At 40.4% G+C, this 121,896-nt stretch overlaps 1 protein-coding gene across 6 annotated transcripts; it reads left to right on the forward strand.

Moving 5' to 3' along the window:
* Window positions 1-12,046: 12,046 nt before the first annotated feature.
* Window positions 12,047-120,653, forward strand: PIK3CB (phosphatidylinositol-4,5-bisphosphate 3-kinase catalytic subunit beta). 6 transcript variants are annotated; one of them, XM_089509260.1, is made up of 26 exons: window positions 29,210-29,266; window positions 36,903-37,062; window positions 39,834-39,915; window positions 41,101-41,225; window positions 58,315-58,498; window positions 59,413-59,638; window positions 61,864-62,087; window positions 67,427-67,609; window positions 68,647-68,808; window positions 69,759-69,845; window positions 74,494-74,745; window positions 76,259-76,355; window positions 80,224-80,354; window positions 83,720-83,773; window positions 85,878-86,066; window positions 91,938-92,059; window positions 93,460-93,603; window positions 97,209-97,308; window positions 101,504-101,682; window positions 102,803-102,912; window positions 103,245-103,323; window positions 110,332-110,499; window positions 112,953-113,076; window positions 113,670-113,815; window positions 116,562-116,694; window positions 118,755-120,653. In XM_089509260.1, exons 5-26 carry the CDS (start codon window positions 58,343-58,345, stop codon window positions 118,890-118,892), a joined length of 3,204 nt encoding a protein of 1,067 aa, XP_089365386.1. In that variant the 5' UTR covers window positions 29,210-29,266; window positions 36,903-37,062; window positions 39,834-39,915; window positions 41,101-41,225; window positions 58,315-58,342; the 3' UTR covers window positions 118,893-120,653. The 6 variants fall into 6 exon arrangements, with proteins under 6 accessions (XP_089365388.1, XP_089365390.1, XP_089365389.1 ...); XM_089509265.1 differs by lacking the exon at window positions 29,210-29,266 and adding an exon at window positions 36,019-36,177 and having other exon boundaries at window positions 67,445-67,609; XM_089509259.1 differs by lacking the exon at window positions 29,210-29,266 and adding an exon at window positions 36,020-36,177.
* Window positions 120,654-121,896: the final 1,243 nt, after the last annotated feature.

The following is a 121,896-nucleotide window of genomic DNA, read 5'->3' on the forward strand; positions in this document are numbered from 1 at the left end:
CATGACTTCCATGGGGCTGTCTCAACTGGTCTCGGGTCCAACGCATTCTGCGGGTAATATGCTCGATTTGGTTTTTTGTTCGAGCATGGAAAATCCGTGGGCGGAAATAACCAACATCTCCCCCCTGTCATGGACGGATCATTTCCTTGTGGAGGCAGCGATCAAGGCGTCTACCCAGATCCCCCTCGGAGGTGGCGGACCTATTAGAATGGTCCACCCACGAAGGCTGATGGAACCCAAAAGGTTCCAGGAAGCCCTAGAGGGGCTTATGGATGGAAATGACGGCGATTCTGTTGATGTCTTGACCGGTATTTGGGATACCGGTCTCTCCAAGGCTATACACAGTATCGCTCCCAAGCGCCCTCTCAGGCCTGCTTCCAAACGAAAGCCCTGGTATACAGAAGACCTCCGGGCACGGAAGCGGGTTCTGCGACGGCTAGAGCACCGCTGGCGGAAACACCATCGCTTATCCGACCAGACTCTCCTAGACCATCTTTTGAAGGACTATGGAGAGGCGATACGTGCAGCTAAGAATTCGTTCTATGCTGCACGTGTCGCGTCCGCGGAGTCGCGTCCGGCAGAGTTGTTCAGGGTAGTGAGGGAGCTAACTCAGCTCCCTCCTGCCCCGAACCAGATCCTTGAACCTTCTAAGGCCTGCTGTGACCAATTTAACAACTTCTTCGCGGATAAAATCTCTCGGATAAGCGAAGGTCTTGAGGCCAGCCTTAGAGCAGAACCTAGAGTAGAGGTATCCAGGGCTTCCGTGAACTTGGTTAGTCTGGATCAGTTTGAGTCTGTCAGTACCGAGGATGTGGACAAGATCCTTGGAAGTGTTAGGAAGACAACATGCCCTCTCGATCCCTGTCCCTCATGGCTAGCGGCACAGGGGGGCCCAGCTGTAACCTTGTTGTTACAGCGGATTATTAACACCTCACTGAGGGATGGGCAATTTCCAACAAATTTGAAATTGGCCGTAGTTAAACCTCTATTAAAAAAGCCCTCCCTTGACCCCCTGTTGCATAACAATTATCGGCCTATCTCACTATTGCCATTTCTGGGGAAGGTGATCGAGCGGGCGGTTGCAATCCAACTTCAATCGATCTTGGATGAAACGGAATATCTAGACCCATTTCAAACCGGCTTTCGGGCGGGTTACGGGGTTGAGACTGCTATGGTCGCCTTGGTCGATGATCTCCGTCTGGGCATGGACAGGGGAAGCGTGTCCCTGTTAGTGCTCTTGGACATCTCAGCGGCTTTCGATACCATAGACCATGGTATCCTTCTGGGGCGCCTGGCGGAGGTGGGAATCGGGGGCACTGCGCTCCAGTGGTTCCGGTCCTACCTCTCCGGGAGGTCCCAGATGGTGCAGCTGGGAGACGTGCGCTCCGATGAGAGGGCCCTTACATCTGGGGTCCCTCAAGGAGCCATTCTGTCTCCCATGCTTTTTAACATTTACATGAAACCGCTGGGAGAGATCATCCGGAGACATGGGGCGCGGTGTTATCAGTACGCTGATGACACCCAAATAGTCTTCTCTATGTCTCCGACTGATGCAGTGACCGGGATTGGCGTCTCTCCTCTCGTGGCCTGTCTGGAGTCGGTAATGGGCTGGATGAGGGACAACAGACTCAGCCTGAATCCAGAGAAGACGGAAGTACTCGTGATAGGTTCCCCCGGTCCGGGGTTGGCGGTGGTTCCACCAGCCCTGAACGGAATCACGCTTTCCGTGAAGGACTCTGTACGCAGCCTGGGGGTGCTCCTTGACTCGTCGCTTCACCTTACATCTCAGGTGGATGCGACGGTCAGGAGCACCTGTTATCAGCTTCGGCTGATACGCCAGCTGCGTCCCTACCTCGACCGGGGAGACCTTGAAACGGTTGTACACGCCCTGGTAACCTCTCGTTTGGATTTCTGCAACGCGCTCTACATGGGGCAACCCTTGTACCATACCCGGAAGCTGCAACTTGTGCAGAATATGGCAGCCCGTCTGGTTACTGGCACTGCCAGGGCCAGTCATATAACACCAGTCCTTAAAGACTTACATTGGCTGCCTATTCGCTTCCGGGCGCAATACAAGGTGTTGGTTATTACCTATAAAGCCCTAAATGGCTTGGGCCCAGGGTATCTGGAGGACCGCCTCTCTCCGTACAATCCGCCCCGCACACTCAGATCATCAGGGCAGCTATTGTTAACCGTTCCAGAGGCGAAATATAGTTCTACCATCAGGAGGGCTTTCTCCATCTCAGCCCCCAACCTCTGGAACGCGCTGCCCTTCGAGCTCCGCTCAGCCACCTCCCTAGCCCAATTTAGGAAGGGGCTAAAGACCCACTTATTTGAACAAGCTTACCCCTGACCAGTTACTCTCCCCCCCTCCCCTTGTCAGCACTGTCTTGCCGGCATGGACATTTTGTTATTTTTATTAATCTGTTTTTAATGTTTTGTATGACTTGTTGTTATATTGTTCGGAATTGTTGTTCACCGCCCTGGTTTTTAGAAGGGCGGTATACAAATAAAGTTTTTATTATTTTTATTTTATTATTCAGCTCAAAAACATAAGTGTGAATGATCCCTTAGCAAGGTTTCTGGGGGTTGCTATTGCCTTCCTCTGAGACAAGTGATTATGATTATGGTCATCCAGTAGGCTTCCATGGCTGTGTGGGGATGTGAACCCTCGTCTCCCAAGACCTAGTTTAACACTTAGCCTGTTGCACTGAACTGACTCAGTATGCATTTATAAATCTCAATTATCTTTGCTATGTAGCAGCTGCTGAAAGTTTAGTTTTCACTGGACTCACTCAATTCCTGTAAAAACTTAGGTCCCTTGGACATTACAGGATTATAGTACTATGATTCTACTTCAGTTGCCTTAGCTGACTTCTATGAAATCCTAGTGTTTGTAGCTTGGTGAAGAACTAGAGCTCTGTGGCTGAAAATTCTATGTAGCCCTTTTTAAATTGCAGATCTCACAGGTAGGAGCCACAGAAGTTAAAGTGAAATCATAATGCTCTAACTGTGCAGTTTGAAAAGGTCCTACAGGGCCATAAGATATTTTCTGTTAAGTCTGCAATTCCATACGTAATGCTTGTTCCCATATAATTGTTCCTTCAGGTGTTCCCCAAAAGGCTATTGTCTCTTCCTCTCTATTTTCAGGCTGTTACAACAAGGGCCTGGATAAATTTGCAGTATTGTTGTATATTAGCTAGGCTGAATATAACTGTGATATTTATATAAGAAAGAGACAATACATAATATAGGACAATGAATAATACCTTTCCTGAAATGTAGAACTTCCACAGGCATTCTCAGTAAAGTTCCAGTTTCTGGAGTGGTGATACATATTTTTCTCACTTACAATTCCACATGCAATAACATTCAGTCCTTAGGCAGGAATTACTGATTTAAGTATAGTTATTTACTGTCCGAACTATAAAACCCTAGGTTAAATAAAAGATGTCAACTACAAATGATTCTGGTACTAGGTTAGGACAAGGATGCAATTTCTGCCCATCAATAGGTTTTAGCAAGCTGTAAAACAAGTTACACTGAAGTATGAAAGAAAAGCAGAAAATAAATAAATTTTATTCTTGAATTGTGCCAAAGGATAAAATGTTTACTATTTGAATCTTATTGTAACCACGGATAGGTCTAGGGAAGGTCAACTCATAAATACTCCAAGGGTGTATTACAGTATCTTGTTTCTAGTTAACCATATATTCTAAAGGTATTTGTTGGTTCTGGTTTTTTAAAGAGTGGTGCAATGAGATGTTGGTTACCAAGAAGCTGGTGATTGGAAGGTTATTTTGTTGTTAACTGTCATCAAGTCGACTTCAACTTATGGCAACCTTGTGGATGAGAGATCTTCAAGTCACCCTATCACCAACAGCCCTGCTCAGGTCTTGCAGACTCAGAGATTCAACTTCTTTGATTGAGTCTAAACATCTGGAATGTGGTCTTCCTTTTTCCTACTGCCTTCTACCTTACCAACCATTATTGTCTTTTTTAGAGAGTCATGTCTTCTCATGATAGAACCAAAGTATAAAAGTCTCAATTTAATTATTTTGGCTTCTAGGGAGAATTCAGGCTTGATTTGCTCTAGCATTCATTTATTTGTTTTTTAGCATTTGTTTCATATCCATAGAACTCTTCTCCAGCACCACATTTCAAATGAGTTGATTTTCATCTTACCAGTGCTTTTAACTGTTCAGCTTTCACACCCATACATAGAAATGGGAAATACAATGGCATAGACCATCCTAACTTTAATATTCAATGATATATCTTTACACTTCAGGATCTTGACTAGTTCCTGGAGTGAATATGAGTTACTGTTCAGAGGTCTGGGAAGAGTTCAGTAAGAGTATGGCCCAGGTATTAGTTTAAAGAATGCCTCAGGAACACATTAGCTGGGGAGAACAGAAGTAGTCTTGGTGCCACTGAGGAGGCAAACTGAGAGCCTCCAACATTTCACAAAGGACAACAGGGACATGTGTGTCCAAACAATATCAGAATGTGGCCAAGATGGAAAAAGTTATTAATAAGGAAGAACATACTAAGCTAGCCATTTGTTTTTGCCTGAGTTTACTGGCAAGGGCAAGATGAACTTAAGCCTGATAAAGAAATAGTAACAGTTATTGGTTATATTATTACATTTTTTTTATTTTTTATTTTATTTTTTGGCATGAATTTTCAGATTTTGTCCTCCATCTACAGTATACCCAGTTCAGTAGGAATATAGGAATTAATAAAAAAGTACAAATTTTATGGTGGCAATAAACTTGATTGTGGGATTAAATAGTGGAGATAGATCTCTATGTCCTGGTTTCCTATCTTTAAAATCATCCCTTATTTGACTGAAATATGGCTTCTAGTGACTGCTAGATTGCAGTATGTTTAGGATGTTGAAATTATGTTGGTTACTTTTTTTTAACAGAAAAAGATGTCTGTCATTAACAAACATTTCTCCTAAGGTGACCTTTCTGTTTTCAAATTAACTGTTTTGAGACTCTGGAATATCCACCATTCTACAACTAGAAACACTCCCATGGGCACGGAACATTTTCACACCTTGAAATACTATGGGGTCAGAAAAGTACTCCACAAGTCACACTGTGCAAGTGTGTGGATGAAGATCAAAAGCTAACTGCATTTCTTCAGCAGTCTTTGTGGCTCTTCAGTCATGCAGTTGTGATGCTGACAAATTGATCAAGCATGAGAAGAAGCATATCCTTCCTTCATTCTTCAAGCTAAAACAACTGCAGCTTGGAAACCTATCTGATCTTCTAGCCTGCTTAAATTATGGCTTTCCTTCACACATAGTTATTTTTTAGGCAGAGGTAGGTATCATGGATGGAGGAACCAGGATCAACAAAGTTCAAACCAGGCACATCTAAGCCACTGAAAGAGCATATATTTGCAAGCAACAGCAATAACCAAATTTATATTGTGTGGGATTTCTACAATGAAACAGAATTTGAAAGCAAAGATCTGAAGAGGCAAAGTGGGTTGCAAAAGAGTCATCAGCTCTGCATGTGTGTTACACAACAAATAGGAACAGACTGATACTGCTTCTTTTTTTTCTGCGTCCTTATGCCTAACTTCCTACTTCATGTCCGAAGCCTAAGGAGAAACCCAGACCAAAATATATGAATGAGAAGAGGAACATTGTTCTTGTTTACACATCCAGCTTCTCTCAGGCTTTCAGGCTGCAAATATTTAACTATTTTGTCCTTGCATGTTTTGTGAATATTCATGCCAAGGTAAGCTGGCTTAATTTTGTAGGCCTATTTGTTAAGGAACCTATATCTGAGGAACACATACTCCTTAATATCTTGTTTTATGCTCAGAAAACTACATTTCCCTGGGTTCCCTGAGAGGAGGGGCTGATTGTTAAACCCATTTTAACATTACCATTCCATCAGGAGTAAGTTCACTTATAGCCAAATGAGTTTATTTTTATCTGAGTGTACATAAGATTTCATTCTAAGACTGCAAACCTGTGCAAAGTTATGTGCAGGTTAGCATCACACCACAGAAGTCACTTCTGAGGGTGCATCTGTACCGTAGAAATAATGCAGATTGATACCACTTTAAGTGCTGTAGCTTTGTCCTATGGAATCCTGGGATCTGCAATATTACAAGGTCTTTAGCTTTCCCTGCCAAAGCATGCTGGTACCTTACAAAACCATAAACTCCATTGTTTTAGCTTAAAGAATGAAGAAAGGATATATGCAGAATGGAGCCATGACACTTATAGTGGTGTCAAACTGTATTATTTCTACAGTGCAGATGCACCCTAAGTGGGCAAGAAAAGGGTAGCACTATAATTCCGAATTTCCGATACTCCCTCTAAAATCCTGATACATTATAAGCAATCATTTGACTCTGAAATACAAGAATACACTAGGAGCTTATCACTTTATAAACCAGTTCCATACTCCTGGGCTGGAGCCAGGATGCGGGATGGTGGTGGGGATTATCACTCACTAAATCACCACTGAAACACTGGCTGCCATCAGCCTGGGTTCCAGCCGTGTTCTGCCAGCACTTTTTAGAAGCTGGAAGCTTTCTAACTTCTGGTGGAGCATGGCTGGGACCCAGGCTGATTTTGGCTGGCAATTCAGCAGCGTTTTAGTGAGCAATAATCCCCACCTCCATCCCACCTCCTGGCTCTAGCCCAGGAGACTGGAGACAGATTAAAAAGGTGAGCAATAAGCTCCTAAATCAGCAATAAGATCCTAAATCAGGAAGAGCAGAAGATTCAAGCCAAAAGGACATTCAGCTACTGACAAACTCAGAAGTGAAAGGAAAGTCTGAAACTCTCCCCCCCCTCTCTCTCTGTCGACCCTAAGGCAATAACAAAGTTTTCTTGGCAAGATTTGTTCAGAGGAGGTTTGCCATGGCCTTCCCCCGAAGCTGAGAGAATGTGACTGGCCCAAGGTCACACAGGGGGTTTCATAGCCAAGTGGGATTTGAACGCTGGTCTCCATATACAACCTGTTAATCTGGAACATGGAATGTTAGAACCATAAATCAGGGCAAGTGAGCGACTAAAAACATGAGGAATTATGTGCCAAGTGCATGAATGTTAGAGTGAATATGTGGAATGGCATGTAAATTTAATGGCTCTGGTTCATTCCCTTCTTGGTCAGGCTGAGAACCTTTCAGCACCTTCTCATAAGTTCCACATTCTTTCATGTTGTGCTTACAGATTCAATTTTATGTAGTAAAAATAGTAGGTTTATCCTAAAAGACAGTGGCAGAAATAAACACTATATTTAAAATGTTCTGCAACTTTTTAAAAAATTAAAAAAGGTTGTATTAAGAAACTTATAAAACAAAGTAATCATGTGCTTCCACTGACATCAGCAGTTTAAAAAGGAGGTGGAAAATTATGAGGCCCTTTAGATATTAGAACTGCAATCCAATAATATTTGGAGGGCTACACGATTCTCAAACCTGTTTTAAAACAATAACATGTAAAAATTACTTAAGTGGAAGCTGGAAGCTGGCAATCTTCCCTCATTTGGCTGCTGGAGATTTTAATTTTAATTATTATTATTATTATTATTCTTAAAACATTTGCGTGGAAGTTGATAAAGTCTCTCCACAAAGTGGATTTTTAAAAGAACAATTCACCAAAGACTCAAGATTTATTGAAGAACTAATAGACTCTTCTGTGGGGAAGACTTGCCACAATTTCAGCAACAAATGCCTATATAAGCTACTATTTAAGGAGCACTTCCTAGCAATACAACTACATAAGAAGGCTCATTTAATTTGACAAGGTGTCAATATAAAACTTTCATTACAAATAAAGGATCATGAGAAGCAGAAATTGTTTATATTGTACTAGGGAAATGGATATATAGTATAATATATTATATAATATATAAGTATATTATATTTAGGGTTGCAATATCCCACCTGGGGGCGGGACATTCCCGTTTTTCAACTGGGTGGGGTCGTCCCATCCTGGTTTGATAACTGACCAGGTTTTCCCCGGGTCAGTTGCTGCTGTGGGCGGCTATGGCGGCCGCTCCTGAGGCCCTCGCACACGGTCACGCACGTAGGGCCGCCACTGCGGCCACCGCCACCGAGGCAGCCTTTGCTGGCTGCCCGCTGTCACTTCTGCTGCCCTGCGCACGCTTTTGCAGGGCCGCGCGCAGGGCTAATCAGGAGGAGTTCCTCCTCCTGAGGCTGGGGCTGAACAGCCCGTCCCTTCTACAGGCTGGAACCTGTGACTGCTGGCAGGTGGCGGGGCTGTTCCAGCTCCAGTCTGCCCCTATTGGCCAGCCAGCCTCAAGAGGAGGAGCTCCTCCTCTATCGGGTTGTGGGCCGGCCGGAGGGGAAACGTAAGGGCCATTTCCTGGTGCCTTTTTTGGCGCCGAGGAGGAGGAGAAGGAGGAGGAGGAGGAGGGTGGCCATTCCCAATATGTATGTATTTAAAAATACTTTAAAGTGTATTTTTTCCAATATGTATTTTTCCCCTATGCATTTTTAAAGTGTATTTTTTCCGATATGTATTTTTAAAGTGTATTTTTTCCAATATTTATTTTTCTTAAGTGTATTTTTCTTAAGTGTATTTTTTCCAATATGTATTTTTCCCAAGTGTATTTTTTGTGTATTTTTGGTGCTTTTAATGCTAACAAGTCTGCCTTGTTTTGACAATGATGGTGATGACGATGATGGTGATATTGATATCAGTCAGCTTCTGAGGCATGCTCTCACTGTTTCTGAAGGCAAAAGAGTGTGACTTTCCAACGTCTGAAATATGCAAGAGGTCATGTTAAATATAAGCCATGTTAAATGTCCAAATGTGCTGTTATGTGTGTTTTGGAATGGGATGTTTGCACAGAAAGGGAAGTACATTTCTGCCATCTGTCTAGGAATAATGCCAAAATGCCCTCCATTTTGAGCATGCCTAAGAAACATGCATTTATATTAATGCTTTAAAAAAATTTTTTTTAGTTGTTTGCGTGTCCCCCATTTTAAAAATATGTCCTTTATTTGGGGCTAAATTTTGTCCTACATTTGTCCTACATTTTTTACATTTGTCCCGGTTTGGAGCTTGACAGTTATGGCAACCCTAATTATATTGATTAATGTTGATGATAGCACTCACAGTTCTTAAAATTGTTTTCATACGAAGGTCTATGGAAAATTAACATCATAAATTTTTTAATGTGGGGAATCCAAAATTTGCGTATTAGAAATGATGAAAGAGCTCCACTGGCTGCCAATTTGTTTCCAAGCACAATTCAAATTATTGCCTTTTCTGGTGCATCATACCTTCTCATAATGTGGCCAAAGAATGACAGCCTCACTTTGATCATCCTGGCTTCCAGGGAGAGTTCAGGCTTAATCTGTTCTAAGACCCATTTATTTATCTTTTTCACCATCCACAGTATTCTCAGAACTCTTCCCCAGCCTCACATCTAAATTATTTTCTTTTCTTTCAATCTGCTTTCTTCACTCTCCAGCTCTCACTTCTGTTCATGGTGATGTATGTATGTATGTATGTATGTACAGTGGTCCCACCACATTTGCTGGGGGTAGGGGTGAAAGATCCCTGTGAATATGGAAAAACTGCTTCTATTCTTTACCTAAGAGAACTCCTTTCTAGGAACCTCCAGGCCCTCCAGTGCAACTCTATGCTGCACAGATGCCAGAAGTTGATCATAAAATCATGCTACAAATACCTAGAGAAGTGTTTCTCTACGAACTTTTGGGTTCTCTCTAGCACAACTCTATGATCAACTTCCAGAAGAATTGGGCAGGAGGATTTACACATTCCTAGAGAGAACATATTAATAAAAACCACAAATAATCAAATCTGCAAAAGTCAAAGCTGCAAATGTGGAGGGCCAACTGCATTCCCATACAATGGATTGGATTTCTGTGCTCAGTTGTATATCTTTACTTTTTAGGATCTTCCCAGTTCATTCATTCATCGTTGCCTTCCCAATGCCTACCCTAATAGGGATGTGCCCTCAAAGATGGGAATGCAAACAGCAGACATATTCCGTCCAATTAAAAAGATTGTATGTACAGCGCTGTGTTAATTTACAATGCTTTATAAATAAAGGTTAATAATAATAATAATAATAATAATAATAACAACAACATATTCAACAAGGCAAAACCCTGTCCAAAGCAACACTGTATATATTACAGCAATGTGGAATATGAGAAGCATGAATCAGGGAAAGCTAGTGATAGTATAAAAAAGGAAATGGAACAATAGTAATACTGGGGGTGAGTGAGCTCAAATGGCCAGGAATGGGTCACTTTGCTCCAGAACACACTGCAGAAATAACCCAGTTTCAGATGGCTTTCACTGCCCTGGGAACTGGATTTTTGTGAGACATTTAGCCTTCTCTGTCAGAGAGCTCTGGGGCCCAAGTGTGAAGACAACCTAAATTTCCTTGACTTTGAAAATCTATAGGGACTGCATGGCCAAAAAGCGGGAGGTGCCAGCCTGCAGATAGCCCTCCCTGCCATCTGAACTAAGACCAGGAACAGAAAATGCAGAGCAGAGCTCCACTCCACTCCACTCTGGGGCCACAACAAACTACAATTCCCAGAATTCCACAGCAACGAGCCACGCCACTTAAGAGGGATTATTTCTCCAGTCTGGATGCAGCCTCTATGTCCATTTGCAGTTCAAGGAAGACGTTCCCTTGGACTCCAGCATGCCTCCTTCCTTTGGGAAGCCACGACAGGCTCCTATGTAGGGAGAGGACACTGGGTTGTTCAAGAGGTCTCCTGGTCTGGGCCAGCATCAGGAAAAAGCAGTCCTCCTGCTGCTGCTGCTGCTGCTGCTGTCACGCGCTTCCCTGGGATTGGCTGGCGGAAGGGGAGGGCGGGGGGAGGGAAGCGGTTGCCTGGAAACCCCCCTCCCCTTCAGGCAGGGAAACCCCTGGTCCTCAGCTGGCTGGAGCCCCACTGCCAGGACCCAGCCTCCTCCTCCCTCAGTGGCTTGGAGGCCCAGGAGGAGGCTGCGGGGGAAGCTCTCCCTCCCTCCCTCCCTCCCTCCGCTTGCAAGAGGAGAAGAGGAGGGCAGCTGCTGAGGCCGGGAGCCTGGGACCCCCGCCTCCGCCGCCCAGACAGGTGAGTCAGGACCCTGGGCCTCCCTCCCTCCCTCCCTCCCTCCCTCCTCCTTGGGGGCCTCAGGTGTTGGAGGGGGAGCCTCCATCTCCTCTTGAGCCAGCTTCAAAACTGAGTTGAAGAGCATCCTGTGCAGGGAAGCCTCCAGACCTTACAGGTGAGGGCTTTCCAATGGGATTTCACTTTGTTGCCTGCTGGCTTTTAGTCATTTGGGGAGAATGTCCGCCTCACAGGCAGCTTTATTTCATCTATTTCAATGGAGGCTATGTACAGCCCTGTGCCGATTGACAGCGCTTTATCAATACAACTTAACAACAGCAGTAATAATAATTATTAATAATAATCCCTGCTCAGGTGGCCTCTGTGGACAATCCACTCTGAGACCACTTGAACTGCCCTGAAGCCTGGGAGCTGTAGTGTTTGTGAGACAGAGAGTGCTAGGGCCACAACAAACGGCACTTCCCAGGATTCCCTAGCACTGAGCCAGGGCAGTGGAAGCCTTCCCTCCTCCTGTAGGTCGCTAAAAGGAGTCCCCAGCTTGTTTGGGGCAATGGGTTAAAATACCATTCTATCAAATGAGGGCTATTCCGTGCTTGATTGTAGCCCGAATAAACTTAAACATTCTATACATCTCCGAAGCAAAGAGGAGAGGAAAGGACCAGGAAAAGGGGGAAACTGGAGAGGAGGGTGGGAAGAAAGGCGGCTTAAGCTTACACACTGCACCCCGTTTAGCGCCTCCTTCCGCTGCATACACAGGGCAGTTAAAGCGGGGTCAAACCGGATTTATTCCTGCAGTGCGGATGCAAGCTCTCCCCCCCCCCCTCCCTTCTTGGGCTTCTTCTTTTCCTTTTTTGCCTGGCGGCGCCTGCGCAAAGGAGGCGGGTGTTGTTGGAGGTGAAGCCCAGCCTCCCTCCTTTTGGCAGACTTTTCTTTTCCAGTCCCACTTCCAGGGCTTTGCTTTGGCTCCCTCCCTTCTTTCCATCGATCTTGGGAGGCAGCCCAGATATAGATCTGTTTATCTCCGGCGGCTTCTCCTCCCCAGAGACTGAGAGCATTTCCACAGTCGGCTCGGAACATGGCAGTGAGTTCGTGTCTGTCTTTCTTTCTTGCTTGCTTTCTCTTTCTTTCTTTTCCCTTTGATCTCCGCTGATCAAACTTTTCTAGCTCAAGGCTATGGAATTCTGGGAGTTGGAGTTTGTTGTGGGCCCAGAGCGGAGCTCCGCTCTGGGCCCCACAACATACTCCAACTCCCAGAATTCCATAGCCTTGGGCCAGACCACGAGTTAAAGCGGGGCCAAACCGGGTTATTACTCCAGTGTGGATGCAGCCTCTCCTCTTTGGTCAAGATGGACAAGGTCCCCCTCTCTTTCCCTTTCCTTTCTGCATTGCAACACTGGCTTGCTTACTCAACAGGCTCCCGAGGCAGACGTCTGCTGCCTTCCTTTCTTTCGCTGGTCATGTGAAGTTTAGTCACCTCTCGCTGCTCTCTGGGGAGGTGGGACACTGGGCTGGGGAGCCTTGTTGTCCTCGTTTTTGGGTTGCTTTCTTCTTGAATCATAGAGTCGTAGAGTTGGAAGAGACCTCAAGGGCCATCCAGTCCAACCCCATTCTGCCATGCAGGAACTCTCAATCAAATCACCCCCACTGACAGATGGCCATCCAGCCTCTGTTTAAAGACCTCCAAGGAAGGAGACTCGTGTCTTGTGCCTTCAGGTCAGTCGTTTCCGACTTAGGGAGACCCCCAAAGCCAACCTGTCACAGGGTTTTTCTTGGCAATTTTCTTCAGAGGGGTTTTGACACTGGGGGAGTCTCCATCCTTAGAGGTCAGGGATGCTTTGATTGAGAGTTTCTGCATGGCACAGAGTTGGACCGGATGGCCCTGGTGGTCTCTTCCAACTCTATAAATAAAATCATATGATTCTATGAATTTATTTATATCCCACCTCTCTGGATGGATCGAGGCAGCATACAATGTGAATAAGATACATAGTAAAGAGGTTGGACTGGATGGCCCTTGTGGTCTCTTTCAGTTTGATGATTCTATGATTCTATCCTCTGAGGCTGAAAGAGTGTGACTGTCTCCCCCAACGAGTGGTAGGAAAGAATGGCAACGTAAGAGGCATTAGTAACTTCCATCCCTCTCTTTAGGGGTGCAAAAGAAAATAAAGTCTTATTTTTTGGAGTTTGGGGGTTGTGTGGCCATTGTTTATTCCTGACATTTCACCAGCATCTGTGCATCTGTGGCTGGCTCTTCAGGGAATGAAGATGCCAGTCACAGATGCTGGCAAAACGTCAGGAATAAACTCTTGTGGAACATGGCCACATAGCCCCCCAAACCCACAAAAACTATGGAGGTTGGCCATGAAAGCCTTTGACTTCACAAAATGAAGTCTCCTGATGTTCTTTTTTGACTTCACTCTCCCTTGTTTATTATTATTATTATTGAGTTATGCCAACCGTAAGAACGTGTTGTTTATAAGGTGTCATATAAGTTCCATAAAACTGATTAATTAGATGTGCCCATTTTAACAGTTTTGAAATAATTGTTTGGGCCTGAGAAATCTGGGTCACTCTGTGTGTGTTGTGTGCCTTCGTTTCCAACTTATGGTCCCCCTATGATGGGGTTTTCTTGGCAGGATTTGTTCAGAGGAGGTTTGCTGTTGCCTTCACCTGAGGCTGAGAAAGTATGACTTGCTGAGAAAGTATGGTCACCCAGTAGGTTTCCATGGCCAAGTGAAGATTCAACTCTGGTCTCCAGAGTTGGAGTCCAATATTCAAACTCCTTTGCCATAAAACCTTTTGTTTTGCCCTGTATAAAGTTCTAGAATATCCTGAACAGCGCTCTGAAGATGCCAGCCACAGATGCTGGCAAAACATCAGGAAAAAACTCTTCTAGAACCTGGCCACATAGCCTGAAAACCCCACAAAAAACTATGGATGCCGGCCATGAAAGCCTTTAACTCCACAGCCCTGTTGTTGTTGTTGTTGTTGTTGTGTGCCTTCAAGTCATTTCCAGCTTATGGCAACCCTAAGGTGACCCTATCATGGGGCTTTCTTGGAAAGATTTGTTCAGAGGGGTTTTGCCATTGTTAGGGCTGAGAGAGTGTGACTTGTCCAAGGTCACCCAGTGGGTTTCCATGGCTGATCAGGGATTTGAACCCTGGTCTACAGGGTTCTCACTCTATGACTCACCAGAGTCGTAGTCCAATGCTCAAACTGCTCTTTATGTTGTTGTGTACCACATTGAAATTCTTTTTTAGATATTACGTAACAATTGTCAGAAACCAAATTAATTTTGAAAATGGGCAGGTTAACAGTTATAAATTTCCAAATCGTCACCATGCTGAGCACCTGACCTTTTGTTGACTGACACTTAAGAACAGCTTTCATCTTGAAACTATTTCTCAGTAAAGAACTCTTAAATGAGGAATTAGGGGAGATTGCTTGGATCAATTACAGTCTGTGTTTCCATGACCCCCAAGATCTCAGCTTCAAATAAAACAATTCCAATTCTGAAAAGTTCTGTATGGTATCTCTGACTTTGCTGTCTTGCTGGTTTACAGCTCAGTGGTGTCTCAGTAGTGCATCCTCAGGACAGGAAAATATACAGATCATTTTGAGCAGATTGCTTTTGAAATTTTGCCAAGAGCTATAGGTTGGCCATCTCTGGTTTAAGAGAAAGCAAAGTAGTAAACATGGGTAGGCCATAGCACCTGCTTGACACCCAGTAAATAGTATTTTTCAGGGAAATTCTTCAGTATTTTGAATTTGATTGATCACATATTTCTGTTAATGGAGAAGCTATTGCTATAAATTGTTGAGGAGAAAAAGAGTTCTCTCTTCATGTGTAAAAAGGAGCCACACTGGCATAATTCTGCAGGAGGTGTCATCTATAGTGAAAAGCTCTGTCTAGAGACTTGGAAAACGGTGAGAAATTAAAGCCCTGCATGGGCTGGCCCCTCTTTATTTAACTGATCTTCTCTCTCCCTACATTACTACTCGCACTCTCTGCTCTGGTAGCCAAAGTCTCCTCTCTCAACTGAGGATTTTCTCTGCCCCGTCCCAGATCCGTCCCTTCTCTCTTGCTGCCCCTCATTCCTGGAACCTTCTTCCTCTGCATGCACGGCTCATCACTTCCCTAACCAGCTTTAAGGCTGAGCTGAAAACCATTTTGTTTAGGGAAGCATTCTCTGGGAATTTGTGATTGTCATCTGGCTGTCTGATAATGTTTGATGTGATGTGATCTTCTTCTATATTTGATGTTTTTAATTTGTCTTTTCTTTTCTACATGGTAATTTTATCTATTCCTTATTTAACTGTTATTATCTTAGAGTGTACGCCGTGGGCAGGCTTTTATATACTCCTTAATTTTACCGACTTTGTACAGCGCTGTGTATAATTACAGCGCTCTAGAAATAAAGTTTAATAATAATAATAAAACGTGCTAAAGAATAAATGGCAGTTAATTCTTTCTAAATGTGATATCTGCATCCATGCTGTCACTTGGAAATTTGGTTATTACTTATCATATTGGGATGAAGGAGAATGCCAATGAATACCAGTTCTTGTAAGCTACATTTCAATGGAAGGAACTGGCAAAGCTGCCTCTGAGAATTCCTTGTCTAAAAAACTCTTATGAAATTCATGAGGGTGTCATAAGTTCACAGATGATTTGAACACCCCCACACACAAATGGTTAAAAATTAAACACCACAGATGTTTGTGTAAATCCAGAAAACATCACAGTTGAATGTGAAGTTGAAGGCTTTCACGGCCGGAATCCATAGGTTTTTTTTTTTTTGGGGGGGGGGGGTGTCGGACTATATGGCCGTGTTCTGGAACAGTTTATTCCTGATGTTTCGCCAGCATATGTGGTTGGCATCTTCAGATCTTCAGGTCAGGAATAAACTCTTCCAGAACACGGCCATATAGCCTGAAAACCAGTTGAATATTCCAGAAGCCATATTAGTCTGTTGCAACAGAAATAGCAATGAAACTGGTGTATGTCTCCTTTGTTAGTCTTTAAATCTGTTGTGTTTTAAGGTTTTGTGGGGTAGAACCCACTTTGTTAAGATTGGTGGATATGCTTAAAGTTATATCCACACAATTTCAGTGCAACAGAGGGGAAGAAATGGATAAGAGGATGGATATCATGAGGAACAGTGTGTGACTCCCTGGAAATCTGATGAATGCAGAGAAGAGCATGCACACAGGGGGTGAGGCACAGCAATGCAAGAAAGAGGTGTGGCCCATTACTATGCAGAGACAGTTGAAGATGAAATGCATGATAGGAACAGATAAAGGTTAAGAATTACAGCTACATATTAATGTAATCACTATGTCTTGATCATGTTTCTGTGCTGTGGGAGGGCTAGAGGTAATTTAATTTGGGGGCTTTAACTTTAGAGCTGAACTCACTGTGAGGTTTTGACATGTGTGTGTCTGTTTTGACTTGGGAACAAATCAGTTTGAAGTCTGTGCTGGTAATTATTAATAATTTCAAAGGGACTGGGTGAACGGAGCCTCGACAGAAGTAGAGCTGGCTATTCTCAATATTTTGTATGATTTCTATTGGTGAACCTACCAGTAATAGCTTTCCAAAAGCAATAGCTGATCACTCCTGACTAAATGGTAATATTTCATCATGGTTCAGCATAGTTAGTGGATATCCAGTTTATGGGCTCTGATTGTTAAGCAACACATAGCAGTGAACTGTGGGTGAGCACTTCATAAACAAGTGGGGGGGGGGGGGAAGGGTCAAGAAATAATCCAAAATAAACTTTTGTCAGTTGCTAAACAAGCCAGATAAACAATTCTGAATCTGTAGCTGGCTAAATATGAAAGCATGAGTACTGGTTTACACAAGTGGTAAAAATCAGGCAAAGTGGATCCCAGTGTATTCCCTTCTCAGTTGACTGAGAGGACAAGAAGGGAGCATGGGCACTTGAAGCTTCACAAGGGCTCCTTTCTGCCATGCAGAAGCCACTTAGCCATGGTTTAGTGTTGCATGTAAACTTTCCCACAGGGAGTGGCTGAAGCCCAGAGAGAGGTGGAAAACTAGCTGAAGGCTGGTTCTCCACCTCTCCTTGAAGTATAGGTGTTTTTCTAGAATACTGATTTGTGATCATAGGTCTGCTGCCTTTCAGTAAAGTATATACATTGTTTGCATCTACTTTTATATATTTCTAAATAAGTTAAATATTACAAATGTTAGTCTTCAGTGCCCTCCTTGCCAAAAGAAATCAGGGCTGAGTAGTCCTGTCTCTAGAACCCTCAATATGGTCCAAAACACACTGCAGAAATAATCCAGTTTGAGACCACTTTAATTGCCCAGACTGAGTGTTAGGGAATTCTAGGAACTGTAGTTTTGTGAGACATTTAGCCTTCTCTGTCAGAGAGTTCTGGTGTCACAATAAACTACAGTTCTCAGGATCTCCCAGCACTGAGGCAGGGCAGGTAAAGTGATCTCAGATTGGGTTATTTATGCAGTGTGTTTTGGACATATGTTGAGAAATGAGAAGACTGTCAAAGCTTATTAGTAATTTCTTCAGATAGTGGCCTAATAAACAGCTCAGTGGAGAAACTGGAGCGTGTCCAAAGGAGGGTAACTAAAATAGTGAAGGGTCTGGAAACCATGCCCTATGAGGAATGCCTTAAGGAGCTGGGTATGTTTATCCTGGAGAAGAAAAGGTTAAGAGGTGATATGATAGCCCTGTTTAAATATTTGAAGGGATGTCATATTGAAGAGGGAGCAAGCATGTTTTCTGCTGCTTCAGAGACTAGAACGTGGAACAATGGATGCAAACTGCAGAAAAAGAGATTCCACCTCAACATTAGGTGGAACTTCCTGACAGTAAGGGCTGTTCGACAGTGGAACACATTCCCTCAGAGTGTAATGGAGTCTCCTTCCTTAGAGGTCTTCAAACAGAGGCTAGATGGCCATCTGTCAGGGATGCTTTGATTTAGATTTCCTGTATGGCAGGGGGTTGGACTGGATGGCACTTGAGGTCTCTTCCAACTCTATGATTCTATGATTACATGTGGACAGATCAGCAGTAAGTTAGAATATTCTAATGTTGTCTAAATCCAATATAGACTATTGAAATGAGATGGTAAACTCTGAGTCTGTAAGCGCCTGATAAACATGTTGTTCAGTACTGGGGTCACTTTGTAACGGAAATATTTTTGACAGAAACCACTGAAGATCCAGACATCTGTGGCATCAAAACAATCTTAAGAAAAAGGAATTCTGTTGAAACAAATTGGACTGGTTATATTTTCTTTAACATGTGATTGTTCTCCATATTTCAATAATTTGTCTTTCTTTCTTTTTTAATCTTAAAACACCAAACTGACCTGTTATGTGTGTGTTACAATAGAAGGTAAGACTGCTTCTGTATTACAGTGTAGAGATGGGAATCATATGACCCTCCATATGTTGTTTGACAGCAACTAAATCCTTCACCACTGCTTATGCTGGCAAGGGCTGCTGGGAGCTGCAGTCCAACAATGTGGGGAGCCACCCTTGCTATACAGACTGAAATTGTTCAGTTTGCTGTTTGCAGCTTTGAAATACATAATAGTCAAAATTCATGGTATGCTCAGAGTATCCTATTTGCTTCGTAAATTTAACCATCCCTACTTCAGATGCTGTAGGCTTTATTTTAAGGAAAGGTACTGGTAAAAACCACCTCTGAGTATTCCTTGCCCAAGAAAACCATATGAAATTCATGGGGTCATGTAAGGATACAGGTGACTTGAAGACACAGATACAACTGAAGTCTGTAACAAGGGATTGTCAGACAGCATGGACTATGTTGCTTATTATTCAAAGGAATTTTTGAAAGGTCAGGGTTGCCCTCTAGGAAGCAAGAGACTCATTACTCAGTTCTGAATTGTACTGGTACTATATCAACATTTGGTAGTGGTAGTTGGAGATGTAATAAAGTACAGTAGTTAAATGTAACTTTTAAAAAAGAAGATAAAATGGCCAACAGAATATTGCATAGTTTTATTTTGGGGAGTTTTGAGGGGAGTGTCATTTTCCTGCATGAGTGAACTTTTGTTGAAACAGGTGTGCATATAATTGTTGAATGACCTGTACAGAACAATGCAAGTTCGTAGACAGCAGGATGCAATTATAGCAGCTGGCTGGGGAGTTCCTGATGCTATTCTTTTGCATTGTCATAGAACCAAGCCCATTAGAGATGGTAGGAAGAACAAAATGCTAGTTTCCTTTCCTTGGAGACCTATTTCAAAGGAAGTGTGAGAATTGTGGACCCTCCAGATGTGTTTTAGACTGCAGTGGCCAACAGACTTAGTGAACAGAATGAAGAAAGCTGAGAGGTGCAGTTCAGTAATAAATGGAGGGCTGCAAAATCCTGACTCGCATTTTAGAGTTTTGAGTTTGTAGGGCCACTCATAGCATTATCATAGAGTAGAGAAAGGGACAGTCTGGGCCTGAGAAATGTAGATGGTCTAAAGAAAAATGGCCTAAATACCCTGAGGGCACCAGATCTAGTATGATCCTGGAAACTAAGCAGGGTTGGACTAGTTAGAGCTTGTATGAAGGACCACCAAGGAATACCAGGTGTTTCAGGCTGTATTACAGAGGAGGGCAATGGCAAACCACCTCTGATTGCTCCTAAGAAAACCTTATGGAATCCATGGGGGTCATCATATGTTGATGTGCAACTTGAAGGCCTGCACATGCGCACACTGAAGAAAAATCCACAGTCAACATCCAAGTCATTCCTCAGCCCAGTCAAATCATTGTATATAAACTTTTTGAATCCCACTGAAGTTGTTAGTTGCTAGTGCAAGTAAATTTCTGAAGAGACAGCAGGTTTTTTTAATTTGTTTTATTTTCTCTGTAGATCAAGTCTCACGTTGCTATTTAAACTATGGGGAAGGTAAGCATTCATTAATGTGTGTATAATGGACTTGTTAGATTCTAATTATTGGAACTAAATGAAAGTAAACCCAAATAATCCAGTCAAATTTTATTTTGAATTGATCTATAAACTTGGTCTAAATTTTAACTATGCTGAGTTAATTTGGGAGTCCAATAATTTTGACCATTTTTATAGCACATTTTTGTGGCAATGCTCTTTACAACATCCCTAAAATAACACAATAGTATTATTTCCATACTGCAAGAGCAGGACTGAGAAACTACATCTGCATGCATGATAAGCTTGAGTTCCTGAGAATTCTAGCTTGATATGAATGGACTATTTGCTAATGTATGCAGCTTAAATGCTCTCACTTGTCACCTACTGTGAGCAAGAGTGGCTTAAGTAACCAAGAATTAAAAGCTTAACGTTATATCTGAATTGAGGCTCCTGGCTTGTTACCAATACTCTAGTTATAAACCAGAAGAAACCTTGGAAGAAATCAAATGGGAGTGTTTGGGCTGCATATGCAAATACACAATCCATTCCAGTAAACTAGAAGACTGGCTAATTGTAAGTGAACATGGCCAGGTGCTTGGCTAAGGTTCCCTTTAAAACCCTATACATGTTCATTTAAAACATTATCCTACATTTCTGTCTCAAAGAAAGACCTACAGTGTGGGTACAATTAGATGAAAGGGAAATGATAGTGCCAGTTCATTCTGCTTTGGTCAGACCTCATTTGTAGAAATAAAGAAAGAAACCCTGCATGTATACACACTGCATAGTTATAATAGTTTGATACCACTCCAAAACTCCATTCTACAGAATCTTCAGATTTTGTAGTTTGGCAATGCTTAGAATTTTCTAGTCCACATTCCTGAACTACATCATTAGAGCCTGCTGGATAGAAAATTCAAAGTATTTGAAACCACAAATCCCAGGATTGCATGGCAGTTGAAGTTGGATCAAAGTGGTGTGAGCGTGTAGTGTGGATACAACTGCAGTAGAATAGAATTACAGTATTCTATAAAATAAATGAATGTGCTACCTAAACTTAGACAGATAGATGATCTGAGAAGTTTCTTTGAGTAAAGAACTTTACAGTCTGGATTGTTGTTGTTGTTGTTTGCTTTCAAGTCTTTTCTACCTTATGGTATCCTGAAGGGGTTTTCTGGAGCTGAGAGTGTGTGACACACCTGAGGTCTCCCAGCTGGTTTCTATTGCCGAGTGGGGATTCAAACCCTGATCTCAAAGAGTTGTAGTGCTCTACAACTGTGCTGACTTTCACACACTCTGGACAAAGTCTGTGACTGCTCTTTCTCTATCAAGAAAGTGTTTAGGAGCAGAGCCTGTCCTGCTGAGTGAACAATCTGCTGAGGTTCATATGAAAAAGTTGGTCCCTTGGGATTATTAATCCTTAGACTGTTTGCAGCCTTGAAGATTAACAAACAATTCAATGTGCGCCTAGGAATAGCTTGGGGGGCAATGTAATTTATTAATCTAATCTACATTGCCAGGTTATTGTGAGAGAAAAATTGGAGAGAGATGGAGAAGAATCATAATGCTGGCTTGATCTTCTTGGGAACAAAAGCAGGTTATAAATGTGATGAATACAGATAAATTTCACATAAGGGCTCATACTTAAAGTTTAAAGGCAGTCTAATTACCATATATACTTGACTATAAGTTGGTCTCATGTATAAGATGAGGGCAGGTTTTGGGGCTAAAATGAGGGATTTTGATATAGCCTATGGAGAAGTCGAGGGTAAAATTTAAGGGCATGTAACAAAGGATGTAAAGGATGATGCAAAGGAAAACAATGTCAAAGAACATACAAAATTCCAGCAGATATTAACTGTTTGTGCTCATACTAAAGACTGTATGGATGAGATAATGGAGGAGGGTCAGTGCTTCCAGGACAGATTATGTTCTTGCCTTTCACCATGGTATGGTTCCTTTTTAAAGTAACTATGGCGGGTTACAGACCGCCCATTTGGGGCAGGCTGCACCCGCCCCTTTCCCCAGTGTATCGGGGCCTCAGCTGCCAGAACGGCAGCTGCTGAGGCGCCGATCCGCCGCTTTTCAGGCTGCGGGGAAGCGGCAAAAGGCCCCTTCCCCGCAGCCTGAAAAGGGGTGTCCTTGGGGCTTCAAGCCCCAAGGACACCCCGTGGTGGCGGGGAGAAGGAGAAAGGGGCCGCTTGGCCCCTTTCTCCCTTGCTTCACTGGGCGCAGCTGTCTGAAGGCTGCGCCCAGTGATGCAAAGCGGCGCCGCAAACCAGGAAGGAGCTCCGAAACGGAGCTCCTTCCTGGCCCGTGGAAAGGGCGCACTAACCGACCACATCACGTCCGCCCCGTATAGAGGCGGCGCGGTCGTGACGTCGTCATGGCGGCCCTCATGTGGAAGGGGAGCCACTATTTTGTACGGACTCAGTCCGTACTAGGGTTAGGGGGGTGCGGAAGCACCGCACCTTCCTAACCCTAGTATGGACTGACTCCGTACTTTAATGGCGGTGTGTAACCCGCCTATGAAAGTATAGTATTTATATTGACCCATGGATAAGTCAACACAGGTTTAAGGGGTAAATTTTTGACTAAAATTTTTAGACTTATACATGAGTATATACAGAAGACAGTACATTACAGTAGTCCAGTTTGGATATTGCCAAGGTGCATTTGACTGTGGTAAGATTAATTTCTCTAAGAAAAAGTGCAAGTCTTATTCTTTGCAAAAGCACATTGTCCCCAACAGCAACCTAGTTTTCTAGCAGGACTCTTTGCAGAACGACACTGTGTTCCAAGACGAATTAATCTTGTGACACAAGGAGGCGTCACTCCTAGTTGCGTTTGTTGGCATTTAGCAGAATCAGTTTCTTAAGAAATGGCTAAGCTATTTTTTAAAAAAAAGCAGATTCTTTTAATTGTCCATCTATAATTATGCTCAGTGTTTGAGAAGTTACAGTTGCACTTTCAGTCAAGAAACAAATGTTTTGTTATACAAATCAGATACATTGAAACTGATAGTAACAAGGATTGCCAACACCCTATCCATAAATGGCACGAGAGTGCCAAATCAGGACATTGCTACTTTTGTGCCATTCTTTCAAAGCAAATGTTGCTTTTATTTGTGCAGTTGATAAATGTTTGATACACGTTTCTAGAACTGTTCAGCTACTATGCATCCAGTGAGTGTTACTCAAAAGTCCAAAGGCTATTGAGAGTTCCTTACACAGTTAAATTGTTAAGAGTTTCTCACTGACTTTAAAATCCAGAACTCCCCCTCCTCCTTTTTACTTGATCACTTCAGTTATGCAATCCCTTTGCATTCAGAAGACAACCAAATGTGGTTATAACACCACCCACTACTTGCCTACTGCTTTTGTGATGTGCAGATTGGTCATAAATTGCAACACTTATAGGTTGTAGGGCAGCTTAAGACCAGGCAGCTGAGTGCTAAAAGTAAAGTGGAGCAGTCCATTACAGCCTCCCCCCCATTACTAATGAATTGATGTGATTTGGAATGTCACCACCTTGTCATAAATTTCTGGATGCCCCTCACACCTCATAATGAAGAAGATATGCAATAGACAGTTTCCAGACTTGGGTTGTATTTGCTCTTTGTGCATGCATTTGGCAACAGTAACAGTCTGCTGTATATTGTACTTAACACTAGTGTTAATCATCTGGACGAACCCAGCAATTGTGAAGTGCCTCTGTATTAACTGTGTTGGAGCTGATAGTCTCTCAGTTCTGTTTTCTCATCTTCGTCTGATTTCTCAGAAATTAAAATTTTATTTATAAACTGTGTCCGCCTGCATAATTAATAGCCAGCAATATTTTGGATGTTTCTGATGACTTCAGTGTAGTTACACTGGTTGTCCAGGGATACATGATGCCCCTGAAAAAGCAAGCAAAACCAGTCTTTTATTTTAATTGTTATTGCTGCTGATTTACCAGGAGGTCATTTAGGTTCTGATCCTAAAAAGATCCAGATACTGTCATTTGTGGATCTGGCCTAATCTGGTAATCTTGATTCTACCTTTCACTGTTCACCTTTATTGAAATACAGTCGACTTCCCATTTTTGAGGGGGATCAGTTACAGCCCCCACTCTGCCAAAATGGAAACTCACATGTATTCAAGCCCCCTAAGCTTGAATGGGGCGTGCCCCCACAAGCATGTGCAGGGCGCACGTCATGGGGGTGCACCCCATTGGTGTTAATGGAGGTCGCCCCTCCGTGTATAAGCAAGAACACAGACCTCAAGTCCACAAAGAAGTAGGGAAGACTTTACCTCCAACTAACTATCATTTTGCACACCTACACCACTATAATGTGAATTATTAGGAAGCCAAATATGGGAGTCCCACAGCCTGTGGGCTGTATTTGTCCTGATGGTTCTATTCTTCAGAAGAGGAGGCTGCACAGAGCATTCCAGGGAGAGAAAGTGGTGGGGTGTGTGGGAGCGGAAGGGTAGTGTTAGAATCTGAAGAGAAATATCACATGGTCTAAAGAACAGATATCACATGGTCTAAAGAACAGAAGTGGTCCACTGCTGCATTTTTGGCAACTGGATAGATGTGAAATGCCTGGTGAGTCAAGCCTTACTGCATGAGATAACAATAGTACAATTGCCCCTCCCGATTCACAGTCTTCTGTGGACAGCAAGCTGGGAGGGACATAATGGTGCGTGTGCAGTGCCATGCATGGGAGCGTGCCCCCATTGTAATCAAGGAGGCTCCAATATTGGCATTTTTCCTAATTTGCAGGCTGGCCCAGAACAAATCCCCCGTGAATCAGACGGGATGACTGTATTAAAGTTCTACTCAAAGAAACTAAGAGGAAGATCCAGATATTTGCACTGATGAAAGAAGAAGATCTGGATATATTTGGCCTGAAATGGAACTGATCCATTCAAGTGGAAATGTGAGATAACTGATACTGTGGCATTGGATGATGGGGAAATATCCTCTGGAGAGAGATAGCTAAGGGACAGGGGGAAGTCATAAATTCACCCAGGCGAATTCTGCAGATAGTGAATTGAAAGTACCAAGAACTGAGCTGTGTAAATTTCCAAAGGGACTCAATATAGAGGGGAGCAGGCTCAACTAAATTACCCTTTTAACTTGTCACAGTGTTTGCAATTATAGTAGTAGTTATTTTTTAAAAAATTCGTTAACTTAGTGTTACATTGATTTGTAATTATGTCCATATGCAATATTGCTACAGAAGATTATAACATTAGCGTACCACGTATACAAATTAGGGGCCAGAATAGAAGGAATCTAACTATTTCCATCTGTTGTAAAAAGAGACACGGAGAATTCAAAATTTTGCTGTGGAATTTTTTTTAAAAAAACAACATATTTCAGATATCTCCATAAAGGCCAACATAAAAGGGAAGTTTGGAATTACTCATAAAATAACTCTCATATTCAAATTATATGCAGCACAATTATAATAATATTTTGACTGTTTCTTTTCCTATTACACTTATCTAAAATTATCTCCAGCCTTGTTAATATAAAAACTGTTTACTTCCTCTCTGCTTTTGTTTTCCACCAAGGGATCTGTGTGTATTACCTAAGGATGGAGGAAGTTCTGCTGGATTTTACATTTTAAAAATGGGGAATCAATGTTCTATAGTGAGGCCTAGCGGCAGCCTGAAACCATTATAGAAACTAAGGACCCAAATTTAAGTGTCTGCAGTCTCTTTGCATATTCATTTCTAAGATTGACTGCATGCAAATTTCATGGCTTCATTATCAGTTATACACCCCCACACCTTGCTCTTTGCTTTATTCATCATTTGCCTGATGGAGCAGTCTGGTGAATTTAGACCTTGTGATTATTCATTTGGTCTGATAAAGTGTATTGCTCTAATAAGCCAACTGTTGCTCTTTTTAGACCTAAATGAGGAAATAGAATAGCCCCATTTCCCTTTAGCCAAGATGCATTGATGTGTCTTTGAACAGTTATAACATTACTTATAATAGTATCTCAAAATATATTTTTTAAAAAATTCTAAGTACAGGATTTTATTCACCTGCTTCCCTTGTATCAGTAGAAGATTTTGGGAGTAATTTTTAGGAAGTATCTACAAGCTATAAGCAATGTAAAAATAGTAATGATACAGGCTTATGATAAACACACACACACATGCATGTATGTATTTGTTGTCCTTGTTTTGTTTGTTTTTCTTTTCTTTTCTTTCTTTCTTTTTGCATATCCCTGAAGAAGAATTCACAGTATCTATAAGACAAAATTTATTTGGCTATTTAAGCTTTAAAAAAACCCCACTTCTAGCATCCTGAGATACTTCTCCATCTTCTCTTGTGGAATTACTCTGAGACAACAGACCCCAGAATTCCATATGATGATGTCAATAACAGTGGTATAAAGCTACTGTGATTTGGCCCTGTAGACAGGATTGCTAGGAAAGCTATTGTGTACAAGTTCTTTCCTGAAAGTTCTGAGAGATATGTTTAGAATAAGAGATTCAATCTCAGAGTTATATTGTTGTGGTGTGGTGTGCTCTTACCTTAAATGTGTGGAGCATCTAGAGCCTCCACTGACAGTTGCAATCTATTTTTAATTAGTTTTGGGAATGTTTAGCTTGGCTTTGAGGTGAGGTAACACATGCAAAAAGGGTTGTGGGGGAGGCACAGACCCCGATCCTCTGGAGTCCTAATCCCCCTCTTAAATCACTAAACCACAGTAGCTCTATCACAGAATTAGACCAGGAACTTTTTTTAAAATGTAGACTTCAGCAAAAGCTCATACTACCCAAGCATAGCTAAAATAATACAATGGATCCTTGGTATCTAATGGGATTTGGTTCAAGACTCCCCTGTGGATACCAAAATCTGTAGCATAGTAAAATAGTGTCCCTTACATAAGATAGCAAAATCAAGGTTTTGGAATTTACATCTTTTAAAAATATTTTCGAGCAATGAATGGTTGATTCCACAAATAAAGAATCCATGGATATGCAGGGCTGCCTGCATATGTTCTGATTTTACAACCATAAATTTGTCACTTGGGAAAGGAAAATGACAAAAATCCACAAGAAACAGCTTATATGACATCAGTTGTCATAAATTATCTAATATTCCCTTTACCAGTTTCCAAAATGATAGACTGAGTCCCAGTCCTGGGAGAAGAGTGGGATACAAATAAATATAATAGACAGACAGACAGACAGACAGACAGACAGATTGCTAGCAGGCCACTCACAAAGAGGTATACTGCATAGGGATACATTTGGGTGATGTGATTCATCATGAGTCTGATTTCTCTCTCTTGCCTCAAGTGCAATCAAAGTAGACTAGTTTGCAATATACAGTGCTACCTCGGGTTACGAAATTAATTCGTTCCGCGGCGCCGTTCGTAACCCGAAAAGGCTTTCCGTTAGCGCTGGAAAGCCGCTAGCCGCTAGCCGCGCTTTGAATTTCGCGCCGAAACGCGCCGAAATGAATTTCGTAACCCGAAAAATCTTTCGTTACCCGGAACAGTTTTTTCCAATCTAACTTTTTCGTACCCCGGAAATTTCGTAACGCGATCAATTCGTATCCCGGGGTACCACTGTAGTAGGTCAGCCTTAACCAACCTGGTGCTATCCAGATGTTTTGGATTTCAGCTCCTGTCATATTCAGTAGCATGGAATGTTCTTTCTTCAGTGACAGGCATCTTGAACTGACATGTTGATTAAGCTATCAACATGCCACAACCATAAGATCTTTCCTAGTTCAACATTGCCAATTTACTACAAATAGGCCTCAAACCCCACAGTTTTATGCTTTGACTTTGAGACAATAGGAAGACCATTTTTATTATAGCTTTAATAACACATCAACATTACTTTTCTAATCTTTTCAGAATTATTTTCCTAATTTTTATGAGTTCTAACTTGCTTTTAAATTTTGTTTTAAGAAACTGAAGTGTATCTCAGCAGAAACACTCTATTTGGAAATGTGTCAGCTGTTGCCAAGATAGAGGTGTTTTCTGACCTTTCTGCAGTGCTGCAGTGTTGTCTGACAGCTTAATCCCAAATTACTACGGCCTAATGATGCCAGGAAAAAAAGATTCTTTGTATTTGTCATCACCTCTTGAAAATAAAGAATCAACCTCACTGTTTTGCAGTCTTGTGTTAGGGGGTTCCCTTCAATCACCCTTCCTTTCATACTGCTTTTCTTTTTGCTAATGCCATGAAATCACCAACTATGGCTAGTTATATGAAGTGAGTGAAGAATAGCAAAGCAGTGCAGGACTACCTGTAGCTTCCATGTAAGCCCTATGTGTGAGCTGAGCAAGCTGGTACTGACAATCTCTACTAACCATCGAAAATGATAATTGCACTTTCATCTTCTCCTCCCTCTGACTCATGTTTGAGTTACACCATTTCCTGAAACCACAGCATCCACCTCTTTTCAATGTTTGTGATTCCCTTTCTCAGTACAGAGGCTGGAAGATAATAACTATGGAACCATCCAGTGCAGGACGGAAAGCTTACCATAGTACAATTTTCTGTGCCCATGATTCTTCTCTTTGCTTATTTATGGTAGCATGATTTGATCAGTGGCTGATGTTGCACAGAAATCTGTCCCATGCTCACTCCCTTCATTTTAAGCATCATCTGAACATATTTTTCCTCTGTGTTGTCTTTATAGATAATGGGAGAAAAACTGATCAGATCACACTTTTTATACAGTAGTAGTAAAAACTAATCAGAGTTGCAATTCTCTCTTTTGCCTCTGTGTTTCATTTTATCTCATTCCATCTTTTCTACATGCCCTAAAGAATTTCAGTAAACATCATGGCCTCCTCTTTCCATTGGCAGATTTCTTTCTTCTCAAAAACAGTAGTGTTTTCAATGCCATATGTTGTTGCTAGTTGTAAGAAATCTTACTGTGTGCATACAAGCTGTGATCTGGATTTTCTGGAAATAGGAGAAGACTTTATAGTGCTCCCAATCATGTTTTCTGATGTAGCACTTTTGGTTTAAAAGTTATATTCAAACACGTTCAAAACTTTATGTGGGAATTATTTAAATGGAATGTTTGTAATAATGTGGAAGAGAATAGGATTGGCTATCTAACAAAAATGACTGCACCTCCAAGAATACTTATATATATATATATATACCTAAAGAACATGGTTAATGGTACATCTGATATCAACCATTTATCTTTCTTTTTAAAGGTATAATTGCAAGATTGGTTTGTAGCTGAAGGTTACACCATAGTTTCCTGGTTCAAATGCAACTACAGTGAGTAACTATGGCTTAATATTCTGAATTTTTTAACTTTACTATACATACAAAAAGGGATGAGGGAAGAATCAAGTACATTACTCATTCTTGGTCTGCTAAATGTGGTCTCATAAATTCCTTTGTTATGTCTGAACTGGGCCAAAATGGTGTCTGAGGTACTTAAGAACATGTAAAGTTGGGGTCATGGAAATTGTAGAATTTATATTTCTGTTCATGTGTGTTGCCATTGTCTTGGTTTGAAAAAACAATATGATACTATTGCAACAACACAGAAATAAGTCTTGCTACAGTAACAAAATACTTCCAGGATGAACATGCAGTGAATACAGTTAAAACACTGCAGGTTCAATAAGCCTGCCACTGTACTTTGAGAGATGACTGAACTCACTTATTGAAACAGAATTATGCTTCTCTTAAATGTTAGTGACAGTGACAACACCAGCAGTATGTATTTAATTGCAATGACTTGAATGACTCTTTTGTCTCACAAGTCAAGGATTGAATGTCAAAAACTCTTCAAGTGCTTCAGGTTAGTTTCAGGGTGAATTTCATTATTTGTACAATAGCTTCTGTTAAGAATTGCATTTGTGGATAGAGTAATTATCTGTTTAATGTTCACAGATGTCAATTGTTTGTGTACTCTGGGTTCTTAAAATAGCAAAAGTATATTCAAATATGTTTTTAAGGAAAACCATCACTAGCATATGGTGAAACAATTTTTCTTTTCCTCCCCACCCATCCTTTTGAATGTCATAGATTGTTGTGTCCTTACTGTGTGAGTAATGTACGTTGCTACTTGAATTGTTATTGTTAATTGCCAAACGATCTTCAATTTATAGTAATCCTATGAATGAGAGACCTCCAAGTCACCTTGTTGTCTATAGACCTGCTCAGGTTTTGCAAGTTCAGGGCTACGGCTTCCTTAATGGAATCTATTCACCTCTAATACAGTCTTCTTCTTTTCCTACTACTTTTTGCCTTACCAAGCATTATTGTTTTTTCTAGTGAATTATGCCTTCTCATGATATGTCCAAAGCCTGACAGTCTTCATTTTAGTCGTATTGGCTTTTAGGAAGAGTTCCCACTTGATTTGCTCTTTGACCTATGTATTTGTCTTTTTGACAGTCCATGGTATTTGCAGATTGCAAATGAGTTGATGTTCATTCTATCCACTTTTTTCGCTATCCACCTTTCACAACCATACATAGAAAATGGAAATATGATTACATGGATAATCTTGTCTTTGACATTCAATAATATCTTTAATTTGAGAATCTTGTCTAGTTCCTTCATAGCTGCCCTTCCAAGTCCTAGCCTTCTTCTGCTTTCTTGACTGCTTGAACAGAAAAGGACAATACAGTCGTCCCTTCCCTTATGTGGGGGATCTGTTCCAGACCCCCCGCCCTGCGTAAGGGAAAAAAAGCGGATACTCAAGCCCCATTCAAATGAATGGGGTTCGTGCCTGTGGCGGCGCAGCAACAGTGTGCGGGGCGCACACCATGGGAGTGTGCACCATTGTTTTCTTCTGGTGCGTGTCTCCCTTCTTTCTGGTGCGGCTTCCAGCATATGCTGGAAGCTGCATAAAACGCACCTGCGTTTAATGCAGGCACCCTTTACAATACTAAACGTCAATCTACCAGTGTAGATTGCTTGGTTCTTTTAGGGCAAAGCAGGAGTAACTAATGGGGTGGGCAGAGTAGAATGGTGGATGCTTCATCACCTACAAATCCCAGCTCGTTTATACCAGCCAGGATGACTTGCTGGGCTCGTTGCATGTTAGATCTTGGGGACAAAAAAGAGAGTTGAATTTTATGGTTGGCAGCAGAATTTTGAAGAATGACCTATGTTGTCCAAAGGGGCAGGAACTGGGGCCACCTTAAGGACACGAAGAGGCTTTGGATCCAGCAGATCCAAGTCTCCCACTGTCCCCAGAACAACCAGCTTGGAGGGATACTGCCAACAATTGCCATACAACTGGGGAAGGAAGTTCCATCCTCCTTGGCCACCAATGGAGCTGCTCCCTGCTAACAGAGAGGCACTACCTCCTCATCCTTCTCCTTTCAGAAAGAGCGGATGGGAGGTTCGGGTTGATTTCTAGCTGGTCAAAACAAAAGAAGTTTCAAAAATATACCCCAAACTGTGTCCCATTCACAACAAAATTGTGCAGAACTTTGCAGGTGAGGTCTAAAATAGGGTTTTCTTGAAATCAGGTTGGACTTGTTTTTATTGCATAGGCTCAGTCCAAGAAACATTAAGTAAAGGGATCTATCCACTTTGACAAACTCTCCTTTTCATGGCTGAGAATTCATGGCCTTTTTCATTCATTAATTCATTAATTTATTTTTATACCCCAGAGCGGCTTACAAATTGTTAATTACACAGTTCCTTGCCCGCAGGCTTACAATCTAAAAAAAGACATGAAACAAACAGAGAAGGGAATGGCAGTGGGGAAGGGGATAAAGTTCAGTGGCTCTTCTTTCCCTCTGAGGCCAGGGCCATGGCAGATGAAAATGGAGGGCGGGAGTAGGGTTACCATAAGTCAGGACCTCCAAACCAGGACAAATGTAGGACAACATTTTCAAATGTAGAAAACATTTTTTAAAAATGGAGGGCATGCAAAAAAAATTGATGCTTTTTAAAAAATGTTAATATAAATGCATGTTTCTTAGGCATGATCAAAATGGAGGACATTTTGGCATTATTCCTAGACAGATGGCAGAAATGTACTTCCCTTTCTGGCCAACCCCCCCTCCCCCATTCCAAAACACACAACAGCACATTTGGGCATTTGCAAACTGACTCACACAGCTAGGTCTTTGTGTGCTAATAATAATAATATTGATAATCATGGAAGGTCCCTTTGCCAACTGACTCACACTGGGGGAAGCCGAAAATGTTCCCCCCGGCCCAGAGGCCTACCTTTGGTCCTCTCCTCTGCTGCCTCGGTCTGCCGCTGTTGCTGCTTCTGCTGCTGCGGTGGCCGCTGCCCTCCCCTGCCCGCCGCCTCAGTCTCTCGCTGGCCCACGTGGCCGCAGGAAGTAAACAGAGGAGAGCTCCTCCTCTTTAAGCTGGGTGGCCAATGGGGTCAGAGAGCTGGAACAGCCCCGCCCCCTGCCAGCAGTCACAGACTCCTGAAGCAGGGGGCGGGCTGTTCTGCTATTGGCCAGCCTGCCAGCCAATAGGAGGAACTCCAGCCTCCCACAGAGCCCTATGTGCGCCCGCGCAGAACTGTGAGTGTGGGCACATGGAGCACAGGGCCCGGTTTGCGGAGCTGAACCGCAGTGGCGGCTAAGGCCACGTCGGTGCTGGCGGCGGCGGCCAGAGGAGTGGCCACAGCAGGCCACACTGCAACAGCTGCATTGGTGGCGGTGGCAGCAGCAGCCGCAAGAGTGGCCAAAGGCACCACCGCAGCGGCGCACTAACAAAGCCCGGGGGTGGGGGCAAACCCGGGACAAATGCCAAACTGGGGCAGGACCGTGCAGAACTGTCCAAAACCAGGAAATTCCCGCCCCCAGCGGGTTATGGCAACCCTAAGCGGGAGGGCCTTTCTTCTATCTCTGGGCTAAGCCTGCTGAAGCTGTGCCTTTTCTCCCTCAGGCCAGGATGAGGACAATTGAAGTGGAGAGAAGGCCCTTCTTCTGTTTCTGGGCTAGGCATGATGGAGCATTGCCTGCCCATTCTCTCCCTCTGAGGCCAGGACAATGGCAGCTGGAATGAAGGGAGGTTTTATTTTAATTTTTTTCAATGTGTATTTTAAAGTGGCTCTATCTACTGATAATCTAAATGGCAGTTCTTCGTTTTTGAACTTTAAGAAGATTGTTTATGATAATAGCAATAGCAAGTATATTTCTGTACTGCTTATACCTAGCCTAAGGGGCAGGATTTGGGGCCACCTTAAGGACATGAAGGGCTTTGGATCCAGTAGATCCAAGTCTTCCACTTAAGCTCTCCATAAGTGGTTTACAATATGTAAGCTAATTGCCCCCAACAAGCTGGGTACTCATTTTAGCAACCTCGGAAGGATGCAAGCGTGAGTCAAGCCTGAGCCCTTGGCTGGTATTGAACTTACAAACTTGTGGGTTATGAGTGAGTGGCTGCAGTACAGGCATTTCACCACTGTGCCACCAGGGCTCTGAAGACAACTGTATGTTGTCTTTTGTTTTTGATAGAAAGGTGCAGATAAATGGTTGAAATAAATACAGTATATATAGGTCTAAAATATGTTTCTTGCAAAAATGTTGTTTTATCTAGGGCAACCTCAGTTTCCTCAGCAAATCCAAATAATTCATTAGTGTTCACTTCCAACATATCCCTATGGTCAATCCTTAGCATAAAGAGCAAAGAAGAGATAGGAAGGGGTCTAAGTAATGACATCTTGGGAGAGTAGAGAACATAAGGAAAGCCCTTCTACATCATATCAGTGCCCTGAACATACTGCCTCAGGAGCCTAAGATACAGCAAATTTCCCTTTGTAGGTGGTATGTTCTTGTGTGCCTCTTTGTAGCAGTGGTGGAAGGGTCCATCAGTGTTGCTTCTCCTTCTGAGTCATAGTGAAGGAAGCAAACAGTATTGTGGGTGGAATGGAGACTGCTTGGGATCATGTCTGGAGACTGCTTGGGATCATGTCTGGAAATGAAAGAGGGAAATGAAAGAAATAAAAGAGGGAAAATGTCTCCTCTCTCTACACCTACACCTCCTGCCCACCAGTGTAAACTTGTGGGGGTATATATATGATGGCAATTCATCAACATTAGACCCTGCATTCTTTGTGCCCTTTTGATTGTTCTTCCCACCTGAATACAAGATAAAACTATGACTCAGTATGAAAGAATAGATACCAATATGGGAATAATGGCAGCTTGTTCAGTTGTCTAGGATATCACTTCTATTCAGCCCAGAAAAGTGAGTAAAGAAAGTAACTGGTTGTATTTGATGTTTTGTTTGTTGGATTTAAAGTATTGTAAAATTAGTTTATATGTTTGAAGCCTCACCCATATCCCTTAGCACTGAAGCTGTACCTTTCTATTTTGGGTTTTGTGCACAAAGATAGGTTTGAAAAAAATTAATCCCACTGTTTCCAAGAAGGCCAAAATCATGACAGATATTTTATATTTAAAAAAAAACCTCACACAGTATAAATAGCACACATAATAACATTCAGTTCAGCTCACTGTATTTAGTCAAGATCAGAGGTTATCACAAAATGCCACACACAGACTTTTTCCGTTCAGTTGCTTGATTATATTGTACATTTCAGTTGCATTTCACAATAATGTTTCAGCACCAAGTGAAATCGAGTGCATTTCCTTGATATTCCTTATTCAATTTTCTGGTAAGGCACAGTATGTTAATCACTGTTGGTTGCTTTGTGTTCTTGTTACTTTTAAAATTCTCTGGAAAGTTCTCCCTTTCCTTGTACATTTGTGTTCCTTCCAAATAAAAAATATTATATGTAAAACATTCAGTTAAAATGCACTATTTAGACTATGATAATTCAAACTAGTGTGTGCATGTGTGTATATATATATATTGGTGCTGAATGCTCTTGGGGGGGGAGGTAAAAATAAAATGCAGATATCCAATTCAATTGGCTGAGAACATAATTCAAGGTAGGAATAGTTAATGTAAGCCCTCCATTTTAGTTCTCTCACCATAACCCTCCAAATCACCTTGTTCTGCAAACAGGGCAAGATGAGGCCCAGTATGCATACAGTATGCATGTATAGGTATGCAATAAAGGACAATATAAAGGAGTGTTCTGAAGAGAATGAAGGTTTTGTTTTGTTTTCTTTTGGGCTATGTAGACTAATTGTTGCATTCCCACACTAGCACACATACCTCTAATTCAAGGATAGGCCTATATGGCCTTCCAGGCTATTTCTGTAGCCTTCCCCCCAGTCCTTCTAGACTTCCCAGATGACCTTTTTCTGGTGAAAAAAGGATGTACAGTATTTTCCTTCCTAGAATCCTCAAGGTATGGCACTTCACCTTTGAAATAGTCTGACAGGCCCCCTGTATTGTTTAATGTAAAGAAGCACTTTTTAGAACCTAAACCTGGAAGTTTAGCCATTTCTGGGTTTGCTCCAGTCCCTTCCTCTCTCTCTCTCCCCCCTTAAGCAACTTGCAGAGCCCCTAGAGAATCTTGGGGCAGAATACTGATCTTGTGCAGTTGCTCACACCTGCCCTAAGTGAACTCAAGACATCTATATGCTAGGGCCCTTTCACACTGTACAATTATAGCACTATGATTCCACTTTTAATTGCCATGGCTGCCTCCTATGGAAGCCTGCAGTTTGTAGTTTGGCAAGGATGAGAGTTCTCTGGTTGAAAATTCCAAAGACCTCTTCCTAAACTGCAAATCCCAGAATCCCATGGGATGTTATCATGTAAGTTAAAGTGCAGTCACAGCGCTATAGTTGCATAGTGTGAAAGGAATCTGGGGAGGCAAAATAATGAGTTTTATCAGACTAGAAATTTAGAAAAGGAGAGGAATTACAGTTTCTCTAAACCATATATCTTAGGACTCCCATAATATTTATTCAGTCAACATTTTGAGTTATACCTTGGTAAGGGACATTTTAATTTTAGACCATGCTGTGCAATCTCACAGTAGTATGATATGTGTGAATTATGGCCTTCTAAGTCTGTTTCTTATTTAGATGAAACTAAAGTAGTGCAGGAGAAAAATAGGGAACTAGAGAAATTATGTTGCCCACAAATGATTTCAAAACTTTAACAGAAATGTAGCAGCAGGGAGTTATAAGACTGTGTGAAAGATCTTGCAGATAACAGAAAGTTAGATGTTCATTCTGAAAACATTGTTGGAATTAATATATTTGTCAGAACTACAGATGAAGACAGTACATTAACTTCAGCTGTGAGATTGGAGGAGCTTCATATCATTATTGGTTAGCTTATAGTATTACATTGTCTTTTTTATTTGTAGTGACACTTTGTTTTTTTGGTTGAGTATTGCATGTGTTTTGTTCTGTATCTCTATCATCCCTAAACATCATGGTCAGTGCTGTTGGGAACCATGGGAGTTGCAGTCCAAAGCATTTGGAAGTAATCTCCCTTGCCTGTTGGAGTGCAGAGTCCACAAAGGAATATTAAAAACTTGTTAGTGGAGCTATAATGGAGTGAAAGGTGCATCTCTCCATTGGTTAATGTAAATTTTTCTAAAATAGTAAGAATGTATTCTGCTTCTGCACAGAAACCTAGGTATTTCTTCTGTCACTTTTTAAAAATAAAAAATAGAGCATTCTTTAAAACATTCTAAACACACAAGAAATAATTTCTAAATGCTCTCATTTTAACCGTTATGTCATTTCTAGTATTCTTGAAAAACACTTACTGGTACTATTACTTAATAGTATGTAACCTACCCCTTCATATTCTAATGAAGTGAGCTTACTGACTGGTAAGGAAGTACATTTCCTGGAAGATGGTTTTTTAAAAAAAACACTGTTGCAGCTAAATAGCTTCAGACCCTTATCTTCATGAGTCTTTGAGTTCTTATGTTAGCCGCAAGGAAATTGGTGGGGCTTACACTGAGAGTTAGAATTGCAGCTCTTGGTGCTTAGCTCTTTATCCCCTGCTGGCCCTTCTAGATTTATTTTCATTTTAACTTCAGGATGGTTTCATAAGGCAGAAAAGAGACTGCAGTGCTTGCTTCTTTTTGGCAAGGATGCTGACTGGGAATTCATCTGCTCTACTGGATTGCAGCAGAACCTATTTGCAAAAGCTACAGGATGCTAGTCTGAAAGAGGTTTTATGGACTGGTTGCTTCAAAGGTAATACAATACAGAATAATACTGATTTTTGCTAGATATCAGCAATATTTGCTTTTTATCTTGATTGACAAGCAAGAAATTAACTGTAAGAAGTTATGTGTGCACGTGTTGTTCTCTTTTGTGTTTTCTTTATTTTGGAAAATCATCTGTTAAGTAATGATTATACAGTAGATGTGTGTTTACTCCTTCATACTAGGGCAATACTAAGCTTAGTATTATCATGTTTTGAGTGATTTACAGAGATAGAAACATATAAGTGTGAGCAAGCTGTGTGTGTGTGTGTGTGTGTGTGTGTGTATGCATCCACATATGTTAGAGGCAGCGGGGCTGGTATGGTATTCCATACCATTTTTTGTAGTTTGTAATTAATGGTGAACTGGATTGCCTGTTCGCTTGTTTCTGCAGCATAAATCCATGGATTTTCATATTGCATGTGTATAAAAGTGCAGCCAGCATGTGTGATCTGCACAGGGCTGTAGATCAGTGCAAAACTGATCAAGGAAATACATGTTGTAGATGTGCTGGCATTATGCAGATGGGTATGACCACCATACTGCCAGTGTCTGTCTACATTATACAGTCCTCCCTTCCCTTACGCAGGGGATCCGTTCCAGACCCCCCCCCCCCGTAAGGAGAAAATTGCATATGCTCGCACCCCATTGAAAATAATGGGCCGTATGCATGCAGCACCGTGTGATGGGCGCACCATAGGTGCACGCGACATTCATTACATTGAGCCGCGGCTTCAGCGTATGCCGAAAGCCACAGAAGGGAAGCCCATGTATGGCGTGGGCTCACTGTATTAGGAGTGCTTTGATTAATGATGTGTAATCATCAGAGAAGTTATCCTCTGGTTAGATGGGTTATGTAGCTTTCTGCATACAGGTTTGTTTTGTTTTCAAGTAGGTTCCTTTACCACTGTGCAGACAATCAACATCGCATGCAAATGCAGGCTTGGACACTATTATTCAAGGCTTAGTAACAGGAGTCTCAGGAGAAAAAAAAATTAAGGATGCAATCTTATACTGTATTCAGTTCCCTTTCTCCCATGGAGTAAGGTAACATAGGAGCTGCAGTGGCAGCTGGTGACTCCCATGTCAGTGTGTTCGTGAATACCGTGTGGATTTTAAGCCACACTTTACAGGAGTTATCCATAATGCTGAATCTATTTTATGGATAGGGATTACCACCTGGATAGCATGTTTAAAGTTTAGCAAAGCCCTTAATGAATTAACTAAAACACCGCTGGTAATTCTCACTGAACTCATTAAAGGATTGCACTGCAGATTTTATATTTCCTGAGACACTATTTCAAATTTTCATTCAATGCATATTTGACAAAACCTGTTGTCACTGTCAAAACATCCTGGTGGCATCATTGAGTAAGCAGGCCCAGAGTAAATCATCCTGTTGGCATCATTATATAAGCAGGCCCAGAGTAAATAGAATGAAGCAGGACTAGCAGTCAGACAATGGTTCTTGTGAATTTGGTTGCTGATCCCATAATCTTCAGGCTATTCTTTTTGCCATTCTGTGTAAAAATAGTATATAAATGGCTTTCCTTATTACATATCCTGCACAAAAAGATTCCCCGATTTACTAAGCAGCACCATATGCAGTCCACAGCATCAGGTAGAGAGTGGTGTTTTGCAGTGCCTCCAGGTTCTTCCCAAAAGCCTGTGTGATGTTTTCAGTCTTTGGGAATGATCAGGAAAGCCAGCCAGACACAGCTGGGTGGCTGAGCTGGACATAGTGAACTGAGCAGAAACTTCATTCTAGTATTCTCTCTGGCCAAATAATGAAAACAGCTCCCTGCTAGCAATCAGATGGCTCTTGGAGATTATTCCACTTACTCTCCCCCATTTTCTCGAGTAATTAATGTATGGGCTATTGTTGGGTTCAGAAATTATGTATCTTACTGACACCATTTTTCATAATAACTTTAAGCAGCTTTGGCGTGGGAGCTGGATTCACATTTTTTGGAATCCCTTTAAGGGACAATGGGGGTGTAGGCAACTAAAGTTGCATCTAGCTTTGGGGGCTCACTCCCAGGTGACAAGGTAGCAACACAGTGGCTTTTGCTCAATTGGAATCCCATGTTTGTTATTCCTGAAGTACCCAGCAGACAGTCTGTGGAAGCAGTCTGTGGCCAGCAGGGCCATGCTGGGCTGAGTATCCTCAGCTGTTACCAATAAAGTTGTGGCCTCTTTTCTTTTCAGAAATGTTACGTGTATTATCTGCTGCAAAGCAGAGCCCCACTCTCATGTAGGGTCCACAGTTCTAGTTTGTTCTGTAGACAGATCCCCAATATCTTGCATTTTTCTTCTTCTGTGTATTGACTTAAATCAATAAGCCATCTGTCATTTGTGTACACAAATTATGTGAAGCTGTATTAGGCTGGCAGTTGGCCATTAACCTAAGGCAAAAGTAGAATTTCTTCTTGGCATTGTAACTGCCTTCCCAGATCCAGGCATGCACTTTCAAGCAATCAAGTGTTGGTAGGGGGTGGGGCAGAAAACTGCTGCATCTCTTGCCCAGTTACACCATTGATTGCCTTGTCAAGCCCCCAAGTGCATATTTGTGAGGGGCAAAAATAGAACCTCCCATGGCCAGAGCAGGTTGATAAAAGGGAACAGTGAAGTGAGGTGCAGGGAAGCAGCTAGCTGCAAATTTGTTGTCTGAAGAATCCTAAAGTTTGGTCCTTTGTTCTTACTTTAGCCTCATGCTGATGTGCAAATGGGTTAAACTATATTTGTCTTTTCATCTTTCAGAAAAAATAACATTATATGAGGTCTGTAGACAGTTGCATTCCTAAACACACTTCATTTGAAAGCTGTGAGATTTCTTTAAAAGGTAACTTTAGATGGCATCTGTGAATATTTCAATTACATCTTGAAGCATGTTTAAGTAAGTAGGTACATTCATTTGAAAGAAACGGGAATTGAAAAATTAGATTTTCCTTGAAATCAAGTAACAGGGATTTTTGTTTCCTGTGATCTATTTTTCAACATTTAAACTGCTTTTGCTTTTACTTTTAAATGGATGAAGATAATATAGTTTAGTGACAGATCATGCAAATACTTGCCATGTGTCTAACTGTGGGGTGTGAGTAGTTAAAAGAGCTCTAAGTCCCTCTACATGTACAGCTTTAGTGAACCATTCACATGTATGCAACATTACTTTAGCAGTGTTGAAATAGCATTTTACAGCTATAACTACATTATATTTTAAAGTTAATTTCACAGTGAGAGTCCTGCCAGTTATAAAAGAAAAACCAAACACAAATCAGTTGCCAACCTTCTTCCCCATTAAAGTATGTTGTTGTTGTTGTTAATTGCCAACAAGTCAATTTAGACTTGTGGTGACCCTACGAATGAGAGATGTCCAATTCAATGAGAGGCCTGTTATCAACAGCCAAGCTCTTGCAACTATACAGTAAAGCATACCTTGTGTTTTTAACAAAGGCAGTGTCTTCAAAATATTTCACCAACCTTAGATGGCAGGTGGGGTAAAAATGTTAATACATTTTTTAAATGTCTAGACATGGAGAGGGAAATGGGATGAACTATAGAGGGAGGTTTGCAGTATGGTCTGTGGGAAAGTCATGCCTCCCATCAATGATGTTCCTGAACCCTGATCTGGTTTTTAGATTAATAGAAATGACCCATAAGAGGCAAGCCAATTGTGAATAAACCAGGAGAGGATGACTGTGCAGAATCCAGTAGATTTACTTGATAGTGGTTGATGCTTCTCAAAACAAAACAAATCCCACAAAACCCCCCAAAAATTTAATCAGATGTTAAAAATATTGTCACACATTTTGTAATATTGTGGGTGTCAAATAACATTTTCAAAGAGGCTTCACGCTTTATCATGAAAGAGGGAATATCTCTTCCAAGATAACACTTGTTTCCTCTAAACCAGTCCTCCTCAACCTGTTGCTCACCAGAATTGGGAATTCACAGAATGGTCCCATATTTAGCAAAATCTTATTACTGTATATTAAAGGCACAACTTTCCTTTTTTCTTTTCTTTTAGGGCAGGTGTATCATCTGGTAAAGCCTCCCAAGAATAAAAAGAAACCAGGAGAAACCATGGCCTGCACAAAAAAGCTAATGCAGCCAAAAGGACAATAAAACAACACTTTGCAGAAAGACAAAAATGTAAGCTCTCTTTCTTTTTAAAGGATGTAGTTCCATATGACTGGTTTTATAGTACATTTACTGCACGGAAGAAAAACAGACAGGTGTTAGTACTTTATTCATAATATTTTAATGTTCTCTGCCAATAAGAGTAATGCCTCTAGTTGTATACATTGTGACTGTTTTGAGAACATTTAAAAAATAAACAGAGTGATTGTCACTGGAGATTTGCACATGGGCAAAAGTGACAGGAGCGTAGCAGGATGATCCCGTCACTATCACGCAATAGCGTAAAGATTATCAGGCATCATGGTTATCACGTCATTATCTCGTAAATAAAGGGGAATTCTAGTGACACTTTTTATTCATGGGAAAGTCCTGTGAATAAAAAGTGATGGGAGAATGCCTCTTTATTCATGGGATAATGATGTAATTATCATAACGTTGTGCTGTGTTGTCTGATAATCTTTGTGTAATTGCATGATAGTGACAGGAGCATCCCGTTATGCTCCCATCCCTTTTGCCCATGTGAAAATCTCCACAGACTGAATTGATCTTGCTTGCACCCTTTTGCATGATGTAATGGAAGTGATAGTGATGGTTCTAGCACATTTATTTAGTGCATGTGGCATCTTCTATATGATCAGGAAACCTAATTATTTGGTAGGGTTTGATATATAGAGTCTCACTCTCACCTTCATCTCAAACCATGGGAGGCAGGGCATGGTCAGCCAATGTGTGAACTTGCTCTTCTTATACACTTTTGCTGGATTTCAGTGGAGCATACAAGAATGCCAGTCCTTTGTTGCGTCGTCTTCTTGTTGATGTGTGCCTTTGAGTAATTTCCAATTTCCAATGACCCTAAGGTGAATATTTCGTGGGGTTTTCTTGGCAAGATTTGTTCAAAGGGAGTTTGCAATTGCTTTCTTCTGAGCCTGATGGAGTGTGACTTGCCCAAGGTCACCCAGTGGGTTTCCATGGCTGAGCAGAAATTTGAACCCTGGTCTCCAAGTCTCCTAGTCCGACACTCAGACTACTATATCAGACATGAAACATTGGATATTAGGTGTATTTTTGGTTATCTTTTGTGTCCAGATTATCGTTCTAAAGATATCAGTATGGCTTGTTAATTTCACAGCAATAAACGACTGATTTGTTCAAGACACAGGTGCTGTGCAGACAACATAGTAATAAAAATCAGCATCTGCAACAGAGGTCTAAATCCAGTCCCATGCTAGTAGAGTGAAAATCACTGTTAGCATAGCTGTGCTACATTACATCATTATATAAACAGTAGTGCAACTCCATAACCTAGAATTCTGCATTTTTAACTGGTCTGTATTCAAGAACCCTATATACTGACAACTGTGGTGCTGTTGCTATGATCATAACTACCTCCAAACCTACTTAGGTCCATTATCAACAATTGGGGTTGCAGCTTTGCTTGCTTGTGGAAGGGGGATGAAACTGTCATTCACCTGTGCCCTGTTCACCAACAGAACAGATTGCCTTCTCTCAGTGTGGTTGATGCCCAGTAAAGTAGGTTTGGGAAAGGCTGGGTAAGGTGACACAACAACATAACTAAGTAGCCTGTGTAGAAAGCCATCCTGTGGTTGAATTAACATGTTTAAGGATTGCTGTTTTGCTAAGTAAATAATGAACCAATGTAGTGTACTGTTTTGAATTTTGTGTTAAACTGTGTTGAACTCTGATTCACCATGGTTAAAATCACTGGTCAACCTTGGAAGCCCCACTACATGATTTTGGGCAAGTCCCACCCTCTCAGTGTCAGAGGAAGGCAATGGTAAACCACCTCTGAAAAGCCCTATGATCATGATTGGGTTACCACATGTAAATAATGTTTATGCAGACTCCCTGGGTCTCCAGACTCTTTGCTTTCTGTGCAAGAAGTAGGTTTTGCTGGTGTCTTTGCCATTTTCTTTTTCTTGAGAAAGGGCTCAAATTGACAAATTCAGTCTGTTGTACATTTGTGGTCTTAACATGGATTTAGGCAATAAATTATTGTTAATGCTAACTATAGTTAAGTACTTTCCTGTAACATATTATAACGATTTAACCACAAACGGTATATGAGGGCCAAACCAGATATTATGGGGCAAAGGTGTCCCAGCACTTCAGGGGAAAAAAGTACCTGCAACATTGTAGAGTTGACTGAAGAGTTGCTTTATTTCTCCACTGCCATCTTTTTTCCTCATACCTTATTCAAGCTTTTTTGTGGCTCCTCTTTAAAAACAAATATTGCAGTATGCATCCGTTATATTATATCTAGTGTTAGGTGCAGAGCTGTATCAATGTATGGGTATTAGATCCTCTGTGTGTGTATTGTGTGCCTTCAAGTTGTTTCCAACTTATGGCAACACTAATGTGAACCTATCATGGTCTTTTCTTGGCCAGTTTTGATCAGAGGAGGTTTTGCCATTGCCTTTTCCTGACTGATGCAGTGACTAGGGATGGCATCTCTCCTCTAAATGCCTGCTTGGAGTCGGTAATGGGCTGGATGAGGGGAAACAGACTCAGTCTGAATCCAGAGAAAACGGAAGTACTTGTGTTAGGTTCTCCTGGCCCGGGAAAGGAAATTTGTCCACCTGTCTTGAATGGGGTCATGCTCCCCCGAAGGACTCAGTTCACAGTCTGGGGGTGATTTTGGACTCATCGCTCCACCTGACTTCTCAGGTGGATGCAACGGTCAGAATCGCCTGTTATCAGCTTCGGCTGATACGCCAGCTGCGACCCTACCTAGGCCAGAGGGACCTTGAAACGATGGTACATGCTCTGGTAACCTCTCGATTGGATTTCTGTAATGCTCTCTACATGGGGCAACCCTTGTACCAAACCTGGAAGCTTAAATTAGTACAGAATATGGCAGCAAGGCTGGTCACTGGATGTTCCAGGGCTAACCATATAACACCTATTCTGCAAGATCTACACTGGCTACTCATTCGCTTCTGGGCGCAATACAAGGTGTTGGTTATTACCTATAAAGCCCTAAATGGCTTGGGCCCAGGGTACTTGGAGGACCGCCTCTCCCCGTACAATCCGCCCCGCACTCTCAGGTCGGTCAGGAAGCATTTGTTGAGGGTCTCGAAGACGAGATATACACCGACCTCACAAAGGGCATTCTCCATCTCAGCCTTGCAGATTTGGAACACCCTCCCCGACGAGCTCCATTCCATCACCTCCCTAGACCTTTTTAGAAAAAAACTCAAGACTTTTCTTTTTCAACAAGCTTTCCCCCATGTATCCTGATATTGTTTCCCCTCGATATGCACATTGTTTTATCCACCTAGTTTGTATTGGGTTTTAATAGTTGTATGGTTTTAATAGTTTTTAATTGTAATTTTAGTAGTTTTATGATCTGATTATGATTGTAATATGTTATGTTTTATTTTGCATTGATTTGTTTTGTTCTGTTGTACACTGCTTTGATCTATTTTGGAAAAGCGGTCTATAAATAAACTGTATTATTATTATTATGTGACTTACCCAGGGTCAGCCAGTGGTTGGGAATCAAGGCCTGGTCTCCAGAGTCATAGTCCAACACTCAAACCACTATGCCATGCTGACTCTAGGTTACTTATATTCAGACAATATACTTTAGCAGCTGCTTGCTGCTGGCCTTCTCACTTTGGATAAATTCTTGCCTTCAGGCCTAATAAAACGGCTACTCCATTTGGAACTCCAAAGACTCTTTGAGTAATATATAAACAGGAAATGTCCTGGAACAGACATGAGTGCCACCTCTCCCTTAATCTCATTACTCATTAACCAGGCCTGATGATTCTTTGAGGAAAATGTTTCATATATGCCGTCTGTATACACTGATTCTTCTAGCTCAGTTGGAAAGGGAAAAATGTATTTATTATTTGCATGACTCTTTTCAGTATAAATAACTCCAAAAGTATATAAAATAGGTATAGAGGTAAATGTAGGTATATGCAATGCACTCAGTTGCATCTCACTGCTGTTGCTTCTCATTATTTGGGAATTAAAAGAATACTGTATTCTTATTTTAATCAACTTATATTCATTATGTTAGTTATACATTTTGCATAGAGCTGGAAAAAGCTTCTAAAATCCTGTTGGTTGGAGGAGACTAACAATCATAATCTGAAAAAGCAGCTTTTCCAAGATATGCTGCTAAGTCACTATTCTTCCTCAGACTGTTTGTTAAAGTATATTTTAAAAGGATTGTTATGATGTTCTTCTAATGTCATTGTGTTTTTCTGCAGCTAAATATAAGTTGTGCTTTGTTTTCTTTTTGTTGATTTTCTTCATTTTTATGTGCTTTTTAAAAAGTATTTTGTTTTTGGCAAATAGTGTGAGTGGAATTACAGTCGTCGTTCCACATTCGCGGCTTTGACACTAGCAAATTTGATTATTCATGAGTGTCATGCCACGTGTACATGCACTTCTGCTCCTCCTCCCTCCCATTCTTTTCCCCTTAGGGCAGAGGAAGAGAGCAGCTGGGAAGGGTGTGTGCATGCTGCTCTCCCCTCCTCCATGCCTCAGAGACCTCAGGGAAGCTCTCTGAGGCATTAGAGGAGGGGCAAGAGTAGCATGCATGAGTCCCCCACCTTCCTTCTGATGCTTCAGATACTCAGATGCTGTCTGAGGCATTGGAAGGGAGGCAGGGAAATCATGCACATGCTTCTCTCCCCCCTCCTCCGATGTCTCAGAGACTTTGCCTGAGCTGTCTGAGGCATCAGAGAAGGGGCAAGAGCAGCACATGCACAAGTCCCGCTGCTCTTGCCCCTCCTCAGGCAAGCTCTCTGAGGCATCAGAAGGAAGCCTGCGGACTCACATGCGTTCTTCCCCTGAACCTCTGCCGCCCTGGAAGGGCTTGAGAAATGCTTCTCCCAAGGCTTTCCAGGGTGATGGGGACTGGAGAAAGGAAGCATTTTTTCCCCCTGCGTCCCTGCTGCCCTGGAAAGATGCTTTCCAAGGTGATAGGGGTGGAAGAAAGGAGATCTCCTGTTCCTTTGCCCCTCCCCCCCAGAAAGCCATTCCAAGGTGGGAGGTGAAGAGGAAAGGAACACTCATGTTCCTCCGCCCTTTCCATCCTGGAAATGGCTGTCATGGTGGGGGGAGGGTTATTAATGGGTTTTTTTACATTCATGGAGGTCTTGATCCCCTAAACCCCGTTAATGTGGAGGAACAACTGTATATATTATGCCTCTTAATTATGGGGGACCCCATGGAGGTGGTCATAGATCTGCATAGCTTTCAAACCTGGATAATATAGAATGAATGAGCAAAGTCAAATGTAGCTCACCTATTTTTACAGGATGGCTTTTTTAAAATATCGTTTTCTCTTTGCTTCATGGAATTTTGATTAGGGTTGGCCATTTGTCTCATCATAAAAAGATTTGGTCAAGTATTTTAAGAACACTAATTTTAAAACAAATACCCTTTGTTTTTCTAAAAGAGAATTTAGTTCCTAGTTTGTCACTAGGTAGAGGCCATTGCCCATTCTGACTATTTGATTATTATTATTGTTATTATTATTATAGTTTATTTCCATAGCTCTGTAAATTTACACAGCGCTGTACATAGAGATAACCAATCAATAAAAATATAAAACCTGCCAATGGCGTAGAATCTACAAAATATATATAAATAGTAGGTAGTAATATAAAATAAAATTAGTTAAAAAACAGGCAACAATTAAAAACATCAACATCCACTATCTAATCAAATATCAGATAAATATTCACACAGTGCCTGGGAACGCTTCCCTGAACAGGGTAGTCTTCAACTCAGATTTAAAAGTGGTCAAAGAAGTGATGACCTGTGTTCATGGGGGAAGAAGGTTCCAGGAGTGAGGGGCAGCAAGTGAAAAGGGATGAATCCAGGGTGGGGCAGTGGAGATCCTAGGTTGGGACAGCAGACCTTGACTACTAGATTGCAGAGTATGAGTGGGAATGCAAGGAGAAAGAAGTTCAGATAAATAAAGAGTTGTTCTTTGGCAGGGGGTAGTCAGCTTGCCTCAGATGTTGCTGTCAAATAACCACAGTACAACATGTTGGAAGTAAGGCCACAACTTTATTTGCAAACAATTGGTAGGGTTGGCACAAAGCATAAGGTCAAGATCTGTGCAATCAAACCACCCGATGTAGTCTGATTATCCAAACCGGGCACCCACCCGGTGCTTGGGATGACCTAGGGGCTAAGGAACACAACTTGACCGCAAACCTTGTCTTGCGTTCACCAATTCACAAAGCCCCTAGTCACCGGGAGGCGTTCCTGCGTTCTGGCCCCCGCAATGGCCAAACGCCTGCCCTATTCGCCCCCGGGTACCTATTGACTCCCAAACCAGAGCTCCATAGCCCTGGTACCACAACGTGCAGATCCTGGCCTATGCTGCCGCCAAGTTGTGACTAAAAACCACCTAACAACAGCAGTGGGCGGGCGGGAGAAGCACCAAGATTTGCTCCCTTCCACAGCTTGGCTCCGCTCTGCTCGAAGCCAAGCAACCGACTGAGGGAAAGGGCCAGCAACATGGCCTTATATAGGCCTAGGCCTATATAGGCCCTCCCTGTGTGCTGTGCAGGGCCCCGCCTCCAAGGCCCAGCCCACCAATGGGCAGCCTTGGAGGACTGGAAGCCCCACACCAACGAAACCGTCTCCCAGAGCATCGCGGAGCGGAAGGGCCGCCCCTTCCACCCCCGCGCACCAATAGGGAGCCGGGCAAGCCCCAGAGCACTCTGGGGCTTGTAGTCCAGCCGCGTCTAGCGGCAAAACAGTCTGCCCGGCGAGGCGGGCAACAGTTGCTTGCAGTCAGTAGAAAAACCTGGTGGTGCTATTTTTATGCTTTTATTTTTTTATTTGTTTATGGTAATTTTTCTTTTGTTATCCACCTTGTCATACCACCTTGACATCACTGACATATCAGCATGCTTGTGTGCCACCTTGACACTACTTACATACCAGAATCCTTGGAATGTTTGAGTGCAGTCAAGTAATAGGAGGTCAATAGTATTTGTCCAGTTAATTGAATAGTATGACCCTACTTATGTTCCTTATATTTATTAGTAAGCCTTCCTCCAAGAAGCTGAAAATCTTGTGCCTGATTGTCCATGCTCCTGTTATAATCTCACAACAGCACTGTAAAGTAGTTTAGTCTGAACCCGGCTAAGTTCATGGCTGAATTGGTATTTGAACCTGGATCTCTGCAGCCCTAGCCCAACACTCTAACATGAACTTGGATGACTTCAAAGACATAGCTGTGTTTAGTCTGGAGAATCAGAGTGCAAAGGGATCTTGTAGCACTTTTGAGACTAACTGAAAGAAAGAAGGTGGTAGCATGACTTTTTGTAGACTTCATCTACTTCTTCAGATGCATGGGATGGAGTGGAGGCGCCCCTTGTACATGACGAGGGCGTCAAAATGGCGGTGCCCTGTACAGACAGGCACTGCCATTATGACGTGTCAGATGCATAGCACCTACACGTCATGATGCAATTATGACACCGTGAATGCGCCATTGGCACACTGCGATGTAATGACGTCGCAAAAAGAACCTGCTTTTCGTGGATTCTTTTTGGTCCATAGGGAAGTCCCGCGGTCTGGAGGCTGCAGCTTTCCTGCAGACCAAAACTTTTTGGGCAGTCTTTACACCACCTGTATAAAGTTTAGGAAATGCAGAACCAATTGAACCTTTTCCACACCTCTTTCATTGCGGATTGTGTAATAATTGTGATGTGCTGTTATATATTTTAACTATGTCCTACTATGTAATTTTAAATTTGGGTGGGAGGGTTAGGCAGGGTTTTTGTGGGTTTTAATGTTTGATTTTTATGTACTATATAATGTTGTTACCCGCCTCGATCCCCAAAACGGAAAAGGCGGGATATAAATAAATATTTCATTCATTCATTCAGTAAGAATGAAAATAGTTCTTTAAAAAGTACTGAATTGCTATACCGCTATTTCTCTTGTATTTTCTACTCAGTTTGCTCCCAGTGCTATCTACTCAGACTGACAGTGGGTTCTCCAAAGTACTGAGCAGAGATGCAAAGTCTGGTGCTATTAACTGAAGATACCAGATCTTGAAAGGAAACATCAAGTCTGCTCATTTCACTTTCTCCCACATTTGGTTATCCAGTGTTGGTAAATTCTGATCAATGACCACTGGGGGAAAAATTATCATCCGTCCTAAGTAAATATACAATTTGGTATTCTTCAACATTAAAATGTTTTGAATTTTGGTAAATTATGAATAAAATCAAACTAAAACGGAATCCATATTAATCCCTTCAGGAACCTGGAATGTTCTGTATGTAATGCTCTGCTTATAGAGCAATGGACTCCACCCCACCCCATGCAAATAAAGCGCTTCTCCTACATAAAGCAGAATAGGGAAGAAGACAACCTCTCCTTCCTTCTCTACCTGACCTTGTTCTATTCTTTTGCCTTAAACAGATTAGTAGTGAAACCAAGCCTGGCTTGGGCAAAACTGGTCAAATTGTGAATGGTTTTGTTGTTGGCCACTATCAGTGCTTCAGCTTGTTGATCAGAAAAGTGGGCTAAAAACACTTCCATAAATAAATAAAAGTGGTGGAATATGGTGTTTTGCTCCTGTTGTTTGCATGCTCTTTTCCATGTGAACAAAGGATAATACAACTTGTTCTTGCACATTCACGTCACACTAAATTATGGTCTTGTGTGACATGCAAACACAGCCATTGTCTGACTTTCTGATTGAAATCAGGTAGTTGTGTTGTAACAATTGCCAAAGTCACAGAAATAATAATGGTTTTATAATTCAGTGCATGAGGTTTTGAGTTAACATGAGTTTTATGTACTTAAGATTTGGGATAATCACATTTTCATTCAGTCTGCACTTTGAAATTGACTGGGCTGATCTGGAGTTTCTAAACTAATCCACAAATCAGAATGCAGTTACCCTTCAAATTTTACACATTTAATTCTGTGATGATGTGAAATTTGTATTTTTAATGACAGTACATTCAAAACACATTTTTAAAAGCTGTTTAACTAAAGTTTCCATATAGGTTGAAAAAAGGGCAGTGTAATGGGAAAACTGTACAGAATGGATTTTGAATGTCCACAGAAAAACTGAAATAGACTAGAAATTAATGGATTTGGTCTTCCCTACTTAGGAACCAGAGCTTGAAAATGTTGCTTTTGAGGGAGTGGACTACAACTTTTCAATCCCATAGCTAGCACAGCCAGTGACTTTGGATATTGTATTGGCCTAACGAAGGCATTCCAGTAACATGACTTTAGTGGATGCAAGTTATTAAAGATGCTGTCCCAAAAGACAACACAGCATCCTCAGAGCTGTCATTCACACATCGTTTATAGCATCCTTAGAGCGAATAAGAAGTTGTACTTAGTACTGAGTGTGCCATGCGTTACATACTCTTAATAGGATAATTGAGAAGCCAACTGACAACTGCTTGAGCAGGCAGCAGCAAAAGCAGGATCTTCCATACAGCCTTAATTCATTTTGTTTTCAATTATTTACACACTTCTTCAGAGCAGTTTCTTCCAGTTTCAAACTTCTAATGCCTTTCGGTAAACCTAAAACTTCTAATGCCATTGATGGGCCATTGATGGGCCAGATGTAAGTCCCACTGTATTTGGATTTTTCTCCCTTCCATACATATATTTTAACCTTAAAACTGGAAGGGGACAAAGACTATAAAATCCAATTCCCTTTTTCTTCAAATACATGATTATGTTAATCACTGTTTGGTATAATCAGCTTTTCTCTAAGGTTAACCATGAAAAACTTGATTCATAAGTATGAAATCATTACAAAATTGTACTTGCTATGCATTACTACTATTATTTTTTAATCTTAGCTTTTAATCTTAGATATATTCTCATGAGTTAATGACACCAGTGGCTAAGTGGCTAATCCAACTGGGAGCTTCACCCTGCTATTTTGAAATAAGATCACTTCCCTCTTGAACTGTAAACTGTGATTACTAGGAATATTTGGCTGGTTACCTGGAGGAATTCAGAAGTCATTTTTCAATGTAAAATACTGGTGCACCTGCTGTATTTACTCATACACCAGCCCAAATAGAATGGAAAAGAGACTCTCCTATTATGCAGCTCTGCTGTAACACTGGGGTGGCTTCAAGCTGCTCCAGGGACATGTGGCGTGTAAATGCCATGCCCCTGGAGCAGCAGGAAGCTGCCCATGTCTGGTAGGCCAGAGCAGATTCCAGACATCTTGGGGGCATGTGGTGTCTAAATACCATGCCCCCAAGCTGTCCAGAAACCGGCTTTTCAGGTTGGTCTGTTCTGGCCCATAATCAAATAAGACAATATAGCCAAACTGTTTGCAGTTTTAATTTTATTTGGTAGCATGCTTGTCCTATGGGTAAATTTGTGTTCAAGTTTGAAGTAACAATACATCATTGTTTAGCACAGCCTTCCCAAGCTGGTACCCGCTACATGTTTTGGACTACAGCTTCTATATTTTCTTACTATAGGCCATGCTGGGTGGAGTTGATCAGATCAGAAAAGCCAATAATCTGGGAGGCACCTAGTTTATAGGAAGCTATATTGCATATCAGAGAGTCAGCATGGCATAGTGGTTTGAGCATTGGACTACAACTTTGGAGACCAGTTTTAATCCTCACTCAGCTATGTAAACCCACTCTGTGATCTTGAGCAAGTCACAGACACTCAGCTTCAGAGGTTGGGAATGGCAAACCAACTCTGAAGAAATTTGCCAAGAAAACTCCATGATAGGTTCACCTTAGGGTCTCCATAAGTCGGAAACAACTTGAAGGCACTCAACAACAAATAAATTTGGCAGATATGCGAACAAATCTTCTGCTCATACAATCTTCCCTGTCTATTCCTCTAGCAAAGCCATGAAAAATGAGAATAGATTAATTTGTTTCTCTTTTCAGTTAATCACTGTTTATCACATCGTCCACACCAGGATGCATGACAGTTTCCATTATGTTGTATCCCAGAAAACCAATTCTATACTGTGGCTTATGTTATGATGCTGGCATCTTTGGAGAAACCATAGTAAAAACTAACTGCAGCATCCAATTGGATGCCATTTCAAACTGTGATTAGTTGAAAATGATAATTGGGTTACAAAAGCAGATGTTACTGGTCTCTGTGGCTACAGTAAAGGAGGAGAGGCAAGCAGGCCAATGCAAGAAACACTAAACACTGGCATAAAGGACAGAAAGACATCTCTTAGCTTTATTAGTTATTCATAATGAAGGATTACATACAGTGCTTAGTCTAGTTGATTTATTTTAATATGGAGTACAATTTTAATAAGATAAAATAAACAAAGCTCTGGATTACAAATATGTTGATTTATTTGCCTTTGAAATAAGAACATTCTTTCAATTATTAATGTCAGTATATTTGTAACTTCTTCCCCGTTCCCTCCAAATACAGTAATACTACACCTTACACAATGACCAGCTGCAAGTGTAAAAATGCCAGTTAAAAACATGCTCATTAGCTATAAAATACTGGCAAGCAGATGCCCACCCACCCTAGCCGCCTTTGCTGCATGCTGCTTAAAATTCTTCTCATGTAACTATTTGCCATAGATGGTTTCTTGGCACCATTTCAGTTGCTGGATGTGTGACGGTGTTGGGTTAGTCACACACCAATGCTGTCCTGTGTTATACTGCTTGGCCTGTGATTCATTCTCTCAGAAGTCTCATGGCTGTGACAAGTACCATTTTCTGTATAAATATGTGCACTTCTCTAACCTTTATGTTCTTAGCTAATGGTAGGAACTAGAGTGGTGACTGGATGTCATTTCTGAAAGATTCTAAATGGTTTCATTGATTAACAAAATGTTAAATCATCTGCTGTTGTGCGGTTGTGTTTGAATCTTTCCTGCTTGAAATGCTCCACAAATGCTGACTGGTTTATGCACTTGCAAACTGATCTTTATTTGGGGCACATCCTCCTTCTGGTAGCTTTCATGATGCTTATTCTTATTCATGATGATTCCACTGATGAATTTGTTATCTGGGGCTAGTGCAGAGTCAACTCAACATTTATAACATCTGAAAAATGTTTAAACTTTGGAAACCATTCCCAAGCTATAATATTGTGATTTATGAGCAAGAATCAGGTGTCATGAAATGTCATCTGATAAGAATTGAATTTTTATAGGCCTATGTTTAATTCACACATATTATTATGACATGATAGCCACTAGAAAAATGTCATTACATGGAAGAGGGCATATGTGGCAGTATATTATGGTAGTAGCTCCCTATGTGGATTCAATTATTTTCATCATGCCATTGTGGCATGCAGTTCTGTATCTGTATTTATGTGTGAATTGGGCCTCAAGCTGGTGCTGTACTGTATACACATTTGTTCTTTTGCTATTCTTCTTTTGCTGGTATCCTTAGAATTGCTCTGCTGCTATTTCCCCAGAGCTTGAAGCCAGCCATTCAGAAGATGGATTGGGGCCACAGCAACCACACTCTGTGTCCCCAAACTGCCTTCAACCTGGCCAAAAAAGGAGTGGAAAAGATCCACTCTTTCTTCGGCCAGCAAAAAGGCAGCTTTTGTCATGCTGCAGTGGCCCCATGGCAGCTTCAAGCTGCTCCAGCAGCATGTGGTGTATAAATGCCATGCTGCTGGATCACCTTGAAGCCACCTGGGTTCCAGGCAGCTTTAAGGCATCATCATGATGTGCTGTTTAAATGCTGTGCTCCACTGACACTCTGAAGCAGGCATATTTGGGCCATTTGTTCTGGCCCTTAGTTTATCTGTGATCCTCATGGGTTAAACATCTAGCCAATTTTTATTTTATTTTATTTTTGCACTTTCATTCTTCCTTTTTTTTTTTTTTTTTTTTAGTGTTTAGTAAGATGAAGAGTTCTGGAGAACTTGAAAGCTTGCAGAGTACTGTAGAATTACCACTGGGCTAATAAAGATATTATCCACCTATAGTTTTTGCACTTTCTGTTGTTCTTCTGGTCCAGCACAAAAATCTCAATTTCTTTATTATGAGGTATACTGTAGAATCGGACATATATGAAGCTTATATGAGGTACTACACTGTCAGATATCATTGCAGAGGGGGTGCATATATGCTTGTTGGAATTTTGCATTTTCTTTCGCCCTCCCTAAATAGATAGGGATTTCCTGTGTGCAATCTCTCTCTCTCTCTCTCTCTCTCTCTCTCATTCAAACTAACCAGGCCACTCCCCTTTTGGGACTAATAGACATTTTCTCTCTAAAAGATTTTCAACTGAACTGTTGGTGTTTTCCATCTTCCTTCTCTTTCAACTTTCTTTAGAAAGAGGGTGAGATAAATATTTCTTTTTACCTGAACTATTCACTAGTTAGATTAGGATATAGCTTTTATGAATAATAATAATAATAATAATAATAATAATAATAATAATAAATTTTATTTATATACCACTATTCCATTAGATCACAGCAGTGTACAACAATTGCAATAACGATACAATACAAGATAAAAATTGCAATAGATAATTAAAACTTACAAAACAGTGCACAGTATACATAAAATCAACATTAAACCAAGCCAGCAATATACTCGAAGATGTTAATCATATAGAGGGGGCACACATATCATGGAACATCAGTATACACTTGTCCCTCCGCATCTGTGGCTTTGACTTTTGCAGATTTGATTTTTCACAGATTTTATTAATATGTTCTCTCTAGGAATATCTAGGTCCTCCAGCACAACTCTGTCATCAACTTTAACAAAAGTCACACTGAAGGACCTAGAGATTCCTAGAGAGAACACTCCACGAGGCATTTGTAGCTTCTTCAGAGCAATTCTATGGTCAATGTCTGGCAGATGTTGAGCACAGAATTGCACTGGAGGACCTAGAGATTCCTAGAGAGGTGTTCTCTCAGGTAAAAATATAGTGTTTTTGTTATTTACAGTTTTCCCACATTCACAGGGGTCCTATGCCCCTAACCCCAGCAAATGTGGAGAGATGGATGTATATAGATTAAAGCCATTAGTAAACTTTTGTTTGAACTTCAAGCTACTTTTGTTGTTTTTGGAGTCAATCTCAGTTCTTAGGGAAGCATAACTAGACAAGAGCACAGTCTGCTATTCTTCTGATTTTAAAACTAGACCCTAACAGGCTTGGCTTTGATATTTTTGATATTTAATATTTTTTTGTTTCCTTTACCACGGCTGAAGCCTTAGGAAATTTAAATTATCCTACAATGCTGACATGTTATAACACAAACAATAAGCATTGTTTAAACCGTTGTGAAAATATTTCATTATAAAGCTGCAGTCATCTAGGATTATTTTTTAACCATTCTGCATTATGACATGATTGTAGATGAAGTGACCAAGCTGCTATGCATTAGTGAGGCCTTGGTGGATGATTTGAGTGTAGTAGGCCTGTGCCAGCTTTGTCCATCCAGTGCCATCCCAGATTGGATGGTTGCACAGGAAGAAATTGCTATTATCCATAAGGCTTCCATTTCATTTGTAAAGAAACACATATATTTTAGCATCAGTTTTGAGGCTCTGTACATGATGTTGGGCTAAAGAGACTGAACAGGGATGTTGCTGGTGTGCTGCCCATCCCACTGCCCAGCAGTCTCCTTCCCTAAGATGGGCTGAGCTGGTCTCAAAGGTGATAATGGAGAACCCTAGGACAGTAGTCTTGAAGGACCTCAACATCAATGCTGAGGTTATACTGATGGAATTCATGGTTGCCATAGTTGGTCCAATATATGTAGCATGACATGCCCTTGCCTCCACTATTGCATCCCCATACTGTCCGGAAAAATCATTCTAAGTGGGTCAGGAGCTTGCTGGAACCAGACTCAGAGAAATCAGCAATGAAGCCCTTTGTTGCCTGCTATGACAAATTTGCCAGGCACTTAGGGCTTTATCACAGGAGGCCTTTAAACTATGATTTCATTGGGAGGGAAGCGGCATCGGTGACACTGATTGTACTGATGCCATTTCCCTCCTGTAGCTGTCTGTCCCTTGGCCATTCTTTCTCATTCATGGGGGAAACCTGTGAATGAGCTGCCATTTGCACAATGCCCCAGGTTTGAAAAGCTATTCTGGGGCATTTGTGTGATTGGCAGTCACATGGTGTCACTGTCTTCTCCTTCTCCCCCTCCCCCTCACTATCCCCCCCCCCCCAGGCTTCCATGCAATTCTGGATCTCCACAAATTCAAGTTTTTTTAAAAAAATATTAAAACATTCTGATTTTTGTCTTGTTAAATTATTTTTGCTATTAATCTGTAGATGTTTTAATTTGTTTATATTATGTCCTGAGATCCTGTAAGAAAGGCTGGGACAGGAGTGTTTAAATAAATCAATCAATAAAATCACACTTCTGTACTTTTTACACTGTAATAGGTTTTTATTTGGTGTCAAGTAGTTCTACGCTTTTGCTTTCTTTTAGAGATCTCATGAGTAAAATATTCTGAATTCCATAATTTGCATTTGCTCATAATTTCACAATCTAGCAGTCTATGTATTGTAAAGATTTCTGAGATTTGTTAAAATTTCTAAAGATTTTGAGAGATCACAGTTCTACATTCACACAGCAAGATATTATTGGTCATTGGGCATTCTGCATTTCAAAATGCCTACTAGAGTGCAGCATCCAATTGCCTTCCTTCAGTCTCTTGCTCATTTGCAACTGTTCCCTTGCTTATTCCACACTTTCCCTCATGGATGGGTGGGAGGACTAAAACATTGATCAAAACGTCTGCCTACAAAGGCAATCCCTTTTCATGAATTTTGTTTGTGTGGGAGTTCATTGCCAATGGTTAGATTGGCACAGAATGCTAAGAAGATGTCTAGCGTATCCTGCTTTATGATGAATAAACTGTGTGCTGGTTCACATAATCTATTCACTTCTTTGGCAGGTCCCATTAGTGTGGGTGGCTAACAAACCAGAAATGTTATTGAACCCAAAATTCTGCTTTACCCCTCTCAAAAAGGATTTATAAACCAGTCTGTCCTCCCCATGTATTATTACTTTTTCAAAACTTTTTGGAGAATAGCAAATCAGGATGACTTGCTTATCCTATCTATTTATCAAAATATTTATATCCATGCTCTATCATGGAATATCAAGGTAATGCACAAGTAAAATCAATTTAAATATTTTAAAACATATTAAAATTTTAAATAATAAAAAATAATTTAACCAGATTAAAATACATTAAATTGAAAAAGTTAAACGGTTTAGAACAGACAGCAGAAAAAGTTAAAACGGCTTAGTTTAATACTATGCTTATGTACATTTTGGGAGAAAATAATTAGGTCCCCACATTTTAACTTGATGCTGGAATGAAGCTAGTGTTACCACAAAGCCTGCAAGGGAAGCCCCCCCCCCCCCCCGGCAGACCTCTATCCTGTGGCAGACATATAGGAGAAGCATTGTTCACATGTGAGGATCCCAAACTATTTTGCAGAGCTTTGAAAATCATCAGAATCTTGAATTCAGATGATATTCTGACTTCCATAATTTGCATTTGCTCTTAATTGGCAGCTAGAGCAGTTCCTATAAGTTTTGTGTGGCTTCTTTATGGCACTTGCTGTTGTTTTTTGCTCTCATGGTAGCTTCTGCATCCTCTTCAAGGGTAGTCCCATGAAGAACACATTCCAGTAGTCTAATCAAGAACTAATGCAGCTAGGTTAGCCCTATCCAGAAAAGGCTGTAGCTGGAAAGTCAGTTGAGGATCATCAAGTCATCAAATCCACCTACACATAAAGTGACAAAGATGGATATGAGAGTCCTTTCCATGGTATGGATGTTTGAGTACCTCCAAGTACCTTCCTCTCCGTCATGGACAAGTCATTTGCCCAATCCCTAGGTTGAGGAACCACTAGTTTGAAGAACCTCTTGTCTTCTCAGGATTTAGTTCACCATTTCTTGTTTACTTAGTTGCTTGTACAAGCAGACAAGACAAGCAGAAACAAGCAAGCAAGAATCCTCTTACCATTTCATGTGAATGCAGCTAGTGCATGGAATGCTACAAATGTCTGTAGTGTTTGATTCTGATTTGATGAGTTACCCCATCAAAGCAAAACTGTAAATGCTAAAATGCCTCAGTCTTATTTCTTTTTTCTAGGACAATGTGGTTATGATATTTAAAATCTATGATGCCTCCTGCCATGGCAGATACCCTGGACATCTGGGCAGTAGATTCACAGATAGCAGTTGATAGCTCAATATCTGTGGACTGCCTGCTTCCCACTGGAATTTACATCAGTTTAGATGTTCCTCGTGATGCCACTATTTGTTATATCAAACAGGTAAGGCTAATTTGTTATCTATAGTCAACTTTTCATTGAAGTGTTTGCTTATCTGACACCTTCAGTGTTTTATAACCTTTGTAACTTAATTTCATATCAGGAGCATATCAGACTCTGAGGTTAAGAGAAGGTTCCTATAATTTTGGTATCTGTGGTTTTCATGGAAGTGTACTCATGGTTTATTCTCTTGACTGTTTTGTCCATAGCAGAGGAGCAATATCATAGGCAGTTTATTGTAACAGATGTTATAGAATGTATGTTACTGAACCATTGGGAACCACAAGAGAACACCTGCTGTGTGTCAACTCCTTCCTAGTCCTGCAGTTGTGAAGAAATCATATATCCCCTTTTAGTAGTTAGAAGATGATTGGTCTGATTGACTGTGAGATCAGCTACTGCTAGATCATTGGCAGATACCCATAGAATTTTTAATGGTCATCAGGTTCTGTACCAGGCCTGGAATGCATTTCCCTTTCAGTCATTTAATGGCCCAAGTCTTATGCCAGTCTTGCCAAATGAGCCATCAGAAACACAGAACCAAGGAAGCAGAGTCTGCCTTAGAAATATTCACTGGGATATAAATAAAAACATGATAAGTGTACTTCTCATTCCTAACAGGTTGTACTAGAACAGTTCTTACCACAATAAGGAACTAGTTTTCTTTTAAACCCACTGTTCCTTGCCACAGCTGATATTTACTTTTAATTAGATGCATGACCTGGCACTTTTTTTCTGAAAGATTAAATCAGCTGTAACTCATTTTAGTGTGGGTTTTGGTACTGGAGTAAGATATTGGAAGATAGCTACTGAAGCACTTACCCAATGCTGTGCATTAGGTTGATAGAGGTCTTACGTAGGTGGATTTTATGAACAAAACATTGTACTGTTGTTTCAACCTCTGTGCTTATTTGCAGCTATTATGGAAGCAAGCACACGACTACCCTCTGTTTCATCTTCTTATGGAGATCGACTCCTATATGTTTTCCTGTGTGAACCAAACAGCTGTACGTGAGGAACTGGAAGATGAGACACGAAGGCTTTGTGACGTTAGACCATTTCTTCCTGTCCTTCAACTAATTACAAGAAGCTGTGACCCGGGGGAAAAATTGGATTCTAAAATAGGTGTCCTCATAGGAAAAGGTAAATGTCATCATTTGTAGGTTTCAGTGTGGGGGAAATGGCACTAAAAATGCATTCATTTGAGGTGAGTTGAAACTTGAATTGAATTTAAACTGCCAGTTATATCCAGTTTCTATTAATGCAATGCATTGTACATGAGTTGTTGTTATGTGCTTTCAAGTCGTTTTTGACTTATCAGAGGATGTTCTTGGCAATATTTATTCAGAGGGGCTTTGCCATTGTAATCCTGTGAGGATGAGAGAGTTTGACTTGCCAGTGGGTTTCCATGGCTAAGTGAGGATTCAAACCCTTGTCTTACAGAGTCTTATCCACCACTCAAACCACTGTGCCATGCTGGCTCTACATGGGGCTGTCTTAGTGTTCCGAAATGACATTTGACTTAAAGAATGGCAACCAAATAATTAATGAGGCAGTTTACAAGAAGCATAAAATGATAAAATAGCTCCAGTTCCTTTCAGGGCATAATGCATATATATATTTCTGTTTGGACGCTGTGCAGCTGCGATGTCATAGCTGTGCGCACCGTGTAGATGGTGCTGTGCAGCTGCGATGTCCTCGTCACGTGCAAGGGGCGAGGGTCATCTGGAAGCACTGCCCCTTTCATGTGAACAGGGTGCCCTATAGCACCCATCTGTAGAGCGCCAAAATGAGGCTCTAAAATCTTCAGGGAAAGCCCTTCACCACCTTCATAGGCACTTCTGGCAGGAACATTGGAGGGGGCCTTCTTGGTGGCCTAGGGAAGGTGAGATGCCTCTCTCCTTCCTGTCTTCCCAACAGCAAGTGAAAAGACTGCAAAAGCTTTTGATAGTATGCAGTTTTATTGACTTTATCAGGTGTCTTTAAATGGATTTGTTTAAAAGATTTTAATTTGATGGATAGTTTTAACTGCATTTTAACCAGAGTTTAGAATGTTAGATTTGAACATTAATCTAATAATGGTCAAAAACACAAATCAAGACCACTTTTACTGTCTTGGCTCAGTGCTAGGGAATCCTGCGAATATTAAGGAGGTGTGTTTTGATTCCACTGTTTTATACGTTTTCTTACTGTCTTCGTATCTGCAGACATTTATCCATATGCAGCTCAGATTTTTTTTTTTGTAGAAACCAGAAGCTGCACTGTAAATAAGCTACTGTTTAAAAAAAACAGAAACAAAATGCCACTTTCTTCATGCTTAAAAGCAAGATTTGCTTGCAATTGTATATTTAAATTAAAAATAGTCACTAGGCTGGCCATGCTTCTCATCAAAACAATGAGTAGTTGTTAGTCCTGGCACAAAAGCAGCAAGTTGTGTTTAGATTTCAACAGAAAACTGACTGTTAACTTGTCTATAGCGACAATGGGTTCCACTGATGCAAATGTTTCTTTTTTAGATTTTTGGTTATTTCAAGAAGAATGACTGGGCAATTTTCCTCTTTTTTAAACAAAGCAAGATTCTGGTTCATTGTACTTTTCAGGGTAGAAAAAATTATATCCTTGCTAATCTGCTTGACTCATACTTTAGACAATGTATGTCTCACTGAATATTAAAATATAATGCTTTTAGACTAGTCTACTGTTGGAAATAACTTCAATTATGTTTGCCAAAATGTTATGAGAAATACAAAACACTAAAGTCTTCCACTGTGCTTCTGAAGGTTGCAGTGAAAAGGTTTTTGAATGAACAGCTTATATGAATGTTGTTGTGTCTTTTTCCTGTTACAGATGTTTGAATTTGCATTAAAATATGTAGACAGAATAAAATTTCAGGTTATAAAGAACACAAGATAATTCTATAGTTATGATTTACAAAGCCTCATTTCTTAAACTTTATTCAAAAAATACTTTTCCATGGAAGGTGGAAAAATCCCTGTGATTCAATGGTATTTATTTTTACAGAGTATATGGCATAAAACTGGTTCATGCAGAAACAAAACCTGAAAGTAGTAACTACAGTCAACCCTCTGTTTTTGCAGGAGATCCGTTCCAGACCCCCCCCCCCAAACGGAGACTCACACATATTCAAGCTCCATAGACTTCAATGGGGTGTGCCACCAGGACATGCGGTGGGAGCGCACCGCAGGGGCATGCCCCATTGAGGATAACGGAGATCCCCTCTCCATTAGTAATCAAGAACACGGATCCCAAGTCTGTGAGAAAGGAGGGGTGACTGTATATTTGATTTGATTGAAGGTGATACTTTATCTTTTTTAAAAAATACCAGTTAATTAATCAATCTTTTTCAGGCCTCCATGAGTTTGATGCCCTACCAGACCCAGAGGTCAAAGAATTCCGGATTAAAATGCGACGAATCAGCGAAGAAAAAATGCATTCACTTGTGAGATTATCATGGATGGACTGGTTAAAAAATACTTACCCACCAGAATTGGAACCAGCAGTTCAGGAAAACCTCCAAGATAAACTTTATGGTGGCAATCTAGTTGTGGCTGTTCATTTTGATAACTGTCAGGTAAGCTATTGATGGTCTTTAGCAAACATTCCCTCCCCTACCTCACATAGTTCTCACTTGCAAGGTGCAGAATCCATTGCCCACATGCTTCTCCCGTTCTCCCCTGGTAATCAAACTGTTGGTCTGATTTCTTCATTGGATGAATATGTGTAGTCTTTTCAAATGAGTATCCCCTTACTGTGCTTCTGAAAGTATAAGGACTTAACTTCAAAGGCTCACAGCTTTCACCCATTACCATTTCCCAGGCAGGGTTCAAATGCTTTGCCTAAGGAGGCTTTAAACAGGTATTTCTCAAACAATGGTTTCCCCACTGCCACCATCCTGTATAGCAAGCTGTTTTTGGTACCACATTAAGTATCAAGTACCATTTATCTTGGGGAAATGTGCATCTGTGTGTGAGAGAGAGATTGGGAGAAAGTGCTTGTATTTTCACACAACCCCTTTGATATTCCTTGGATTGTTTTTTGATCATAGCCCTTGATTACTTACCATATTTTTAACCTGGAAGTTGATACTATTAACTAATAGCTAATTAAGTGAATATCTAAAACTTTTCAGAATTTGTTTTCAAAAAGTGGGTTTTGAGGGATATCATTCCTTGTAGGAGGCATCTCAGTCCTCCAAGTTTCCCTGTCCTCCACTACTCTGCTTAGTCCTTGCAAATCCGTGCTTGTAACCTCTCTGATTGAGTCTATACATCTGGCATGTGATCTTCCTCTCTTTTTGTTGCCTTCTACCTTTCCTAGCATTATTGTCTTTTCTATTGTCTCGGAGCTGATGCTGGAAACACCCAGGCTACTTGTCCTGGGTGATTTCAACATCCCCTTCGCGGCCAACTACATTCCACCTGGTGTGGCTCGGGAATTCATGGATACCATGGCGGCCATGGGCCTGTCCCAATTGGTCTCGGGTCTGACGCATTTTGCGGGTAATACACTCGATTTGGTCTTTTGTACGGATGCGGAAAATCCGTGGGCGTAAATAACCAATATTTCTGCCCTGTCGTGGACGGATCATTTCCTGGTGGAGGCAAAAATCAAGGCTTCCACCCAGATCCCCCCCGGGGGTGGTGGACCTATTAGAATGGTCCACCCTCGAAGGCTGATGGAACCTAAGAGGTTCCAAGAAGCCTTAGAGGGGCACATGGTTGGAAATGACGGCGACTCTGTTGATGCCCTGACTGGTATCTGGGATACCGGTCTCTCTAGGGCTATATACAGTATCGCTCCCAAGCGCCCTCTCAGGCCTGCTTCCAAACGAAAGCCCTGGTACACGGAAGACCTCCGGGCGCGAAAGCGGGTTCTGCGACGGCTAGAGCATCGCTGGCGGAAACACCTACGTTTAGCCGACAAAGCTCTCCTAGACCGCCTTTTGGAGGACTACGGAGAGGCGATACGAGCAGCTAAGAACTCGTTCTATGGTGCTCGTGTCGCGTCCGCGGAGTCGCGTCCAGCAGAGTTGTTCAGGGTAGTCAGGGAGCTAACTCAGCTCCCTCCTGCCCCGAACCAGATCCTTGAACCTTCTAAGGCCTGCTGTGACCAATTTAACAACTTCTGCGCAGATAAAACCTCTCGGATAAGCGAAGGTCTTAACGCCGGCATTAGGGCAGATCCCAGAGTAGAGGCGTCCAGAGCCTCCGTGGACTCTATTAAACTGGATCAGTTTGAGTTGGTTAGTACCAATGATGTGGACAAGATCCTTAGAAGTGTTCGGAAGACAACCTGCTCTCTCGATCCCTGTCCCTCATGGCTAGCGGCTCAGGGGGGACCGGTGGTAACTTCATTGTTACACCGGATTATAAATACATCTTTGAGGGATGGGCAATTTCCATCCAGCTTAAAATTGTCCATTGTAAAACCGCTGCTCAAAAAGCCCTCCCTCGACCCCCTGATGCATAATAATTACCGGCCAGTCTCGCTATTGCCATTTTTGGGGAAGGTGATCGAGAGGGCAGTTGCAATCTAGCTTCAATCGATCTTGGATGAAACGGATTATCTGGACCCATTTCAAACCGGCTTTCGGGCGGGCTACAGGGTTGAGACTGCCATGGTCGCCTTGGTCGATGATCTCCGTCTGGGCATTGACAGGGGAAGCGTGTCCCTGTTGGTGGTCTTGGACATCTCAGCGGCTTTCGATACCATAGACCATGGTATCCTTCTGGAGTGCCTAGCAGAGGTGGGAATCGGGGGCACTGCGCTCCAGTGGTTCCGATCCTACCTCTCTGGGAGGTTCCAGATGGTGCAGCTGGGAGACGTGTGCTCTGATAAGAGGGCCCTTACATCTGGGGTCCCTCAAGGAGCCATTCTGTCTTCCATGCTTTTTAACATTTACATGAAACCGCTGGGAGAGATCATCCGGAGACATGGGGCACGGGGTTATCAGTACGCTGATGACACCCAAATAGTCTTCTCTATGTCTCCGACTGATGCAGTGACCGGGGATGGTATCTCTCCTCTTGTGGCCTGTCTGGAGTCGGTAATGGGCTGGATGAGGGAAAACCGACTCAGTCTGAATCCAGAGAAAACAGAGGTGCTCGTGATAGGTTCCCCTGGCCCAGGGATGGCAGTGATTCCACCTGTCCTGAACGGGATCACGCTTCCTGTAAAGGACTCAGTACGCAGTCTGGGGGTGCTCCTTGACTCGTCGCTCCACCTTACATCACAGGTGGATGCGCGGTCAGGAGCACCTGCTATCAGCTTCGGCTGATACGCCAGCTGCGTCCCTACCTGGGCCGGAGGGACCTTGAAACGGTAGTACATGCTCTGGTAACCTCTCGCTTGGATTTCTGCAACGCGCTCTACATGGGGCAACCCTTGTACCATACCCGGAAGCTGCAATTAGTGCAGAATATGGCAGCCAGACTGGTTACTGGCATACCCAGAGCCAGTCACATAACACCAGTGCTTAAAGATCTGCACTGGCTGCCAATTCGCTTCCGGGCGCAATACAAGGTGTTGGTTATCACCTATAAAGCCCTAAATGGCTTGGGCCCAGGATACCTTGAGGACCGCCTCTCCCCATACAATCTGTCCCGCACTCTCAGAACATCTGGGCAGCAGCTATTGAGGGTTCCAGGGGCTAGACTAGCCTCCACATCTAGGAGGACTTTTACCATCTCGGCCCCGACCCTCTGGAATTCCCTGCCCATTGAGCTCCGCTCGGCCACCTCCCTGGCCCAGTTTAAAAAGGGGCTGAAGACTTTTCTGTTCAAACTCGCATTCCCTGATACAGGCCCCAACTAGTCTTCCCCCCCCCCCCCCCACGTCTATGCCTATGTCAGCAGTGGCAAGCTGACTTGTATTGTTTTTAATGTATTTGTTTTTATTGGAAGTTGTAATTGTAATTTTGTATTTTATGGTGTTGTGCACCACCCTGGTTTATAGAAGGGCAGTATATAAATAAAATTTTATTATTATTATTATTATTATTATTATTCTAATGAGTCATGCCTTCTCATGATGTGGCTGAAGACCATTAGCCTTGTAGTCTGATTGGCTGTTTGAAAACTGTGTGTATAATCTCCTCTCTGGTTGTATGAAACAGGTGTTTGCAATAAATAGGTTTATGGCCTCACAAAATTCTCTCAGATGCTCTCTTGCTTTGTTTCTTATCTTCCTGTTTTTTAAAATTATTTTTCTTTGCTGCTGACTTTAGCATTCCAGTCACCAGATATTAGCCTGAAGGCCTGTGTTGATGTGTTGTCAATTTTTTTCCTAAACCCCTTCACAGAATCTCTCTATTTCTTCTTCCTCTGCCTCAGTAGTTGGCACATATATTTGGATTATGGTGATATTTATAGCTTTTACCTGAAGCCTAATTGACATGATTTTGCATTGTATCATTTTATAGCTTTCACTATATCTTTCCTTAGTATGAAAACCACTCCATAAAAGATGGTACCATTCTGATATCCCCCACCCCCAATTATCTCAATCTTGTAATTCAAGCAGACCTTCATTCATAAGTGTTTGAAATGTATAGTAAAAATATTTTTAGACCTTTTTTTGGAAACAGATGTGATACAATAAACACAAGCCATTAAAAAAAAACCTGAGTCTGTGACTTTAAAGAAATTAAGATTTTGTTTTTTGAATTTTGTCATATGATGGACTCAGTGTTTTGGCAGTAACTTCAGGGAAAGTAGCTGTTTTGAGACAAATAAGTTTTGAAGCAAAGAAAATATTGAATTGATTTTGACTGACTACTTCATTATGGTTACGATTTTCCATTGCATGGTTTGGCCTTTTACCAGAAGGCTGCTACATAAACAAGCTTCCAGACAAAAAATAATCATCATCATAAAACAAAATGAAAGCTAGGCCATGATTTACATTTGTCAATAATTGCTTTTGAATCATTCCATTTTTGTGGAGTGTTTTTAAAAAAATGAAAGCACCATATGCTCTTTTACAAAAAGCATTTGTGCATAAAAGGAGAAGTACTGTGGGGAAGATTTCTGTAAAGAAGCAATAGTTGTTTTGTATAATTATTTATAAAACAGTAATAAAGGTGTATACAGTTGCCTCTTGAAGTGCATGGATAATCTGTATATTGAACTCTGTAATATTTTTATAGAAAGAGTTTGTGAGATTTCTTACTTAGAAGTTGAGTCATTTTTAAAATCTATTGCCCCAAACCAATTCTTTATTTGCATTCATTTAATTGCAGTGGTGATTCCATGTAGAGCCAGTTGTTGTGGAAGGCAATAGTGGAGAGATATATTTGCTTGCTCTTAATTTGATCATTAATATCAACAGGAAAAGCTGTCCTAAGGTTATTACTCCCTGTAGAGGTTTGTGTGACAGCCACTCAGCAAACAGCTTTCTTTTGTGTTTCCCAAACTTTGGAATTCACTCCCTTTGGAATTATGTGTTCCCTTTCTTGTTCCTTTCAGAAAAGTCACTATATCACATCTTTTAAGTTTGGCTTATACAATTTAATGTAACGATTTTATTCTGTTTCAATGTATCACTTTTCTATGTTTTTAATTGTATTGTTCTTTTAATGTTGTGAGCCTCTCTAGGTCCCAGTTCTGGGAAAACAGTGGGATACAAATTATTATTATTATTATTATTATTATTATACAATTATTTAGCAGTTTTGTTACTACAATACTGATTTGGGTGCTCTAAATTAAATGTTTTATGGTTTTTCATTTTGTGTACCATTCTTGTGGCTTTATAGAAAAGTAATATAAAAATATGGATAAACAAAAAGAGCAAGTTTTTTTCTTTTAAAAAAATCTATACAATATTGTATCCTGCTAATACTTCTTTCTAACATTCAGAAACAATAATACAAGATGAGATGATAATTGCTATTGTATTTCTTTTTAATAGGATGTATTTAGTTTTCAGGTGTCTCCTAATATTAATCCCATCAAGTTGAATGAGCTGGTAATTCGAAAACGTTTAACTATCCATGGGAGGGAAGATGATGAAGTTGACCCTTCTAACTATGTGCTGCAAGTTAGTGGAAGATTGGAATATGTCTTTGGAGATCACCCATTAATTCAGTTCCAGGTATTCACTCTTTTTTTAAAAGAAATAAAAAGCCGCACAAGTATTTAGGATAGTAACTCTGGCCTTCCAAATGTTGTTGAACTGTAATTCTCATACCCTTTCATAATTATGTTTATTTATTTATTGAATTTTTACACCACTTTTATTCCATCATGGGACCCACACAATTGACTTCTGATTAGGGCTGATAGGTTCCATGTCAGGAGAAAAGTGGGATATAAATAGATAAGATGGGAGTTGCAACTCAAGAATATCTGGAAGGGCCATAGTTGCTCATATTCAACTTGACTGTTGTCCTTTGTAAAAAGAAATCATATTTTAAATTGAGACCAATAAATGTAAGTATCTTTTCCTATTACAATGGGCCATTGGTATCCTCTAGGCTAGGGTTTAGTTCCAGGAAAACAGCAACAACATTGATACCAAAATTCAGGGATGCTAAAGTCCCATTATATACAATGGTGTTTTAAAATAGTGTTCATTACATAAAATGGCAAAATTGAGGTTTGCTTTTTGAATTAAAAAAATATATCGTCAAGCCATGAATGATTAAATCCATGGATAAGGAGAGCCAACTGTACTATTGCCCAAATAGCATTTATTTGATTTTGTTAAATGAATTAACTTCTTTCGTAAGATTAATATATAAGTACATACATAACTGGACAATTCAGATGTGAATGACTTTAAATATGATATAGCTTTCTCTTAGCTACCTAGTTATTAAAATACTAAGAAAGGTAAAGTAATATTTGCAATTAAATTTCTCTTTTTAGTCAGTCATGCTTGTACACTTAGCACTCTGTATTTGTGCAGTCCTTATCCATGGATCCAACCATCCACAGCTTGAAAATGTATTTTAAAATATATCTTTTTCAAAAATTATATCTTGATTTTGCCATTTTATATGAGTGACATTTTTCCTTTCCTCTTAGACATTCTCTGGTTATGTAAGCCTAATTAAAATGTACTTTCATGGGCTTCATGTTTAATGGTCAGCAGGCAAATAACAGAATTCTTGCTCCTTCCTTCCTCAGTATCTCCAGCGTTGTGTGATGAGCAGAACTCTTCCACGGCTGACTCTCATTGAATGCAGTACCATTAAAAAAATGTGTGAACAGGAAATGATTGCTATAGAAGCTGCCATAAACCGAAAATCTTCTACCCTTCCACTTCCTCTACCACCAAAAAAGTCACGTGTGAGTTTAGGTAGTGGGTGTGGTTTGGAATGTTGTCTAGACCTATTTGGGAAGGGTAATACTGTATATTTTAAGATCAAGATCTTAAGAACAGATCAAGCTTGAACTACGATGATTAAAATGAGGCTGTCGTACTTTGGCTTCATCATGATAAAGCATGACTCATTAGAAAAGACAATAATTCTAGGAAAGGTGGAAGGCAGTAGAAAGAGAGGAAGGCCACATGCCAGATGTTTAGACTCAATCAGGGAGGTCACAGGCCTGAACTTACAGGACCTTGAACAGAGCAGTTGAGAATATGGGATCTTGGAGATGTCTCATTCGCAGGATCACCATGAGTTAAGGTCAACTCAAAAGCAGTTAACAAACAAAATTTATTTTTAAAATTGTTGCATCATGTGCAGGAGATGCTATTAGTCTCCTGAAAATATATCTTAAACTGATCATATCCTCAGAATAAAACTTTCAGTCTAGCCTGCATACATGTTCTTTTCTGAAAATGGATGTGGTATCTCTGTGTGGTAATTTGTCTTCCTCTACCCTTGTCAAAATTGATGGGAGGAATTACCTGCCATCTCCAGGCTGATATAGATCGTAGACCTGATCCTGGCATCTGTTTTTGAGAGCAAACAGATTTGGGATCTAGCATATTCAAGGTTATTCCAATATATCTACTGAGTGATCTTTTTGGGAGCCCATTGCCAGCCATAGGTCTATACCTGTAGAGTTTCTTAAGACATACTAGGGACATGTGTAGTGGCTGTGCCTTCTGTCTGCTGGTGGAATTCCTCTCCACTTGAAGAAGGGTGTTTGCACACCCTCCAGATGCTTGATTTGCAAGCTGAAATCATGCTGTTAATGTAGGACTGCGAAATCAACATGATTTTGGAATGCAAACATTTCTCAAGGGGTCTGAAAAACCTTACCATGCCATTTTCTTTGTGCTACAGGTGACACAAAGTGTATGGGATATTAACCAACCTTTCAAGGTTGTGCTGGTAAATGGCAACAAGCTGAACACAGAAGAAACTGCCAAAGTAAGTAAGTCTCTCAAACAGGAGAAGTGGGCATCTTAACAATTCATCTCCTTCATGCATGTTCAGGCCACATTTTATTATTTAAACAAGTCCCTAGCAAAATGAGAAGAATAACTGATTTTCTACAAATTCATACCATGATTATATTTGAGATTTTTCTGGAGTCTCTGGCTGAAAAAAACAAAATCCCTTCAGTGGTGCTGAAGAATGTTCCATCTTCCAGAACTACTGCCACATAAATCTGATGTATAAATCTTCCACAAATTTGCTTTTAAAAGAAAAAAGAAAAAGCAAACCTGAGGATGAAAGTTAAATATTATTACTAATTTAGGCCATCATTACAAGATTTTTTTTTAAAAAATCTGATGAATGTTTAATTTATAAAAAACATGGAATGCAGAAACGCTCCTATTTAATTTTTTATTTTATTTATTTATTTTATTTCTATCTGACCTTTCTCCCAAAAAGAGATCCAAGGCAGCTCACAGTATAAAACAACATTTTTAAAAAATTAAAATAACCTAATTAAAACACCAGAAAATTAAAATTTAAAACATACAAGTTAAAACACAATCTAAACCAACCCCCTCTCAAATAAAACCAAGCTTGCTTGATTTTAAAAAGCTTTCTTGAATAAAAATGTTTTTGCTTGCCAGCAAAAGGCCACCTGAGAGGGGACCAGGCTAGCCTCCCATGGAAGGGAGTTCCAGAAGGTGGAAGCAGCTACCAAGAGGACTTTCTCGTGTCTTCACCAAGCGGCCCTGTGATGCTAGCAGGACCAAAAGAAAGTCTTCTCCTGAGGATCTTAGGGCTCTAGCTGGTTCATATGGGGAAATATGATTTCTCAAATAGTCTGGACCTAAACCGTGTATTGTGCTCAGAAATGAACCAGTAGCCAGTGTAGCTTGTTCAATACAGGAGTTGTATGCTCCCTATAACTGGCTCCAGTCAGCATTCTGGCTGTGGCATTTTGAACCCGCTGAAGTTTCTAAACAGTTTTCAAAGTCAGCCCCACATAGAGTATGTTAGAATAGTCCAAACAGGATGTAATCAAAGCATGTGTCACCGTAGACCGATCTGATGTCTCAAGGAATGGGCACAGCTGGTGCACATGTTTTAACTGTGCAAATGCGCTCCTGCCCACTGCTGAAACCTGGGCATCTAGGCTCAGAGTGGAGTCCAGGAGCACATCCAAGCTGTGAGCCTGAGATTTCAGGGGGGAGTGTAACCCCATCCAATTCAGGCAAAGGCCCAATTTCCTGTTCTGACTTATGACTGATCAGGGTCACGTTTGTCTTGCCTGGATTAAGTTTCAATTTGTTTGCCCTTATCCAGTCCATTACTGACAGCAGACACTGGTTCAGCATAGAGAAGGCTTCCTTGGAGTCAGATGGAAAGGAGAGAGTTGGGTGTCATCCGCATACTGATGACACCGCAGCTCAAAACTCCAGATGACTTCTCCCAGCGGTTTCATGTAGATCATAAATAACAAGGGGAACAACATAGAACTCTGTGGGACCCCACAGGCCAGTGGCTAAGAGGTCTAACAGTAATCCCCCAACACCACCTTCTACCATTTCAAGAAAGACTGGAACCACTTCATGGCAGTGCCCCCAAGTCCCATCCCAGAAAGGTGGCTCAGAAGGATACCATGGTTGATGGTATCAAAAGCCGCTGAGAGATTTAGCAGAACCAACAGAGAGACACTCCCCCTGTCCAGTTCCCTGTATAAGTCATCCACCAAAGTGACCAAAGCTGTCACAAGGAGCCCTGGTGGCGCAGTGGCTAAATGCCTGTACTGCAGCCATTCACTCAAAACCACAAGGTTGCGAGTTCAAGACCAGCAAAAGGGGCCAAGCTCGACTCAGGCTTGCATCCTTCCGAGGTCGCTAAAATGAGTACCCAGACTGTTGGGGGCAAATTAGCTTACTTGCTGATTAGCTTACTTGCTGTTCACCGCTATGATCTTTGGAATAGTGGTATATAAATAAAACAAATTATTATTAATTATTATTATTATTTGTTCCATAGCCAGGTCTGAAGCCAGATTGAAATGGATCTAAATAATTCCTGAAACTAGGAGGCCACCACTCATTCCAGAACCTTATGTGTGATGTTTTGTGTGATGTTTAGTTTATAAAAGATGCTTATCAGAAGCAAATGAAATCTATTAAACTTTTGACAGACTTCATTTTAGACCATGGTTTTAATAAGAAAGAATTTATTACACAATTACTAGACACTTTGCTGTTTAAATAGAGGAGTATGCATTTTCCTTATTTTGTTTGGCATACAATTTGAATTAATTTTAATAATGGAAAAGACAAAAAATGCAATTGTTTCATGGTGTTTACTGAAATGATGATAAAATTCATTGACCTTAGACAAATTGCTTTGAACAAATATCTACAGTGCGCCCGTGCCATGCGCAGACGTGTTTTACAAGGCTTCCAGGGTATGTGGAAGCTGCTTGGGAAGGGAAACAATGGTGCGAGGACCCCGCTCTGCCACATGCACGCTCCCCATTATTTCCTATGAGGCTCGAGCATAAGCGGATTTTCCCTTACGCGGGAGGATCTGGAACAGATCCCCGCATAAGGAGAGAGCCCACTGTATTTAAGTGTGTATATTCTGAAAAGTATTCAGGACAGTAATTGCTAAGTAAATGTACAGTTGTTGCATGTATTTAGAATGCTATGAATCTGTATTTAAGAAATGTGTATACAGTGTCTTAAATTGTTTGAGTGGATGTTGAACAAAATATCAGTCTCTGTAATCCTCTAGGATTACTCCCCTAGTGCAAAGCTTCTATTGCCTGTAGAACCCCATTTTTATCTTTTGATACTATTTGCCCAAGTGGTTCAAAAAACCACTGTGGAAGAACTTGCACAGCTCATTGTCATTTAATTACATTAGGTATTGCTCATGCTAGTTGTTCCACTAGAACTTTTGGAAGAGTGAATGAAACACACAACCTCTTTTACACTAGTAGGCAAATGCAGCAGGTCAGTGAGCCACTTTTATAAACCTACTAGCCTCCAAGGGCCACATGGACTACTGAAAAACAAAACATCCTCCAAAAGTGGCTAAATGGCCAAAAAAAAAAAATCTTGTTATTATAAGTGGGTACAGTATTTATTGATGTTAAAACATTACAGGGAGTCCTTGCAATCTATTTGAAACATTAAACAGTTGCACCTGGAGGTGTCCAAAGATCAGCAATTCACCCTCCTTTTTAGCCAGAAAAAAATTAGTGTGGTTGCCTTGAAGCCTCAAGAGCCACAAAAAGGATAGTCTCCCGGCACCTAGTTTTGGTCTGTGGGGAAGCTGCAGCCTCCAGACCGCCCCACGGACCAAAAAAGAACCTGTGAAAAGTGAGTTCTTCTTGCTATGCCATTATGACATCACAGTGCGCCAATGGCGCACTCGCGACATCATAATGGTGCCACGATGTGTGGATGCTATGCATCCAGCACGTAACGATGGCGGCGCCCATCTGTACAGGGCACTGCCATTTTGACACCCTTGTCAGGGGCAAGGAGTGTCTAGAAGTGCTGCCCCTCGGACATGACGAGGGTGTCCTTTCATATCCGTCTAGACTGGGACATTATTTGGAAGGGAACAGACTTTGCCCACCCCTGCTCTTTCAGAATGCAGCCTCTTATTTCCACCAATGTTACTCTGTGTGACATTTTTCCCAACTGTGAAAAATAATAGAATACACTATGATTTCAAAAATTAGGGAGGGGAGTCGGGAGAAAAAACATAGTCAACTTTAAATGAGATAAATGAGGCAGTAATTTATGCAGCAAGATTTTGTTTACATTTTCCAGATGCCAGTGTTCAGTGATGCATTGCAAGCAACTTCTTTGAGCACAATCCATAAAGATTTATCTTAACTGAGCCCCATTTAAAAGTAGGGAATGAGTTAATTCTGACTCAGTCCCATGCCATGGGTTTCAAAGAGAACTTTTGCAACTCTTCGTTTGTTTTGTTTGTATTACTGTATTGGAAGCTGCTTTTCCGAAAGTGTCAGATACACCTAAAAAAAAAAAAATCAACATTGAAACTGAAAGAGAACCAGAAATAACTACACTGAAAATCATTTTGTTTGTTTTTATTATTGAATCTTTGAAGGTAACATTCTATGTACATTAGGTGAACAGTTATGTCAGGTATACTAGATGCCTTTAAAAATAATTGCATGTGTATATTCATTTAAAAATCCACTTTGAAGCTGTTTTCCCAATTACAGCAGTTACCTTGAATGGTTTAAAAGGCATTCTGAATTGTCAGCATGCTTGATCTGGAAATATTATATTGAAAAATGTATAAAATGAATATGCTTTCATACAGTGGATTTAGTTAGTCTTGGTCACCTTTACCTTTTCTAATTTCCAGGCTTCATACCTAATCCTAATATTATTACGAATAATTTTCTTACCAACACACACAAATCTTTAACTGTTCAATATAGCTAAATGTTCCAGTTAATATTCCAGCACATATTTGCATATACAAAATTTGCCCTTACCAGTAAGGGCAAATACTCTCTGTTTTAACAAGGAAGTGTTTCTATGATAATAATCCTTTTTTGTTCATTTTTTGGAACGTGTTTGGATACTTTCCTGTCATGTGTCTCTTGCAGGTTCATGTCAGGGCCGGTCTCTTCCATGGAACTGAGCTCCTTTGTAAGCCTATCGTAAGCTCAGAAATATCTGGGAGAAATGACCATGTTTGGAATGAACCCTTGGAATTTGATATTAACATCTGTGATTTGCCAAGAATGGCTAGGCTGTGCTTTGTGGTTTATGCTGTGATGGATAAAATGAAAAATAAAAAGTCAGCCAAGACACTCAATCCGTCCAAATACCAGACCATTAGGAAAGCTGGGAAAGTGGTAATGGTTTCATTTAATTTCATCTTTACATTCCTCTTTGTTGTACTGGGAAGTCACTGTGTGTGTTTGTATATTTCTTGCTTCCATACCTTTTTTTTTTTAAATCTGAACTTCAAATTGAATGTCTGATCTGTTAGAAATAGGCTTTTCACTGTTGTTATTGTTGTTTTTAAAGTATTTGAATTTGTACTGTTTGTTTTTTAACAGTTGATATTTATTTTAAGCTTTTCAATAGTATCTAGAATTTATATCAGGGATGGGCAAATGCATGGGAGCAGGGACAAATTTTCATTCCCTGCAACCTGTTTTCAGGCTGAACCAATGCATTTGGGTGCACTGGAAGTGACACTGACCTAAATTCATTTTCTTACCTCTTTGCGGGGAGACATGGGCCATCTTGTGCAAAGAATGGATTTTTCATGCAGAAAAACCTAACAGTTCTCTAGAAACTCCCATTTTTGTGCCAAAATCATGTTTTTAGCAGTGCTAATTTGCATTTTAAAAACAGTGGTTTTCTGGAAAGTGGGGTGGGGGGGGAGGGAGAAAGAATTCTGTTCTTTGTACATATAAAATTTATGTTATAAACAGCTACAGTCTCTATGTGAAAATCATTATTTTATTGCACAAAATCCAGTGATTTTGTAAAACAAAATGGTTACCTAGGCCTGTTACAGGCGGGTTATAGACCGTCAAAAATACGTATTGAATACGTATTAGGGTTAGAAAGGGGCGGTGCTTCCGCACCCCCCTAACCCTAATACATATTCAATACGTACAATATGGCGGCAGCTGTTCCACACGGCCGCCGCCATATTGATGTAACGGATGCTCTGCATCTGCACGTGGCGCACTGGAAGTGACGCCGCGAGTGCGCCCTTTGGCACTTGCGACGCCTCTTCCGGAGCCCTAGAAGGAGTGCAATTTCCGCGCTCCTTCCTCTGAGCGTCCAGGAGCCCCGCGGTGTGGCATCTGCGGCTCCTGGACGCTGCAAGCGGCGGCGGCGGGACAGCGCTGTAAGCGGCGGTATGTAACCCGCCACAGACTGCCAAAATAAAGCTGCTTTGGGTCTCTTTGGAGATATGCTATTTAAATGATGCATGGGTCCTAAGAATCCGGAAGCTGCACCAAAGCTGCACTCCAGTGCTTAGGAATGGAGTGTGGCTTTGGCGCGACCTCCGGACTTTTAGGACCCATGCATCATTTAAATAGCATATCTCCAAAGAGACCCGAAGCAGCTTTATTTTGGCAGTCTGTAACAGGCCTTAGAAACTGTTGTCTTGCTCCATACCTCACAATTTTTGTGCAAAATCATTTTCAGAAACAGTTCAGGATGTGTTATTACTAGACAAGAGCTATGCAGAAATTGTCTTCCCTCCCACACTCCACAATAGGAAAAAATGCAGAAATTACTCATTTTCACTTACAAAGCCAAAATACTCAAATATTTAGTCTCTAATTTATGCATTGGGTGCATTTGGAGCTTAGTGTCAAACTTTATGCTTTTTCATTTCAGCACTATCCTGTAGCATGGGTCAATACTATGGTGTTTGATTTTAAAGGCCAACTGAAGAGTGGAGACTTTGTGCTGCACAGCTGGTCATCATTTCCTGGTAAGACTTAACTTGTGCTTCAAAAATTGTGTGTGCCTTCTGTCATGCAGCACCCCACTGCACAGCTTCAGATCATTTCAGAAGGGTTGACATCATAATCATTTCTGCTATCATCTTCATAATCAGCATCTTATTATTTGTATGCTCTGTTTGCATGGCAAAACCATGGGGGAAAAGCCCTATAGCAGTGTTGGAAAATACTACTTAACAGAATAGGTAGCAGCATTCCCATATATTCCAAGAAGCCTTAGAGGGGTTTATGGTTGGATCTGACGGCGATTCTGTTGATGCCCTGACCGATATCTGGGGTAACAATCTTTCCAGGGCTATACACAGTATCGCTCCTAAGCGTCCTTACCGGCCCACTTCCAATAAAAAAGCCTGGTATACCAAAGATCTTCGGGAAATGAAGCGGGCCGTGCAACGACTAGAGCGCAGCTGGTGGAGGCACCAGCGCTTATCCGACAAGACACTCCATCAGGCTCTTTTGAAATCTTATGGAGTGGCAATAAGTGCAGCAAAGAATTCGTTCTATGCTGCAGGTATTGCCTCTGCAGAGTCACGTCCAGCAGAGCTGTTCAGGGTGGTGAGGGAGCTGGCTCAGCTTCCTCCCACTCTGAACCCTATTTTAGAACCAACTAAGGCCTGCTGTGATGATTTTAACAACTTTTTCGCAGATAAAATCTCTCGGATAAGGGCTGATCTTGACACCGGCATTACAACAGAAACAATAGGAGAGGCATCCAGAGCTTCTGTGGACTCTATTAAACTGGATCACTGAGTTTGTACATACTGATGAAGTGGACAAGCTTCTTGGAAGTGTTAAGAAGATGACGTGCTCTCTTGATCCCTGTCCTTCTTGGTTGACCGCCCAGGGTGGTGATGTAGTAACATCATTATTACAACTCATAATTAATGCATCCTTCAGGGAGGGTAAATTTCCATCGAATTTGAAATCAGCAATAGTAAAACCTTTGCTCAAGAAACCCTCCCTGGACTCCCTGGTGAGAAATAATTATAGACCGGTCTCCTTGTTGCCATTCTTAGGTAAGGTGATCGAGAGAGTGGTCACCTTCCAACTCCAAGCAGTCTTGGATGAAACCAGTTATCTGGACCCATTTCAAACCGGCTTCAGAGTGGGATATGGAGTTGAGTCTGCCATGGTCGCCTTAGTCGATGATCTCCGTCTGTGCATCGACAGGGGAAGTGTAACCTTGTTGGTGCTTTTGGACATCTCAGCGGCTTTTGATACCATTGACCATGGTATCCTTCTGGAACGCCTGAGGGAGTTGGGTATCGGGGGCACTGCACTCCAGTGGTTCCATTCCTACCTCTTGGGCAGATTCCGGATGGTGCAGTTGGGGGACACTTGTTCCTCTAAGAGGGAACTAACATCTGGGGTCCCTCAGGGAGTTATTTTGTCCCCCACTTTGTTTAACATTTACATGAAACCACTGGGAGAGATCATCCAGAGACACGGGGCATGGTGTTATCAGTACGCTGATGACACCCAAATATGTTTCTCTGTGTCTCTGACTTATGCAGTGTCTAAGGATGGCGTCTCTCCTCTGAATACCTGCCTGGAGTCAGTAATGGGCTGGATGAGAGAAAACAAACTCAGTCTGAATTCAGAGAAAACGGAAGTACCGGTGATAGGTTCCCCCAGGCCCAGTGAAGGAAATTTTTCCACCTGTCCTGAATGGGGTCACACTTCCCCTGAAGGACGAAGTTTGCAATCTAGGAGTACTTCTGAACTCGTCTCTGCCGTTGACATCTCAAGTAGATGCGACAGTCAGAAGTGCTTGCTATCAACTTCAGTTGATACGGCAACTGCGACCCTACCTGGGCCAAAGGGACCTTGAAACTGTGGTACATGCTCTGGTAACCTCTCACTTAGATTTCTGTAATGCGCTCTACATGGGGCTACCCTTGTACCAAGCCCGGAAGCTTCAGTTAGTACAAAACATGGCAGCCAGATTGGTCACCAGTGAGTCCAGGTTTGAGCATATAACACCTGTTTTGAAAGATCTGCACTGGCTGCCTGTTCGCTTCCGAGCCCAATACAAGGTGTTGGTTATTACAGTGCGCCCTCGCCTTACGCAGGGATCCGTTCCGGATCCCGCCGTGTAAGGCGAATTCCACCTATGCTCGAGCCCCATTGTTTCCAATGGGGCTCATGCACGGCGGCCGCAGCACTGCGACGGCGCGCGGGGTGCTAAGGGCGCGCGCACCCATTCAATTGAATGGGACGCGCCGCCCCTTCTGCCCCGTGCACGCCCCACGGCTTGAGCGCGTATGGCGCGGGTGCGCTGTACCTATAAAGCCCTATATGGCTTGGGCCCGAGTTACTTGAGAGACCACATCTCCCCATATAATCCACCCCTCACACTTAGAACATCCGGGAAGAACCTGTTGGAAATACCATCTTCCAGATATGTCTCCACATCCCAGAGGACTTTTTCTGTAGTAGCCCCGCGGATCTGGAATAGTCTTCCCGAGGAGCTCGGTCTTATGACCCCCCTGGAATCATTTAAAAAGAGACTTAAAACCTTTCTCTTTTGCCAAGCCTTCCCCTCTGTAGAATGAATAATATTTTCGATGCGATTGATTCCCTGCCTTACCCTGCTGTATGTTGTCCATAGAGTTTGTAAATTTTATATTGGAGTTTATTTATCCTGTTTTTATAAGAATGTGTAATGGTTTTTAATTAGTCTGTAACCCCGCTTCGATCCTATGGGAGAGGCGGGGAAATACAAATAAAATTTATTATTATTATTATTATTATTACAATTACTGGCTATTGCACATACTAAGATGAAACAGTCCACCAATAATTCATAATAAAGCCTACAGAAAGAGAGATACTGAAAAATAATCCAACTAGTGGAATAGGAAAATAGTACATCTTACCTAAATCATATGTGTCCCATAGCCATAAAACATAAATAAGATCTTGCCCTTAGGTGAATGAAAATTGAATGAAGATTGTGCACATCTAGGCTGCAATTCAGCCAGTAGCTTTTGAGTATTAGACAAAGGTGACTTAAAATTCTGATTACGTATGTCCCTCTGCGCTATTATTTTTATTGACAATATTTGTATTATGCTCTTGACTATACTAGATCACGTGCTTTGCCTTGCATGAGTTTTGACTAAGCATCTTAAAATTCTCAGTGCAAGGAAAGTTTACTGTTACAAATTTTAGACCTTTCATTTTTTCACTGAATAGAAATCACTTGAACTTTCTTTACTCTCTATAGGAATTATGTATACTATTTAGTAAGTAAAACAAAATACCTCTGTAACTCCTATATGAGGAAGGTTAAAGAGGAAGAGAACAATGTAAAAACCAATACAATACAGTGAAAGTTTCCCCTTCTTTGATATTGTTGCATTTGAGAATGAAATGAGGGATGGATTGGTGTAGTGTGAAGGGGAGGAAAAGATTTCCAAACAAGTTCAGGAAAAAGATACAGTATTTTCTCTGTGATACCCCCCTCCCCCATGTAAATAATTATGAAATTAAGCAGTTATTTTTTGCGCAGAACAAATGTTCATATATGAACATTGTAAGAAAATTACAGTAAAATATATCTGCCTTCTCATCTTGTTTATTATTATGGTGCATTCACATTATTGCTTAAGGTAGGATTATGTGGAAAATAACATGGGCTGCATATACATGAGGCTTTGGCAATTTTGCAGTGATGAGTCATCTAGTTTTTCTAGAGGTATTCCACTTAAAATTATTTGTGTTTAGGAGGTGGATTTAACGGGTGGCATAGCAAGATGGGTCATTAATTTTATTTATATAGGCTACCAGTTCAGTGTTCATAACTATAATGGAACTTGTGCTCTTGTTATCTAGATGAACTTGAAGAAATGTTGAACCCAATGGGAACAGTACAAACAAATCCATACACTGAAAATGCAACATCTTTGCAGATAAAATTTCCAGAGTATTCAAAGTTTCCTATTTATTACCCTCCCTTTGATAAGGTAAGATCAGTATGAGTACAGTCATCCCTTCACATTTGCAGGTTAAGACTTTGTATATTTGATTATTCACCGATTACTATAGTTGCCACTGCCTCTGCCTCAAAATAATGTGTTCACTCTAAGCATTTCTAGATCCTCCAGTATGATACTATGGTCAGCTTCCACCAGAGGTTGACCATAGATGTGTGCTGGAGGACCTACAAACACTTAAAGAAGTATTCTCTCGGGTTTTTAAAAAATAGCATCATATATTTGTGGTTTTTCCACTTTTGCAGTGATCCTGTATCCCTAACCACTGCAAAAGTTAAAAGCCAACTGTACTTGCAATTCCTACATACTTTCTTTTGAGATTGACTATTCTAACTGTATTTGTAAACTATTGGAGGAAGGGGTTGTAATTTTTTTTAACTGTTGGGAGATATGAATAGTATCTTAAGTATGTCAAACATACTTAGATATATTCAATATGTCAAACCATATTTTGAACATTAATATTACTCCCACACTTGTTCATTCATCCTAAACATAAAAGTACAGATCTAGGATTCAGAAATATGTCCAACAAGAAAACCTACACTTCTGCTTGTACAAGGCAGCCCCCCACTCCAAGCTCTGCTGATTTAACCATCCTGCTGCAGTCCCCTGTGCATACCATTCCAGAGGATACCTTGATTCTTAGGAAAGATTTGGAAGAGATATGGAGGGCTGTAGTAGGCATAGACTGGGGATAAACTAACTAATACCTGTTTTGCAACTAGCGTTCTGATTATCACATTTTATTAAAAATTGGTCTAAGCTACCTCTTAAAAGTGAAACCTTTGTGTAAGGTTTTAAGTATCACTAAAAGGTATATGAAGTGGGAATGCAGAGAGAGGTTAATTCAGATCTACACTCAATTTGGATTCAGTATTAATTCATGCACTTAATGTTTAAGACATTTCTAGTACACCTTTGTAGTCTCCTCCTTTTATATCATCACCTCTTCTTGGATAAGAACAAAGAGAAGCTGCAGGAGAGGGATTCACACAAACCTCCTTGAAAGCAAACAGTGCAGTCGTAATCTCTAGCCCTGCCTCACGGACTTTGTGCCAGATTCATAAAATCACTCCCATAAGTACAACATGTTCACATGAGTGGAAATCCTCAATAGCCAGGGATTTTTCTTCACATGAAGAACTCATATGTATATCCACCAGCTACACACTGCCTGTGAACTCATGCATCAGCTGGTGGGGACAAGACTAAAGAAAGTGGAACCCCTCATATAAAGAGAGTGTGTGAACGCCCCTACATAGGTGACATATGGCCTTCCTGATGTCATTGGGCTGCAGCTCATCAACCCTCACTGTTTGCTGTGCTAGCTATAGTTGATGGGAGTTGTAGTCCAACAACATGTAAAAGGTCACAGATTCAGAATACTAAAACCATTTCTGTTACACTTTCACTGAAGGGCAACATATCTTCTAAGGAGGCGTTTCCACTTGCCTATAAAGTGGATCATGAAGCAAATTAAGAGGTGTCGTTCCCACTGATGCCTGAATTAGTTCCTCAATGCCCCGGAATCATTTCCACTACGATTCGATTCAAAATCGAATTATATCATATAATTCGAATTAGACGCCTATAAACCGGTTTAAAAAAATAGTAGGTTATAACGCGGGTTATTTTTGAAAGCGGTGTACGATTCACGGTATCCGAATGGAACGAAAGGGTGTCTGATGCTGGAACCTGGAGATGGGAGGAGCAGCACTCAAGGGGCTGGCCTGGGGGTGTCACCCTCTTTGTTCTCTTTCTGCATCGCCAGCGCCATTTTCTTTCTTCCATTCGCATAGCCTTTCCCCCGGTGGATTGCAACCTCCCCTCTGCTCCACATTCATAGACCGATGTGTGAGGAGAGCCATTGAACACAATTTTTAACTATTATTTTTTCTTTTTTCGCCTCTGCCTGAGCGCCTGACCAGCAGATGGGCTTTGCAGTTCATCCCTGCTTGATCGCCCCCCAGACAGCCCAGGGAGCAATGGGGGAGGCAAAGGGATTTGGGGGAAAGGAGGCTCCTTCCAGAGGAACTATAGGATGGGCTTTGCAGGACATCCCTGCTTGATCAGCCCCCAGATAGCCCAGGGAGCAATGGGGGAGGCAAAGCGATTTTGGAGAAAGGAGGCTCCTTCCAGAGGAACTATGGGATGGGCTTTGCAGGACATCCCTGCTTGATCGTCCCCCAGACAGCTCAGGGAGCAATGGGGGAGGCAAAGGGATTTTGGGGAAAGAAGAGCCTGGATGCCCAGGGATCTAAGGGTGGGGGGATCGAGCCTTATCTTCTCTCTTCCCCAAAGATTCTCTCCCCAATAATGAAGCCCACTGCCTTCTCCTCCTTGATCCAATTTACCAAGCCTCCTTCTAGTCTGGGGAGACACAACAGAAGAGCCTCAGATGCAGCCGATTTTCATTGGCTGCCCCCCCCATAAAAACCCAAGACTTGTGACATCTGAAGCCTACGCGCTTGATTGACAGCTTGTGGACACAAATGGGAATGGGGAGCAAGTTAATCAAGACCAGTCTCAGAATTGTTCCTTAGGGAAGAAGAGGAGCTGACCTAAATGAATACTGAAGGTTATGTAGTATTTCTTATCAGTGAGCTGGAGAAGGGCCAGAACAGAATCATATCAGATTCTGCTTTGACACGGGGCACACAAATTAACAAAGGACAGGTTAATACTGTATGCAAGTCATCCCAGTTTCAGAATTGTTGCTTTGCTACTCATACCCAATTTAAAAGCTAAAATCATACTTGATACCAGTTTAAGAATTAGGCAAGAACCATCTTCCTCCTTGGAAACCAGTGTGGCCTTTGGGTCAAACTGCCACCCATATCTATTCCCCTTTTGTTAAGGCATGATGAAACAAAACCAAATGGTAACATATAAGAGATATATAAGAGACATATGTTCACCAGGTTAAAATGAAGTGCTTAGTTCGGGACAGCATAAATCTGATTTTCAGGGGAAAAACTGCTTCAGAGATGACATTCTTGTCCTTGAAGTCATTTACAACTGTCACAGTTTATCATTAGTGCATTGAGTTTTCTAAAGCAGAATCTGTGCTCATGCTGGATTATGGGTTCTGTCTTTGTAGGGACAATGTGAGTCAAAAGCAATAATCCAGCCACAGCAAAATGTAAAGGCATTACTGTTTATAGTGCATATAGCAGACATGGAGTGTGAAAAGAAGTATGTGTGGTTGGTGTTGGGGCGTTGCATGATTATTCAAACTGTAAGGAAGATAACAATGATAACAGTTCATCATTTTTAATTCCAGTATTATCAGAATATACTTTTTAAAAATCTCCATCTCATTTTTTTTGCAGATACTTGAAAAGGCAGCTGAGATTGCAAGAAGCAGTGAAAGCTCTGGTATGGCAGTAAGTATCAAAAATGGATCAGTCACCTTTCATCATTAAAAGCTTGGAACAAGATTTGTGTAATTATTTTATCCTTAGTCTTGCTTGTGAAGTTCTGTGTTCTTACATTCAGAAACATTTGCTTTAACTCTGATGGGATTATTTTGTCTGTTAAATTTATATTGCAGTTCAAAAGTATAAAGACAAGAAATATTTTTCAGTTTCTGTGGACTCTATACATATATTTTCAAAATTAAGTATAAAGTTGATAATCTAATAATAGTTGAATAACATCCAAAATCAATAAAACAGTGATAGCTCCATGGATTGGCCCCTCCTTACTTATCTGACCTTCTTTCTCCTTACATTCCTACTCGCACCCTCCGCTCTGGTAGTCAAGGTCTCCTGTCACAGTGTAGGACTACCACTTCCCCCTCCCGAATTCGTCCCTTCTCGCTTGCTGCCCCTTACTCCTGGAACCTTCTTCCCCCACATGCACACCTCATCACTTCTCTACCCAGTTTCAAAACTGAGTTAAAAACTATATTGTTTAGAGAAGCGTTCCCAGAGGCGAGCCCCTCTCTGACCCAGGAAGCCTCCTTTTAACCATCCATTAAGAAGCCAAGCCCTTCCTCCAGTCCATCTGCCTTGGTCCAGGCCTTGGAGGTGGAGAAGATCTGCTGGACCTGATCCTATTCCCCACCACCACTCCCTTCTCCTTTTGTGTCGTGTCTTTTTAGATTGTAAGCCTAGGGGCAGGGAACCATCTGACTAAAAGATTGTATGTACAGCGCTGTGTAAATTTACAGCGCTTTATAAATAAAGGTTAATAATAATAATAATAATAATAATAATAATAGCTTTACTAGTGATAGCCAACCAAAAATACTCAAAATACATCATGCAAGCTTTCAAAGCTCTGCTGGCTTTTTCATCCAACAAAGGTGTTAAAAATCATACAGGCAAAGAAAAAATGTTGATGTTATAGTCACATTTTGTTAAGACATTGTTTTTGATGTCAGTTAAGATGGTTTGAAGGTACATCCATGTAGGTAGAGGCCATATGGACTCTGGGAGACAAGAGTTGTAAATTCCAGTCAATAAAATTTAATTAGCAACAGAAGAAGTAACTTTCCTTGAAATCCAGATGGGTTTCTGTCCTAGGTGAGGCTACGCACCCCCTTCTTAGGCAAAGAACATTGAATTTCTCAAAAAGCCTCTCCTGCATCTGGGAAAAGCTTCAGGTTCTGTATAGGTAAAACCCATCAGATACAGATAATAAATGCAGGAATCCAAACGCAGGCCTAATAAAAGTATAGCTATGTTCATGTATTTTGGATGCTATTGTGTTTTGCTTGCATGGCCAACACAGGTACCCCTGGGTATATTTAATAAAAGTTCATAACTCTGTTGTATTGGACCGTAGTATTTTAAAAGACAGAAATTATTTTATAAAAAAGTTAAATCATACGTCACTTTGTTTATTTCTCTTCCCCAATTTTGTTTTATATGTTAGCCTTAAAATGATACATATATTAATTTTCAAAGTGCTGTAGATCTAGGTCCATGTATAGTTTAGTGAACTGAATACAAGACTATATCATTTCTCAAGCTATCAACCAGATTAAAATGAACAAATAGCAATAATGCCTCCTAGTGGTGTTCAGTGTAAAGTATATATTTCTTTTAATATGTGATGCATAGGAAAATACATAGTGAAATGCATTTAGCTGTTTAAACAGTGCGATCAGATGGCCTCCTTTCCCAGGACACATCCTACATTTCAACCTTTTGCCCAAGAGGAATTCCAAATTGCCCTCCATTTTGAGCATGACTAAGAAGCATGAATGTATATTTATATTATATAATATATATTATAGATTATATTTAGCTTTTATTTGTAATGTCTTACACTTTTCTTGAATGCTCTACATTTTGCAGTGCCTTGTTCTACTTTGCAGTTATGTCATGTAGTTACCCTGTATTTTAAAATATGTAGCTATGAGTTCTAGCCCTATGGTATTTGGAGGCATTCAGTATAGGAATATGTAAAGTTTGTCCTAGCACATCTGTACCATTTGCAAATAGTGATTCTTGACCTCTTTATCAACCTGTGTCTCCTTAGGGACGTGGTGGGAAAAAGTTCTACATTGAGTTGAAGGAGATTATGGAAAGGGATCCCTTGTCTCAACTGTGTGAAAATGAAATGGATCTCATTTGGACTTTACGGTACGACTGTCGTGAAAATTTTCCACAGTCCTTGCCAAAGTTGTTGCTCTCCGTGAAATGGAACAAACTTGAAGATGTTGCTCAGGTGAGACAAAAAATGTCATCTAGATCACAATAGTTAATCCCAGAGGCAAATTTTAAACAACTGCATTTGTAGAGGAAGGTGTGAAAGTGTGGTTTAACTGGCATTAACTGCATATAGCAATAGCAAGTACATTTCTATACTACTTATAAGTGTACTTAAGCACTCCCTAAGCGGTTTATAATGTGTGTAAGCTAATTGCCCCCATCAAGCTGGGTACTCATTTTAGCAACCTTGGAAGGATACAAGCCTGAGTCGAGCTTGAGCCCTTGGCTGGTATTGAACTCGCAACCTTGCAGTTTGTGAGTGAGTGGCTGCAGTATAGGCATTTAACCACTGCACCACCAGTTAACTATTATCATTGTGCAGTGTTTTTAGACTTACTTTAAAAGTTGGAGCTTTCATTTAAAATGCCTCTATAAAACAAGTTCAAATTTAAATTGTTTCCATTCGGCTTTATAAAAGAAACAATAGCTGGTTCACAGCTGAAATATTTTAATACATATATTTGTCCCTGAAAACCAGCTCTGCTCCACCTTCGTTAGTTTTTTCACTCCGAGACAGGGAGTGGGGTAGGCAAAAGAATACATTTTTTATGGCAGGATACTGATTTATCTGTGATCCACATGTGGAAGGATATGAAAGCGAATGTACAAACAGATGCAGATTTGAATGTACATCACACTAAAAGAAATAGAGATTAAATGGTGCTTCCTGTATTTTCTCCTGGGATGGACTAGCCTCTAACCTTTTGCCACTCTACTTAGAGAAGGGGTTCCTTTTCTAAAAAAAGAGTTAAGCTACAGCACTTACATTGAATTGTGGATAAGCCAACCCACAGGTCAACTGTACCTTCACTTTTATCTTAAAAGGAACCATCCCCTTCTCCAAGTAGAGTTTCCTAGCCCATGCCTGATCACCTCCCCCACACATTGTATAGCTACAGTCTACCAAAGTTCCTCTTCATCTGTCCAACCTTTAGGGTGAGCTCAGTTGTGCCTGCTGGGTTTTTGTAAGTTCTGTGGCATCATTTTTGTTTGCTTTGTCATTTACATCCTATGTTACTTGCCCATAAATTTTACACTTATCTGTGGCTGATACAAAAATCCATAATTTTGGCCCCAAAACCTGCCCTTAGTTTATGCATGAGGGTGATTTACACACATGTATATAGACTAATTGCTAATCCCAGCTAGTCAAGTATTTCTTGCCAGATCTTCAGTTATTCATTGGCTCTAGTTGAAACTTAGCAATTGAATTTAGGCCATGGATCTACAACAAATTGCAGCACAACTGAATGATAGTTACTTCATTTTATTTTATTTTATTATGTAATTTACACTAAGAAAAAAAGGGGGCTCTTGTAATAATAACTGACTTTCATAATTCAGTACCTCTCTGTTTTCCATGGATTAAAAATTGCTCACAGGAATTGTCTTGGATTGTTGTGCATAATTAGCCTTATTGTTTTGGTTTTGGCTTAAGAAAGGAAAGCTTTCTGCCCAGATGTGACAAGTCCTCTTGTTGGCCTCTGACCATCAGGCAGTACACACCTGGGATGTTGATCTAGCTGGTCAGCATTTCCCTCCTAATTCAGGCTCAGAGGAGGAATGTAAACAAAATCTGGCTGTATTTTTGGAATCTTTTTGGCTCCTACTCAGGTCATTGAGCTCTTGTTTCCTCTAAGGGTCATATCACTTAACATTTTCTAGTTGAATAACCTCTGCCTCTAATTTTAATATTTTCTAAGCGGGCGTATTCCTAGTGGCAGCAGGACAATATTTTATATGTAACACACATCTGGAAGCTTAACTAGAATTTTCATTCTAGTTATCTGATGTTTTACAGACAAAACCATGAATATTCTGTTGTATTTCCTACCATACGTCCTTGATCAGCATGCTGATGAGTCTTTCTAGTGTTGAGTACCTAGGATGATTGTTGTATGTGTTATTTCATCAATATGCCATTGCTTTGAAGGCACATTATTTGTGATTTCGGACCTTATCGCACACACAATTTTAGTTCTGGGGACGGAAGGAGGATGCTCATGTGCGCGCGCGTGCTGCAGAAAATGAAGTTTATCGCACATGAATACGTCCTCCAAGAGGCCCTGTTCTGTCCCCCGGCGCGCACCCGTTCGCGTCCAGTCCTGACGGGCGTGATTTTTTGCTGACTGAAGGTCATCCGTCAGGCAAAAATCACGCCTGTCAGGACTGGACGTGAATGGGTGCGCGCCAGGGGACGAAACAGGGCCTCTTGGAGGACGTATTTGTGTGCGATAAACTTCATTTTCTGCAGCACGCACGCGCACACGAGCGTCCTCCTTCCGTCCCCAGAATGTGTGTGCGATAAGGTCCTTAGTCTTTGTGTCTGGTGTTGCCATATGCACAGATTAATCCAAGTATCAGAGATGATTATCTTGAATGTTCCTTTTAGAGGTGGAGAGTAAATGGGTTGTACACAGTCTCTGTTTGCTTCTGCAGATTTCCCAGCACTGCCAAAAATTGGTGGCCCCATTGGAGGCCCCAAAAGCACATTTTCACTGTAAAGCACTGTAAGGCACTAAAGCTCCCATCATTCTTACCATTGGCTGTGCTGGCAAAGGTTGCTGGAAGATGTAGCTCAGGGGTAGGCAACCTGCGGCCCGTGGGCCGGATGCGACCCGGCAAGGCCTTGGGACCGGCCCCCGCCTGGTCCTGCCGCCGATTGCGGCTGGAGCCTTTGGCCTCTCGCGTGAGAGCGTGGGGCCTTTGGCCTATCAGGAGGAGGCAGGCAAGGGGGGGCAAGTGGCAGGCAAGCAGGGCAAGCGGCGTGCAAGGGGGGCAACTGTCTATAGAAGCCTCAGAAACATGCATTTATATTAACATTTTTTAAAAAATCAGCAAATTTTTTCGCGTGTCCTCCATTTTATATAAAAAGTATCCTCCATTTGAAATTTTTGTCCTACATTTGTCCCTGTTTATTTATTTATTTAATTTTTAAAAATATTATTTAATTATTTATTTTTTGGCTTCGGCCCCCCCAGTTGTCTGAGGGACAGCAACCCGGCCCCCGACTCAAAAAAGTTGCCTACCCCTGATGTAGCTCAACAAAATTTGGAGGTCTACATGATTCCCAACCCCGCTTTAAGGCAAGTTATGGGATCAGCCTATTCTTGTAAACATCTAAATTCTTCTTTGTGGCATATGCCTCTAGCAGTCTGTCTAAGATATATACAGTATTTTGAGATGCTCCTTATTGGGCTAGGCAAACCTTTTTTCCCATACAAATATTTTTATTATTTTTATTGTATTATTTGTTTGGGGAGAACCCAAGCAGAACCAGAGACAGAGGCCTGAAACACATGTTTAGATGATGCACACCCCCGAACATAGCCAGAACCTATGCTGACACCCTGCCAAGCAAAAAGAACCAGGCTTTACACATTTCAACAGTATCGTACCCCATCCTCAAGGGTGCGTCCTGCACTCATCTATTCTCTTCACCCACAGGCTAGTTTCCAATGACAAACTGGCCTTGCCTCTTGATTTCCATACACATTGGCCAGTTTACAATGACATTGTTCACTAATGACTATCGTTAAAACTAGACTTCCTACTTTATTTCCATACACAAAGGATTTTGAATTTAAATTGACATTCTCACACACCAATGGCACATATATGTCTGTCCCTGGTTTCCACTCCACTATATGCATCTGAGGAAGTAGACTTAAGTCTATGAAAGCCCCTCCTGCCAACTTCTTTATTTCAGTTAGTCTCAAAGGTGCTACAAGATCTCTCTACATACTGATTCTACAGACTAACATGGGTATATCTTTGAAATTTATCACTCTTTGAGATGCCTTTGTGCTCAATTCATAGTTACAGCTGTCAACCAGTCAGGATGATCATCTGCTGATTCCACAGATGTTTTTCTCTTGACCTTAGAGAAGAAATGCTGTGTTATAATAAAGCATGGCTGCTGTACTTCCATAATAGTCCTCTTAGTGTGATGATGTTATATGTGTAAACAGACTTTCAAGAGTCTGGATTTCTGCCTACCAGTTTCATCTGGATGTCAGTTTATTCATTTCAGGAGTTGTGCAATTCCTGGTTTTCCATGGCTCTGTTCTACTCTCTATGTTAGAACAGGAAAAATCTCATGGGAATGAGTCAATGGCATACTTATGGCTGATGCCAAGCTATGAAAAGTTACTTTTGGAGCAACAACACTGGTCATGCTGGCTGGAGGACTCTGGGATTAGTACAAAAAGTAACTTTTCAAAGCTCTGGTCTGATGCCAATTGTTATGACCCCAGTTTCTTTTCCTTTTGCCAACAGTCAACATGGGCTGTGGGAAGATAAGGATCTACATTGTTCCTCTGTCCTTTTCATCTGCTAAAACTTCTAACATAGTAATGTGTTACTTTTGTTTTGACACAGAAATCCCAAGATACATAGGATGCTCAATTTAACTTCAGACCCAGATGTTATATGGCCTGTCTGTGGGGAAGCATAGTAAATGACATTGAGATGGCTATCCAAGACTCATATAAAAGACAGGCCTCAATACCCACAGATTGTTGCATAGAAAAGAGGATGATATTTATTTATTTTGGGTTTTTTTTAAAAAAGTTTATTATTAAAACAAACATATCAAACATTCAACATACAACATACACTCAACATACCATCAAATATACAAATATACATATACATAAATAAGAGAGGACAATAAAGAACACCAAAAAGGCATATAATGAATCTACCATACATTTGTTACTACTCCAATTATCTTCCATGTCATTTCCTATTAAATTCTACCCAGTTATTAATTTAATTAGTAAGCACCTTAATCAACTCTTTTTCTCTATATATCATCACTTCTCATTAAATATCTTCCAAATTTTATATCATCGTTCTTTACTTTATTTCTTTTCCTTCTTTGCTCTTCTCTTCTTTCTTTCCCTTCCCTTCCTTCCTTCTTTTCACTATTTTTCTTTCCTTTCCTTCCTTTACCTTCATTCTCTACTTTCTATCTTCTCTCTCACTCTTTCTCTCTCTCTTTCCCATCCACCAACCTGCACCTTCACCTTCAGATCTCACACACCTCTTCATATCTTCTCTAGAAAAGAGGATGATATTTATGAAAGTTCTCCATGCAAAACTAGCTAGGCTTTTTGCTATATTAATTGCCAGCCATTGCCAAGGTTTCAAGAATGTGAAATTCCACAGGGCTGAACTAAATTGTCTGCATCCAGGTCACACAGACAGTTTAGGTAGCTACATTATATTTTGGATGCTAGCCATCAGATGTCATCACTTCTTCCCTTAAAAAAGTATTAGGTAAACCTGAGTGCCTGCTCTGATACCAACCAAATGTCCAGTGTTCTTTCAACTATTTTTCATCTGTTACATAATCATAGAGTTGGAAGAGACCATAAGGGCCATCCAGTACAACCCTGTGTCATGCAGGAGCACACAATCAAAACCCTCTCAACAGATGGCCATGTAGCCATCTTTAAAAACCTTCAAAAGAAGGAGGCTCCACCACACTTCGAGGGAGGGTATTCCTCTGTCGAACAGATCTTACTGTCAGGAAAGTCTTTCTAACATGGAGATGGTATCTTATCTTCATCACGAGCTGCATTCAAAACTGTTCTCATCCTTGCTTGTAGGAAAAAGCAATTATACAGGAGAGTTGGAGTAATTTTTCCTTCGTACCTTCAGGCAGCATGAAAATGAGGTGCTAAAAGTGGGTTTCACCTAGAACTGCCAAAAAATTAAATTATGGCTCATGTTAAGCACATTTCCCCTTCATTTGTTGGGAAAATATTAAAACACACCTCTTATGTTTTGCTCTTGAACTATGTCTCTGTTTTCTGTACAGCTTCAGGCTCTTCTTCAAATTTGGTCCAAACTGCCTCCCAGAGAAGCATTAGAATTATTGGATTTCAATTATCCAGATCAATATGTAAGAGAATATGCAGTGAGCTGCTTAAGGCAAATGAGGTGAGTCTTGCCGTCTCTTGTTACACTTGTTAATCCAACAATCAGAGTGTATCATCAACAAGAAACCATGACTTTTAGTGCAAATTGAAATTCATCCTTCCAATTAGGAAGTCAGCTGCCTTTATGACATGTGTGCCCAGTTATCATCCCACTCTCCTGCTAATATCAGGGGAGTAAAAGTGGGTGATCCTTCTTTGGGGAACTGTGTCTAACTGAGAAGTCATCTTCCTTTGCTATCTGGGACAAATGTTATCATGTTGGGAGGATACAGAGAGAGGTGAAGTAGAAGAACCATTCAAAGGGTCCTCCTAGAATGGAGTTGTATGTGTGTAATATCTTATGGTGGTAATCCTATACAAATTAGGAAAATGTTCCATTACAGTGGGACCTTCTTCTGAGCATGCAATTACATGTGTAGATCTAGTTTGATAACCAGTATTGAAATGTGGGTGCTTCAAAGGAACTGCTCTTGTTTCTTGTTTTTTAGTTAGAGTACATATATTAGTGTGTTTTAATGCATTTTTTTCCCTCCAGGAAAAAGTCAGTTATTATCAATGGCAAAGTTTCTATGTTCCTCATGTCCTTGACTTCTCAAGTGCACTGAATGTGATTAATAGGGTGTTTTTTTTCAAGGCTAGATTTTTAACATAATGTTTTGACTTCCTCAAAATGTAAACAAGGCAGTTTGCTCTGTTAGGGCTAGATTGGCCTCTGAAATGTTGTTGTTTCTCTGGTCCTTATATGTTTTTGAATTAATTCTGGGCATTTTCTGGTGTGCCTAAATAAAGCCTAAATTGTTTTGTTGGTGATTTTTGTTGATGTGCCTTTGTAGAGCAGCAGTAGTAATATTTTTTTATGAGATGCATGGAAGAAGAAATAGTAGCCACTATTAAATAGTAGCCACTATTAAAATAGTTTGCTCTGTCACCAGTAGTAGTTCAAAAGTTTCTTTAAAACAAATTAACTATTTTTTGTTTTGAAATAATCATTACTTGTCACATTCATTTTAACTTGATCAGTTGCAAACTACATTGTTATATAGATGCCACAAGTACAGGAGATTGGACACTGGGATTAGTGAATTTGCCTGACAGTTCTTAAGGCAAATAAGTGACTCATATTAATTCTTTTTGCAGCCTTTTGCCAGAAGGATTCCCAATGAATGATGATAAATATTGTCGCTGTTGTTGATAGCTTTCAATATCTGGAAAGAAGTTCTGTTCTATTTTTTATTACCATTTACTATCTATGTATATTATATTGCCTTATAAATCACTTAACTTCTCTGTTTTAATGCATTTTGTGTTGCATATTTTCTTTCCTGTAATTAATATATTCCATTTAGTGCATCTTCCATCACAATTAAACTCATTTACCCAGTTTTCTTTATCTTCTTTCAGTGACGAAGAGCTTGCTCAATATCTTCTGCAGCTTGTGCAAGTACTGAAATATGAACCTTTTCTCGACTGTGCCCTATCTAGGTTCCTGCTAGAGAAAGCAATGGCAAATAGAAGGATAGGACAGATGCTGTTTTGGCATTTAAGGTAAGACTCACTGATATCTTCATGCCTCCAAAGACATGGTTTCTTGCACAAAACCCTTGTGGCAAAGTCTTGATTCCAAACGTTTAGTTCCTATTGAATCAGTAGCATCTTCATTAAATTATAATAATAAGGATTTATTTATAGCCCGCCTAAGCACAAGGAATCAGGGTGGATTACAACAATAAAAAAGTACAAAGCAAATAAACAACAACAATAAAATAATGAAGCAATTCACAATAGCAATAAATAGCAAAAATATATAGCAATTCACAACAGCAATAAAATTAACAAAGCAAATTACATAGCAATAAATGAACAAAACAAGTAAAATAGAAAATAATCCCCATTCTCAACCCCCCATCCCAATCCTAAAAATAATATAAATGATACATAATCTTAAAACATTAAATTCTAGGACCATAGGGAAAAGAGGGGGGGAACAGCTGGGCTCCTGTGCCTCCAGAGTGTCTCTGCTGGTCCCTGGTGTTTTCTGGGAGAGGCAGGTGATGTATTATCATTAAATTAGGCCCAAAACAGACAAGCTGAAAGTGCCATGTTGGCGCCGAAATTAGGGTTCCAGAGCACACGGCATCCGCATGCTTTGGAACCCTAATACATATGAACGGTGCCATGTATGCTATCCACACATGGCGCGCATGCACAACGCAAGTGCAGCACCGCATCCACACCTTTGGGCACTGCACTTGCATCACAGTGCGCCAGTGGCACACTGATCACATCCACCCTACCCGCCTGCCCCAAAGAACCTGTTTTTAGCGGGTCCTTTTCAAAGCGGAGGGAGCCCATGCAGTTTGATTACTGTGGGCTCCCTTCGGAGGGAAAATGGGCAGGTCCAGACAGCAAGCCCCTTTGAAAACCTGGAAGGTTCAGAAACTTTTATTTGAGAATAAGTTTGGTTTAACAATAACATTTATTTATAATGCCCCATTCACCAAAGGGCAGGACAACAGACAGATAGAATCAAGAATGAAATGATACATTTAGACATAAATACAAGACTAGTTTGCTAAGATTGTGAATGGAAATGTGCATCCAACTTAAATCAGTGAAAGTACTGACTGGATTCTCTTTGGATGGCCAACTAGATGCACCTTTAGCATATGCTTGTGGCTGCCAATTCAGCAAAATGATACTCAAGCATAATTATATACACAAAAGTCCTTGAGTGGATTAAGTTTTGGATGTATTTTGGAAAAACTGAAAACACCTTAAACAAATTATTTGTTATTGTTTGGTTTCAAACAATGATAAGTATAAATTGTGCATCAGTTTTATAAATTATTAAAATTGTATAAATGTAAAGTGTTTACAGTACCTTGAAGAAGTGTTCACACACTGACCCTTGACATTTTTTGATTTTGTTGTTTTACAACTTGGAAGTGAAATGGATTTAATCGGTATTGTTACCACTTAATATACACAAGTAACTCAGCACTGTCAAGGTGCAAAGTATTTTTATTGGGCCACAAAAGTTAAGTAAGCTGTCATGTGTTAATTCCATAGTATTTACCTTTGTGACTCAGTATTTTGTAGAAGCACCTTTTGTAGCAATTAAAACTGTAGGTCTTGGGGAAATGTCTATCAACTTTCTGTATTTGAATCTTTTATTTTTTGTCTATTTTTGTTTGAAAAATTACTTCAGCTCTGTCAGTTTGGTTGGGGACCACTCTTGAACATCAGCTTTTAAGTCCTCCTGCAGATTCCCCATTGCATTTGAAGAACCTAAGATATTCAGGCCTATGTTTTAACCACTCTAGTATTACTTTCTGAATTTATTGTCTTAGTCAAAAGTCAATCTCCACTCCAATCCCAGAAAAAAGAAGGTTTTCTTTCAGTTTGGCTCCATCTGCCTTGCTTTCAATCTTCACCAGTTTCCCAGTCTTGCCAAGAGCAAAAATCCCCACAGCATAATGCTGCCGCCATGATGGTGTTTTGAGGTATTCTAAATGATCTTTTTCCTGCATAGATTGACTAATAGGTTTATTAGTCAAAGCCTTATTGCATGACAAAAGTAAGCCAGCACACAGTGAGACAAAAACAGCTGTCTCCTTATGCCTCCACATGCTTTCAAAGCATTTTGGTTCTCTTCACAAGGGAGAAAGTAATAAAAGTGTGTCTTTTGTCATAGTAGAAAAAAAGGTATGCTTTTGCAACCGTCTCCCTCTAAAAGGAGAACGGAAGTGCTACTTCATCATGTGGACAGGTAAGCCGCTTTCCTCTTGCTATGTGTCAGCTTGTTTTTGTGATGCAATAAGCAATTAGACTACAATCTATAGACATATTAAATCCATACTTGTACACATTGGCTTCAATTTGTAAATAAAATATTTTTAGCTTTTTTGTAACCCTCCTTCATGGCCCTATTCCACATAGGTTTTTGCATAAGAAACAGAATATGTTTTGTGTCATTTGTTGGTGATTATAACTAAGCCACTTGCACATCCTGCTGATGTGGTCAGGTCTCCTATTCCTAGTATATCTTGAATCTTCAATATTGAAATGAAATGGGACCAGATGCCCCTTCCACTTCAGATCAGCATCACAGAATACTTCATGCAGGGCTTGCTAGCTTCACCTCGCACCAAACCATCCTTATCACATCCTGCTGAGGAGAGAGCAGGAGAACCACCAACCAGTTAGCCTGAGTCTACTTTCCCATCAGTTCCTGAGAAGGTGTAATAGATGTCTCTTAGCTTTAATCTCTTCTTCCCAATCACAAGGGAAAAAAAGGGGGACACCATTCCCCAATTTAGTAAGTGAGTTACCTCCATCCAAGAGCCTTCTATTTTATCACAGTATTGATCTTCTAATTCCAGTTTGACTTCTCCCACTGAATCAAGTGTCTCCATGAACCTATGTTTTGTACATAGGCATTAAAACTGTGACCAACTAATGTCTCCTAAAATTTGGGTCAAGTCTGCCCTACTCTCCTTCACCTTTCTGATTCCCACAACTGAAGTTCCACCCTTTTTGATGTTTTGCCCAGCAGGCATGGACTTACGCTCCTGTTTCTCTTGGCCATTTTGTAGTCAATTAATCATAATGAGGAAGGGGAAGTGGAGGAGATTTCTTCTAAAGCTTATCTCCTGGATTTAGTGTAATTCCCCTCTAGCTAACTGTCTGTGTGGGCATACCATATATATGTACACTTTCATGTGTGCGTGCACACATGTGCTACCTTGAAGAAGAGAGAGAATTTTCAGGTGAGACACAATGACATTTTCTTTCATTGTTTTCTCTGTTTTCTTTTTAAAATGAGGAGATCACAGGATTAACATCTACACACTTTGCTCATTTCTATAGATTATTCGAGAGATAGGTGCTTAACTTGGAAACTGGGATCAAGAGCTGTTTTGCAAAGGAGTTTAGAACACAAGTGTATCAGGCTATTCCATATGAATGAGTACATACACACCTGGGTTTGAGTTAATTTGTTTGTGTGTTTGTAACACACATAATGGCTCTTCCAACTCTGTGGTTCTTGCTAAGTACAGCAGTTACTTACATCCATCAAAAAATTATTTAAGCATAAAATGGCTCTAAAAGATCATTCATACATGGTGGGGTATTATCTTTTCTTGTAGATCAGAAGTGCATATTCCTGCAATTTCAGTGCAGTTTGGTGTAATACTTGAAGCTTACTGCCGTGGAAGCATTGCTCACATGAAAGTACTTTCTAAACAGGTATTTGCTATTTTAAAACCTTACCTTCATGTTAGTATTATATTTCAACTGCTTATGAAGACAACTTAATGCATGACACTCTTATTTCAAGAAGCCCACTTTTATGCACATGGCCAGACAAGTGAGTGCTTCATGTTGTGCTCCCATGTTACAGAAATGTGTGTGTATGACTAATGTGATATGGCTCTGACATACATCATTGTATTGTATGTATGTATGACATACATACATGATTGTATGCCTCGCCTGGAAAAAGAAAAGAGCCCTCCTTCCGACCACCATCTTGAGAGGGAGAGAGGCAGGCAAGCAACAACAGGCCTCGCCTGGAAGAAGAAAAGAGCCCTCCTTCCGACCATCATCTTGAGGGGGAGAGAGGATTTTTGTTTAATTGTATGAGATCGCTGATGTCACTGTTGATGTATTGTATTGCTTTGTGACATGTAGCTTGTATGTTGTAAACCGCTTTGATCTGGAGGAAAAGTGGTATACAAATAAAAATTATTATTATTATTATTGTATTTTTCACATCTGCATCTCAGAAATGTGGAAAACACCATGGGAAACCTAATCCCATGTTGGTTTAAAAGTGATGTATTAAGGACTGACCATGTTTACTTAAATTTCAAAATCCTAAGGACTGCACATATTCAACAGTATCACATTGTAAATATGATTTAGAGATTACAGTGGTATATTGTAAAAACAATACAATAATATTCCAGCTAAAATAATCAAAAGTAATAAGACCCCTAAAACCACAACTAAAAATTATCTAACTAAGATTATCATTATTTATTTTAATTATATTTATTTATATTCCACCTTTTCCCCAGTCTGAGACTCAAGGCAGCTTAAAACAGTTATAAGAAACTTAGCTAAAATATATGAGATACAAAAGATAAGTAAATCATTAAACTAAGCATAAAATTAAAATCAGTTTAAAAACATAGCTAGTAAAAACAACAGATAAACAAAACACAGACAGTACAGCACAGTTTTGCAAGGCACAGTCTCCTTAAGCAGTCATTGTTCAGAGACCTGCCAAAATAAAAATGTCTTAATCTTTTTTCGAAAAGGTGCTCTGAGAAAGAAATTCTAGAGCCTGGAAGCAACCTCCAAGAAGGTACAGCCCTGTAATACCAGACATAACTGTGAGGATGGTGAGACAGAGACAAGCCCCTCCATAGAGGATCTCAAAACATAAGCAGACTGATATAGGAGAATATAGTCCTTCAGATGACCTGGACCTGAGTTGACTAGGGCTTTAAAGGTCACAACAGTCATTTTGAATTCTGCCTGGAAATGAACATGCAGCCTGTGGTTCTGTTGCAGCGAGGGAGTTGTGTGCCGAACAGGGAGCTGGATGATGAGATAAATGGAATGGAAGAAGTAGAATATTGTCATAGTCAAGATGCTGTTATTGATAAATAATCATTCCAGCCCTTGGAAATCTTTTTGGACATTTTGGTCAAGGATCACTAATCATGGTAACTGTGGGATTCTGGGTTTTCAGTTAAAAGAAATAAACTTTTCCCATCTCTGAGCCATCCTAATTCAGAATACTTTGGGCAGTGCTACTCAGAATAATGTCAAGTAGGCAGGTTCATGTGGGAGTAGGTGGCCCCTCAGAAAAAGTTTTTTCAAAAGTGAAAAGGGAAGATTTACAGCTCCACAATGAAGTCAGTCGGTAAGCCTCTGCAGATCTTTTAAGCGGTGGGGAAAGAGGGTATGTATTAAGTTTTTTCCAAGTTGATAGCCAGTGTAATGGCTGTAGTCAGTCAGAGGTCTCTCATTTTTGGGCTACACCAGTGGTTCCCAACCTTCCTAATGCCACGACCCTTTAATACAGTTCCTCATGTTGTGGTGACCCAAACCCATGAAATTATTTTCATTGCTACTTCATAACTGTAATTAAATAGGTGTTTTCCAATGGTCTTAGGCGACCCCCATGAAAGGGTCATTTGACCCCCAAAGGGGTCCCGACCTACAGGTTGAGAACCACTGGGCTACACATTCTGTGGTAAATCAAGCATTCTGCTGATGGAACTTCCTTCCCTTCCCCTCCTGCAGTTTGCTACATTATAACCAGCTTTGGAGAGTTTACAGTTTTCCAGAGGCTATTTTGGGGGCACATGGGGTGTTGCAGTGATGAGGGAAACATTGCTCCCTTTCTGCTGGTTTCAGCTGTTCTGCCTGTGAAAGCTCTGTCCTCTAATACTGTGTTTGTGTTATGATTATACAGCATCTGACGTAGTGATGATAGTCTGCTCCTGTAGTACAAACAAGTAATAATTATAACTAAATCAGTTGTAAAATGATGTTTCTTATAATTGCTAGGAGACTGGTAAATATAGTACTTTTAAATGTTCTTGTTGGTTTTTCCTCAGTTAATTTAATTCAGTATCATATTAATAACTCTAATGGTATCTGTATTGCAAAAGAAAATTATTTATCATTGGAGTATTTGAAAATAGTGTCTTTATTTTTTATTTCCATTGTCAAAAGCAAATGTATTTTTCACTATTAGAACTCTTAAAAAGTAATGGGTGTGCCTTAAAACTATTTGGAAATAGATTTAGGAGGCTGTGACATTTTCTGGGCATTTTATAGGAAATGCATATCAGTGCAGTCAAAGAAAGGGCAAAAAACCCCCACCCAACTGTGCAAACACGGAAGAAATTCAAAGTAGAAATACTTCAAAAAGTTCCTGTTTGTCCAGCACAGGTTGCATTTTGTTCCCTTGTTGCTGATGTTTGCACAGCTCCTGGAATTGTGGAAATACAAGGAGCTTTTGGTTTTGACAGATGGCTGACCTAACAGATCTCTCTGGCCTATTTTCCATAATCAAACCCCATACAGCTTCCACCACATCCTGTCTTGTATCCATAAGACAGTTTCAGGCTTCAAACCACTGCAGCATTGTCAGAAACTGCTACTGTACTTTTTAATGCTTTACTGAATTTAAGTGGCAGTATTAAAAGTAAGAGAATATCTTGCTGCAATGACTCAGGGGCTTGAACCTGAAAAGGAATTCTGCCTATCAGAGATTTAAGAACACTGTATATTTGGGGCTATGTAGGTTTGTTTTGCTGGGAACATTTGGCTGCTGATTCATCAAGCCTTTCAGTTTGCAGCCATGCCCCATATATATATATATATATATATATATATATATATACACACACACACACACACACACACACACACACACACACACTAAGGAAGATTTAAAACGAAATTTTTGTCTTAGTAGGAGTGGAACCTTTTCTGCCAGAATTTTGACACTGTCTGAGGCCTTAGCTATTCCCAGGATATTTTGGTTAACTCTAATCTAAAATGGAGGGACATGGTGGCTTGGTGGTTAAGACACCAATTCTGACACTCATAAGGTCAGAAGGTTGGCAGTTTGGGACCCAAGTGCTGCATGATGGGGTGAGCTCCTGTCACTAGTCCCAGCTTCTGCCAACCTATCAGTTTGAAAGCATGTAAATGCAAGTAGATAAATAGATACAACTTCAGTGGAAAGGTAACAGCATTCATCTTCAGACAATGCTGGCTCTTTGACTTCGTAACAGAGCAAACCTGTACCTTTTAATTTAACCTAAGATGGTAGAGATTTGGTAGGCATTTGAGCACTATAGAGTCACATTGCAGAATTCACACAGAAACTTATAAGGTAGACATTTTATGGCATTGTCATAAATGTAACCAACGTCCCTGAATTTTAGCCACCTGCAATATACACAATTTTGGGGTTTGTTTGTATTTTTGTGTTTTTTAAAAAACAGACAACAGCCATGACAAATCTGTTGCATTAATCTTGGTAACATTTTATAAAAACACTAGGAAGGCTAACAGCTGCTCAGAATGTTTCACCTCATTTAAACATGTGTTTTCTGGCTTTGAATGTATAAATATGGTGGAATACCCCACATTATGTATTGACAAGCACAGTCTTGTGAATGTGGTGTGTTTTTACACCTCACAAACACTGACATTCTCTTTAAGGTATAAAAATACCTTCAGATGAAGGCACTCAGTAAAAGCTGTTTTTACCTCTTGGAAGAGAAGTGACTCTGTATATGGGCAGTAATTGTCTTTTTTAAAAAAAATAATAATACTTATGACTTAGATTGTCCATTGACCTTTCACTATGCAAAGATTTAGGAATTCATGCCTTATTTTTTTATTTCAGGTCGAAGCACTGAACAAGATGAAAACTTTGAATAATCTAATAAAACTGAATGCCATGAAGCAAAGCAGAGCTAAAGGAAAAGAAGCAATGCACACCTGTTTAAAACAAAGAGCATACAAAGAAGCCCTATCTGATCTCCAGTCCCCTCTGAATCCTTCTGTTTTGCTTTCAGAACTTTAGTAAGTGATGTGGTTTTCTGCTTCCACATATGCTTAGGTGGAAACAGATAGGCAGAAGGCTCTTGCTCTTTGACTTCTGTTGGCTGTCTTTCTTAGCAGACATGTTGGCATGAAAGGGAGCATTTTTTTCATGTGCTGACACTCCCTCTTGCTTCAGCCTAGCCATGTAAGCAAATCTTTGACTTTCTAAGGTTAAGATGTCAGTTTGAGTTTGGACTTTTTGTGATTAACTCTGGTACTTCATTGTATACTCCTACTATCTCCAGTAATAATGTGCCACCTTTAAATTAACAGTTTCTTGCTCTGTGTGTGTGTGTGTGTGTGAGAGAGAGAGAGAGAGAGAGAGAGCATGTGCTCAAAGTAACAGACTATGAGGCCAAACAGGCCAAAATAAAGCTGCTTCGGATCACTTTGGAGGTATGCTGTTTAAATGATGCATGTATCTGAAGAGGCTGGAAGCTGCACCAAAGCCATGCTCCAGTCCTAAGGACTGGAGTGTAGCTTTGGCACGACTTCTGGCCTCTTAAAATGCATGTGTCATTTAAACAGCATACCTCCAAAGTGACCCGAAGCAGCTTTATTTTGGCCTGTCTGTTCAGGCCCTTACTGGCAGCATCTTTCTTTCACTGTAGTGAGTATAAAGGGACCAGCAGGGTGTTTTCCCTGTTTTGCATATTTATGCCCATTGACTACAGTTGTTTCTTTTGTGAAACCTTACTGTGGACCGACAGCCAACAACTTACAAACTGGCACTGGTCAATGGACCACCACTATGAGTAGCACTGTTCGGGAGAACCTTTTCAGCAGAAGTAAAAAGTGACTGATTTTGTATAGCAAGGATAAAATGTATTTTCTGAGTAAATATGAATCGTTGTTTGATTTCTTGGAGTTAGTGGTTGCCAGATATAGATTCAAGATCTATGCAAGTAACATGCCAATTTCTGGTGTAAGTGTAACTGATATTGTAGCAGCAAAGTGAGCATTTTGCAAGGCATTTGTCCAAATGATTGGATTTTATTATGCAATTACCATCAGAGTTATTCCATTCTTCTACATTTTGTGGCTTGTTGATTTCCTTACTTAACTCACCAATAATTATTTATTACACTTTTCATTTTAGTGTGGAGAAATGTAAATACATGGACTCTAAAATGAAGCCTTTGTGGATAGTGTACAATAACAAAGTGTTTGGTGGAGATTTGGTGGGAATCATCTTTAAAAATGGAGATGGTAAGGGGAAAAGATTTCTACTGTTACAATTTTCATCTTATCCTCAATAATTACCCCAACATTTTAACACTGAATCTCATAGATTTGATGAACAAAGATGTATTGGAGTATTCCCATTATTGTAGTACAAATTGTAGCCAAAAGCAGCCTGGAAAGGAAATGGAATTTCTTGCTGACTTCATTTAAACTCTCTTATGCAGCAGACTGAAAAACTTTCCTTTAATTTACCAATGATATTGCAGTTCATATAACCCTGTTTGGTCTTTAAAACCCTTTAATTCAAATTACTTAGCAGCTACTTTTTAATGAAATCATATCTTCTTTTCTTCTAGATCTCAGGCAAGACATGTTGACGCTCCAGATGTTACGCCTGATGGATTTACTTTGGAAGGAGGCTGGTCTAGATCTACGGTAAGATTGCCTACAGTTGCACAATTTCTGTGTTCTTTGTAACTAGGCTTGCCATATCCTGCCTGTGGGCGGGACTTTCCCGGTTTTGGGCGGGTCTGCATGGTCCCGCCCCCGGGATTTCGCCCGCCCCCGGGCTGAGGGGAGGATTCCCTCCCCGCCTTAGCCCCGTCCCTGCCGCTGCCGCAGCGAAGCCAGGGCTCAGGCCGGGGGGGAAGCCTCCCTGAGGGGAGGATTCCCTCCCCGCCTTAGCCCTGCCCCTGCCGCCGCAGCAGTGAAGTCGGGGCTCAGGTGGGGGGGAAGCCTCCCTGAGGGGAGGATTCCCTCCCCGCTCGAGCTCCGGTGTCGTCGCCACTGCTGCTGCGGGGCCAGAGCCCAGGCTGGGAGGGAAAGCCTCCCCTCAGTGAGGCTCCTATTCAAATGTAGGACACAAAAAAGTGTCCTACATTTGAAAATTTTGTCCTACATTTGTCCCGGTTTGAGGTCCTGAGGAATGGCAACCCTATTTGTAACCTGTTGTCTTTTGGATGTATATTTTATGTTCTCTTACTGATCAAAACTAAATTAATATTAAACTCCCAAGGCCACACAAATGTTACCCTTTTGTGTAAATATTCCAGATTGTTCTAATGTTTTTTTATGTTAGTGTTTTCATGTTAGGGGGGAGGGTTGTGGATTGTGGAATTTTTAATGCATTTCTCTTTTAATTGTATGTTATTTTACTGCTGTAATCCACTTGGATTCCCTGAGATTAAGCAGAATATAAATAAATATTGTTAATGTTGACTCAGATCATTGCCTCTTGAACTAAATGAGGAAGTCCCAGTTCTCCAGATTCCTGAATCATGGTGCAAATAAGATTTTGTGACAGGATATTAAAGGATGAATTAAAAGCTACTAATTGCATTGTCTGAAAAAATCCTAGCTTCTTAGTATATAGGAAGGAAGAAAGCATATTAAGACAAATGAAAGAGGGGGATCCCAAAACCTTTGTCAGTCTACTGAAAAATCAAAAGCCTAGTTTCTTTTCTATAAATTAAAGACGAATGAAGAGAGACAGGACAATAGGAATAACAATTTAAGGCTAATTTTCACCTTGTCAGTCAAAATAGAGTGTGACTTCAGAAAGGCCTTGCACAGCTGTGAAGTGTAATGTCAGTGCAAGGCTTGGCTACCTTGACTATTGTAGTGCAAAGAAATGACACAGTGTTGTAGCTTTCCCTGAGTCAGTCACCCTTCATGCGTTTGTTATGCATGAAGAAAATATGTAGGGAGGTGACTTCATTATAGTTGCTTCATCTACAAAGCATTTATTGCCAAAGCACTGAGATAGTAAACATCTAGTGGAAATAACTAGTTTACTGCTTTTCACGTGTGTGCTGAGGAATGGCAGTCATAAAGATATAAATTGACTGTACCTTGATAGGCAATTTTTTTGGTGGATGAACTTCTGTTAGGATGTTTGCAGTTCCTCAGTTTGTTTGAGCACTGGACAAAAGAAGTAGCTGTACATATTTATTCCTATATTTTGGTGTTAGACCTTTGGCTTTTAAACCAATAAAGTGAGCTTCTGTACTATAATATTGTGATAGTTGTCACATGTTCCAGATTTCATAATGGTACAGTGTGCACCTCCAAAAAACAACATTGTTAACCAACCTCATATTCTGGTGTGACTTGCTTAGCCCTAGTGGTACGGGAGGCTCTAGATATGACTATTGCTGACAATGCTCCTTCCTCCCTTCTCCACTGTAGGCCTGTTTAAAACAACAGCCAGATCTTTACACCATTGTAAAACTAAAACCAAAAGGCTGCTCTTTGCAGGGAGGGAAATGCACAGTGGCTTTTACAGCGGAGTTCCCAAATCCCTGGAAAGAAAAGAAGAAGGAATAAATGTTCTTATGTTAGATACCTTTAGTAATGATCTTAATATGGAATTAATATTTTGTCACTCACTGTCACTGCATTGACTCAATGTTCCTTTTGTTATCTGCTATAAATTCAAATCCAGAAAAAATGTGTGTCTAGTCATTTGTCTCCCATCCCTCCTTGCCTGCCTTTTCTTACAGAAGAAATTTACTTTTTTTAAGCTATATTCTTAATTCTTTACTCTCTATAATTGTGCAAGGCTTGGAAGATGGTTTAATTGTTGTTGTGTGTGTTGTTTTATAAGAATAGAAAGTGTATTTCTGACATACCAGGTGGTGAGCTTGAGATCATCTCTAAAATATTTTTTGTGGGTGTTTAACAAACCAGAATGAACTCCAAGCACACAGCAATAGCCCACACAGATAAGAGAGATATTTATAAACAAGTGACCCATCAAGCAAATATGCTATTCATGAGAAGGTTCCCTTTAATTGTGTCTGTGATATCAGAAGAATTTAAAGAAGATAGATTTGTTCAGGAAGTATATTATTTTCTTCAGGATAAACAGATGTGCACTCATTTGCTGCAAAGTCAAATACTGATTTACCATCTCTTTGGAAACAGTAAAAATATTTTGAGATTTTTTTTTGGATTTAACAAATAAGATGCTAACTCTTGCCAAGAGTTAGGGCAGGGTCTCCCTCTCTGACAGCTGTAAAAAAAACTGATCGTGAGTTCTGTATTTGCTGCCTCCCTAGTGGAGGGTCAAGGGTGGGGCCTATAAATCAAGCCCAGCCCACACACCTCGCTTGGCAATAAGCAGTGAATCTGGGAGAAACACTTAGAAACACTTTCTCTGAGTCACCCTTATCTGAGGTTGCCTTAAGGAAATGGAAGAGGATGAAGCTGTGCAAAGGTTATGTACAAAACCTCTCAGGAAATGATGAACCAGAATAAAGAAATGGGCTAAATCAACACCAGCAGAGACTCACATGTTTTTGATACATACCATTGATTGCAATGGTAGAAACTGTTAGGGAGAGTTAAATCAGCCAGCACCTGCAATGGTGGCTCAGATGGGCTTTCTGCCAGTGCCCTTGACTAATCTGATCCCATCCAGTCAAGCTGATGTCACTGCACCATAGATAGTGAGATATTATTCTCCTGTGAGAAAATATAGGAGCCTTAAGTCCTGCTGTGGGATTTCTCTACTTTTTCTGGAAGACACTTACCCAAGATTTTCTTGAAAAACCTCAATATGCAGTTACCTGAATAGTATTGAAAGTGTTCTCAGTTAAAGATAGTGAAGGAATACAAATCTGTAGACAAGCAAATTAGAATGTGCAAGTCATCCTGTAATTATTAAAATTCTGCACTTTTGTAACTATTCTGAGAAAGTTACATTCTTCAAGAATTTTCTAACTGAGAATGTAAACTTACTCCCGTATTCCTTTCCAATGAAGAAGGAAATTCTGAAGCTATGGCATCTAGTGAATACTATCTACCTAAGTGTATCTGCCCATTATAATAGTCATGTTCATTAACCAGAAGAATATTTTATCTTCCAACATTATCAAAATGACTCATTCCTATGAAAAACAAAACTGTTGTGACCTGGCCTGTGGTGACACATTCTGAGGAGCCCTGGTGGCACAGTGGTTAAATGCCTGTACTGCTGCCACTCACTCACAAACCACAAGGTTGTGAGTTCAATACCAACCAGGGGCTCAGGCTCAATGCAGGCTTGCATCCTTCCAAGGTTGCTAAAATGAATACCCATCTTGATGGGAGCAGTTAGCTTACAGTTGTAAACTGCTGACAGACTGTTTAGAAGTGGTATGAAGTGGTATATGAACGAAGCTGCTTTTCTGATAATACCTTGACGCCAAGGATGGATAATGAGAGCCAACATGGTGTAGTGGTCTGAGTGCTGGACTACTCCAGAAACCAGGATTTGACTCCCTGCTCAGCCATGGAAACCTACTGGATGACCTTGGGCAAATCATACTCTCAGTTTCAGAGGAAGGCAAAGGCAAATCTTGCCAAGGAAACCCACTGATAGGGTCACCATACGTCAGAAATTACTTGAAAGCATACAAAAACTACCATATATTTTCAGTTAGTTTGTTTTAAAAAAATCAGTTGCTTTGTGCCTTCAAGTCTTCTCTGACTTTTATCAACCCATACGCAACCAACCCTGTCACACAACAGCAAGGGATGGGTAACTACACTGAGACCAAAAGCCACTTTATTGTATTCCTGTATTGAAACAGCTTCACTGTCTACCGGTTCATTTCTGAGCACAATTCAAAGTGCTGGTCATGACCTATAAAGCCTTACATGGTTTAGGTCCAGACTATTTGAGAAACCATATCTCTCCATACAAACTATGTAGAAAAAGTCCTAAGCTCCTCAGGAGAAGGCTTTCTCTCAGACCCACCACCATTACAGGCTCACCTGGTGAGGACATGAGAGAGAGCCTTCTCGGTAGCTGCTTCCACCCTGTGGAACTACTTTTCGTGGGAGGCTAGGCTGCCCCCCCCCCCCCTTGCTGGCCTTCCTCCGGCAAGCAAAAACATTTTTATTCAAGCTTTTTAAAATGATACAAGCCTGGTTTTATTGCGGGTGATGGGGGTGGTTTAAATTATGTTTTCAACTTTTGTATGTTTTAAATCTTAACCTCCTAGTGTTTTTAATTAGATTATTTTAATTGTTTTTAAACATGTTGTTGTTTTTTTATATATATATTGTGAGCCACCTTGGGTCCCTTTTGGGGAGAAAGGCAGGATAGAAATAAAACAAATAAGTAAATACACACACATACATGCATAAAATATTTCAGCAAAGTGGTCATAATCACACTTTGATTTTATTTTTTAATTAAAATGTAAATAAATAAATAAATGTAAACCTTAATCAATTCTTAATTGTAATTAGCTAGAGGATCATTAATGTAATTACCATACTTTGATTACTCAGCAATCACTCAGTAACTGTAGCACAAGAAGCTCTTGGAAGCAACGGGAACTCTATGATTATTGGTGGACTAATAGAGCATCATAGAGACTTGGAAGTGGCTAGCCAGGGAGTACTATGAGGCTTGGAAATCTTCTCCTGTGTTTGAGAAAGAGAACTGCTCCATGTTCCAAGGAAGGCTTATAGTGATTAATTCATGCTCACTTAAGTTAATTGCTTCCCCACTTCAAGAAAAGGAAGGGCTCTGAATTTTCAAATTTATGGTAATTACTTCCTCCACTTTAACCAACTGACATCCCAACATTAAATCTACCATTTTAGAGAGCTGCTTTAATTCCACTTTCCCACTTGGCCATAGCAAAAGCACCAAACCACACTGCACACCTTGAAAGCTGCACAGCTTGAACTGATAAGAGACAATCTGTATGGACCTTAAGAGAACATTGCAGAAGATATACTGCTGAAGCAAAGAAATAGCAGTCATTTCTGAGATTGTCAGTAGATCTGTCAGTCAGTAGTAGTCTTTATATAGTTCTTTGGTAGGGTAAAAGGATCCTACTGACAGATGTGGAAGGCAAGGATGAGGTGGACAGGGCCCTGAGGATTTGTCCCCAGCTTGACTCCTGTCAAACTGTCTCTCTGAGGAGGATGTTTTTTCCTCAGTTGTGAATGGTACCATCCTCTGGGGTCTGACCTGCTTTCATCGTAGCCTGCTTTTGAAGGGGAAGTTGTTGGAAGTGTGCCTAGTGCAAATTGCAAGTGGTGTATGTGTGTGTGGAATTTCACAAAGTATAACAGACAGAAGCAGTGTACTTTTAACCAAGCAAAACCTGCCATGTTGTGACCAGTGCTCTAAAAGCTCTTCCCTACTTCTTGAAGAGAAAGAGGAAAAATTCAGAAGCTTTGGTGTTGGGTGTAATCTCCTGGATACAGGATATGGCTTGGGACACTTTTAATTGCATGGGGAAATGTTGAATTGAACAGTAGGGGAAGTTTTAAAAGATAGATGGAGAACAAAGAGAATATACACCAGACCTATATACTTACTTACAATAGAAATCTGGTATGTGTTCACTCTGCCCCACATTCACCTTTTTATGCTTTCTTTCACTCTGTTAGATATACTTTGCATAAACTATAGTTCAGGACTACTCAAAGCCAGTGACAGCTGATCCCTGGCAATTTTTCAGGAAATAAAGAAACAGTTGCATCCAGTGGGGGTGAATATAGTGCTGGTCCCTGACATATTGCATAATAATAATTGCCAGTCCTCTGGATCAGATCACCTGAGAAGCACTTCTATAGTTCATGGAAATTAAACTTGTAGATTTCCCAGTCCTCCACAAGGTTTACCTAAATAATTTGAGAATATCCACAGTACCATTTAAGTCATTCTGTACTAAATTCTCAGTTTTGGCATGGACTCCCTAGCTGGCAACTGAACAGCTGGAACATTTTGATCTATTTAAGTCCAAAGAGTAGTAGAGTTTAAGATGTCAAGATCCAGTCAGTTGTAGTTGTGAATAATGCACATGTATTTGAATGTTGATTTCCTTCACAATATTCAGAAGTGGCAATTTGATAATGGTCTCAGCCTGTTGCTTCTATGAATATTTTACAGAAAATACTTTCCATAGAGGAGAAATAATTGTTCATTCTTTCAAATACGTTTTGCCCATTTAAGATGGTAGCAATTTAGAATAAAGGAAATAGTGCCACCTTTTGTCAAAATGCTACAAGTTCATGGCAGTGAATTTTCTTCCATTGTGTCTTTATGCAGTGCTGAACAGTCGTAAAATTTTGACTTATTAATCCTTGACCACCTGTCTTTCAGATTAGCCTGTTTGTTGCTGCAGCTCATTAAACTTGCCAGGAGAGATTTGACATATGCTGTGTGAATTTAAAACAGTAGTAAAGACCCATTTCTTCTGGCAAACCTACCCAATCAGTTTTAAACTGTGAATTTTAATTTGGTATATTTTTAATTTTATGTCTGGATAATTTTAATATGTAATGGTCATCTTAATCCTATGTTTATGTGTATTAACCTATGTATTTAAATGGTTTTATTTGTTTTGTTATATATTGTATTTTAATCTATGCTATACCTGTTTTTGTTTTTGTTTAGATCTTACTGATTTATGTATAATTTCTTTATTTTCTTAGGATGTTGCCTTATGGTTGTTTAGCGACAGGAGATCTTTCTGGCTTAATTGAGGTGGTTTCTACTTCTGAGACAATTGCAGACATTCAGCTAAATAGCAGTAATGTTGCTGCTGCTGCTGCATTCAACAAAGATGCTCTTTTAAACTGGCTGAAAGAAAACAATACAGGGTAAGTTGGTACATCCTAATTAATTTACTGTTAAGCTTGAATGAGATCAGACAGGGTTATTCTGTTGACGGAATTCCCTCTTCCAGCAGTAAAGAGTGGCACAGAGTCTGGCATCCCCTTTTGAGGGTACTTAAGACCTCAAAACCTATTTGAGAAGAAGTGGAAACCCACTGGAACAACACTTTTGGGACAGTGCAGACAGCGTCAGTGGGTTCCATGGAGTCTCATGCTAACAGACATAGCTGGATTTAGATTTGGATTTAGGCCTTAGGCAGTCAACTAGAGGACAGAATGGCACTTTACAGTGCACTAGAGAATGGAGACATATGAAAACTGGAGGAAGGAATTTCAACAATTTAAGATATGCAGATGACACCACATTAATAGCAGGACTTAGAATGACTAGTTAGAAAGAAAGTAGTTGAAGGAAGAAAATGCAAAGGCAGAGTTACAGTTAGATATTAAGAAAACAAAAACAATGATGACAGATAATTTATATAACTTTAAAGTGTATGACAGTCTTTTTAATCCTTGCCCAGCCCTGCCCCTTCTTGACCTCTGTCTAGCTGGAAGTTTTTTACCAGCATCAGTATTGGGAGGAGCTTGAAAGAGAACTGGAGAAACATGGATGATTGGTATGAGGTTGCAGTAGCTTGTCTACAGTAAAGTTAGGCACTAAATCTTGATTTGGGGGAAAATGGCATTCTGCCTTAGCCAGTCCTTTTGTAGCCATGGGTTCCTGTCTACAGTAAGCAAGGTAAACAGCAGCTGCCTCCAGAATCCCTTACCAAGCATGTGTGGACAATAAAACAGAGAGAAAGGGGGAGAGCAGATAATACTGCCTCATCAGCTACAACTACTGCAACAACAACTATATTTCCAATCTTTTTAAAAAATCAGTTTGATTGTGTACTTTCAAGTTGTTTCTTACTTGTGGTAACACTAAGATGAACTTATCATGACTTTTTCTTGACAAGATTTGTCCAGGAGGGGAGGGGCTTGCTGTTGCTTCCTCTGAGACTGAGAGCGTATGGCTTGTGCAAGGTCACCCAGTGGGCTTCTGTAGTAGAACCGGGATTCAAACCCTGGTCCTCAGAGTAATTGTCTAATATTCAAACCACTACACTATGCCAGCTCTCAATAATGAGACAGTAATTTTAACCCTTGATTCTGGTAGATTTAATATTCAGTTCTGTACATAGTGAATAAACTGTTAGATTTTTAAATCTCCACACAATAATTGTGAAAGATATATCCAGACATAGAATCATAGAATCACAGAGTTGGAAGAGACCACACGGGCCATCCAGTCCAACCCCCTGCCATGCAGGAAATCCAAATCAAAACATCCTCAACAGATGGCCATCCAGCCTCTGCTTAAAGACCTCCAAGGAAGGAGAATCCACTACACTCTGAGAGAGTGTGTTCCATTGTCGAACAGCCCTTACTGTCAGGAAGTTCTTCCTAATGTTGAGGTGGAATCTCTTTTCCTGTAGTTTGCATCCATTGTTCCGGGTCCTGTTCTCTGGAGCAGCAGAAAACAAGCTTGCTCCCTCCTCAATATGACATCCTTTCAAATATTTAAACAGGGCAATCATATCACCTCTTAACCTTCTCTTCTCCAGGCTAAACAACCCCAGCTCCCTGAGTCGTTCCTCATAGGGCAAGGTTTCCAGACCTTTCACCATTTTAGTTGCCCTCCTCTGAACACGCTCCAGTTTCTCAATGTCCTTTTTGAATTGTGGTGCCCAGAACTGGACACAATATTCCAGGTGGGGCCTGACCAGAGCAGAATATAGTGGCACCATGACTTCCCTTGATCTAGACACTATACTTCTATTGATGCAGCCTATTTTGAGTCTTACATAAGCATTTAAGATATATGCACACTTACTTTGTGAGAGCCAGTGCAATGTAGTGGTTTGAGCATTGGGCTATGACTTTGGAGAAGAGAGTTCAAATTCCCACTCATCCATGGCAACCCACTGGGTGACCTTGGATGTGACTTGCCTCAGAAGAAAGCAAAAACAAACCCCTTCTGATTAAATCTTGCTAAGAAACCCATGTAATAGTTTCATATTATGGTCTCCATAAACTGGAAATGTCTTGAAGACATTTTCTGTAGGCATTGTCTGTTAATGCATTCCCTGTTCATTTTTATGTATTCACAATGAACCATTTAAAGGACAGTTGTAGGTTTCTGAGAAATTCCTGCAGCAGAATAGATGTGTAATCTTTTCAGAGACTGGTAAGTTCCAATAAATCCACTATATAGTAAACTCGCAATATGTCTCTAACTGGTAGCTTGAAGTAGTTCCAAGGCAGCTTTGCCATTCTATCTAGAAAAATAACTTTCACAATCCTGTGCTTGGATTATAATTTATTTGATCCTTTCAAATATTTGCTATGCAACTTTTTTTTAAGTTATTCAAATTCAATTTCTTCCAATTTAGAGATGACCTGGATCGTGCCATTGAAACATTTACATTATCTTGTGCTGGCTACTGTGTAGCTACTTATGTACTGGGCATAGGAGACAGACATAGTGACAATATCATGGTCAGGAAGAATGGTCAGGTGAGTGCCATATGAAAGTAAAGCTTACAGGATCTTCAAGGGAAAATATTTGGGGTGTCTATCCTTCACTAGTGTTGTTTACTTCTATGAGTCTCAGCATAAACTAACATTCATCACTACCTGGCTTTCAGTCTATAATGAAGCCAATCCTGTTTTGTCTTGCAGAAACAATACTTCAATAGCATAGCTATTGTACAATTAGAATCCCACTACCCATATGTAAAGGGGAAGGGATTACACAATCTCTCCCTCTTTTATCCTAAAAAGTTTCTAAAGGAACCTTGCTTATGTTTTTAGAAACATGGAGTTTGGTTTTGTCTTATATATCACTGATGACTTCTCCCTAGGGCCATATGCTTCATATTGTGCTAGTTGATCTTCTACTTCTAAAAAATCTGATAGTTTAAAAGATATAAACATTTTCTAAACATTTGTAAGTGTTATAAGAGGTGGCTGGAAGAAAATGTCTCTGTATTACATTTTGGAGTAAATGTGCTTAATAATGTTAAAATTTTTAGAGCAAAAAATTATGAAATAATTACTTATTTCCCTGAGCCACTAACTTTCTTTTTTCCCCAAAACTCTTTTTCTAGCTCTTTCACATAGATTTTGGACATATTCTTGGAAACTTCAAATCAAAATTTGGAATTAAAAGGGAACGAGTGCCTTTCATCCTCACCTATGATTTTATTCATGTCATTCAGCAAGGGAAAACTGGAAATACTGAAAAATTTGGTCGGTTAGTACTGCTTGATCCTTGGTCTTATAAGGGTTTCAGTAGGCAGTAAAATGAAACCAGATCATAACTGTGAACAAAATTACAGCACTCTGATATTATCTTAGTGCTAAAATAGTATTGTACTGATCGTTCTAAGCCAGAGATGAGAATCATACAGAACTCCTACTGTTGTTTTTACTGCAAATCCCAGCATTCCATCATCATTGGCTGTGTTGGCTTTTATTCCTTTATTTATATCCTGCCTTTGTCACAAAGCTGGGGCTCAAGATGGCTTAAATGATAAAAACAAATACAGGTAAAAACACATGTAGCTAAAAATTTACAGTTATGCTTAAAATAGTATGAAACTGTCTATAGAACTAAAAACATTTAAAATGTTGGTTTAGAAGCAAAGAATAAAAGCAGTACAGCACACTATGAAAAGCCCTGTTCTGATAAAACAATTAGTTCCCAAAAGTCTCTTGGAAGAAAAAAATCTTAACATCAGGAGCTCTTTCACACTACACAATTATAGCCCTATTGTTTCACTTTTATTGCAATGGAAACATCCTGTGGAATCCTGGGTTTTGCAGTTTAGAATTCTCTTATGGTGATCCCTAGTGCCTCCCTAAACTGCAGATCCCAAGAGTTCATAGGATGTTGCCATTACAGTTAGAGTAGAATCATAGCACTACATCCCTACAGTGTGAAAGAGCCCCAGGTTGGCAGGAGACTCAGTCCATTTGCTGAGATGCCATGAGCTGGCCTTGTACCTTGCACTAACCAAGCATAAATGACTGGCAAAAATTGGAGGAATATATTTCTCCAATTTGGAGGAAATTGGAGGAATATATTATTTCAAGGCACTGAGGGAGCTGAGCAATCACAAACATTTTGCCCCCCTCTCCAAACTGTCTCATCAATTATATCTATTTTTTTTAATGTCTTGCTACTGCTGTAAACTGTAGCAATTAAGTTTCACCTTGCTTTTGAAGACTACCATTCTGCTTTGGACACATTGCTACTGAATCATAACAATTGCAGGTATTGTGATGGGTTAAAGAGTTTTGTGTCTAGCCATTGAAATATTCTCAGCATAGATTTCCGACCATGAGGATGCATAGGCATCTTCAAGGGAAAAGAGCTCTTATAGACCCATGCTCTCAAACATCTGAAGCAACAAGTTTCTTTTAAAAAGTCAGAGGAAAACTAGACCACCCCAAAATAGACCACCCCAAAGGAGCGGTTTGCTGCCACCCTTTTGAGTGCCAGATTGGAGCCACAGCAACCACATGCTGCAGCCTCAACCCAGCTTTTTCCCAGCACAAAATGAAGTGGCAAAATGCTGCTCCTTTTTGTGCTGGGAAAAAGACACCTTCGCCGCTGCAGTGGTGGTTTTTCCACATTTTGGTGGTGTGCAGTGTCTAAACTCCATTCTGACCAAATGCCGCAATGCTTCTGCCATGTGATCACTAGGCAGTTTCACAGCAGCCTCCCTGCGACATGGGGACATGTGTTGTGCGTGCGCCATACCCCCAAGCTGCTGGAACGCCAGCTCTTTTTGCCAGTCTGCTCAGCCCCTAGGATAATTTGGTTCATAAAACCCAGCTAGCTATAAGAAAAGGAGAAAACTGCTGTAATGCAGTTTGTAGCCAGTTAGCTTTTGAGATATATATTTATTTTTCCAAACTGTCAAATTTCAGCTACTTTTTAATTTTGAAAGGTATCCCTCAGTGTCCTAGATTTGAAGGCTATGGGTTGCTACCAATACATGTATACATACACACAAAGAGCATATCACAAGAGTGGAAACACTCTCATTCACACATCAACTGGTATGAAAGTGATAGTGCTTCCTTTTTGACTGTACTAAGAAGGTGAAATGTTCATCCCCACTGGGTACAAGAAATAATGTTTGTTACCAGGCCCAGCCAAATTTTGTTGGTGCTTGGAAAGATACAAAATATTCCAAGTGGCAAATTTTCCATGAATTCATTTGTTTAAAAAACTAAGATTCCACTTCTTTTTTAAAACTGCCCTAAAATTGCTTCAGTTATAAAGTATTAAAAATGAAAATGTTTTGTATCTTAATATTATTTTTTCAATTTTCCCAACTATTACTGTTTCCAAATATTAAGTCTAATAAGTACAGCATTAGAAAATTACCATTTGAATTATATGTTGAAACACTGAAAATACATGTAAATACATTTAGATATGCATGAAATGCATGTGGGAAATGGTCAGCTTGGCATATGTCTTCTTATCACTAGGGGGCAGTTCAGTATTTGTTTCCAACAATAGTATACACAGTACACAGCAGTATAACACAATACACAACCTTTTCCAGTCTATAAGTTCTTGTACTTCTCAGCAGAACATCTTAAAAGTTTTTGCTGCAGTCTGATTTCAGATTTTGAAAGGCCTTTACCTTGTTGTCTAATGCAACACTATAACTTATGTAAGATTTATACTTTCTCATAGGCTTCAATAATGTTCATAAAAAGTATTATCTATTGCCATTCAAGACAAAAAGCAAACAATTTGCAAGTGAATTCTTTCTCAAAATAAATAACATGTGCCAGTTGTTTTGTTACATATCTATTTGCAAAGTAGCGTAAAACTGGAGGGAGGGGATGAATTAAAAATGTCAAATAACATTAGTGAGGCATTCCTGTTCATGCAACTGAACTAGATCAGATGACCTGGAGTCTGGCCCACTTTTGGTTGCCCTGCTTTACAGTGTGCATTCTTTGTGAATGTTAAGGTTTCGCCAGTGTTGTGAAGAAGCATACTTGATTCTGCGAAGACATGGGAACCTCTTTATCACGCTCTTTGCACTGATGTTAACTGCTGGGCTTCCAGAACTGACCTCTGTTAAAGACATCCAGTATCTGAAGGTAAAACACAACTGTGAAGCTCAAATTGTCCTTGCATTTTCTGTCCCCTTTGTGGTCATTATTATGTGCTATCAAGTTGGTTTCGATTTATGGTGACACTATAAAAAAGAGAACTTGAAGAGGCCTGTTACTGATAGCCCTGTTCAGGTCTTGCAAATTCAGGGCGCCAGCTTCCTTTATTGCAGGCATGGGCAAAGAGCGCCCCCTCAGGCAAATTTTGTCATCCTTAGGGCACCCCAGAGGTTCAAGTTCCAAAATCTTTTATTCTAAAACTGTGTCTCAGGCCTTTGGCCATTTGTTTCTGTAGTCATATCATATCTGTTATCATCAGACTTATTTTGATTGTATAAATTATCTAGTAACCATGTTTGAATTGCAGGGAGGGATAAGCACTTAAACTATTCTTCACAGAAGGCAGGCAGGACCCATTGCAGTCTATGGGCTATATGTGAGCCTCCAAGCCCAGTTTTTTGCTCATATAGCACGCCTGTGCGTCTCCATGCAAGGCATAGTCAAAGTGTGATCCGTGGGCTGCATACTGCCCCAAGGGTTTAAAAAATACAATTTTCTTTCAATTTCTTGCCCCAAAATGCCTGTTAGGATGCATGGGGTACTTTCTATATGTTGAAAGGCCTTCCCAGCAATTTTAGACCCAGGAGAAGCCTTTTTAAAAATAAGTGAAAAGGAAGTGACTTCTAGTCACTTTCTGTTGTTAAAAAAAAGTGTTTGGAGGGGGAAAATGCTGTTGGTGGATGCAGTTTTTCAAGGTCTCTGGAGAGGGGGAGAGTACCTAGTCTTCCATAGTTGCCCTATGCAGTTAATACCCCCTCTTTTTTCATTCTTTCTTCAGAACAGGCCCTCATGTTTCTAGAAAATATGAAGATGATTTTTACCCAGGCAGTAACTTGTGGGCACTTCTGATTTTATTTTTTAAAGGCCCTTCCTATGTTCCCTTTAGATGTCTCCTGGGCCTAAAACAACAAGTACTGGCAAAAACATGAGGTGATTGCCACCCATACAATGTCTAGAAGGTACAGGGGACTTTTAAAGTAAAAAAAAAAGTGGAAGTTGGGGAGTGTTGTCCTCCAAAGTCCAGTAGCCTTTGTGTGTATAGCTCTTGAATTGTTCATTCCTGTTGAATGGGGTGGAATGGGGCCATGGTTTGATTAAAACAGGAGAAAGGAGGAGTTGAAGATTGTGGATTTCATAAAAGATTGCCTTACTCTCCCCACCACACACACACACACACATTGAACAGCATAATCATTCTCTTTCCTTTATTCTAGAATGGACAGGGGTTGGCAAAGTGTGGCCCTCCAGGGACATTTTTGTGGCCCCCCAGGACATGGCATGGGTCTAAAACATTTTGCCCCAAAGTGCCTTCTAGGGAGTGGGGACCATTTTGGGGCACATTTTAGGTCCCTCCTAGGCCATTTTATATCCAGCAAAAGCCTTTCTCTAAAACTGGAGGGCATTATGTGACATTTGAGGGTAAAAATTGGAGGAGTTTGGGGGTTTGAGGATGTGGTAGTGGTGATGTGGCCCTGGAGCAGGGTGGGAGAGTAAATACTGTATTCTTGTTGAGTCCACAATCACAGTCTTGGGGGCTTCAGTGAATAGTGATTCTCCTCTGCTTCACTGGCTTAAATCAGAAGTCAGCTTATGGTTTTGCAGACAGGGGGCTGAAGAAGCACAGTTTTGGCAGGATGTGACGCACAGTGGGTCCCAGGAGTCAAATGTGGTCCTGCAGAAGTTGAATATTCTTGTCCTAAACTATTATTTTCTTTAAAAAGCAATCCACAGCTTCTTGCATGTACCTTAAGGATAGCACCTGGCAAAGTTCAGATGGATATAATATTTTTTGTACTCTCTGATGTAGCAGATATTGCTCTTCACAGTGTAACAAGTGTTTCCATAGTCCCACAACCCTACCGTGTGCTGCAAAATAGTAGTAATGATACATGACCAATGAGGCCAACTAGAGACAAGTAAGGGCAGGTGAATATATTGGGAATGTAAGAAAAATAGTTGTCTTGTCAATACTTTTTCTTTCTTTCTAGGATTCCCTTGCCTTAGGAAAGAATGATGAAGAAGCACTAAAGCAGTTTAAGCAGAAATTTGATGAAGCACTCAGAGAAAGCTGGACCACTAAAGTGAACTGGATGGCGCACACTGTTAGGAAGGATTACAGATCCTAGATGGTTTATGAATTTGCACTAAGCTTAAAGTTACCCTGACAGTAAAGTATTAAAAGGGAGACAACAGACCTGAGGAAATTGCTTGAGCATTTCCTGATTATTTTGCACTCTGTTTTGGAATGCTTTGATGAGATTTTGTAAAATTAGCAGACGTTGTCAATAATCACTTCTGCTGACTTTGCACGCAAAAAGCTATTACTAAGCTTTTATATTATTATTTTGATACACTGAGAAACTGTAAATATTGGGGATTTTTTTTAAAAAAAAGTTTAGGTGGCATACTCTAACTTTGAATTGTTAGAGACGTCTTGAACTGATTGCAAAACAGTGTCAGAGGTTTTTGGATGTCTTTCAAGTCTTCAAGTGAACATTGTGTGTGTGCGTGTGTATATACATTTTTTTACTGGCATTGACATATTTGTTCTACTGTAAATAACAACTGCCAGATTATTGTATAGCCAGAAGCTGCTTATTGTCTTGAACTGCTACCAGAAGAACAGATATTTCTATACTTCATAAATGGGAAATTAATTTTTTTTAAAGATAATTTTGCTCAAGTTCTCAATGCTGGTGTAAATGTGTTTAGAATTTGTCTATAATTTGGGAACAACCTTGAGCTGTTGAAAAATTTGCCCATGGAGTGGACTGTCTTTGTGAATTATTGAACCTTGCCTTTTCTTTAGAAGCTTCCATGAAGAGTTATCCTGACGGTTTTCCAGTGACATCCATAACAATTTGTATAGTTCACAAACACTGTTTAATATAAGTAAATGGAAAACCTATGCTTGAACACTTACCAGGCAGCTACATCACAAAACAAGAAAATTGTATGTCAAAGATGTGTGATTTCATTTTAAATTTTGTTAAAATGCAACCATTTTTTTTTTAAAAAAAAGAACTCCAAATTGGGGTCAGGTCTATTATTTACAGTGTTCCTAAATTACCTGTAGTGATATTGTTTGTCTTGTCCAAGTCTGTGTTCAGCCTGGAGAAAACTGGATTTATTTTAATTTATAAGATGTGGTACCGTACTAAAGGTGCTTAATACATGAGCAATTCAAATTAAAAGTGCAATAGGAGCTGCTGGTTGAAGATGTAACATGAAATGTTTTAAAACAGTGGCAAGATGGACTTCTAACTACTGCTTGCTTGCCAAAGAACACTGGTAGTTTTTAGTTTTGGTGATGATTGAATAAAAGTAATTATATATCAAGTTACCTTTGGATCAAAACATTGATTTTAAACGGGGATTCCATTAAAGACGATTTTGTCAAAGGTATGTGTGAATGTTTCTCGGTGGGCAACTTGTGGCCTTCTATGTCTCCCATCACCCTCAGCTATCATACCATATGGTAAGGGATGAGAATTGTTGTCCATGCAATATCTGGAGGGTCACACATCTCCAGTCCTACTTAGAAGTGCACTCTGTATGGATGGATGTAATTCTTTGTTTGATCTACTATCAAGTTGAGGATCTACAATCCATAAAAAGGTTAAACCTTGATAGGCAACATATCATACATTTGAATTTAAGTTACAATTATCTCTCTCCTCTTGCTTGTATCATTCATGTTATTTCTTATTGGCTTGGCCTTTTCAAGCATTCTACCCCTTCAAAAAATTAGACCTGTCAACTTGCAGAAACTATTTTATAGACCTTATTTTCACTTGTGTATATTCAGTCTCTTTTCTATACCTCTCTGGGCTGTTATAATATATTGCAGCTTTTCATAACATTAGAAACTAATCAAATGCAAATCAAATTAATGAGTCAATAGTGGATTTTACATTTGGAATTCATTTGTTTGAATTCCCATTTGTTTTTGTAATTGAAATGAATGACACTCTTTCAGTTTTTCATCAAGCTATTAAAATGATTGTACATCCCTGTTGTCACACTATGCTTATAATGGCTTTTTGCTGAAGTTGATTTCTTTTGAGAGTCTACTACCCTTTAAGTTCACATTGCACTAGATTCAAGGGGAAATGGAAGGAAAACCAATGCTGTTCTGCCAACTCTTGCAAACATCAATATGATGTTATACTAGGTACGTTTGTCCAAACATTTTCATGCTTTTGCTTTTAAAAGTAGTTACCCAAGCAAAAGTATATATTCTGATGTAGCTGCACATCTGTCATTCAGTTCTTTAGATAAAATATTTTATAATTGGAACATGTTTTCTCAATACTGAAAGGTATCTTATTGATCTGGCTTACTTGTTTTGCCCAAGGAAATGGCATCATCTAGATAATACAAATGCAGGTTCCATTCTTTCATGGCTAGACTAGGTACAGTAAATAGCTCTGATCTCAAGAGTTTGGAAGGTTACATTTGCTTAGTCTACATTCTACACTAATAGGAGCAAAATTACCTTCTTCCTATTGATGAAACATATACTTTATTCCTTTTTATATACTTCCATAATTATATACTTTTCTACCTGTTAAGATATTTTCAAAAATGGATTTCCTGTTGTTGTCTTAAAAAAAACATTTTTCCATAAAAGATATACAGTACTTGGCATGTTTTAGGAGCCATTCCTATATAGAGATATAATGAAAGGATGATCAACAAGTAATCCTGTGGCATCTTAAAGATAAACAGCTGCAATGCTGCATCAGAGGCTATAATGCATAACAGTATACTATTGAATTACAATGATGTACTACAGCACACAGTAGAAAATGGCACATTTTGTATTTGGACCATTGTACAATAGCAATACTGCTGATTGTGCTTGTGCAGTACTGCCCATGGCATAGCTGCTCTCAAGAATGATGAATATTGTACAACAGCGCAATTCAACTTTACACAGACTTAAATCACTTTACAATGATGTAAATTCCCAACAGGATGCCAGCCAGATATGTTTATTTGGCATAAGCATTTGTTCACTCCAGCCTGATTCATCAGATGCAGAGTGGGCTGGAGTCTTTGAAAGCTCATACAAAATAAAACCTGTTAGTCTTTCAGGTACTTCAGGACTCCTTGCTTTTGCTGCAG

This window comes from Sceloporus occidentalis, unplaced genomic scaffold, assembly GCF_023333645.1.
Source record: "Sceloporus occidentalis isolate IW3139 unplaced genomic scaffold, rSceOcc1.0.p SCAF_2, whole genome shotgun sequence".
Classification (NCBI taxonomy): Eukaryota; Metazoa; Chordata; class Lepidosauria; order Squamata; family Phrynosomatidae; genus Sceloporus; species Sceloporus occidentalis.

Excerpts from the sequence above, each read along its gene's own strand:
- PIK3CB (XM_089509262.1), top strand. The coding sequence starts at position 58,343 with ATGATGCCTCCTGCCATGGCAGATACCCTGGACATCTGGGCAGTAGAT. Across the intron at positions 62,088-67,426 it reads TTCATTTTGATAACTGTCAG|GATGTATTTAGTTTTCAGGT; the intron begins GTAAGCTATTGA and ends TCTTTTTAATAG. Across the intron at positions 116,695-118,754 it reads AAGACATCCAGTATCTGAAG|GATTCCCTTGCCTTAGGAAA; the intron begins GTAAAACACAAC and ends CTTTCTTTCTAG.